General features: G+C 40.6%; 3 protein-coding genes across 7 annotated transcripts; 2 read left to right on the top strand and 1 right to left on the bottom strand.

The window, feature by feature from the left end:
- The first annotated feature begins 611 nt into the window (after positions 1–611).
- On the top strand, positions 612–3,332 carry SMIM15 (small integral membrane protein 15). Of its 2 annotated transcripts, XM_086479335.1 has the most exons (3): positions 612–624; positions 819–893; positions 1,531–3,332. In XM_086479335.1, exon 3 carries the CDS (start codon positions 1,558–1,560, stop codon positions 1,780–1,782), a length of 225 nt encoding a protein of 74 aa, XP_086335461.1. In that variant the 5' UTR covers positions 612–624; positions 819–893; positions 1,531–1,557; the 3' UTR covers positions 1,783–3,332. The 2 variants fall into 2 exon arrangements, with proteins under 2 accessions (XP_086335461.1, XP_086335462.1); XM_086479336.1 differs by lacking the exons at positions 612–624; positions 819–893 and adding an exon at positions 1,306–1,357.
- A 604-nt stretch (positions 3,333–3,936) lies between these two features.
- Positions 3,937–79,857, bottom strand: NDUFAF2 (NADH:ubiquinone oxidoreductase complex assembly factor 2). Its single transcript, XM_086479334.1, has 4 exons — positions 79,731–79,857; positions 28,057–28,146; positions 18,756–18,796; positions 3,937–4,452 (listed from the first exon to the last, which is right to left on the bottom strand). The coding sequence occupies exons 1-4, from the start codon at positions 79,855–79,857 to the stop codon at positions 4,201–4,203; spliced, it is 510 nt and encodes a 169-aa protein (XP_086335460.1). The 3' UTR covers positions 3,937–4,200.
- A 264-nt stretch (positions 79,858–80,121) lies between these two features.
- Positions 80,122–109,338, top strand: ERCC8 (ERCC excision repair 8, CSA ubiquitin ligase complex subunit). Of its 4 annotated transcripts, none has more exons than XM_086479151.1 (12): positions 80,122–80,198; positions 82,356–82,451; positions 82,602–82,703; positions 86,633–86,756; positions 88,276–88,357; positions 88,987–89,055; positions 92,337–92,403; positions 95,722–95,825; positions 98,696–98,820; positions 103,486–103,683; positions 107,210–107,303; positions 108,990–109,338. In XM_086479151.1, exons 1-12 carry the CDS (start codon positions 80,122–80,124, stop codon positions 109,046–109,048), a joined length of 1,197 nt encoding a protein of 398 aa, XP_086335277.1. In that variant the 3' UTR covers positions 109,049–109,338. The 4 variants fall into 4 exon arrangements, with proteins under 4 accessions (XP_086335277.1, XP_086335276.1, XP_086335278.1 ...); XM_086479150.1 differs by having other exon boundaries at positions 107,210–107,296; positions 108,980–109,338; XM_086479152.1 differs by lacking the exons at positions 80,122–80,198; positions 82,356–82,451; positions 82,602–82,703 and adding an exon at positions 84,962–85,240 and having other exon boundaries at positions 107,210–107,296; positions 108,980–109,338.
- The last annotated feature ends 34,841 nt before the right edge of the window (positions 109,339–144,179 follow it).

A 144,179-nucleotide genomic window follows, 5' to 3' on the forward strand; every position in this document is an offset into this window, starting at 1 on the left:
CCGCCGGCGCGGGGCTGACGCGCCGCACCTTGCCGAGCGCCGCGGTCTGCCCCTGGCCGTGCCGCGCGCTCCCGCGGTGCTCCCACGGGACACGAAGCGGAGCCGCCGCGGCCCGGCGGCACCGTCGTGCGCGCGCGGCGCCAGGGCCCAGGCCCGCACCGGCCTGAGCGGGACACTGCCGGGCCGCCACCGGCGGGAGCTGCACGGCGCCACCAGCCCCGACGGGGCTGTTTTGCGACGTCAACAATCCACTCGGGCACCCCAGAAACTCCTTTTTCCCGGCTTTAGCTGTTTTTAACAAAGTGACGCGCGCCCCCGCCCCGCAGCAGCCCGGAAGCCTCCGGCGGCGCGCGGCCGGCACCCACCCACACGCGGAAGCGTCGCCAGGGCGGGGCGGGAAGGGGGGCGGGGCCCACCCGCGCCGACGTGTCGGTGCGCGGCGCTGCCCCGCCCCCGGAGTGACGTCAGGCGGCCGGCCGCGAAGGGGGTGGGCTGGGCGCCGGGCGGGGCCGCTCTAGCCATCCGCGGCGGGTGGACTCTGTTTCCTCGGCGCTCGGCCGGCATGGGCGGAGCGGGCGGTTCCTTCCTGTTTCCGCTCGGCCGAACGGCGCCCTCCGCAGCTCGGTACCGGGGGGGGGCGGCGGGAGGGGGGTGAGGGGAGGCGGGACGGTGCGGGTCCCCCCCCCCGCCCCGCGCCCCGGCGATGCCTTCCCGCCACCGCCATCCTTCGCCCCAGCCCGAGCGGCGCTACTTGTGCCGGGGCGGCTAGGGGCCGCGCCGGGCGCCTTCACCTCACGGCCTGTGTCTTCTCTCCGCAGGAACCTCGGCGCCACCCTTCCGTCGCTCGAGAGGCCCGGAGGGTGCCCGAGGCGGTGCTGGGCCTCACACCGCAGGTGAGGACAAGGCGCCGCGGCGGCCTCCGGGGCGCTGCCTTTGGGAGGGGGCGGGGGCAGCGCAAGGGCTGCGCGGGGGGTGCGGGGGGCGCCGGGGGTGCGGCCGCCTGGACCCTGCGCCGGGCCTCGGGCTCCGGGCCTCGCCAGCCGCCCGCTCTGGTGGTCTCCCCCTGGGCGCCTCTGCGCGGGCGGTCGCGCTCGGGCGCTGCCGCGCTGGCAGCCGGCGCCGCCTTCACGGCGGTTGGGACTCGCTGTCTGTTGCTCGCTGCCTGTTTAAAGCGCTGCCCCGGCTCCCTCGCCTCCCTAGTAAAACCTATGGAAAGATAAACCGGCTGGGCTCTCTTTCCTTCCAAAAAAGCAGAGACTTCACTTTTTTTTTTTTTCATGTGGCATTTCTTTTTTGGTAGTATCTGAAGCACTGCTGGACGAAATGGCTAATTGTTTTGTAGACACTGTGCTTTAAGGTAGGGTCAACACCTTGTATTACACCTTCCCGTACTATGCACTACTTTTATCTTCCAGCAGAAATGAACTTGCTCTTTAATAATGAAAGGCGATGACTTAAAATCGTAATTGCTGTGTATGTGTACTTTTGTGTTTCCGAGTACTCAGAAATCATTTTTTTATTATTCCGTAGGGCTTTCCTACTAGAAAAACAGAAAAAATGTTCGATATTAAGGCTTGGGCTGAATACATCGTGGAGTGGGCTGCAAAGGACCCATACGGCTTTCTTACTACAGTGATCTTGGCCCTTACACCATTGTTCGTAATCAGTGCAGCACTTTCATGGAAGCTTGCAAAAATGATTGAGGCCAGGGAGCGAGAGCAAAAGAAGAAACAGAAACGCCAAGAGAATATTGCAAAAGCCAAACGAACGAAGAAGGATTAAATGGGGGGAAAATAAGAGGCCTTCCTTGGGCAAAGAACCCACTTTTTAAATGAAACACTTGTACATTTTGTGTGGTAACTGTCCTTTGATACTTGATCCTGTTATTTCTTGAAGTATGAAATTTAATCCCTTTAATGTATTTTCTCTGCTGAGATGATTTGCGTTCAAGTGACACGTTAGAGTCATTTAATCTACTATTTGTGTTCTAGTGCAGGCTGCTTTTCTAAATTTGCATGTTAAATTAAAAAATAATCTGTTGGGTGGCTCTGGAGGTAGATATTTTTTTTTTTTTTCCCCCCTTAGCTGAGCTATGACTTAGCAAGTCTCTTAAAAGTGTCTGATTATGGGGAAAATGTGAATGGTAAACTGGATTACGGAAAGGCTGGTTTTGGTATACGTTCAGCAGAGCTGAAGCATACCTTAACTAACTTCTTCAAGGACAGTGGGTATAGCCCTGAGGTTCATTCAGCTGTGTGACCAGAGGGCCTGCAGTAGTGTCCTTGAAGTTGGGGCTTGTCTGAAAAAGAACCTACCTTATCTTTTCTTGTTTGCTGAACTACTCGCCAGCAACAGACTTTAAATTCAGCCCGAACTGTAGGAAGCTGATTGTTCTTAGTACCTTCATTGGTCCACTCGTGTTCTACAAAATACACTAGTATGTTGTTCGTTTTTTCCCTAATGATCACGTGAACATGCCACCTGTAACTAATTTGTTTCTGTCTTCAGAAACTTTTTATGCCTCAAAGAATAGCCATAAATGGGATGAGACCAAAGCCCCAGGTGGCCTCATGTTCTGTGTCCTAGGGACCTATAGCAGGTGGCTGTGGGAAAGTACAGGAGGAGGATGTGCACGCTGGTGACAGTAGCTCTTCCTGCTTGCTATGAACTTCTGGCTACTTTTGATTTGGGACCTTTTGAGTTTAGGTGGGATCTTTGTTCTCATGGCCCTTGAAACACTGCTGCCTTCCAGGCTCCAAAATGCTGACACACTGGAAAACATCCAAGTGGCATTTGTGTTGTAAATATGCCAGAATTATTTAACCTTAATTCCAATTCATGTTATTCTAACAAGTGATTAATTTTTCAAAGCCTAATTTTTATTAATAGTCTAGTTCTAAAAGCTTGTGGCAGTCATTAAGTTTTTAGAGTTAGCGTATCTCTAAACAGCAGCACGGAGTCGTCCTTCCTAGCAGCTAGTCCTTCATAATATTTAAAAATAAAACCTTAAAATAATACCATTATGCAAATGAGGAGACCTATAGAGCTGGCTGACACCAAGGGGGATTAGAAATGGAGAGTCTAACTGACATGACTTAAAGTAAACATGAAGTATTGTTGGTCCCCTTTCAATATTTTTGGTCAAAGCAAGCATCATTAGAATATGACATTTCAGCATTTTATAAATACATGGGGTTAAGTCTTCACATTTTGTATCAAGTGTTGTCAAATTGTATGTGTTCCACCTTTGATAGCTACATAGCTGAAAACCCATGGAAGAGAACTTATGAAGGATGCACTGCATAAATAAATTTGATACTTTTTTCAAAAAATTTTGTGGTCTTTATTTTGACTTGGAGTTCTCAAACATCATCTCTAGATACACAGAACGTGCAGATTATTTGCTTAAACTGTGGCCAAAGAGATCTAATCATTTAGGGAAGTCTCCACATACACCAGAAATAAAAAAACATTTGTTTTTTTTTAATATTAATGACAGTCACTTGTCCCAAACCCTGTGTTATTTTCCAGCAGCTTGACCAAGTGCTTCTAACCTCTGTTATAGTAGTTACATGTAGTTTAAGTTGGACCGATTCTATCCTGTGCTTACTGCTAGCTGCAAAACAAACATTATTCACATATGGTGATAGTTTTCTTAAATCTAAATTGCAAGAATGTCTCTAAGATGAAGTAAGTGTAGGGTCATAGTGATGCCTGTTAATGAAATCAGCTTTTCAATCCACTTGCCAGAGGAAAGCACCCTGGTACTGCCAAGGGAATTAACAAGCATTCTGAAGAGCTATCTTAAACTGATGACTAGGGCTGGGAAAATTGAAGCCTACTGATTAACTGAAATTTATTGCATCAAAAATTTTTTAATATGTACATCTTAAAGGAAAAACAATTTACAATTCTTTAAGAAAATTAAATTAGCTTGAAAACCTACCTATGATTTCAAGAGTAACTAATGAACAACGGTCAAAACCAAACTTTAACACATCCTGTTTTTCACTAAACCCAAACGTTTTACAGTAGTTTGAAACAATTAAGCTTATTTGAACGGTTCTGCAAAAGTAAATGAAACTGCTTCAATATTACTTAACTGCACACTTGCTTATATATAACAGCTGTTTATGTTGTCTGTTAAAATACTTATCCATTAGCAGTACCGGCATGTTAGAATAATTTATTTTTTATTTGTTAATGACTACTACCACTGCCTGGTGGCATCCAGGAGCCCGGCTGAAAAGTACTCGCAGTGCTGGTTGGATCTGGCGAAGGCTCTTTCCTTCCATAGTAAGGGGCAGATGCGTGGCCTTTAACGTGAGTATGAGCTGGTTCAGCAACAAGTCCCTCCTTGTATTCCTTGGCCTGAAGCAGCTTATCCTTTTCTAATACATCTTGGATTTTCAGTTTAATTTCTTCTCTATAATTTTCATTCTTAAGAATCTCCTAAGAACAGAGTAGAAAGATAAATTAGATAAATCAGAAATAAGTGCAAGACACAATATTTGAATAAAACATTTTAAACCAGTGGTTTTTTCTTAATTTTATAATGCAAATTTTCAGGTATGTAGTAAAATAAAATGTGGCAAAATTAATAGTTTTTTTACAACTGCAATTTCAGCCCTAGTTTAGAATGTTCTTGATGTTTTGATCAGTTTGTTGAAGCAAAACTGCTTGTGGTGTCCCAGTTTCACTATTCTATTGGATCAAAAAGGAAAAGAAATTTAATACAGTCATCAACAAATGTGAAAATGCATTATGTATGTTAACTATAGGTATCTACTACCAGGTGTATTAGCTAAAATAAATGTACTGCATTCATAACAGGTACAAAATCTTACCTACTGCCCCTGCATAGGTAAAAAAAAATTCAAATAAAAAGTCACCTAGTTTTAGCGGTTTACCTCCACCCCTGATGAAATGATTCACCTATTTGATGCCTGATCCCATTGCAAGGCCAAAAGGCCCACCCAGGATGTGTATTCAGAGAAGTTTCATACAGCTTGCTGATTCAACTTCATGAAGCTCTGTCCTGAAACTTGGCTGGGTACAGGTTAAAGGTAGAAATTCACTAATAAATATGACCTGAACAGGGGTTTGGCTGCTTCCACTGACAAATGCTGAGGCTATCAGTTGAACCAAGTACAATTACTGGTTTGTCCACAGGTATAACGGAAAACCAGCGGTTAGTAGACCTTGCCATCTTGTTCAGAGGAAAACACAAAGAACTCCCAAAGTAAACACAAAAATACTGAAGTTCATTTTTTTTCATCTGTTAGCCTATGTTTCCTGTCAGAAGGATGATTTGCAAATTCTGCTAACAAGACTTCTCTGCTTTTGTTAGGGCAGACAGTGAAGAGTATTAGAAACAAAAGCAGAAAACTGGTATGAATTTTTATAACACTTCAAACCTAAATACAAATTAACTGTAACCAACACCATGTAATTAGGAAGCTGTAATATCCACATTTAGACTGGGATACAGGAGGAAAAGACTGAACAGTTTCTCTAGATCACAATTGTATGGAAGAGCTAAGGAGAAACTAGACCAGTACACTTCTCTCTGGGCACAAGACCATGATATTATTTTAGGAATGGCATTATAATATATGTGGCATTGCCAAGAGGTGACATAGCAAGCAGGTGAACCTTTAAAAAGTCAGCATTTAAAGAACACCTTATCTTAGAGATATCATGAAAACTAACACCTTTTTCTTAGTCCTTAATTGCCTCTATACTTACATTCACAGATGCACAGAGCAGAAGTAAAACATTTCACGTATCTATATAGCATGAAAACACACAAGCAGCACACAACTGACTTTCCAAACTGAAGGGTATGGAGGACAATTCTCCCACACTCAAATAAAAATACTGCCAAGCTAACAAAGTCAAATTTTGAACAGTCAGTATAGCAAAACCCCATTATAACATCTCTCAATTCTGTCCTTGTTGACCACGCGCCTGTAAAAATCTACCATGACCTTACTGATTTCAAGGGGATTACTCCTATCGTCCTTGTACTACCCCACTACTAAGAAACAAGGTCATATACCTTTGTAATATCTGAAGACTGCATCATAGTCTGCTGAAACAGCATGAAATTATTTATTAAAATATGGATGTAATTCACTTACTGTGAACAGCTACTTACTAACTTCAAATCTTTTCCAGTGAATACTTTAACATAGTTATCTTAGGTAACAGCAGCTATAACTGAATTCCAAATGCTCCGAGTCCATTTTAAATGTTGACGTATAATTGCCATCTGGTTTTCAGACTCAAGTAAGGCTCTTTTAATCAGCTTTCACTGGCCAAAGTGTAGCTGTGATCTGGTAAAATAACCATGTTGATCTTGAAAAAAGCATGAGGAATGATCCTCATTAGCAAACACAAAAAAAAAAAAAACAACCAAAACCAAAACCCACCCTGAAATGTCTTGTTCAGAATCTTCTATGCAATCCACACCAGGACAAAAAATTTTGACATTCATAGTATCTGCACACGTCCATTTTATGTACTAAATTAATGCCACTAACATGTCCACTGAAATCTGGTTCCTGTGCTCAAACTAAACAAAATGTGAATCAAAATGTGAATCAGCAATCTTGTATCAATTGGCACATTAGAAAAATACGTGAGTTTTCTTAGCAAAACATCTTGTCCTTTGATACTGGCAAGTTTGTTCTGTGGAATTCTCTCACAGGCACCGAGATCTTCCTGTTTCTAACATCATCACCAGCAAACACTTCACTCTCAGTTCTCACTAGAAGGCATACTTCCCAGACACACCTCCTGGTTCAACAGGGCCTCCTATCACCCGCTGAACCGTGGTAGAGAAGCCAACATCCACTGGGCTCTTCTACCCACAACAAGTAGTCTGTAAATCTGTGTGGCACCATCAACTCACCTGCACACAGCTACATTCTCGTTTTGAGGCTCCATTGCTAGCCAGTCCTTTACTGTCTGATATACTGTCAACAGTGACTGGGAGCTAAAATCAGGGGGTGGGGCGGGGGGGTTGGTGGGGTTTTGTTTGTTTGTTTGTTGTTTTGTTTTGTTTTGGTTTTTTTTTAAATTACATTGGCAGGCTCAGAACATTCAGAACATCTCTGCTCCTCCAAGGTGAATTGAAGTATCTTACAAAATGGCTAGCTTCACTACAAACTGCTCCCCAAAACGCACCATTTAAGTTTTCTGCTGCAATCTAAGAACATGAATACGTAGTGTGCTCTGACCTTTAGGGGAAATACAAAATCATTCCATCCAACATAGAGAACATGGTATTTACTAAGTAACTGCAGTTTTCTAAGGGTTAGCTTGTTCTTCCAACACTCTCTTCATACGAATAAATGATATAAGCCCTTCGAACGTGTAGTTGACAGGAGGCCCATGGCATCTAAAAAGTATCAGAAATGCCCTTCATTGTTCTTATTAAAAGAGAAACTGAAGGATTTGGATTACGCTGCAAAACCAAAAAAAAAAACCCCACCAAAACCAAAAAAAAAACCAAACAAAACCCAAACGAAAAACGCCTGAAGACATCCAGCCATTTTATACCAGTTAAAATCCTTACATGTCGAAGTTCACCTTGAAATGCATTTGGAATAAGATACACATGATGTGGCAGGAACTAGGTCCATCTACATGTCCTACAGTTTACTTTTAGGTGGAACGTGAAAGAGGAAGCTCTACTCACTGCAGGTAATTACTTGTCCAGCTTTGGTGATTATTTTAAGTTCTCTAAGGTTTTTAATCCTTCTAATGAGCTGCGTGCCTTCCCTCCTTAGAAAGACAGGGTTTAAGAAAGTGACCTCTATGGTTTTCTTGAAGAACCTAACAATATTATTAAGGAAATGCCAAAGTGGCGCTATGTGGTGTTTGAGGCAGCTGCCTTTCATCCAGAAACTGACTACTTCTGCATATTCTGACATCTTAGTAGTGGTAACAGCTGCACAAACAAAATGAAAGATGGCCTACTCATGGGCGCCATGCAGCCCAAGGCATGTTGCCATCTTCCAAGTGCGCTGCTGCAAAAGGGATCAGGCTGTATTTCATGCAACTGGCACAAAATTTCCACTTTTCTTGCAAACTGGATTTTTGTTTAAAGCTCTCACTTAACTCTGGCAGCTGAAATGTATCATCAAGCATCCTCTGCTGTTTGGAAACTCTATTCACCTCTACTCCCTGGAAGGAGAAGCATCTAGAAGTTTGTCTCTAGTAAGAAGATTTTCAGTGCCTACCAGGCTGTACTGGAAGACCTGCTTTGTGGGCTGAAGTTTTGGAACGGAGCGTTCTTTCAACTCTTAAAGGATCTCATATTGTTGCTGCTTTCTCTTTTCTGAATAAACTAGTAGCCTTAGAGAATAAATAAAACCAGTTCCTCCTGGTAGGAAAACGTCATAAATACAAAAGAGGTTTCTCCAGACTTGCTTATTCTTTCCGCTGGGGTCATGCTCAGTAGCGACTAGCATCTACTGAACACTTTTTGCTAATCTCCACAGGCAAATGTCTGTACTTAACCCTTTCTATCCTGCAGCACCTCCTGAACACCTCAATCGGAGGAACTCTTCCCTCCCCTTCCTCTTCCTTACTGTTTCCTCCTCAGTCCACAAGCCAGCCATCAGTTATAACTCCACTTGCATCTCATGGAGCACTTTAAATCTTTTGAAGGCAAAGGGCAACCCAAACTTGTAAAAAAGTAGCTCTAAGGATGCAGGTGGTTAGACATACAGTACCAATGTAACAATGTCCAAGAGGGATTGTTTAAAGGTTATTTTAACAGGCTGGTGCTTGTTTTGGTTTTATTCTTTCCAGCTGATTTTCTAAAGACACTATACCCAAACCTATAAATACAAGGGGTTTATGTATTATTAATTTTGAGCAAGATGTCATATTCATTTGTATTTTGTATTAAATTAAAAATAAATAGCTTCTTTATGCTGTCTTGAAAACTATTCCAATCTCCTAAGCCATCTTAATTACACATGTTGGAATACTCATGATTTCTCTTGATTCGAATAGGGTTAGCCAACTACTGTTTGATGCCAGACTGAGAAACATGGACAGATTAGTGCTCTTTGTTTGAGCTGCACACACACTACATATTCATAGAATGCTTCCATTTTAGTGTTTAGTTTGAATATTTTATGTTTAATCATGAATGAACTTGAACTTTTAACTCTGTTAAAAATTCATATATACAAGTTAGCAAAAATTTAAAAAAAACGACAAATGGAAAGGAAAAAAATCTGGTTTGGAACAGTGTTTTAAAAATTGATTGTTATATGACAATATAACACGTCAGAATTTTTTCTTCACTGTCAAACTATCTTAAAGTCCACCAAAGTGTTACAAGTTAAGCAAATTCACCTGTTTTATAGTATCACCAAACTGGTTAACTAAACTCCATTTTCGAGTCTGACAAGTTAAATAGGCAAGACAAAATAATTGATATTGCATCACATTTCAAGAGTAGGAGGCAGAGAGAGGACTTCATCACTGGGAAGCACTAAATGTTCTGATCAGGGCAGGTCTTATTAACTCAGCAACTGAGCATGAGCTCAGCAGTGCCAGGCTGGGAATAAGAAATAATGTGGTAGATGAGGGCTGTGTCAGTGCATGGCAAAACCAAGAGGAGCAGTTTGAATTAAAAAGGCATATCTGGCTTTGCTAAAATACTTATTTAAATCAACACTGAGCTAACTGACTGCTAATTTTGTAAAGAACATACGTGCAAAATATCTTTGGTCAATCAACAATCAACTTTTGTCAAAGATTTGCTTTATTCAAGTTTAGTTTTTGAGCAAATCTCTGATCAGTTGTAGTTTTAAAATACAGACTGTTTTGTGCATTCAATGTGGTTTTTTAGAAGAACGCACGCTGCATAATACCAAAGTAAACTGATGTGAATGATCTTTGTTGGCTACATCACAATTTATGGCATCTCTCATTGTCTAGGCTTTGTAGAACAGCTTTTTTCACCTTTGAACATAGAATCATAGAACAATTTCGGTTGTAAGAGACCTTCAAGATCATCAAGTCCAACCTTTGTCCTAGCTCTATCAACTCCACCGAAGATCAGATAAATTATCCAAACAGATTACTAAACTAACATAGCTGCTGTTTTAGAACATTTTTCCTTGCAACCTGCAGCAACCCCTTAAACATAAGCAGATACAGAAACGGACCTCTAAAGGTACCACAGGTTTTTGAAACAGGAAACTCTGACTCCCTTTCTATTATAAGGGAATGGTAACTCCTTAAAGATCATCAGTTACAGTTCACTCTAGATGAAGGCTGTTTGTGCACTTTGGGTTCCTAATCCTATAAATGAGAGGTGCACTACAATAACAGCACAAAACTGGCAATTAAGTTTTAAAGCACTCCACAATTCAATATCTTGATTACAAATATATGTACAAATATACGCTTTGATGACAGTCCGATATTTAGTTTTAAATGCAGTGCTAACACCACATTTACTACCAAGCTAAATCAGTTAAATACTAATTCTAACTCACAGCGATATTTGTTTAAATCAAATCTAAAGAGAAGCAATGCTAACTATTACTAAATTACTATATTGCTACTTCTAAGCTACAGAATCTCTGGCATGAGCTGACATAGTCTGTACGGCACCACAGTGCAGCGCATATATGTTTGGCAAGCACATGTAACGCAAGGCAAAAGGAAGAGAAAAGGGAGACACTGGAATGTAAAGCATGTCGACAACACATGGAGTCAGTAGGGGTTTGTGCCTGAATCATTTTTACAATACTGCAAAGATTTTTGCACTGAACTACATGTATGTGCAAGATCACAGATGAAACTGTAGAAGCAGGAAAAACCACAAACTAGCCTGGCACCACTGCACTCTGCCCTGAATAAAGGGCAATGCATAGCGTTGATGCCCACAGAGCAAACAAGGAACTGTAGCTGTGACTCAGTCCCAGTTCGGTCCTTGCCTTTCCCTTACTCTACATATGACGTAATCTGTGCCAGCCCTTTTCCTGGTACAGTCTCCCGCCAGCCCCGTTCAGCTGTGCTGACACTGAATTAGGAGACTGAGCCAATGCTCCATGCACTCCCTCCCACATGGAGAGCAGCAGCAGCTCTCTCCCCTATAGCCTTGGGATCTGCAGCATAGGCAAACTAACAAGCAGCACCTATGTTTCAAACCTGAGGAGACAGTTAAAGTAAGAGGAAAAAACTCTAAAAGATGATGACTTCTTCAAGCTCCCTGTTTGGTTTTTTTTTTGAGTGACTTCTCTGATCATTCTTTTCTGTTTAGGCCTTTGTAGCCCAGCTCTTTACATTGTCAAATTTTACTGCTCTTTCACACTGAGTAATAATCCTCTCTGGAATCATGCACAATTTACTATGCAAAATGCTATTTAGTGCTACTCAAGTCATTTGAATCAAGACAATTTGATTGCCCCAAATTTTCAATCCTAGTTGTGATCCTGGACAATAATGACAGAAAATATTTTGCTGTTTACGCCTATCCTTTTTTAAAAGCATTTCCCAGAACTGTAAATCATATTCTGCAGCTTTTTGTGGCTTCAGGACTAGAATACTCATGTGCCGAGCCCTATTCTCTATGCAAGAATGTACAATCTCCATGTCAGAGTTCTCATTTTAAAACTTCTCAACTGAAGCATCTGAAAGGAGATAGAAGCAAAACTTAAAACATGCAATCCCAACAGTGTCAAAAAAAGACTTTTTCTAAACTGCATCCCATTCCAGTTGAAGGAACGTGAATTCTGTGTAAACTAATCTCCATGACTGAAGCTAGTTTTGATCATACCATCTCTCAGATAAATAATACTTATGATCAAATAAATGAGAAAAGTGGGTATGGATTGTGGCAAGCAGTTGGGGGAAGAGAAACAATCATTGAAACATTATGCTTATTGCAACTCAGAGAAGTACATTTTTCCTCCCTTGACAAGGAGGTTGTCAAAACAGATAATTATGGAAATGCTAGAAATAGTCTGAAAGAAGACAGGAGCTGTCACAAAAAGTTTCTTTTTTTAACATTTCACCTTCTATCCAACTGCGCAACTCAGAAGCCACTGTGTTTTATTACTGTGTAACAAGTACATAACGCATGAGAAAAGCAGTCATTTAGTGTGGATTCTATTTCAAATTATTTTCAGGCTCTTGACACTAATTAAAGCAACATGCAATTCTACTTTACTTCCCATGAAATATTAACACACATACACATGCATCAAAGCAACAGTGAGGCAGGTTTCAATTCAAACAGAATACTCGTGGCTATGCAGCCCTGTGTGCACTAGAGAGGAAGCAGTGTCTACCCTAACAGTACAGTGACTTCTAGTACAAAGATCTGTGCTCACAGAGCAGCGTTACTATAGGTGCACATCTGGCAACTGCAGGATATCCCATTGGCAGACTCAGAGATAAACCACATTTCTCTCTGTACCAGCTTTTCAGGCACTACCATGAGAACCTTCTCTGGTTTTTCCTCAGGCATTTTCTGGTGCCCCAAGATAATCTGTACCTCTATCTCTATCTCTATCTCCGTTCTATAGAAAAGGCCATAAAAAATGCCAAGTTACTTGGATACTCTTGAACCTCAGGACATCGACAATAACATGTAGCTAGCTACAAGGCCTGTTACGGGAAAGTATAGAGGGTAGATTTCTAACTGCATTCAGGTACCCATGTTACATACAGTACGATTCTTCAAAAGCCCCTATAAATCTGATGCCCTCTGAAATCAGAAATATGAAAGAAATAAAACAGAAGTTAGACACGGAAAGGCTTAAAAACTATAAATACTGTATGTCTGATATTTTTAAGGTTTGCGACATCCTTAAAGATATGACTCTTAGTTCCTTCCGGGCTTAGAAGCTGAAGACTCAAATGTGTCTTAGATACAAGATACCTAAACCAATTTTGGTATGACTCCCCCTATGTATGTGGGGGAAAACCTGTCTGTGTGTTACATACGCACTGATCGTATGAAGATGAGACAGACACAGAGGTAGATACTCCATTGAAGCAGGTACCATAACCATAGCTTACAAGATCTTAAGCATCCAGCCACTATCTCAATTAGGAGCTGCACCAACAGCAAACAACAATTTACTTCACAAGTATTTTTAATATTTTTACATAATGCTATCTCAAATTTTAAATAAAGCATTTTTTTTTCAAAGGGAGTGTCACCCAGAATAGAAACAGCAGATGTAGAATGCCACAAAGCTTGTGAATGCCATGCAAAGTTGCCTATCAACAAAGCGCTGAGAAGTCTCAAGAAGTTCTTAGTGGCAGAACTTTGCTTGAAATTCATTAACATTCATAATAAAAGTAAGACATACCAACAGTGGTCCTATAGGTGTTCTATTGTTTAATATCTCTTAAATTTAGGGAGTTCTGCCTTGATGATGGAATAGCAACATAAGGCCAAAAAGAGTCCTGAAGTGAAGGATTTTCCCCGCTGCCTCCCAAGACCATTTTTTCTTTCCTTTGCAACTGAGATGTGAAAAAGCCAAAACGTAGAGATGTCACGTTTTAAGTCAGGAATGAAATCTGCAGCCAGAAGTAAAACTTGGGAAGTAGGAATGTATGTGAGACAGCACGTTTACATTTACCTTATGCCTTTCTGAAAGTGGACTACGGCTCGAAGAAGGGAAGGGACTAATCTCTTAAAGAAATAATTTGCATGGATGGAACATCACTTCTATAAAACAACTGCTATAACCCATGACAACTTTTGTTAATATATTCCAAGAATATTAGTGCTTAGCAGGTAAACTAATTTGCACGTAAAGAGATAAATTATTAAATTTGCTTCCACAAAATAGCTTTTCATTACCAATATTTTAATATTTGTAGCCTTTAAAACATTTTCATTAATTTAAAACTGTAAGCCGCCTAGACAAGGACGGATTTCCTCTTTGCCCAAAAACATGCTACATCGTTACATAGAAACATCTAGTTTCCTACATACGTAATAAAGAAATGTAATAGTTTACTTAGTTATTCATCACTTGTTAGATTGGTTAAAATATAAATTACAGAGGCACAGGAATAACGGTAATGGCAAATTTTCCCCAACCAGCCATATATGACCACACAGAATACATATAAAGGGACAGATGACAGAATGCTATAGTAATGCAGAAATATACTGTGTTGGGTTTGCTGCCTGGCAGGGTTTTGGTAGTGGGGGAGAGGGCTACAGAGGTGGCTCCTGTAAGAGGCTTCGAGAAGCTCCCCCGGCTCCAATTTCAGACCCGCCCTCTGGGCAAGGCCAGGCCAATCAACGCCTCTTCGAATAACTATTTAAGAGTGGAAAAAGGGTGAATTCTTCGTTTGTGAGTCTTTCTCTGTGAGGAGAGTAGGGGGATGGGAGAGAGCCAGCCCTCCGGACCCCCGGGTCAGTGAGGCAGGAGAGGGGGAGCTGTGCCGGAGCAGAGGTTCCCCTGCGGCCCATAGCGGGGGGGTGGCGGCTGAGCCCCTGCAGCCCCTGGAGCCCCGCGGTGGCCCAGAGGTCGTCCTGCAGCCCGCGGAGGGCCCCGGGCCGGAGGGGCAGGGCCCGGGCCCGGAGCAGCCGCGGCTCCGAGGCAGCCCGCGCTGGAGCCGCCCGTCGGTGGGAGGGCGGCAGCCCCGGGAGGGACCCGCCCCGGGGGGTTCTGGGGAGCTGCGGCCCCGCGGGAAGGACGCCCGTTGGGGCGCTGGGTGGAGGGCTGTCTGCCGGGAGAGGGACCCCGCGGTGGGGCCGGGGAGGGCTGCGAGGGCCCCTCTGCCTGAGGGGGAAGGAGCCGCGGAGACACCTTGTGCCGGCCGGGCTGTGACCCCCATTCCCTGCCCCTGCGCTGCTGGGGGGGAAGAGGGAGCAGAGCTGAGCCCGGGAACACCGGAGGGGGGGTTGGGAGGGGGGAGGTGGGTTGTATTTCAGACCTGGTTGTATCTCTCATTCTCCTTGGTGGTGGTGGTTGTTTGTATTAAAAGTGTGTTGTTATCCCCAAGTCGAGTCTGTCTTTTGCCCGTGGCCATAACTGGTGAGTGAGCCCTCCCTGTCCTTTGTCTCGACCCTCAAGCCCTTTTGGTTGAATCTTCTCCCCCCCATCCCTCAGGGGACAGGGTAGGGGTGAGCGAGCAACTGCGTGGGGCTTTGTTGCCAGCTAGACAGGCTCAAACCACGACATACACATATGCAAGCTCAAATTCTCACCTGTTATAAAGCAGTGTGTGTATATGTAAGTGTATACACACATACACTGGGTGCAGACATGATACAAAATTCTTCATCATGATGGACTCCCCAATTACCATAGGGACAGTGTACATTTAAGTGCAAGATAAGAAACAACTTGACCTGCATTCATTTGCAAAGCTATCACCCTCATCATAACAGTGTTGAGACTTGGCTTATTTCAAGCTGTAATAAAATCAAAAGGCAAACAGCTGTTTCCAGTATCCCAAAGCTGTCTTTTAAACCCCAAAGCTTCCAACCACTAACATGCCTTACATTACTGGTCAGATCAGAAATAACCAAGGCAATGAGCAGCATTCTTGGGTTGTGACTAGCTCAGTACACAGTAGTCTAAGTGACTTCCTCCAGAAATGGGGGAAAAGTGGTGGGGGCACAGGGAGGAAAGAAACCATTAAGTATGTGAAACACTTAACACTGAACAAGTTGTCTGGTGAAGACACTGGAGTATTCTTCCATTAAAAAAAAAAAAAAAATAAAGAAAAAGAGATGTAAAGCCATTTCTTCTGTGAGAAAACGACAGCTTTATAATGGAAACAAAAAAGATCAGTTAGGTGTTCATCGAAGAAAGAATGGCCTGAACCCAGAACGTTATGAAGTCTCAAGAATATTGTCAACAGACTTAGCTGGTGTCATGACCCAGCAACCTTGACCAGTGTAAGGAAGGACAAGGCACATTCATTCTCACCTAAGTGACTGACACATCATGATGATTATGAATGACATTTTCCTGGCCTACAGTATTTACCAAACCATTGGTTCCCAAAATTCACCATCAATGCTACCCCTAAGATCAGCAAGATTCAGCTGATTCGTGAAGCTGTATCTCTGCAATATTTTCAACTGAAGTCTTATCATGGAGCTCATCATGAGACCTGATAGTCTGAGCAGTTTGGCAATCTCTGTCATCCATAGCTGAGAGGTGAACAAAATAGAAGTTTGACAAATATATAAAAAAAACCAAACACAAAATACTAAAAGGGGGATGGTAGGCAAACAGAGCAGAGAAGGGAAGAGAAATTTTAGTAAAGTTTAACATATATAGTTTGATATTACAAAGGGAAAAAAAAGATGATGGACAAAGAACACGAAAAAAAGGAAAACCATCAAAAAAAAAAGGTACTACAGATCTTAAAGACAGAACACAGACACAGCTCCAGAAACCTGTGCTTTAGGAACTGTAATGCTTTTTTGTGGTGTTACAACACAATGTTGACAGTAAAATGTCATTAAAGAAAAAATACAAAATTTGTGGGCTTTGCATCCTTTTCCAGAAATAGTCTAGCCTCATGAGAAATATGTGAAAGAACAAGGAGATTTGTTATACGGGGTTTCAACATGAAATATGGTCACAAATATTCCCTTGTTCTGAGGCTGTCAAACAGCAGTTTACCATACCAGCATTATTGTCAAAAAGAGAATATAATACAGCATATCAGCCAGTAAAGTTTATGCTAAAACACTAAAGCAAATCAGTCCTACAAATAGGAACCAAACAGAATTCTATATGTGCTTCACTAGTATAATTATATTTATAATGGTATTGTGATACAAGGGTTTGTGGTGAATCAGAAGAAAAGTGGATCATACATATCACCCTACACTAATGCAGAACATAAAAAATCAGGCCACACTATCACTTATTTAAAATGTGGCTGCAGCATTATTTTCAAAATATAAGCAAGAATTTTTAACACACTTATATTTGAATTACCTTTTCTTATACAGGAAAAAGAAAATTTAGAGATTACTTGAATTAAAAGATAACTAGTTTTTAAATTCCTGGTATACCAGTTCTGTTCTGATAAGGTCAATGCACAGCCCTGCAGGTAAATACCTAGCTGTTAAATTATTTTTCTATTACCTCATGAAACTGAATATGAAAGCACTCCTGTAACTCTTGGGTGACCCACTACACCCAATAATCTCTCATTCTCCATAAACTGCTTTTTCTGGAAGGTAAAATATTTAGAACACTATTGATCCACAGTTCTCTCACCTGTGGAGACTCCTTTCTCCCTATTTTGAAACAGAACCAACATCTCCAGTGCCAGGAGGAGCTTTATAGCACCAATTCCAAACCCAAGCGTGCCCGCATTCTCTAAAGCAGGTTTATCTTAGCACAATTGTCATGGCAGTCTGGCTTATGGAAATGGTAGAACAAAAGACATGCAACACCCTCCATCTTCACATATCACATGGGGTGGCAATTTCAACAATAAAGGTTGTATGTATACAGTCAGTATGACCCAGAGCTCCTCAAAAAGAGATCAGTCCAAGCTTAGACAGAACAACTACTGTAGTACCACTTCTGCACAAGTAACAAGGATGAGGAGGGAGGAGGAAAAAAAAAAATTAAACATTTTTAAACAATCACACTTACGACTTCCCTGAATGTTAAAACAAATAAAAGTGTGTTCATTTGCTTTAAGCCCTAAAAAGCTTTGAGGATAAATTTAACTTAAACTTCTTCCATTCATGGGTCTATTATAGCCCTTATTATCTCTACAACCTCAGTGGCAAGTGCAAAACACAGGCAGACAGAATTAGTTGAAAGCTGTAAGTTGTGTGGGAGCTCATTTCAATGAGCTACGGCTTGTAAACATCAGCTGACGAACTTCCCCAGGTCATCTTAACCCACAGGCAGAGAGAACAACTTTTCACAAACCAGTATATTCCAGAAGATCTCAGTAACCAAATCTTTGGCTAGAGCATGCCAACATAGCTGCACTGAATTCAACATGGTTATTCCTACTGATGCCAGTAAAGCATCTGCCTCTGTGAGAGTCAGTTTGAATCTTCTGTAGTAAACCATGCCTCGTCTACTCACTCATTCCTAGCTGGTGCTTAGCTGTAATACAAATCCAGGGCAAGTGATGTATGTGCATGCGTCTGTATGCACAGATCAACAGTCAAACTTGTTCCACTCTTTACAAACTCATCGGCATGAAAGGCTGTGGGCTATTTCCATGCTTCATTCCATTAGAAACCACTTAGAGCAAAACTCATGGCTGCAACTCCCTCATCTCATTAGCATTGTAAAATGTTAGTGCCACTTGTTTTCCTGCACTGATGAATGCTCCGGCAACTGGATTTGAAATCTGCATTTTAATGTTAACTACCATGAAAAAACCCATTGCTTTAATACATAGAAGACCTATTTTAAAAATTCGTAGCTGTAATTTCAAAATTCATTTAATTAAAGAAACTCTTGAATGGCCATCATCATCTTAAAGAATCTACATAGATTGTCTTAAACAATGCACACAGATCTAAGTAACAGCTAAAGAACATTGGAGATTATAGCTCCATTTGTTTTTCTTTCTCCTAAGTGTTACATATCTAGTCTGTGCATAATTTCATCAATTAGGCAAGCAATATACTAAATTCTCCCCCACAAGTGACAATTTACAGGACAGATGAGTCCACTATAAATTAATTACTGGAGTTTAATTACAATAATTGAAAATTTAAAGACATTTAACATTATCTCTCTCACCTCAATGGTAGGTGGATCTTTTCTTTTTTTTCTTATCCATGCTGCAAAAGAAATGAAAAAATCAAATGGATTATTTCAAAGAACACAGGCAGTATAAAAACCCAAATTAATGATGAATTAGTAACAGAAAGCAGATGTTTACACAAAAAATTACAAGAGAATTTGCCACAACCTGGCAAGCCCAAAATATAAAGACCCAAGATGTTATTTCCCATGTTAATACTCTCAGTCTTCATGGAAAGAAGGAGTATGAGGGGGAATCACCTCTGCGATGAGAGCTTGGGCACAGTTTATATACCACCCAGGCTGCCAAAACATGGCTTAAAAAGCAGGGCTTGTGGCCCAGGCCTGTTGTTGAGCTTGCTATACAGAGCGGAGCTTCACCCTGAGAAAATTACAAGATGACTGCTGAAAAGTATGAAAAGCTTTAGACCACTCTGGAGAAAAAAGGATTCCTATATATGCCTCAGCCATTGTTAAAGCCAAAAACCTATTTATGCTAGTGCCAACTAGAATTCCTTTACAGGGAAGCGAGACACAGCCCCACACCTGACTGAGGGGCAGCAGAGCCCTGACTGCACCATGTCCTACATCTGTGTGGGATTGCCCACTGCATCAGAGGGGAAGGCTCCCTCCATTTCAGTCCATTCATGCTGGAAAAGACAGCAGATGAATGAAAGCAGTGGCAACGAAAACCATTCTGTGGCTCTGGTTTTCCATGATGGACCCAAATCAGTAGACTTATGCCCACTCCTATTGCAAACACTGACAGCTATCGTGGGACTGACTGGAGGTAGCAGTCCAAAGGGACTCCATTGCAGACACAGAAGCAGCACTGTCAGGTCTTGCTTCATTCAGTCGATGAATTATTAGGGATAGCTCAAACTATTACAGGCATTTTTTAGACAAATTACCTGACTGTGGGCAAGGCAATATCCATTGCTCTTTAAAAGTATCACTACTGTAGCATTTTTTCATGCCTTTTCAGTCCACACAATTGATAGGCACTGGGTTGTATATTTTGCAGACATTTGTCTTTTCTGCTCATATTTTTCAAACAAATGAGTAGCAGAATGCAAGTGGCCAGTAATGAACAGAAGGACGAACATAAGGAAAGCCAGTTCCAAGTGCTGAGACATGGCAAAATGTTCTTTTGTGTGTCTGTTTGGATAGTTAAGACTTTTGTTACCATGACTGAAAAATAAAGCACAAATGATATTTTTGTTGTCACTCAATCAAATTCCTGTACTGATCTGTAGCTGTCTATAAGGTTTCAGAAATGCTTTAAGAAGGAACTACCCCAAATTTTAATTTTCTAATACATCTCTGCTGTATTTTGAGGGGAACTAGGGAATGAGTCAGACAGCAAGTCCAAAACACTAAAAGCTGCACAGAGTCAGGCCACAAAGATGATCGGGGAGGGGGCTGGTGCACCTCCCCTGTGACGACAGGCTGAGAGAGTTGGGGTTGTTCAGCCTGGAGAAGAGAAGGCTCCGCGGAGACCTTCTAGTGGCCTTCCAGTATTTCAAGGGGGCTACAGGAAAGATGGGGAGGGACTCTTGATCAGGGAGTGTAGTGATAGGACAAGAGGTAATGGTTTCAAACTGAAGGAGAATGGATTTAGATTAGATATTGGGAAGAAGTTATTTACTGTGAGGGTGGTAAGACACTGGAACAGGTTGCCTAAGGAAGCTGTTGATGCTCAATCCCTGGAAGTGTTCAAGGCCAGGCTGGATGGGGCTTTGGGCAACCTGGTCTGGTAGAAGGTGTCCCTGCCCATGGCAGAGGGGATGGAACTAGATGGTCTTTGAGGTCTCTTCCAACCCAAACCATTCTATGACTTTATGATATGATAAAGTGACCTCACTACTGAGAATGAAACTACATGTAGGGTGAAACACTAACACCACTCTACCTCAGCAACATTATGAAACTGGTTTTAGGAGGAATAGCTTCCAATTAACATAAGAATGAAATTAAGGAAGGCAAAATAGCATTACATAGCTCAGAATTTAGCCATGATTGCAAGGCCAACAGCCTTAACTTAAGGTTAATGGTAAAATACCTGTAATGATATGAACCAAGGTATTACTTTAGGTGCCTGCCTATCAGATGACACTTTCTGGAGACATGTTCTTTTAAATACCATTTTCAAACATCTTTCCTTAAAAGCAGTCCCTGACAGCTCTTCTCAAAGGTCTTTTGGTACTAACAAAGATTAGACACAAATTTGCCATTGTGGGGCAGCTTCTGAGCACTGAACAGTCAACATCACCTTTTCTGCAAAAGTCTTATGTTAGTGGAAAGAAAAACAGCCCATTAAGATAATCCAAAATAGAACTAAATGACTTTCTATTAAACCTATTGAACTAGAAAACATTTTGCATGCACCTGTAGCACCTTCAAACATTAAAATTTTATGAAGATTTCCAAACAAAAAATCTGGCAAGATCAGAGAATAAATTGGCATGACAGAGACTGGCACTTCTCAGCTGGCAGCCTTGCAGACACTCTTTGTAAAAGGACCAACGATGCTATTAGAGAAAATCATAGCACATAAGCCTTTCCTCCTGACAGAAGTCATCTTTGTCCATACTTAGCACCAGTTCCAACATCATCCAGAAAAGCACAAAAGTGGTAGAGATATTGGGTGTAGTGAAGTATGTATACTAGGCACCAACCAGTAAAAGATACAGCTGCAGAAAAAAGAGGAAAAGTAGTAGTTTAAAATGTTTCACAAAAAATTAAGTGTTAAACCTTCAAAATGTAAAGGATTACTTTCAACAAAGTATCACCTTCTGCCTTGCCATGCCTTGCTTCTGTCACATGGAAGAATAGTACTACTGGTTTCAATTCCACAGCTCTCAGTACCTAAAAATGGCTTTTTTTTTTTTTTTTAACTACCCATATTTTATTAAAATCAGCTGCATTTTAACTTCAACTGATTCTAATTAGTGACTCTTAAAGAAAAATTCTTAAAATTTGAAATACTACAAAAATAAGCTGCAGTTAGAAACTACTGCTGAAAAATAACGGTTACAACGGATTTTCTTTCAAGAGCAGATGGGACTTTTAGGCAGATTTTTGATTAATGATTTTCAGATGAATGGAATACTTCTATTAAAAGATTTTATCATTAATTATCTGCCTCAGTTTAACAAGCCACAGACAGAACAGAGAAGGGTAACACAATAACACGTGTGCTATGAACAGAAGCTGTGAAGCAAGGAGCATTACACAACACGTTTTCATTCATTAATAGATCTCAATTAGTACCAACACTCAAAAGCAACAAAAGAATCCTTAATTTAGGAAGATTTCTCATATCAAACATTCCATTATCAGACTTTATCTATTTAAATACATAACTAATGCACACAGTTATAACATTGTGCTATTTTTTTCTGCAGCTACAACAAGCATCTGAATGTTTGGTTATACAGGAGCTATCAACCTTCCTTCTTTCTAATAAATGTCAGGACTACAAATCTTTTTCAGTTTAACCCTAAATAAAACTTGCAGACACAAAGGTTGGATTCTGTTTTCCAAATGACTACAGGTAAATTTATTTTAAATCTCTAATGAGCTGTATTAGAAAATAATTATTTAATGAAAGATTCCTTCACTGCTATGTAGCTGAGGGAGAAATACAGTAACAAGATTTACTAAAATCTCTTTATAGCCGTAAGATGAAGTTAGTTAGCTTTAATATATAATGTTCCCTCTGCGCAAATCAATTTCTGAAACATTCTACATAAAGCACAGTTCAAGATACATTACAAGATCAAAAGCAAAGAAAACATCATCTGAATTGAGTATATTTTAGTATATTGTACTTTATAGTCTGATAGTTTTATCAATCTTTCAAAAGCAATACATTTTTCTAATAATTCACCTGACCACTCCTTAGTCTTTGGGAAGAAGAATGGGAGGACTCTAATATATCTAATCCCCATCAGTTTTCCAGTGGTTCTCTTTCAGACAGAAAATTTTAAAAGCCTTTCAAATTTTTTTTTTCTCAGTTATCAACAATATTTTGAGTATCCAACATAAAGTTTAAAAAAAAACATTAATACCTCATATTCAGGCACAAGAGAAATTAACTGTATCAATTAAAGGAAGAATTAATGTATACAAAACCATAACCAGTTATTTACTACTGACTTAGCACTAATTTTAACAAAATTCAAGTAAATGGTTATCTTGAAATTACAAGATTTTGCATTCTCTTTGAAAAATATAATCCGTGTATACAATTTAGCAGTGGAAAAACTCTCCCACCTTTCTTTGCGCTCTCCATTACACTTTTAGTCAATGCAGATTTAAATTACTGAACAGATTTATATCACAGTTAAATATTTATTGATGGAAACAAAGCAGGTAGGTGCTTCATTATATATTATTTGACACCATATGCACACATGCATATATTAATTAAAAAGTGTCCAGTCATACTTATAGCTAGAAAAAGATTTCCACATGAACACTCCTGTCCCATATGCTAACAAAACAAAATGTCCTCACTATTGTCAGCCAAGATGTTTTAAACCTAGTAAAGCAGAGACAGTAACATGTGTAATGAGTGCATCAAAATATGTTTCCCTGCCCCCCAAGCTTTGGCAAAATGAATCATTGCCTCCATTTCAAACTAATTGTGCTGCTGCTTCTGGATGGCACTCCCTGCATTCTGTACTCATTTTAATACTACTTTTATCTAAAAGGAATTTTGCAAGATAGCTGGACATTTCCTACCTTGAGACCCTTGCATTCTTTCATCAGCACTCATTTGCATTCTTATTAGTATGCATGAGATTTTCATTGAACTTTAAGACTCCTACCAGCACATAACACACTGTAATGAGCGTAAAAGTGAGCATGCAAATTAAGACTCCCATTAATCACTAAATGTTACCAGGAAAGAAAAAAATAAAAAAGAAAAGACTAGGAGTAGATGGGCAATAAAATGCTGCATGAAGGATGCTATCTTGTGAATCTCTATGGGTATGTAAAATTACTGATGTCCTCTCAGGAGCACTATTGACACATCCCAAGGAGGTAAATTATATATTCTACAGTAGATGAACATTCAGAACTGACATTACAGAAAGGTTATCTGTTGTGTGCATCCATATTGTGCGTAGGGAAAAGAAGTATGCACTCCCACCTTCCAGTAAAATATAAGAGGCTTCACCTAAACAAAAACAGGTAATATTTGTACTGTGTGTATGGATTACCTTCTAAATTCAAAACTACAGTGCAAACGGAACGACATTTTTCAATTTTTAAAATTAAAATCAACTTAATTTTCTATGTACAAATAGCTAGGATTAATGATACCACAAAGGATTATGATTCTATTCTTTTAATATTGAGCATGTTTCAGTTTTACAAAAGCGTTAATGGACATCCAGAACTTTTGTAAAATTCACAGGTTAAGAATTTATGAAACTGAGTCCTGTGGAGCACTTAAAACTAACATCTTCAAGAGAAAAATTCCAGGCAAAGCATTCAGGAGTAAGTCCTCGGGCCTATAATCAGTAAACTCTCAGGACAAATACACAGACATCCTCTCCGGAGTCTGAGAAACAGCTTGCACAGACTGAGTCTGTAATCAGGATGATTGGTTTATCTACTTGCTTTATAGCTTTCTACTTGGTCTCAGTTACCTTATTACATGTTTATAACTTGATAAAGACAGCACCAAAATCAGCCCCTTAGTTTACCATCTGTCCAGGCTGAATGTCTTAGATACACAATGAGATTTAACTCTGACCCGCTTCAAATTTCACTACAGCCTGCTCCCAGTCCTTAAACAATCCCTTGTCCCTAGTTTTGTGCAAGTTCTCCTCGGACAGCACATGCCCTTCAGTATTTCCAGGGACAGTACTTTTATTCATTTTGGTCACAAGGGGCTTCTTTTCTAGTCACACAGTGCGACTAGATGGGAAAGGAGAGGGAAAGGGTGCTAGGATGACTGCTTTTAAATCAGGTGGCCATTAAGGTTTATTCACAAGTGAAAAAACTGATTTCTGGCAGAACAAAGACAGCACAGGTGAAAGCAGCTCTCTGTAGATCCCAAGAAAAAGGAGAGGAAAGAAGACAACAGAAACTTTAGCACAGTCCTTAAAGTGAAAAGCCTGAGAACACTAGGCAAGGAGACTGCTATTGCTGAACCAGCCAAAATTGAAGGGGAGAGGCCACAGATGTCAAAGTGCATACACAGGATTTGGAGAGAAGGCCCCTGGAGATGTAAGCTGTGCCCAGAAGAAAGGATTTAGAACACTAAAAATCCACAAAATTTCCAAGAGTAAAGAGAAAACAGAAGCAAGAAATAGTATACAGCCTTCTAACCTTATGTTCATCTTTTACTGTCAGAGAAAACAGTAAGCATTTTAGAAATCTTTCTGCAAAGTCTCAGACTATTTGCTGGAATGATCAGCATGCATGACAGCATGAATTATAAAGTGAACACCCACAAAAAGAATGTATTGGGAAATTTTCAAGAGTCTGGGCAGAAGATACAGAGTGCAAGTTCAGCACAGGTCTTGTGGGCCTGGGAAACTTCTAGACCAACCTTAAAGACGAAAAAATAGGGACAGAATTGTAACAAGCCTTTCAGCAAAGTGTGTCTCAAAACCTTGTATTAAACTGGCTTCTGTAGTATTATTTGAACTCCCTACTCTTTCTATTCTTTCCCATTTCTTCCTGATTGAGAATTTTTCATTTTACAAGAGGCAGCAAAGAAGCAGTGATGAACTGAACTTCAGAGCATCTCATATCCCTAATTCACATAACCCCAATATATAACAAAGGCACAATAGTTCCTTGAACAGCCTCTATACCCACAGCAGAAGTACCACTTTTTAAAATTAATGTCATACTTTCACAAAACTGTTTGCAATTTGTAAATTGGCACTGGACAAGAAAAAATACAGGTTAGCCTTTTTTGTGGCATTCCCATACTTTATCTGTCAGAAACATGCACTACACACCCATTCTGCTTAAGGAACGCACATGGGAAAAAAAGATGCATGTTATCTTTTCTTTCTATTTCTAGAGAAATTCAGAACTTAGAAGGAAAAGACTGCTACCTAACAGCATACTGTAAGTTCTTCTTTTCTCTGTGAATTCTTTCTATTTAATGCTGAGAAAATCACAAAGAAAAAAAAAAAACAAACCCAAAGATGAGGAAGTTAAGTGCTAAAAGTGTAACTGCAGCTCATAAAAATGGAACAGGCCAACTGTCTTGTCCTCTTTAAAATTAACCTGATGCCTCAACTTGCAAAAGCGCATCACAGGTCTGGCAGCGGCATCGTTTTAGGTAAGTCCATACTGCAGAGTACCTGACCCTTGACTCCAAGGTACCTGGACTGGTGCTTGCCAAAATCATCCTTCCAAACAGCTGTACTCTCCCATGCACCACCCTGTCAAGCGATATGGATTTGTGCTAAGGTTTCTGAAGAGAGATACAGTGCAGGCCTATTAGTGCTACACCAATTCTGGCAGTCCTAAGGAACAGGTTCATATAGCAACCTGGTTGAATCAGTCTAAGAAAGAGCTAATCACCCTTTGTGAAAGGGTGGTTAGCCTACACCCATCTAGGGGAGTCTGACTGTCCATGTTGTTTCCTGTTAATTCCAGCCAAGTGCAGGTAGAGACTATTGGATTGCATTTTTTGACTCTTAAAAGGCAGCAGCAGGTCTTAGATGAGCATTCATTCACAGCAGAGCAGAGTTACCTGAGGCTTTATGTATGCTTCCCAGTGTTCGTGGTGCAGACTGATTGCATGACAGTCACACAGACCTAAGATGAACAACAGTGGCTGGAGAACTTTTGGATGACGAAGCACACCTTCAGAAAGTTGGATTAGGTAGATAACCATTCAAGCACCAGATAATTTAGTAAGGACAAGCCTACCAGGCTGCTGCTCTCTTTCAGAAGATGGCTATCTTGGACTGATAAAGAAGCAGGAGCAACTAGATTAAGACCTGCCAGCCAACTGTGGGTACTGCGGCAGTACAAGACAGAAGCTGTTGACACTGTGGTTTTGCCACAGTTGGCAAATGCTGCTAATAGGGTTGAAACATCTTTGAGAAGCTTTTAGCTGTTAACACTAGCCTTAGCTGATCACACACACACACAAAAAAAATAATCATAGGAATCAGTGTAATGACAATAATAAAATGCAAGATGGGAACATCTGATATTTCTCTACTGACTCCATGAAGCGATATAACTCGACCAAAGTTTTCTCTTAGCTCAGTATCATCTCCCTCAGGAGCCAACAGTGAGTGCAAAGGAAAGAGAATGAGGTAAAGCAAATATATTGCAATATTTCCTCAAAACACACTGTAGCCTCCGTTAATTTGCAGCTCATTGACAAATTAAACCACAGTAATGTCTGTGTGCAAGAAGGATTTTTCTTCCTTGATTTCCTTGAATCACTTTTTGAACTTGTGCAAACTTCCAGCAAGCAGAATATTCAATGAAAAGGGTATCCACAGTTTAACTACATGCTGCTTAAAATTTGCTTGCTTTAAACTTACCAGCTTCTGGGAGATGCCTGGAATGATGGGTAGACTCTATCTACTATTTCATGGGTTCCATGCTTATGATATAGAGTTCTGGATTTTATGCCACAGCCTCACACTTGGCTCAAGCTCCTACAGCTTCAAGGACTAACATATACTCCCTTTCTGCATTCTATCTTTCTCCAAGGGCTGCTCAGCTAATCCTAAGGAACTTCTCTAACCTCCCTGAATTTCTTTCTATGTGTCAAATTTTCAGACAAAAATTTCACCAGTATCAGTGAAAAAAAAAGATTTATTATTAACAGGTTCTCCAGCTCCCTACAAGGTCATACAAGGAAGAGTATATGAAACCAAATACCAACATAAAAAAAACCCCACGCCCCATCACTGTGCCACAAATAATTCAACTGACCTACAAATTAACACTGCAGTGAAGGCATAATAAGGAAGTTGAACACATTTAGTTTTGGTCATTCTACCAGATCCCCTCAGGCAGAAATATTTTCGTGTTTAATAGGAGAAAGTCATGATCATATAGGCTTTATTTACATTTTTATTAAGTACTGATTTCCTAAACATAATTTATGCTACTTGTAAAGGGGTTAATTTAAGAATTCATAATAATTATGCAGTTAAACAAAAGCATGCATTACTCGAAATGAAAGATAACAGACAACAAATTCATACAGTCAGGCTTTCCATTAAAAATATTGAATCTACATTCAATGGCAAAATTATCTTAAGAAAACCCCAAAATATTCAGGATTTACCTTCCCATTCTGTTGGAAAGTCACCCATTTCATACTGATATGCTTGACGATTTATTGCTTCTACAAATCTTCTTTCTGGTATAATCTGGCCTACAGTAAAAAAAAAAAAAAAAAAAAAAAGGCAGTTAAATATATTTCTTTATAATATTTAAACTGCTGACTGTGTTACTGTTTCGAAAAGACTGTACTTATTCACACAAGTGCAATGATGTCTACAAGATAAAAATGAAGGACTAAAATACTGAAAAATTATTACCATCTAGATGTCAATTTGAAATGTTTTGTGTTTCAGTAACTTTAACAAAAGCTTGCATGTTCTACCATTTACTTGGATTATTAATGACAAATATATTTCAACCCAAGATATCCACCTTAGTGTATCTCCCTTTTGAGAATGCTTCTCTGAAGAACTGTTGACCGGTTTTATATGAACTGTTTTTTCCTTCACCTAGGTATCTTCCACACCACTGCTGGTGATGGATCAGAAGTTTGATGCTGTTCTCGAGTTAAGAAGCGCACTGAAAGTTAGCTCTGCAAAGTGGTCACTGGCTACCGCTCTGTGCATCTCAGCCTTCTCACATATGCTTGCAAACTAAGTATTTTCTGTGTTAAAAAACCCAAAACCCAGTAGCTAGCTCTCTGATAAGGAATATTCAGTATATTGAAAGGGGAGACAGTGTGGAGACTCTGGATCTACATTCCACCCACAGATACTACTACTGCCAAAGAGGAAGAATTAAGGTTCAACTGGTAGTGTAGCACACAGCAGACTGACTGTCAGACAATATGCTACTGTACAGAGAAAGAGTATTTTAATTTGCTTTTCAAATTAGCAGATACTGGAAAGATGTATAAGTTCCTCACCCCTCACAGGGTGAGGAAAAATACCTAACGACATTCCCCAGGCTCTTCCCCTCCATATCCCTTTCCACTGATATGGAGAAATATGACATTTTGAGGAAAACCAAATAAATATCTACGTTAAATGTTTTCTTTCATAATGATGTGATTAATGCAGTTCATTCCTTCAGTACGCTTTCAACAATTATTTCAAATTAAGTTATTTTAAAACTGATAGCAGTCATTAAGTTACAATTCACCCATCTCTGGTTAACAGCTAAACTACATACTATTGTTCATTATTAAGTATTTAATACAGTAGAATAAGAACTTGTACGGAAACTGCAACTCCTTTTCCAAGTATCTTTTTTTAGCTTTATAGTATTTCTTGTTCTTTCTAAGCAATGAAACATTTTTACTGTTTCAGATACGGCAACAGGCAAAGAAAACAGCGTAGCATACTTTCATCTCCAAGCTTCGATATTTTTTTACCAGTGTTGAAAGATATATTTTTTATATTATAAAGATATATTATTTATTTTATAAGTACACAACTCCATATGCTGAAGATATTATACTTCCTACACTTGCTTTAAAACAATTTCCTTTCAACAATACCATGGATAATTCCATTTCTCAAACTCTTTATCTACAAAGCAAAATAAAACTACATAATTACTTTCTTACCATACAGAAGATATCCAGAAAAGATGAAGATCTATCTAATTAGGTCTGATCCTATATAAGTCTCACAATTAACACTCTTCTCCACTGTTGGAAAGTCACTAGATTTTACTGTTAACACAGTACCTTCTAAAAAACTGTCCATAATTTGTCCTACACCAGTAAAGCAGTCTGAGTAAATTGACATAAGCAAAAGTAACGAAGTTCTCTACCTGCTACACCTCTATGCATTCCCAAATAAAATGCTTTTAACCAATCCATTTTTAACAAAATACAGCATTTTTATTCTGCTGCAAGCTTTTCTTCATAAGACACATGTAAAAAAAATCATTCTTCAGATCCCACAGTCAAATTACATTGTAGAGCAAACTCAGAAAATTATGTTATTCTGAAGAATCACCACACAGTAGTGCTACTGGCTTTTAAGCCTTTCTGCATTTGTGATGCACACACAACACTAATTAACTTCAATTGTCTGATTTGCCTTGTCCCCTAGGTTTCTTTTGGCAGACCATCACTTACAAATAATTTACACAGACTTTTCTATTAAAGATTATATTGAGGACTCTTCAGCTGTAATTAAACCTTTTACAGTTTAGAGAAGTGGTTTTTTCGTACTAAAGATATTGGCTACTTTGCTTTATATTAATTCATTCCCATATTTTTAAATAAACACTGTGGTCTTTGCTACTGCAACTCAAGAAACTTGACTTGTAAGTGTATACATATGAAGCAATTACAAATGGCAATGTAAGAACCACTATTTACAGTTTTAACTTTAAAATTAACTTCATTTACATGTGACCGCTAGGTCTTAGAAAGGTAGAAGAAGCATTAATACTTCAAGTAAGGATTATATAAAACACAACATATCAAAAGAACAACAGCCAATAACTCATAGAAAAAAAAGCAGATTACTTCAGGAATAATTTGACAGATGTACGGAATAGTCAGATAGAACACTGAGATATAAAATCATCAAAAAACACTGAAGCAGCCAAGATTTGCAACTTTGCAGGAGTTACAAGCAGGCAAAATGGCCAAGAAGTCTAAGTAACGGACATATCTTTCAGCAAGTGATACCGTATTTACACATTTTAGATTTATATACATTCTTGTATACATATTTTGTATATAAGAATGTACATATTTTCCTTAAGTCTTTCTGTCCCAGTCTATCTGAAAGTCAATGTGTGATGACTGAAGTGAGTTTGTATAAAAACCTTAAAACAAAAGTGTTTAAAAGAAGTTAGGCAGTCTGCCGGCATGAAAAAGGGGTAGCCAAAGCCAGCCAGGGAAATAGTAAATTAAATGTGAAGGGGTAGAAAATGACTTAATTAATTATTTTCTAAATTTCTACAGCCCTATCTATAAATTATAAAGCCTAGAAACTAAATTACATTTCCACAACAAAAACATGGTTAACTGTAAAGATGCACAGATGTTATAAAATGAATATTTTAATTTTCCTGTTTCTTCTAAGGAAAAGCCCCTCTTCTACAGACAACGTATCCTAGTTGTTTCCATTGCAGTCACTAAATCTGATATATCCACATTTGTATCAAGAAAAACCCATTGAAGAACCTTACAGATAAAAATGAAGTTAAATAATGAAGAATCCCAAACTTGTGTTACTCTGTAAGCAAATTACTATTTTTGCCATATAAATTTCTTAAAACAAAATATATGCACACACTATCTTAAAGATCTCCAGCAGCCCTACATAGATTTTCACTGTTTATGAAGTTGTTATTTGAAAAATATTTCTCTGTTAACCTCCAAACAAGTCTGTCTAATGTGTACAGCTGGAATAAACTACAGCTCATATGATCAGTGAGAGAAGAAATGGGACCATCGACAGGGAACTAAGTGGTTTTTGGTACCTGTACCGAGCAAGAGCCCCTGCCAGCTATAAAATATCAGTGTGGTTTACAGTCAAGAGATGGAAAAGGGATCATGTACTTTCATGCATGGGGCTACCACCTTTAACCAACAATTCAGAATTCCCATTCAAACAGAATAAATCTCAGATGTTCATGAGAACTCGGGACCAGGACTCTTTTGGCTTGCTGATTTGCACTGTCTGCATGGTAAAAGTTCATGGAAGAAACACTTTATCAAGTACTTAGAGAAAATATTTTTCTTTTAAATGCAGACTGAATATGCAGCCTTAAGACAAATTGACTAAATTTCAGTTGCACAGCATTGCTGTAAACTTCATCATGAAACAAGCATTTTTAAAGCATACCTATTTACTGAAGCGCTATGTAGATTGAAAAGATTATGTTGTACTTCATTTACTAATTGTACATTATATCATCATCAGTAACACAACATAAAACTTTACCAACTGGCAACAAAGGTTTCTGAAATTTTTTTCAGCAGTATCTTACAAAGCTCACAGAATCGATCCCCCATTTCTTTCCTCTTGTCTGGTAACACCTCAACAAACTGTAGTTTTTGCTAAATGTGAAGCAGTGCTTAAGTTAACAAAGCAACTAAACTATCAGCTCTCCACACAAAGCAGAGAAAGAACTACTTCTCTAGGGGCAATAAAAAGTAAATTACTTCTCTACAGGTTGCAGGAGCGGCCCATTACCTTCAGAGCAAGATATGAAGTGCTCATCTCTACTGGAGGAGAAGGGAAAAAAAAAGTCTATTGTGAAGAAAGGGAAAACTAACCCTTTTAAAGGTGAACATTAATTTGTGCAAACCTATATCCCTCCTTTGCACAGATTTTCAGCTGAGGGACCCTGTTCATTGGTGACCATCTTCATGTTACCTTATGGTCAGAATTTCAACATTTCTGCAATAACAAACTTTATCTTAGGAAAGATATCAAAATTTTAAGGTGATACTTTTCTCCCAAAGAATTCTGATTTTATTTTTTCAAAATTTAGATTACTATGAAATTAATTTTTGCTGAGTGACAAATTAATAACTTTCACTAGTTTATTGTATTCATACAACAAAGCAATACCGTAGTCCAATGTGCTTAATATTTGCACCTAAAATCTATCACTTATGCATGTAGTCATATTTTCTCCAATAATTCATACAACTGAAGTAATCTAGAACTTTTTATGCTTTATAAAATCATATTAGAAACTTATTTCAACTTTTAAGGGCAGCAAGTAAGGCCATAGGCTGCTTTGTTATAGGGTTCTGATTTCCATTAACCTCAAAAGAACCAGGATCAGTGATTTCCAGTTTTATAGTGAGGCAGGATCAAGCAATATTAAACTTCTAAGTGCCGAATGAGCAAGTCCAAAAAAGATGTAAGTACCAGGCACTCAGGGCCAAAAATCATGCTTTAATTTTGCTATTTATATTTACATCTTATCAACAATACATTTGGCTTTACAGAGTGCAAGGTTTTTTCTTTCCAAAGAAAGATCTGTTTCTTCAGATTTCTAATGAAGGTTTGAAGTCAGGATGATTGCGTCCATTCTGGGGAACACATACTGTCAAAGGAAGACACACATGCAGTACAAGCCTCACAGTCTCTTTTCACTGCCCAAAAGAAATGCCAGCTGATAATGCCAGCATCAGTGCCATACTGTCTTAGTATTATTTGTCATGTTGTATTAATTGCTGTTCCTACTATGCCTCACTGTGTACCAAAATAATCTTTTCCAGCTTGCTCTGATTTTCTACAGCATTTACAAATAAAGTCCGATAAAGTGGAAACAGTTTGCCATGTTTAATTAACCTCATTAACAGACTTTACCAAGACAATTCATTAAATATTATTTGTATCCCACTAACAATGGATTTGACATGGTACAAAAGATTAAGGGTAGGCTTATGTTGCAACAGAAGCTGAAGATAGCCAAGACAGTTTTGAGCGAGTTTACTTACATCCAAGAAAGTCTAGCCACTGCAAATTCAGAGCTTTAATGATTTCTCCCACTTTACCTCTGTTTGACAGTCTTCCAGACTTCAGCGCCAGCAGGTAACACTAGCCCAAATAGCATACACATTTACTGCAGCCTCTAGTTGATGTACCTGAACCCCCCCCCACAGTCTAAATAGCTTAAACCCAGATAAGATCAGACTTACGGGTCCAGGTCTCTCACAGGAGAGTAAGCTTTTTGGTTTTAATTGTCATGAAGTCACCAGAGAAGATTTTAACATGGAATTTAGATGAGGAAAGAGTTCTAGCTTTGCCAGAGACATGTTCCAACATCGCATCTTTTGTCAGAAATGGGTATTAACATAACAGCAGCACATCTAATTCTGTCCCAAAAGACTTTGCTTCTGCTCTGAAATTTCTATTGACAAGGACTTTTCCCATCTTGACAGGTTCCACTATCAGTTTCCCAGGGAAAAGGATCTGTATATAAACCATCTTCAAAAGCTTCTCTAAGATGGACTGTTGGTCCTCTGGAGAAGTTCTCACTCTTGCAAACGTGACCAACATGGGCGTATGGTATAGTCAGCCTGATTTTGTCCGAAATTTTAATCTAGCATGTCAACTTAACAAATCTGACTCCCAATGCTGTCTAGATTCCGCCCTTCTTCTAAAAAAATGAAGTTTTTGCAAACAAGGCTTACTATCCAGCTATTTACTAAATAGCAATTGCTCTATCACCATGTATATGTACTTGCTAAGCAAACAAAACCCAAATAAACCTATGTCCAGAAGGAAGACCATACATTATTCCTTGAACCAAGAGCCACATTCTTTATTTCTGACAAAACTCTTCTTTCCTTAGTGCAGGAAAATTATGCATACGTAACTGGAAAAACTGCTCAATATCATTCTTGCTGTAGTCATGCATGACTGCAAGGAAATTAAACACCTTATCATGTTAGATCAACAAATTTTGCCAAATTTTGTCCATAAATTAAACAAGAAAGACTTAGAACAGCGCCTTCCAAACAGGCAACTACTCAATCTTGCCCTGTTTAACCGAACCCAAGTTATACTGCAGGGTAGCCAGGCCTATATGGAGCCATTCTGATTTCACATACTGATTTGTATCTTTTGTCTGCTAACCAGAATGATTGACACTGTTAGTTTCTTTGTTTCTTTGGAAGGATATATTCTGTATTTTGCTTAATAAAGAACAAGCTTATCCCTCAGCCCTGAAAAGACAATCCACTTTTATAACAGCTGTCAGACATGTAGAGTGTACAAGCTGCAGCTTGATTCTGTTTCGCAGTTAAAAGCAGTTATGCATAATAAAATTTTCCAGTTTGACACAAATGGCAGATTTTTTGTCCCCTTTTAAATCAGAAGGCCTATGCTCATGTGGGTCATTAGTCCACAGTAACCACATTTTTTGCTTAACTGTTCCATTGCATGTAACCAGTCACTGATATACTGAATGTATATACATACATATATACCCATACATATTTTCTATGACCCACCACCAAATTATTCTTTCAGAAGAAAAAAAATTGCAGTAACATAACATGTAATATAGATAACAGCAATGTTCAAATGAAAGTTACTCAGCCAAAGTGCCGATAGTTTAGACATAGCATAGATCAATAAGACTGGAAAAATACCTATACAATCAGCCAGGAAGGACTGGGGTGGGATTGGAGAGGGGGGTGGGGGGAAGAAAAAGAAAAAAAAGAACTCAGAGTTTAAAAATGCATTTACTACAGTTAAAATGTGAAAAACAAGTTAAAAAAGAAAACAACCCAGGCTTTGGGCTTTGCTGTTTTTTAAATGCCTGCATATCCCTCCTCTCTCCTAGTTGTATGTCTATGCTATTTTTTTGAAGACTGCTACCTCCCTCATCTAGGACACTGCCCTACGCATAGCTGCCAAGGATGACACACAATTAATATGAAAATTTGTCTGGAAGCTGAAGAGAAAAAAAAAACCCACATACCTGGGTTGTATGGCTTATTGATACATCAAGCTGCAATTCCTGAACCTGGTGATGGAACAAATAGTCTAATAATGATGCAACAGGTAACGGAAGAAAACACCAGGAGAGGTAAACCAATCACACAATGTGTAATGCTACTAACTATTTCACTATCCATTTTGTTAAGGTGAGCTACAACAGTAGACCTCACTGAAATCAGGATGAGGTGTTTTCTCTACACACTGCACCCTTTTCATTCATTTTGCTAAGACCAACCATATAGTACCGTATCATTATTAGCAAGGTTAACTTACAGAAAGAGCTTAGTACATTTCAGAATCAAGTCCTTTAAAGCAATTTTTCTCAATACAAACTTTAAGCAAAAGTTAGCAGGAATAGTCTCGCAGAATTAATTTTAAATTAATGATTGGAGAATCAAGAAATACAAAACACTAACATACAGGCATCCCATTTTCTCTTTCAAACTGACCTCTCTAAATTACAAACTGTGTTTCTGTCTGATTGGTCCAACTGCCAGAAGTTTAACAATTTCCATATGGTCTATGGCCAGCTGCATTTAAATGCCTCTCAACTGCTTAAGTATGAACAAGTGCTTTTTCGAAATTAAAACAACTTTTTCTACAGAAAGCTCAAGTTTTAAAAAATAACCTTTACAATTAATATTTTATTTAAATAATATACTTCTGTTTTATAGGCATCGTCAAAAAGTATGGGACACATCCTAGAATGCTGAGAGAACTGGCAGGGGTGCTCACCAAGCCACTGCCCTTCATTTATCAGCAGTCCTGGCTGACTGGGGCGGTCCCAGAAGATAGGAAGTCTGCCAGTATAACACCCATATAGAAGAAGGGACGGAAGGATGATTCAGCAAATTACAGGCCTGTCAGTCTGTCTTCAGTGCCAGGGAAGCTGATGGAGCAGATCATCCTGAGTTCCATTGTGCAGCACATGCAGGACAACCAGGTGATCAGGGCCAGTCAGCATGGGTTTATGAAGGGCAGGTCCTGTTTAACAAACCTGATCTCCTTCTGTGACAGTGACCCGCTTGTTGGATGAGGGAAAGGCTGTGGATGTCATCTACCTCAACTTTAGTGAAGCATTTGACACTGTTTCCCATGGCATTCCCCTAGAGAAACTGACTGCTCTTGGCTTGGATGGGCATATGCTTTGCTGGGTGAAAAACTGGTTGGATAGCCGAGTCCAGAGAGTTGTGGTCAATGGAGTTAAATCCAGTTGGTGACCGGTCACGAGTGGTGTCCCCCAGGGCTCAGTACTGGGGCCACTCCTGTTTAACGTCTTTATCAATAACTTGGACAAGGGGACGGAGTGCACCCTTAGTAAGTTTGCAGACGACACCAAGCTGGGTGGAAGCGTCGATCTGCTTGAGGGTAGGGAAGCTCTACAGAGGGATCTGGATAGGCTGCATCAATGGGCCAAGTGCCGGGTCCTGCACTTCGGCCACAACAACCCTGTGCAGCGCTACAGGCTTGGGGAGGAGTGGCTGGAAAGCTGCCCGGCAGGAAAGGACCTGGAGGTGCTGGTCAACATGAGCTGGCTGAACATGAGCCGGCAGTGTGCCCAGGTGGCCAAGAAGGCCAAAGGCATCCTGGCCTGTATCAGGAATAGTGTGGCCAGCAGCAGCATGGAGGTGATCATGCCCCTGCACTGGTGAGGGGGCACCTCAAGTACTGTGTCCAGTTTTGGGCCCATCTCTACAAGAAGGACATTGAGGTGCTGGAGAGGGTACAGAGGTGGGCTACCAAGCTAGTAAAGGATTTGGAGCATGTCTCGTATGAGGAACGGCTGAGGGATCTGGGGCTGTTTAGCCTGGAGAAGAGGAGGCTGAGAGGAGACCTTATCACTCTTGACAGCTACCTGAAAGGAGGTTGTAGCAAGGCGGGGATCGGTCTCTTCTTCCTAGTAACAAGCAACAGAACAAGGGGAAATGGCCTTAAGCTGCAGCAGGGGAGGTTCAGGCTGGATATCAGGAAGAATTTCTTTACTGAAAGGGTTGTCAGGCATTGGAACAGCCTGCCCAGGGAGGTGGTGGAGTCACCATCCCTGGAGGTATTTAAGAGATGGGACATGGTTTAGAAGCATTGATAGAGCTAGGACAAAGGTTGTGCTTCATGATCTTGAAGGTCTCTTCCAACCAAAACTGTTCTATGATTCTATGATTCTGTTCTAAGTCTAGAGAAAATTCTAGCAAATCATTAATGGAAGACAGCACTTTTTACTTTGGTATTGGCTGGGGGGAATCCACAAAGAACAGCGTGATGTGTTTACGATGAATACAGTCAAAACACACACAGAGTCAATGAGCTGTCTACTGAGTTAAATAGTATTGAACCACAGCCAGAAATACAAAGTACAAAATACTTGTACAAAAAAAAAAAGGCACTGTTCAGATCACTCAGTCAGAAACTTTTGCAAGCTTGCAAAATATTCAGCGCAAACCATGCACTGTGTGTGCCAGCATCACTTTACCCATCTCTGAATGGAATCACCTCAGAGATGAAAAGTTTAAAAATACATATATATGCACACATGCATATATATATAAACGTGTCAGGAACATAACACAACCATTTAGAGGCTAGCAGAAAATAACTTTTTTAGTATACAGCCAGATGTGAAGACAAGCTTAGTCAAACAACTGATTAAAATATTTGCATGTGGAAGAGAAACACTTTGCTTACCACTAGTGCAGCAGTCCATCTCTGCATTACGTTTCACAGAGTAATTCTGACACAGTCTTTCCATTGTTGTTGAATATTGCTTTGAAATTCTGCATGGCAATCGTGAACCCAACCCAACATGGCCCTGAAATACAATCTTCGGGCTGAGAGGGCTGTGAGTTTTTAGTAGGCCAGAAAATGTTTTTTCAGTATAAATCTACAAAAGCCATCTTGCAGGGTCTGGGTAAACATCTATGTGCCAATCCAAAGATGTGGCAACAGTTCCTATAGATGCATCTAAACTAACATCTGAGTATTAGCTCACTGGATCTGGAGCGACAGGAATCATTTGACTAAAATACTGCTGCTACTGACATTGACTGCTATGTTCATTTTGTTCATTCCTTACACGGTCCATGCCTATTTGTCTAGAATTCTGACAAATGCTTTACTTTATAATCTCTTCTGTCCTTGTTCTTGAGGATGCGGATGCCATCACTGTTCCTGAGGATATGGGTACCATTACAGATACTATGCCAATCCTTTAGAAATCTAGGTCATGGACAAGGATCAAAACATTCTGTTTGTTATCTCTGATAGCCTGTGCTGCTGAAGGGAAAAAAAAGAAGGGTGGTTAATTAGCAGTAAGAAAGATACAACCCCTCTGCTAAACAGAGTATTTTGTCAGAGTGTTTAGGGCTAAAGGGATTATAAAACAAACAAGGATACTAGATTTGAGACAAGACAAATTCCTTCCAAGCAGCAAGAAAGATTAAGTCTAGCCTTAAATATGCTAGAAGACATGGAAATGGCAGAATTCTCTGGATCCAAATGTTCTGCAGTATCTTCTCCACAGCCAAGTAAGTGAACAAATAATAAATGCACCTCACCACTCCCCATAAAAATCCCCAAATCCTTAGCTCTAGCCAAAGACAGCGAGTAAAACAAGGGCTCAAATTCACTGTATCGCAAATGTTACAATTGTGTAAGCACACGCATACAAAAAATTAAGTACATCTACAACATGCAAACAGAACGTAACACTCCATGCCACAGTAGGAGTTTGAAGCCAATCCTGTACAGAAATAAAAAATACGTATTTTAGACCTAGCAGGAAAAGAACGGGAAGGCAAAACCTGAAGTCTGAATAACTGTATTAAATACTTGGTACAGCTGTTCCACACTATTTAGCAAGATTAGCAATCAGTGTGTATACACTAATTCACTAGGGCTTATTTATATATATATTGAGAAATACTTTACTTTCACAAAGACCAAAAAAGTGATTATTACAATGCTTCCATTTTGAGTAGGTCACTCTTAAAGAAATGGTCAAGAGCTATACAGAATGCTGACATCTGTCCTAGTAAAAGTCTCTGGGCAAGTACAACTGGTCCAGAAACATCTCAAAGTTGGTTTTTATTCACACCTGATTATCAAGCAGCTCATGATTAAGAGCATGGTTTCAGAGTTTCTATACATGCAAATGCTCCCTGACAAACTGGTAGTTGTTACTGGAACTCTGACTCTAATGTCGAAAAACTAGGAACCAGTCCCAAAAAACTAATACATGCCACACTTCTGCTAATGAGGCCAAAGAGAAGGAAAGAGAGAAAAAAAGACACAACCATTAATCATTGATAGATTAGGTCTTCTTTTTTTTGTATTTTAAAAATGAACTAGTATTTTATTTGACCTTTATTCTGAAGTACCCAAATACTTGTATGACATAGTACATTATGCATTTCCTCAAAAATTTAAAAAGTATCGTGAAAATATGCTCAGTTCTCAGCAAGAAATGATTACTTCATAACTTGCTATCTGATAAACTAGTGCGTAGGCAGAGCAAGATAAATGGCATAAGAATCAACTGCAAATCCTTAGTTTAGGTAATTACAGTGCAAAACTGCACCTTATAAAGGTTCTACAGTGCACACTTCTCTATCAATTAAACACATACTATCTTTATAGCAACGTTATTTACAGTAAAAGCAATGGGAAGTAATACTGAACTTACTGAAAGTCCCCTTACAAGTTCAGACTGAAAGCTCTCCAGGGAAGAAGCCTGCTTTGACATTCATGTGACATCTTATCCATTATATGACAAGTATGTGAAAACTTTCCTCTACTTGAACTTTAGATTCATGTTTTCTATACATAAGGATAAAATTAATTTAAACATACTCATTCTTATTTCTGGGGGTCAATTTCTCACTCTTGTCTGCTTGCAATTTGCCATTTTGATTTTTTTTTTTAATTTATTTAATCTTTTGTCATTGTAGGACATCAAGCTAGTCAGAAGGGGTACTACAATTGTGTTTCTCTAACTCTAAATAGTTTATTCTAATAAAATTAGAATGCTATGTACAATTATGAGCTGCTGTACAGTCAACGTGTATTCGCTTACATCTGCATCATAAGTATGTGAAAAAAGGCATCCTGTGTTCTACATCTTCTTTTTAGGAGTAATAAATTTAATAATCTTAAAATGCTGAACCTGTAACTTCCTGAGGGATCTGAGCCCATTGCTTTTAATTATGTTCACACAAACTTTATGTTTTGAAAGCCTGCTCTATCTGAGACTGTGCTGGTTAACTCAAGTAAAAATACCATTTATTGCAGTTTGTCCAAGAAGCAAGTTCCTTCAGTGGACAGAGATTTAGAAACTCTCTGCTAAATGCCCATTGCCACTGTGGTCCCCGAGCTCTCTTCACCTGGAAGCAGGAGCACCAGCTCCATTCCCTGCTCACTGGAAAGCTTTGCACCTTCTACCTCATCAAAGGAGCACAAAGCCCAACAGATATTGCACCTTTACAAAGAGCCACTGTTTAGTAAACGAATTTACAGTAAGCTTACCAGAAATATGCAACATTACATCCTTTTTGCAACAAAAGTGTAAAAGATACTAGTACCAATGCCACTTCCTTGGAGAGCTGATGGATGCTCGGTGCTCTGGCATGCGGAAGCTTTCTCCCAACTGTTCTTTTGGTTTGTTTTGGTCTATCAGATTCAAGAAACAGTTTTCTACCAATTACTGTCAAAATCTGAATAAATTCAGGAATGAAGTACTGAATATTTTCTGTAAATGTATGAAAAACGGTTTAAAATTGCGATTTAGCACGTATAAAGGGAATTTACCAAGCAGATAGAAAGCATACAATAACTTGTACTCTATAAATAAAAACATAATGCATGAAGATAAACAAAAAGGCAGTCATGCAGGGAAGAGAAATGGGCAAATGACAGCAAGGGTATGAATTGTAAATTAAATGAAAAGAAAGTTACAGCTGTGGAAAACATCAATTAAGCAATATGATCCAACACAGCAGTGTTACAGTCTGGTCTGGATGATTAATTATATTTCAATTATAAATAATTTGCAAATGCTCATTTACCACCTCATTTTTTTTTTTCAGAACACATGGAATTATTACAGCTAGCTGCATGTACATTCTCAAGGAGCTAACGCTGTTTCTGGGGTTTCTTAGTACATTTTAATAAATGTTACAAAAAGATCATGGGTTTCAGATTTGCAAAGAATATTCAGTCTTATACAAGGTCTGATCACAATTACAGCTAATATGGTGCATAGCACTTGAAGGACTAAAGAATACTAGTACTGCTATTTTATTTTTTGCTTTTCATTGCAAAGTATAGGGGAAAATGCTCATGCATTTCAGCCACAGTCAACAGAAGAGTGCAATTTATGAAGAAAAGGAAGGTTAGCTAAAGTAACTTGTCCTTTGAGACATATTATCCATTTCATATATATGCTTATCCTATAGACCCTTCTTTTAAACAGCATTGAAAATTACTCTTTATCTTACAATTTATATGCTACTCTTATCATATAAATTACAAAATTATCCTTTGAAGCTGCACTTGCACTATTCGTATACTCCATGACAAAGCATTTTAAGAACATAGAAGGTGTATATATATAAACCCAAACTAGTCCTTTCACTAACATAAGTCTCACAAATACAGACTCAGACGAAAAAGTGGGACACGGATATATCAATACAGCAGAACAAATAAACTCCTACTGTAGTTAAGTTGCTCGTTCTCACCTATAAAGCAATTCCACAAAACCTCTTGCAAAGTTCACATCCGAGCAAGGTGTGAACAGAGGTCCTAATCCTACAGACACAGAAGGTGGAGGTGGTTGCCCTCTAAATGTGCCAATGCGGCTCTGAAGTTGGTGGTGTGGTTGCAAATCTGAGTAGAACAAGACTGAGCTCCTGACCCCCTCTGCAAATGTCATTGCCAACTTGGGAGACAGGCTGAATGTGTATATTCTGGTCAAAAGAGTGTCTCAGTCCATCCAGCAGGTGCAATGCTAGTCCTCGTGGGTTGAAATAAAGTTTTGGGAAGAAAACCAGAAATACTGTTGTGAAAGTTGAAGGCTCAAGGAAAAGGCAGGGGCCAGGGTAGGATATCAGAAAACCAGGCCTAAACATGATGTGGTCCTCCCTGAACATCATCTGTGGGACCCTGGCAGTCCGTATTGCATTTCATTGACATTTTTAGCTGGGGTGATGAAAACCAAAATGCCATTTTCAAAGGAAGGCTAATAAAGGCAACAGGTTAGTGTGGATTCAGATAGACAGCCTGCTAGGCAAGACAAGGCCTGACAGGGATCTTAGGAAAGTGCATAAGCTCTTCCTTGGGAGAAGATAAGGCAATTTTAATACAACAGGACAAGTGACTACTGAATGACCCTGAACACAAATGGTTTGCAGGGATGACCGCTAAGTGTAGCCTACTAGAGTCAAGAGAAACACTGTACAGCTTCAAGGAAATGAATACCTAACAAAGACTGGAATAAAGGTAGATAATGGTAGAGTCTGCCAGGTGACCAGTGGTCACTTAACTAATACAACAAATGTGTACAACAAGCTCTCCACACGGTCTGGCCAGATCTGCCATTTCCTCACCCCTTGGGCCCCATGTTGGGCACCAAAAAGGACAGCCATGGTTTGGGCCCAGCCAGGAGCAGCGCACCATGGGCCGCTCACTCACGTTCCGATGCTGGGATAATGGGGCCAGCTTGGAATTAGAGGGTAGGGAAGCCAAGCAGCTCGGCTCCCTGTCTAGGGAAGTGGGTATTGACAAGGTGATTGGAAAGTGGATACAGGCCCTCAACCTCTGGAGGTGACTCCTGTCAGGCGTGAAGGACAGGTACCCCTTCAAAGGTGTTGCATGTTACCCAGGCAAGTGGACCACCATGGAGAGACGTATCCAGTATCTGAGGGAACTAGCTGCGCTGGAGGTGATTTATAATGATCTGGATAATGGGCAGTCACCTCTAGATGCAGATGAAGTCTGATACACACAGCCCATGTGGCAGAAGTTTCTATGAAGTACACCGCCTTCTTATGCCAACTCATTGGCAGAAATGTCCTGGAAAGAAGGCGAGGGACAAATGGTGGACAAATTGGCTAGCCAACTCCAGCAATACAAAGGAAATCTCTCTTCTTCCTGTCTCTTGGCCATGAAGGAACTGTCCTGGGAGTTTCAGCAATTCAAAAAGGATATGTCCTACTCCCCACCTGCATGGGCCTATATCTCAGCTATTAGAAACAGGCACTCCTCTGCTCAAGACAGAGAATACAGAAGGTACAGACCACAGGCTACCCTATGATTTTACCTACAGGACCACAGAGAGGACATAAGGAAGTAGGACACACTTTGGTCCTACCTGCACAGGTACGCGAGTTGTAGGGGAAAACCACCACAAAAGGATATTCTTCTTGGAAAGATGCCACTCTGGTTTCTAGTGGGAAATTCCCCAGACAGGGTAGAAGGGCTAATCTTATGTCTGATCCTCTTGAAGACACTTCTAAGTCACTTTCACAAGTGAATGATTCTGATCAGGATTAGAGGGGCCCTGCCTCCATCCAGATGGAGGAAAGGGACAGCCAGGTTTATTGGACTGTGTCGGTCCAATGGCCTGCCACATCAGACCCACAGGAGTATAAGGCTCTAGTAGACGCTGGTGCACAATGTACCCTAATGCCATCAAGCTACAGAGGGGCAGAACCCATTTGTATTTCTGGAGTGACAGGGGGATCCCAACAGCTAACTGTACTGGAAGCTGAGGTGAGTTTAACTGTGAATGAGTGGCATAAACACCCCACTGTGACCGGCCCAGAGGCTCTGTGCATCCTTGGCATAGACTGCCTCAGGAGAGGGTATTTCAAGGACCCAAAAGGATACCGGTGAGCCTTTGGTATAGCTGCCTTGGAGACAGAGGAAGCTGAACAGTTGTCCACCTTGTCTGGTCTCTCGGAGGAAGTTTCTGTGGTGGGGTTGCTGAAAGTTGAAAAACAACAGGTGCCAATCGCTACCACAACGGTACATCAGCAGCAATATTGCATCAACCAAGACTCTCTGATTCCCATCCATAAGTTGATTTGTCAACTGAAGAGTCAAGGGGTGATCAGCAAAACTTGCTCACCCTTTAACAGCCCCATATGGCCAGTGCAAAAATCTAGTGGAGAGTGGAGACTAACAGTAGACTATTATGGTCTGAATGAAGTCACACCGCTGCTGAGCACTGCTGTGCCAGACATGCTAGAACTTCAATACGAATTGGAGTCAAAGGCAGCCAAGTGGTATGCCACAACTGACATCGCTAATGTATTTTTCTCAATCCCTTTGGCAGCAGACTGCAGGCCATAGTTAGCTTTCATCTGGAGGGGTGTCCAGTATATCTGGAAGTGCCCCAGGGGTGGAAACACAGTCCCACAATTTGCCATGGACTGATTCAGACTGCACTGGAACACGGTGAAGCTCCAGCAAACCTGCAATACATTGATGACATCGTCATACGGGGTGACACAGCAGAGGAGGTTTTTGAGAAAGGGAAGAAAATAGTTCAAATCCTTCTGAAGGTGAGGTTTGCCATAAAACGAGGTAAGGTTAAGGGACCTGCACAGGAGATCCAGTTTTTGGAAATAAAATGGCAAGATGGGTGTTGCCAGATTCCAATGGATGTTATCAACAAGATATCAGCCATGTCTCCACCAACTAGTGAAAAAGAAACAGAAGCTTGCTTCGATGTTGTGGGTTTTTGGAGGATGCATATCCCAGACTATGTTCTGATTGTAAGTCCTCTCTATCAAGTGACACAGAAGAATAATGATTTCAGATGGGGCCCTGAACAATAACAAGCCTTTGAACAAATTAAATGGGACATTGTTCATGCAGTAGCCCTTGGACCAGTCTGGACAGGACAAGATGCTAGAAATGTGCTCTACACCACCTCTGGGGAGAATGGCCCTACCTGGAGTCTCTGGCAGAAAGCATGCAGGGAGACCTGAGGCCAACCCCTAGGGTTTTGGAGTCAGGGATACAAAGGATCCGAGGCCCCCTATACTCCAACTGAAAAAGAGATACTGGCAGCATATGAAGGAGTACAAGATGTCTCGGAAGTGGCTGGAACTGAAGCACAGCTCCTCTTAGCATCCCGACTGACAGTGCTGGGATGGATGTTCAAAGGAAGAGTCTCAACACACCACGTAACCGATGCCACACGGAGTAAGTGGGTTGTGCTGATAACACAATGGGCTTGAATAGTGAGCCATAGCCACCCAGCAATTTTGGAAGTGATCACAAACTGGCCAGAAGGCAAAGATTTTGGAATGTCGGAGGAGGAGGAAGCGACACGTGCTGAGGAGGCCCCACCATATAATAAACTACCAGATAATACGAAGCAATATGCCCTGTTTACTGGCATCACTGGAAAACACTGGAGGTGGAAGGCTGCTGTGTGGAGTCCCACACGATGAGTCGCTGAAGCTGCTGAAGGAAAAGGTGAATACAGTCAGTTTGCAGAGATGAAAGCCATCCAACTGGCCTTGGATATTGCTAAGTGAGAAAGGTGACCAGTGCTTTATCACTATCCTGACTCATGGATGGTGGCAAATGCTCTGTGGGGGGTGGTTACATCAGTGGAAGCTGAGCAACTGGCAGCGCAGAGGTAAACCCATCTGGGCTGCTGAATTATGGCGAGATATTGCTGTTCAGGTACAGAATCTTGTTGTGAAAGTACATCATGTGGATGCTCATGTACCTAAGAGTAAGGCCACTGAAGAACATAAAAATAAACATCAGGTAGATTAAAGTGGCTCAGGTGGATTCGGACTGGCCGCATAAGGGTGAAATACTCATAGCTTGGTGGGCCCATGACAGCTCAGGCCATCAAGGAAGGGATGCAACACAAGGATGGGCTCGTGACCGAGGGGTGGACTTGACCATGGGCAATATCACACAGGTTATCCATGAGTGTGAAACCTGTGCTGTAATCAAGCACATCAAGCAGTTGAAGCCCCTGTGGTATGGAGGGCGATGGCTGAAATACAAATACGCGGAGGCCTGGCAGATTGACTACATCACACTCTTACAGACTTGCCAAGCAAATGCCATGTGCTTACAATGGTGGAAGCAACCACCGGAGGGCTGGAAACACATGCTGTGCCCCATGCCACCGCCCGGAACACTATCCTAGGCCTTGAAAAGCAACTCTTATGGTGACACAGCACACCAGAAAGGATTGAGTCAGACAATGGGGCTCATTTCTGAAACAACCTCATAGACTCCTGGGCCAAAGAGCATGGCATTGAGTGGGTATATCACACCTCCTACCATGCACCAGCCTCCAGGAAGATCGAACGATACAATGGTCTGCTAAAAACTACACTGAGAGCAACGTGGGGTGGGACCTTCAAACATCGGACACACATGTAGCAGAAGCCACCTGTTTAGTAAACACTAGATGATCTACCAATCGAGCTGTCCCTGCCCAGTCAAACCTCCTATGTACTGTAGAGGAGGTTAAAGTCCCTGTAGTGCACATGAAGAATATGTTAGGGAAGACAGTTTGGGTTAGTTCTGCTGCAGGCAAAGGCAAACCCACCCATAGGATTGCTGTTGCTCAAGGACCTGGGTGCACTTAGTGGGTGATGTGGAAGGATGGAGAAATTTGATGCATACCCCAAGGGGATTTAATTTTGGATGAGAATAGCCAGTGAATTAAACTGTATGATGTTAATTGCTAAATAACCCTGCCATTGTATGTTGCTACTACCACAGTTGCCGTATGTCCTATCAGCAATGTTACAGTGAGAATCACTCAATGAAGGATTGACTTCGATGAAACCGAGTGAGAGTCAGAGGTGATGGAACTTGAACGGGCTTCAGCAACGGGTGCTCAGCAACTTCAAGATCTCCCTCCTCAACCTGCAGGCTATGAGCATGGCCCATGCGAAATACACCAGCCGCAGGCTCTAGATGCAGCATGCAGCAACCCAACACCCCCTCCGACAGATGGAACCCCAAAGTATGGGATCTGGACATGAGATAGATGGTACCGAATAAGGGGTGGATAATGTCCTGGGTTTGGCTAGGATAGGGTTAATTTTCACCGGAAGCTGGGAGGAGGCACAGCCGGGACAGCCAACCCGAAGCCGCCAAGCGGTATTCGATACCATGCTGACGTCATGCTCAGTATATGAGGGGGAGCCGTGTGCGGCAGGCGGTCCGGGCGGTGAGCTGTTGCGTTCCGTGTCAGGCGCTGTACATATTATTTCATTAGGGGTGTTGCTGTTACCGGTGTTTCTTCTCTCCTTGTGCTGTTCCACTAAACCGTTCTCATCCCAGCCCGCGGGGTTTGACCCTTTTCTCCTGATTCTCCTCCCCACCCCGCCGCGGGGGGAGGTGAGCGAGCGGCCCGCGGTGCGCTGCTCCCGGCCGGGCCCGAACCACGACATTTTGCTGTTTTGGGGAGCTCAGAGTGGTGTAGGTGGTGAAAAAGTCAAAAAAACCCAAAACCCTTAACATGGCCAAGGCACTGCAGCAGTATCTGATCTGCTTTCAAAGCTACTTTGAGCAGGAAAAGGATAAAGTGGAACAGCAGGGACCAAGAACTACCTGAAAGTCAAAGCTTTTCAGATCCGAGTCAACCCACTGATTTCTTTTTCTACAAGAATCCCAGAGTTTTTGTGTTCGCTTTGCAAGTTAGAAAAACACAATGCACACACAAAGAGCAACGTACAGTCCCCACTTAACAGCTTTTCCTTTCTACTTCCACAGTTCCAGCTTAACTACGCAAATTTTAGACTAAGCAGCAAATACTGAGGTCTGTGTGTTTTCACAGTATGTAAGTGCCTAATCATCAAGTATTTAAATACTGAATTGTGTGCTCATTGATTTTAGAGTAATTTGCTGTTACTAGAAGGTAAAGCACCAAATGCAACTATTGTAGCCGTAAGTAGATAGAAAAGTTTCTACGTGAAAGCATTTATGCTGATGCCATTGAAAGAAAACAAAAGAAGAAAAAAACTGCCTTTGGACAGCAACCTTTAGACTTGCATAGCTTGTAATAACTGTAACACAAGTATCTGATACACAGAGTTTACTACCACTGAATAAGAATAAGCTGTGATACTTAAAAACTCTACAATCAAATAATTTCATTTCCCTGTACTTCAAAGACTTGTAGGTTCCTAAACTGTATTTTTAATTTTTAGAAGCAAAATTAAACATAGTTACTTTACTACACTTTACCAATTTAATCTCTATAATGCAAACTCTCAGAAATACTGACATTCATAAAGATTCTCATTATTGTGAAGTTATTCAATTAATCTCACCTGAATTCTAATGAATTCCTTTCTGGTTTGAGCAGCAAAGATATGTGATCCCAGTGTTTTTATATTAAGATGCCACACAACCACTTTCATTCTTAAATATCTGCATACTCTAAGAAACAGTACTGATATCAAGAGTACAGGTGACTCATGTTTCACCATACTGAAGCGTAACTCTGCATTGTCCAGCTATGGAGAACTCCCTTATCTATCAGTTTCTGGAAGATTTAGGTGTCTACTAACATCAAAATTTATTTTTGTTGACCTTCCTTGGCTTGCAAGACATGACGGAACTGTAGCATAGGACGGCACAGATGCAGACGACTAACTATGAGGAAAAGGCTTCTGAATACAACTCAGTGTGTACAGCTGCCTTGCTATGCATTGGGAGTTGCATGCAGAAATCTCTTAGACCAAAATTAAAGAAAACATTTAAACAGTAAACCTTCCCATAGTCTTAAGATGCACAGGTATTTTGAAGCAAAGGTGTTAAGGGTTAGAATCTCTCAAGGATTACAACAATGATACCTCTTCTACCAAAAAAGATACTTCAGAAAGATTTAACCTTCCCCCCCCATCCTGTTATTTCCACAAAAACAGAAATAGACAGTAAAATACAGAAATTTCTAAACAAAATACAAATCTGTTCAATTTAATTATAGCATTTGTCTCAATGGCATTTCTTACTAATTGTTTTAACAACATGGACTTGTTTTGGTGAATGCATGTTTGCTTTTTAAATTATCAACATAATGAGAGTTGTTACTCAAAAAACTAAATTCAGATCTTACACATCCCCTCCTATCTATGTGTGTGTGTGAATGAGAGGGAGCACACCAGAGATGAGGTAAGATTTTCATCCCTAATAAAGACGACCTACTTTTGTGCATTTCAATATCATTCATTTTCTATCCTGGGAATTTATTATAAAATCAAATTACCTGTATGATAAACCTGTAATTACCAGCAATAGTCTTATTTTTCAGTTTAAGGACACTTTTGATTTGCAGTTGCATTTTACATAATGTACAGATGACTAAACATATATTTAAATATCAAATTCAGACATTTTTAGATCAAATCAATTAAACTGAGAAATCATTCCCTTCTGGCTGCCTATATTTCTCTTTAATCCTGGTCAGCGTAAGACCTTATTACAAGTAATTTGCTACTATAAGGCTGAGGAAAAAATGCTAGCCTCACAATTTTTGTCATTTTTCCCACCCTTCCCCTGCAGGCTGCTACTGTTGATGGCCTTTATGGAAATATAAATTCAATCAGCAGCTGCAAATTTCATGAGACGTCCATCTTCATGCTGAATTTCTAACTGAGTGTCAAAACAATCTGTGGATTTCTTCCTGATGAAACACACTTTGAATTGTAAATTTCTGCAATTTTCTCGTGTTAGAATTTGAGCTGTACTAAAATAGAGCTAGCCCAGATCTAGTGCCTACCAGCTTGAGACAAATAATTTTTCTCCTCATTATCTCGCTCTACCATTGAAAGGGTTAAATAACAGTCCATGAAAAATGACACATTTTTTTCCTTTTATATAAAAAATTAAATTATATTTTCTGTTCTTTTTAGTAGTAGAACAAAAAGGCCTTCCATATATTCCAAATGCTCTCAAATCAGTTATTTGAACCCACTATTCATTTTACATTTTTTGCAGTGATAAAACCCCAGAAATTAGCTGCAACAAAACTCTAAGAACTTCCTATAGTGTCAAAATAGTGCAATATTCAAGGAGAGCAAGTTCAGTTCATGGACAGTTTGTTTCTTCTAAATCTCAATTTACATTAAATTTTGATGGAAAAAAGAAAATAGATACATTAATGACTAAAATCAAAACTTAGTACAGTTTTGAATAATTTGCTGTTCTCTGAATACCATAAAGCAAAATAAAATTTCTCATTCAGTTACTGTTTCTTATAGTAGTTTAGAAAGCACACACAGCCTATCAGGTATACTGCAGCAGGTCAAGTGTTTTGTGTCATTAAGAACTGGTTGTCTTTCTATTTATCTTCTCTCCAGGAATAAATATTGGGGTGGGGTGGGTAGGGGGCTTACTGAACTGTACTTTAGGAATACTGAAAAGAACGATTCTGGTTTGGATGTTTCAGTACAAATATCTTATTCCAAAACAAGACTGTCGGTTTACAGAAAATTCAATGGGGCATCTTCTTTTTGCATACACCAAACTTTCAGTCAATTATCAGAATGATGAAAGAAACCTAAAAATGAGTAGCTACAGAATAAATCCCTTTCAGAAGACTTTCAAGGTACTGAGGTTTTATCACTCTTAGTATGTCACTACAGCATTTCTTTGGTTGAGATGCCCCACCAGCCTCCCTTGGTTACCTGCACTCCATTCTATTTTACATGAACTAGAATGATCTGAGAGTTGATCACATTTCCAAACCCCCAAAACTAACTGATTTATACAATTTCCCTGACTGGTTTGTCAACCTTAAGTTTGACTTACTGATCAAAAAAAAAAAAAAAAAAATTAAAAATGCAAGAAAAGTAGTCTATGTCAAAAATCAGGTATCTCTCAAAAAAAGGCCCAAGGTAAGAATGCTGACATGCAGCTGGGGAGGGACTTGCCTTAGCTGGATGCAATCTTGTGCTCTGGCAAATAAGCAAGTCAGAGGGGCAAGCTACTCAGGGAAAATGACTGGGCTCCCTTTCAAGCTATGCCTATTAAGCTGACCCTTATAAACTTGCTACTATTAGAATGCAAGTTTCCTGCTCAGTATGACAAAAAAATGCTCAACTTTGCTCAAAAAATTATTTCAACAGATCTCTGCTTTTGCTTCATTGAGTCACAACATCCCAGATGAAATAATGCTGGGACTTTATTTCAGTTTCACATGGTCATACATTTATTAGCCTTAACAGGAAAACCAAAACCACACCAATCTCCTCTCTTATATAGTGAGGCTGATGTTCTGTAACACACGTAGTTTCCAGTTACAAGTTTTAGCACCAAAGTATAGCTACAGATTCTGCTACAGTAGATAGCAAGAATGGTGATTACTGAATGTGTTATAATAGCTTTCATTATAAGAGCTTCTTGCATTATTTGGTTACATTTGTCTGTGGAGCCTGACAGAGAGAAAAGGAAGCATAACAAGAATATCCAGAGTACTACTGACAGAGCTCACTGTAATATATGCGAAGGAGAGAAACCAAGAAACCATCCTAATCATATTAATCTACCATTACTGGGCATTTGTTCCTGTTCGGTTTTAGGTTTAGCTTTGTCTTGTATTATTTCAAAATCTCACCTCTATTTTCAAAAAACAATTACTTCCATTTTTTCCGTACCTTCCAAGTTCTAGGCCATGATGCTTTATTAAAGCACAGAGTGTTGAAGCACTTCCAAAGGGAGCTGATTAAACTTCCATCTAACACATGAAAGTGCAGAATCTTCCTATTTTTGTGTGGACTCAGACATGCCAACTTCCAGGCATTCTACCAAAACTGAAAACACCAAAGCATTTTAAAACTCAGGGAAGAAAATTAAAATTGAAAACAGTGCTAATAAGCTGCACAAAAGAAAACTCACTATAGTACAAAACCGATAAATCCAACAAAATCTAAGACGTGCTACATATTTCTTCAGTGCCATCTTCTGGCACCATACTTACAGCTACTAAACAAGCGTGATTTCTTTTTTCCTTCCATCATGACCTTGAAAGTCATTAGTATATCAATTACATATGTATGTTTAACAAGAACAGCACTCGAAAAAGCCTCATCCTGAGCAAAACCATTTTAGAATTTTAGGCTATGTAAAAAGTCACATTAGGAGAGGAACTCAGTCATCTGCTGATATGAAATAATGCATCAAGTAGTAATGTCACAAGTGATATAAACCTAGGATGACACTAAACTTATGTTTTAGCAAGGTGTCAGAAGTACTACAAATAAACAAAAATTGTAATTTTTATGGCATTAAGGTACACCACCTGCAGATTGCATTAATCTCCTTCCAGACACCCCCAAACTCACATATTTATCATTGAAATACTTGTCTTCTGACTCAGAAATGAAGATATGTTTCTGGGCTCAAAAGTCAGCCCGTTTTATTTTTTCTGAAAATATATCAGTTGTTTGAATAAAAATATTGCCTTCTATCTACAAACTTTGCCTTGCTCATCTGTTTTAACGATCACAACTAAAACTTCACCACAATATTTTCCTTGGCTTTTCTAAACAGTTGATTTAACTCTGCTTTTAATCTAATAACACCTCCCACACACACATGCACAGAAGTTCATAAGATTTGCTTTTTCTCACCTTCTTCCTAAAGCAACTGGACAAGTTTGTGAATGGCAAGTCATCTAACAAGGTTTTCCTTAGAAAGGTTAGTAGCACTACCACCTTGTGAAGCTGATTTTTCTTTTAAAATACAGCATAATCATTGACAGTATCAGAAGCAGGAAAAAGTGAAGTGAATAATAAACAAAAGGGCTTGATTTCACTCTTTAGTTTTGTAACTGTCAATTACTTTCTCATCAAAGGTATTTTGTAACATGACAATCTCTAAGTAAAGTAACCTCTCCACTCAAAAAAACTCTAAGAGTTTCTTCTTGAAAATCGACATGAAGTTTAACCCAGCCTTATAATGCTTATAATAATAAATAGTTTTCAAAACAGAAAATACACAGTGGTTAAAACTTTATTTGCAGAATTGTCAGTTAATTCACCATATGGCATAAAATATGTGCCCTCTCTGAGAACTTTAACTTTCATAATTTCTACAGGGTCAGAGAACAGCTTAACACTGCAACAGTGGCAAGCTGTCCAATGTACCTGAACGCTCTCAGCAAAAGCTTGCAGAAGAGCACTTGGACACTAGCAAGAGGAGAAACGAAACAACAGTACAACTTGAAAACTATCTGTCCTTTTGGAGACAGCTTGGTTCCCATGTGCTTGCATTTTAATCTCCCTTCTGCTTTTATTTCTTTCAATGGCCTCTCCTTTTCTGTTGCCATTGAGGGAGGAGGAAACAGAATCAGAGTGCTTCCATCAGCTGCTGGATCCATAGAGAAAAACAGTCATATTAACCAAGTAAAGCCCTAGTGAAATTAAAAAGTGAATAGAAATGCTTATTTTATCCCTTAGGCAAAACCAGAATCACTTCTAGAATTTTATAAGCATTGCTTGGATAATGCCATCTGTAACAACATTGCATCACTCCCAATATACACAAGGTTTATCTTTTAAAAGGAAACATAGTCAATCTCCAGTCTCTCAAAAATAGTTCTCAGTATAATACAAATCTGTGTCCATGTTTCTGGAAAACCTTGTGTTCCAGAGCAGTTGCACCCTTTGAAAAACTATAAGAATAATTATACTGCTGAGTGATCTCCAATATCATTATTTATGATAGCCTTGAAAGACTCATCTGGAGTGAGGCCATCCTAGTTAATGCATTATCAGGCACATATTATCATTCTTCTGTGATTCTACACATTGTCATTTTCAAATATTTTACATCAATGAAATGACCAACAACACTTATAAAAAAAAGCCTAGATAGGCTGTGTGCACAACATGAGAGTTCTCCACATCTTTGATGTAACAGGGTGAAGACCAGCACTAAACTTCATTTTTAGGTATCTGTCATCAAATCCTAGCCTTCTGTACTCATTAATATTTACAACTGCATTCCTAGTCATTGCTAAAAAGTAGCACAAGTTTCAATGTCTTTCTTTCACTTACTTCTTCAAAGATTAGCCTGAACACCTTTCTGTTATTCTTGTATTTTCTCTTAATGGAGAAAAAACCCCAAACAACTAACTACCAACAACAAAAAACTGTTTCACAGTTCATATGACAGAACATCTGTCTCCTCTACACAAACATCCTTTCCTGGAGTGCATGAGCCTCATAGAGGTTGGCAGTCAACAATGCACACAGAGATGCTAAAGGCTCTCTAAATTTAATGCTCTTGTAATCTGCATCACAAATAGCAGGCTTACAGTACCGCCCCAATGAAAAAGTACGGAAAGGACAGCACTGAAAACGAAAACAGGACTGTGGACTTCCTTGGATGGATTCTTCCATTCAAGGCTTTCCACACCCTGGAAATAGCAAACAGAGGACAGGAGATTCACGTTCTTTTTTGGAAGCTGGCAGTGGAGTCATACTAACATTTCACATCAGGATGTCCCATGTATCACACAGAGTCGCGACTATCAGACTAAGCCAACATCATAACCCATACATCCATCGGACAAGGTGTCTTTTAATAATTTTTTCTCCATTCTATTTTCTTCAGCACCTATTAAACATCTGTTAGGTACACTACCTAAATACTTACCAATATTGATACAGAGGAATCTACCAACTACTTTCCTTTTAGTCCATTATTTTGTTGCTTGTCAGATGCAGGCACACTATTTGTTAGCTCATTTTCTCATACTTAAAAAAAATAATCCAAGTATTCTAATGGGCAGTTTCTATTTTGTATTTTAAATGTATTTTGCATTCTGTCCGCCATGTTATAACAAGTTGTAGGTTCTTCTTCTCTACAGAGACTAAATACTGTGTTTCAGTCCTCATTAATCTTCAGCAATTCATTACTCATCCACACTTATGCAAATCTGCATATGCACCCAATAGCATGTTTTTCTTTGAGCCAGCTCCAGGTCCCTCTTTATATTTTGGCCAACTTACTTACGCTGTATCTTTTCCTAATTAGCAATGTCATCATTTTCTACTCAGCTCGTTCTTCATCTTAGCACTCTCTTTTCCCCCCAGTTTAGGTCATCTAGTTGAACTACAGCCACACATCTCCTCACAGGCTCATATATAGAGTCATAGAACCATAGAATCATTAGGTTGGAATAGACTTCTGAGATCAGCAAGTCCAACCATTGACCTAATACCACCCTGCCCACTAAACCATGTCCCAAAGTGCTATATCTACATGTTTTTTGAACACCTCCAGGGACAGTGACTCAACCACTTCCCTGGGCAGCCTGTTCCAGTGCTTGACCACCCTTTCAGCAAAGACATTTTTCCTAATGTCCAATCTAAACTTCCTCTGGCACAACTTGAAGCCATTTCCTCTCGTCCTATTGCTTGCTACTTGGGAGAAGAGGCCAGCCCCCACCTCACTACAACCTCCTTTCAGGTAGTTGTAGAGAGGCAATAAGGTGTCCCCTCAGCCTCCTCTTCTCCAGGCTAAACAGCCCCAGTTCCCTCAGCTGCTCCTCACAAGACCTGTTCTCCAGACCCTTCACCAGCTTCGTTGCCCTTCTCTGGACATGTTCCAGCACCTCAACGTCCTTCTTGCAGTGAGGGGCCCAAAACCGCACACAGTATTCGAGGTGCGGCCTCACCAGTGCCCAGTACAGGGACACGATCATCTCCCTGCTCCTGCTGGCCACATTATTTCTGATACAGGCCAGGATGCTGTTGGCCTTCTTGGCCACCTGGGCACACTGCCGGCTCACGTTCAGCTGGCTCATGTCGATCATGAGTGCTTTTCCACTGGGAGCACTCATTCCCCTCATCCAGATCATCGATAAAGATACTAAACAAGACTGGTCCCCATACTGAGCCCTGGGGGACACCACTTGTGACTGGCCGCCAGCTGGATTTAACTCAAGTCAATGCATTCTTGAACCTTATTCTACAGAATTTCAAAGAAAATGGCTGAAATGGCTAGTATGTTAGAGAAACACTTCAGAATCTCAGTATCCCCACTCCCTCATTTACCAAATGCATTCAGAACCCCATTATAAAACACTATCAGTCCAAGTGCTTGCTGTCTTATTCATGCAGAGTATAAGTACTTGCCTAGAAATTAGCTACTATGAACAGTTTCAATTTCATCTAGGAGTTATCAGGTCTTCTATTACATAAGATTTCAAGATAACACTGCCATTTTAAAGTACTAACATTTGAAAAACATTAAATAGTGATATTATGATTTAACCTACTATGTGAACTTTAACTACAGTGATGTAAGGTAAAAGTTCCAGTCTGCCAATAACTCTTTAGAAATAAACTCTTTTGAAAAGGCTCATATTCAGTAATATTCACCAATATTCAGTAAACTACAAACTTTGATGTAAGAATTAAAAATTTTCTAAATTTCACAGAAATATAGGCTTCATCATCTGTGAGCTCCTTCAGCACGACAGAAGGCAAGCCACAGAACACGCCTTGGGAAGCTATCCTGAGAAAAAGGAGTGCATGCAGCTATTCAGCAGTATGCCAGCTACAGATGAGCAGGGTATTCATAAAGGGGTAAAATGTTATTGCTACTTGTGAGCTGTTACTAAAATTAAGCACAGTGGTTGCTATACTCTTCACAGCTTGAGGGTATAAGGAGGAAGTAAGTGGAAAAATCTAGTGAATACTGCATATATAACTTGTCTGGCCACTGCAGCACCATGGAAATGGCAGGGAAAAAATCTCACTATTTGAGATAGGTTGGTTTTAAGTACAGAATTAGTCCTTTTTAATCAAAACTGTACCAAGAAACACCTGGGGAAGTGGGACAAAAAAAAACCCCAACAGATTATGCTGTCAATTTTACATATGATAATGTGCTTCAGAGAGAAGACATTCTTCTACAGATAAAGAGATGGAATTTCTCTTTTTTTGTTAACTGGACCAATACTTGAAATATAATTCAAATGAAGCTGAAAGCTACTCCCTTCTAAGAAGCAGGTGCACCATCCCAAAAACAATTAATTGAGTGCTGCAGAGATTAAACTGACATTATTATATCACATTATACATTTATGCAATACTTCAAATTAAATGTTGAAGAAAGACTATGCATTAATGCACAGTGTGTTAATGTGAAAAAAGTTCACATTCTGCATTCGGTGGAGGAAAAAAATAAAAAACTCTGCAGGGTAAGACTCTCCTAAATCTCAAATGGATATACATTTCTATTCCCCCCTCCCCCCCAATTGTTTTATTGCTTCAAACAACAGTTACAAATGGACTGAACCCTAAATACCAATCACCATCCAACATTTAAGCCCCCACTGAAAAGTGCTTTTTTAACTTTTCAGTCTTCCTAAATCTATTTCTTTCTAACTATATTTATTACGAGGAAAATCTCTGATTTGATCCAAGTCTTTGTCCCCTCTCACCTTATGTTCAATGTATACTTGTTCGGCCTTTCATGACACTTCCTCTATATAGTCTGTCAACTATACTGGTGGATGATAGGATGAACACGAGCCAACAGCATGCGCTTGCAGCCCCAAAAGCCAGCCATATCCTGGACTGCATCAAGAGATGTGTGACCAGCAGGTGGAGGGAGGGGATTCTACCCCTCTACTCTGCCCTTGTGAAACCCCAACCTGGAATACTGCGTCCAGCTCTGGAGACCCCAACACAAGAAAGACATGGAGCTGTTGGAGAAAGTCCAGAGAAGGGCTACCGAGTTAGTCGGAGGGTTGGAGCACCTTTCCTATAAGGACAGGCTGGGAGAGTTGGGCCAGTTCAGCCTGGAAAAGAGAAGGCTCCAGGGAGACCTTCTAGCAGCCTTCCAGTACCTGAAGGGGGCCTACAGGAAGGCTGGGGAGGGACTTTTCACAGGGGCCTGCAGTGATAGGTTGAGGGGGAATGGTTGGAAGCTGGGAGAGGGCAGGTTTAGACTAGATACAAGGAAAAAGTTCTTCACCCTCAGGGTGGTGAGACACTGGAACAGGTTGCCTAAGGTAGTTGTGGATGCTCCATCCCTGGGAGTGCTCAAGACCAGGTTGGATGGAGCCCTGAGCAACCTGGTCTAGTGGAAAGTGTCCCTGCCCATGGCACGGGGGTTGGAACCAGATGATCTTTGAGGTCCCTTCCAACCCTAACCATTCTATGCCTCTATGAATACTGCTTTCAAAAAAACTCCACCATACCCTTTCCTGCTATAGTTACATTTTCTCTCTTACACTACTTCATTGGCTTCCAGCTTCTTCTTTTGCATCAGCATTTTGAACAGCAAGTTAGAAAGTTCCAGTACACTACAGGATTTGCAGCAATTGTTCTAATAGCTGCTCTCAGAAATATGCAACTAATAATTATCTTGCAATACTTACAAGATGACTGCTTCATGGCACTGTCCTTGATCCCCTCTTTCTGCATTTCACCTCTGGAGATGCTGCGATCTTTGCAACATGAACACCCTTCAGACAAATGTTTGAAGTACAGGATGCCGTAACATAATGCCAAACTTCTTCACTGACTGTTTCCAATACAAATTACTGCTAAGCACTCTCCATAGTTGTTTTGAATTTACTGTCAGGGTTCACCCATCTCATACACAAAACCAAATTCTTCTCTTCTAAGAATTTCAAGACTTGGCTCCTTCTGCCTTAAGATCTCTCACTCTGACACCTCCAAATAGATGCTTGATCTTGATATTAAAATCAGCATGTCTAAAATAGATCTTACCTCTCCTTCCTTTCTGCACATTCATGATGAAGGCGGCCATCACTCTTTTCTTTCTGCAATTAGAGTTGGAGCTCTCTTGTCTCTATACTCAGGATTTTTCCCCAATGGATAGGTTCTTTCTGCATAAGTTTTTTTTCCAATAAAACTTGCCTGATTTTCCACACTGCTAAATCTGTCATCCAGGATCAATTACTCCGACATAATTTTCTCTTGACTTGGTGTATGCATCCTACTCTGAATTCATCCTACTCATGAATTTATAATACTGCTGCAAAGATTGCTTTTCTAGTCAGAAACTTGTAAGCACTTCAATTCTGTCTTTAGACCCTCCACAGGATTTCTATTTTTCACTTTGGCTACAAGCTACTTCATTTTCAAATTCCTTTGCAAACTGTCCCATTCTCCTCTGTCTTTCTATAGCCTGAGACAGGTAGACTCTTATCACATACTGGTCTGTATTTTATTTTCTGCTTACTTGGTTAGACAAGAGAATTCCATGAACATCCACAAACTAATTGCAAAATTTTTCTTTACCTTCTATTTTGCCACGAAGCATAAACCAAAAAATTGAGCTAGTCAGGCTGCAGCTGGGTCCTGTTTTTGCTAATGAGGATGACCATTACTATGTAGAGTACCTTTTCTTATGCATCATCTTTAAACACTTTGGATAAAGACTATCCTTCTGTCTCAGTAACCAAGCAGGTACTCTGAGATTCAAGACAATGGTTTGTGGATCATAAGCATAATACTCCTACAAATAAGAGAGTATTACCTGTAAATAAATTTAAGCTACATGGATGGGAGAAATAGTGCTGCAATAGCCAGGAAGATAACATAAAACTAGAGATGGCTCTTGCTCTTTGCCCAGTAGCACAGCAAATTTTGAAGTACTTCTACAGCAGGGTGTTTTCCTACTATAAGGTAAATAATTTGAAATAACTGTATATAAACAAACACATTTCACTATACAGCAACTGAACTTCATTTTTCTCCTGAAGTAATTCTTTTGTATTCTTCCAGTTTCAGAAAGAGGTGCTTCTTTTTAAGATTTGTTTGGTAGAACACAGGAGAAAGAAAACAGGTCTCTACAGGAAAAGAATCTGCAGTAAGGAGGAAATTAAATACTTCAGATTCCCTAACTTTTTTTTAAAAAAAAAAAAAAACAACAAAAAAAACCCCAAACAAACACAAAAACCCACCCTTGAAGGGAGAAAGATACAGTAAAGGGGGCGGCCAGAAACAATGAACAGGAATCATCACTCCTACCGCATTACACTGAGTTTGTCAGCATAAGAGTAAAGATGCCTATAATCCACTTAGTAGCCTATATAAATCCACACCTGATCAATATGCAGAACACATGACCCGGTAGCTGTAATTTTAGCATTAAGTAATGCCTAACAATATTTTATCTAGACTGTTTAATACCTCTGTTCTGCCTAGCCAGCCAGGAAGCCACACCTGGTCTCAGGACATGCTTGACAACAGAATAAAACCAAACAAAAACATTTTAAAAGAAAAGTAGGTAAAATCTATTTCCTTCCCTCACCCATCTATAAAGAGGGCCTGCATTGGCATTTTACACATCTGAACAGAACAAAGCATCACATCAAATTTGGCTTTGGCTTCCACTGTGCAACCATCATACATTATCAATTTCTTCTTTTCTAGTTCACACTATTTATTTCCATTTAATTCTCTATTTACATTTAGGAAGTTCCACTCCTGCTTCATGTTATGCCATACCTTCCTACTACAGAAAGACTTCCTTCATGAACTCTGCTCCCAGGATAATACATCTACAGGGATCCAAGAACACTTGAGGAAGAAAACACAACTCCTTTCAGTTCAAAAGAGGCCAGAGTCTGCAAGTTGATGTATTTTAATCACCAGTTCCTTTGTTCTGATTACCACAGGTAATATAGCTTTGTAACCACATTTCTTTTATATCACTACAAAGCATAGCAACCAAGCTGTAAAAATTTGCCACGAACTAGAATTCTGAATGCATTCAACTCCCATGGTAAGTAAAAGTATACAGATGTTGGTAAGTAGTCTGAAACAATCAGTTCATACATAAACTTTTTGCTATTCCAAACTTTTAAGTGAGGACAATTTAAATCAATTTTTTTCAAGCTGCAGAAGACTTTAGAAACATTTTGAGCCAAAAAAAAGCATGTGATGTAATAGTTTTTCCATCAGAAGAGATTAATAAATTCTAGCAGGGAATAACGTAACAGAAATCCTTGACAATCAGTTTCTATCTTCATCCACCATCTGATTCATTCTCCTCATCTGAGAAGGTGGCAAGGTGAGAAATTCAGGAAAATGCAGCTGTGTCTTCCAGCTGTTCTTCACAGTAAAGTCCATGACCCATTGCAGTAAGATTTTCATAGCAGCAGGCCTCCAGGGTGAAAATTTAAATCATCCTTTAGATGCGGACATCCAGCACAATAGGATCTTAAGACATCTCCATCTTCCCTTGCGTAGTACAACACGGGGTTTTGACCCTTCTCTGTTACTCCCCTAGATTTACACTGGTTGTGATAAGGTGACTCCCTCCCATGGCAAACTAACAATATTAATAGCTATGCAACCATGTGACAAAACTCAATGCAGAGTCTTTTCTTAGTCATGAGATGGTAATTAGTCTTAAAAGTCCTGATGTCTTATGTACTTTAATAATTTACTACAAGATGTTTTGCTGACTGCTCTTCATACAAAAGGTTACTGTTCACAACCTTACTACAAGCTTAGAGATTGTATACAGAGTCACAATTCATAAAAACCAGATAGCCAGCCAGTGCACAGCTGTCGTCCAGGAGGCAGGTCAGCTTGTGTTACTGGTTGAAGCTCTCTTTCTTTTGTAGGCATGACTGTAACTGGCTCCACGGTGCCTGAGTGACCCATGTTTGTTCCTTACTTGAACTGTCTGCTCACCAGCTGCCTCAATGTTATTAAAGCAAACCAAATATACAGGTAGCTTGCATCTATATGACTTGCATCTATGTGACTATGAAACTGTCAGTCTGACCTCAGTGCCAGAGGAGGTCACGGAGCAGATCATCTTGAGTGCCATCACGAGTCGTTTACAGAACCACCAGGTGATTGGGCCCAGTCAGCATGGGTTTATGAAAGGCAGATTCTGCTCAATGAACCTGATCTCCTTCTATGACAAGATGGATGAGGGAGAGGCTGTGGGTATCGTTTACCTCAACCTCCGTAAAGCCTTTGACACTGTTTCCCACAGAATTCTAGTGAAGAAACTGGCTGCTCATGGCTTGGATGAGCACATGCTCTGCTGGGTAAAACACTACTGGACAGCCAGGCCCAGAGAGTGGTGATCAATGGAGTTAAATCCAACTGGTGATCGGTCACAAGCAGTGTTCCACAGGGGTCAGTGCTAGGGCCACTTCTGTTTAACATATTAATCAATGATGCCAACGAAGGGTTAGAATGCATCCTTAGTAAGTTTGCAGACAACACCAAAGTAGGTGGGAGCGTTGATCTGCTTGAGGGTAGGGAGGCTCTACAGAGGGACTTGGACAGGCTGCATCAATGGGCTGAGGCCAACTGTATGAGCTTCAACAAGGCCAAGTGCTGGGTCTTGAACTGGGGCCACAACAACCCCAGGCAGCGCTACAGGCTTAGGGAGGAGTGGCTGGAAAGCTGCCCGGCAGGAAAGGACCTGGGGGTGCTGGTTGAGAAGCGGCTGAATATGAGTCAGCCGTGTGCCCAGGTGGCCAAAAAAGCCAATGGCATCCTGGCTTGTGTTAGGAATAGTGTGGCCAGCAGGAGTCGGGAGGTGATCGTGCCCCTGTACTCAGCACTGGTGAGGCTGCACCTCAAGTACTGTGTGCAGTTTGGGGCCCCTCACTACAAGAAAGATATTGAGGTGCTGGAGAGAGTGCGAAGGGCAAAGCAGCTGGTGAAAGGCCTAGAGAACAAATCTTATGAAGAGCAGCTGAGGGAACTGGGGCTATTTAGTCTTAAGAAAAGGAGGCTGAGGGGAGACCTTATTGCTCTCTACAACTTCTACAGCTACTGAGAGGACACTGTAGAGAGGTAGGTGCTGGCCTCTTCTCACAGGTAATTAATGATAGAACAAGAGGGAACGGACTCAAGCTGCACCAGGTAGGTATAGGCTTGACATTAGGAAAAATTTTTTCACTGGAAGGGTTGTCAGACATTGGAATAGGATGCCCAGGGAGGTGGTTGAGTCAGTGTGTTTAAAGGTCATTTAGATGTGGTACTTGGAGTTATGGTTTAGGGCTGTACTTGGTGAAGTAAAGTTGATGGTTGGACTTGATAATCTCAAAGGTCTTTTCCAACCTGAATTATTCTGTGACATAACAACTAGCACATTTCTTGCTGGTTCTCTGGTACATTGAGACTATTTTGGTAGTCTGTTAAGGTTAGGCATCCAAGGCCTCTGATTTGGAATAGCCACCTTTCTTTTACTGAAGGGAAAATGTGAACAACCAAAGGACATGGAAGAGTCACGGACTGTACTGAACCACTTTGTTGCACATTGGAACAGCAGAAACTAGACAATTAAGTACTCCTCTTTAAGAGTCTGCCTATATTCCTCTTTTCGAGGATAGAGTGACAGAGTCAATCACACTCACGAATACTGTGGCTGTTGCAAAAATCTAAAAATTAATATGACCTCCAAAGAGACTGGGCCTTCGTACCTCCTTTCCCCTCAGATGAAAGTCCTGGTTCAGCATGGACAAGGAACTCCTCAGAAGCATTACCTCAGAAGCATTGTATGGGATCTGCACAAACCATACAGACCTTCATTCCACCTGAAGGTAATGAATCATAGAATGACTTGTAGAATAGTTCAGGTCATCTAGTTCCAACCCCCCTGCCATGGCAGGGACACCTTCCACTAGACCAGGTTGCTCAAAGCCCCATCCAACCTGGCCTTGGACACTTCCAGGGAGGGGGCAGCCACAGCTTCTCTGGGCAACCTGTTCCAAAGTCTCACCACCCTCACAGGAAAGAATTTCTTCCTAATATCTAATCTAAATCTCCCCTCTTTCAGTTTGAAACAGTTACTCCTCATCCTATCATTACACTCCCTGGTAAAGAGTCCAGTATTAAGTAAAATATTTGTAGAGATTCCACTGAGAGAAACTTTCTATAAAGTCTGTTAAAATCCTCAATTTGGCAATCTTTTCTTGTGACAGGGTTAAATGGCTTCTTCCAGGACCAGAAGAATGTTTAATAAACCTGCCAGTATACCTGTGATAATAACAAGAAATCACTCTAAAAAGTCTTATTTCAGCAAATACTACCAGTTCTTTCTCATATAAAACATCCATGTTTTGTTCTAACACAAAACAAAAATGAGAATCTCATAGGTAATCCTATAAAACCACCGAAGATTAAGCTACACATGGAGAGGGTGTGTTCCTCTGGCAAGTCTCTTAGCTTCCCCTACCCAGAGTCACCAACTTCCCACCTCACTTCTAACTCAAAGGTTCCACCTTCCTCCTTTGTCCCACCTTCACAGCTCATGGGACCTCTTGCTCAACTTTTTCTATTGTGTCGAGTCAAACCCGTGCCACAACAGGTCTCATAAGTGCTACTGCCAGCTTCAGGGAGAGGAGGTAAGGAAAGAAGACCACCTCTGCCTTTCAGCAACAGCAAACTTCCTTGAATCAACTAAGTCAACCTCACCGCCTTCAGGTTCACAAGAGACCCTGGCTCCAGTTTTCTGGACTTTATCCCATACAATTACATATCTGATTCAGACCCAAATCCAGGAGCTGTCCATTTTCCAGCTCTGGCTCAGAAACTGCTTACACAGCACATCTTTTCGATCAGAGATGACAGAAATTTCAGAAAACCAGCTGATTTAATAAACTACCTGTCATTTTCCCACTTAATTATTTCAAGAAAAACCTATGAAATTTTTGTACATCACACTGAAGCAATGCCATGATGTGCTTATGGATACCGTATTCTGGGTTCTCAAATCAGGAATGGAATAAGCAATTTTTTTTTTTTTTAAATCAGGAAATACCTATGTAAAAATATCAAGTACATTTTAATAGCATGGACAAATGTCTCTATTTCATCTGAAGAAACTCTTACAAAGATACAAAACTATTACACTGGGTAAAAAAAATTATCCCAGACAGATAATAACCACAACCTATTTCTAAAACTACTCTTTTATTAGTTTATAATCATTATACTAGGTTTAATTTAGCAGTTTGCTTTGCATGATAAGATAACAGTGGCAAAGTTCTAAATGCTGTTACAAACATGAACTGCTGTTACAAACATGAACTAAGAAAAAAAAATACCAGTGCTTTGCAGATCTCCACTGGTTATTTATAGATATGTAAAAATGAACTATGCAGCCCTCGATTCCTTAGAATTACTAGTATTACTCCACAGTGAACTTGGATTAGCAGTTCAACTACCATTTCAAGCTAGAAGAGACACTGAAAGTAGCAGACCTGCCTTGTTCTCATCCATGGGTATTTTTCCTGCCTTACACAGCTTGTGCCATGAACCAGACCAGGTAACTACTGCTGAAAAAGGGAAGCGCACTTTGGACAGCCAGATGACAGACCCAGCAAAAGGCTGCACAAACACTTGCTTTGAGAAAGAGGGAGAGGCCAATGTTAGAAGGTAGACATGAGCAGCTGGACAAAGGAAGAGGACTGCTCTGCCTTTTTTTTTTGACAGAAATACTAGCTTCTACTAACTCTCAGATCATAGATTTACTTTATGTGGTGGGTTGACCCTGGCCAGATGCCAGGTGCCCACCAAAGTCACTCTATCACTCCCACTCCTTAACTGGACAGGGGAGAGGAAAAAAAATATAACAACAGGCCTGTGGGGTTGAGATAAGGACAGGGAGATCACCCAACATTTACCGTCACGGGCAAAACAGACTCGACTACAGGAAAATGTAATTTATTACCAATTAACTCAGAGAGGAGTAATGAGAAATAAAACCAAATCTTAAAACACCTTCTTCCCACCCCTCCCTTCTTTCCTGGGCTTAACTTTGATCCCAATTTATCTTCCTCCTCCCCCCTGAGCGGCACAGGGGGAAACAGGGAATGGGGGTTGTGGTCAGTTCATCACACTGTTGTTTTCTGCTGTTCCTTCCTCCTCAGGGGGAGGACTCCTCACACATTTCCCCTGCTCCAATGTGGGGTCCCCCTCACGGGAGAAAGTCCTCCATGACTTCTCCAGTGTGAGTCTTCCCACGGGTTCAGTCCTTCATGAACTATGGGGTGCAGTCCTTCAGGAACCGACTGCTCCAGCCTGAGCCCCCCTCATGGGGTCTCTGGCAGCAAACCTGCTCCAGCGTGGGCTTCTCTCTCTCCACGGGCCACAGGTCCTGCCAGGAGCCTGCTCCAGTGCAGCCTTCCCACGGGGTCACAGTTTCCTTCAGGTATCCACCTACCCCAGCGTGGGGGCCCTCCACGGGGTGTAGGCAGTCATCTGCTCCACCGCCCATGGCTGCAGGGGGACAGCCTGCCTCACCGTGGTCTTCACCACAGGCCGCAGGGGAATCGCTGCTCCGGTGCCTGGAGCATCTCCTCCCCCTCCTTCTGCACTGACCTGGGTGTCTGCAGGATGTTTCTCTCACCTATTCTCACTCCTCTCACTCGCTGCAATTCCTGCTGCGCAACAACTTTTTCACTCTCTTAAATACGTTATCCCAGAGGCGAAAAACGCTGTCGCTGATGGGCTCGGCCTTGGCCAGCGGCGGGTCCGTCTCAAAGCCGGCTGGCGTTGGCTGTATCTGACATAGGGGAAACTTCTAGCAGCTTCGTACAGAAGCCACCCCTGTAACCCCCCCACTACCAAAACCTTGCCATGCAGACCTGTTACACTTTATTATGGAAATAAACCTGGATGTTAATTTTACTATAGCCAAGCATTTTGCAGAAAATGGAAACAACAGTTTAATCTTTAGCAATTTTATAGTCCAGTGTTTCTAGCATATTGCTTAGATCAAGTATTTACAGTGTGGTTTTTAATCAGTTCAAACAGCAATACGTCACATGCATTAAATAGACATTTACATACAGAATTCTCTCAATAGGTGAAATGAGAGGTGAAATTCTTCAGAAACAGACTTTCTGTCATTGACTTCAAGAGTATTGGTTTATTCTCATTTCTTTGGGAAACAACATTCCAAGTCTATTTTTTAAAAATCTGACATTATAAAAGAGGAAGAATAACAGATGGGTCTGGCCATCATCAAGTCATCATTTATTGACTAACATTTCTTGACTAACTAAAACCAGAAAAAGATACATTACATCCACTTATGAAAGTCAAATCAGTACTGAAACATTCATAGTTCCACAATTAGAAGTTGTTTACATCAGGACAAACTTTTTTTAAAGCTTCCAGAAGATCAGTTCACCTTAAGTTTAAAATAACCATTAGTTGTTTCAATATTATGAAAACTATATCAATTAGCATTCAGTATTTCAATTTCTAGCTGTATACTAGAAAAAGTCGCCACTTCCAAAGAAACAGTATGCAAGATCTGCTGGCTAAACAGATAACTGCAACACTTTTCAGCCATAATATTAAACAGCCTTTGTAGAGCCTCCTGGTAATAACCAGCTCTGAGGCTTCTCTCTTGCTCCACCTGAACCTTTCACAATTCTTGCAGAGCATGAAGCTCTTCTTCACTAGAGTTATCTCTTTTTTTTTTTTTTTTAATTTCTTCCAACATAGAACAAACTCTTGTTGACAGGATAGCAAGAAAAGCTGCTAGATACAAACAAATTAAGCTAACACTGAACTCACTGTGCCCTGGCCCCATGCTGGTCTGAAAAAGTAGTAGCAAGGACCACCTTAAGCAAGGGCACAAGATCACCAATGAGACAATAACTGACACAAGTCCACCTAAAGTGAAGTAGTGATCCAGGGACCAAGCAAACAGAACCACGACACAACACCCCCACAAGAACTACCAAAAATGTGGCTAATCTTAAAAAAATATCCTTGAAGTTCTTTTAAATTGCAATGTCTTTTAAAATTGACCATGTTTTTTCCCACACACATTGCTACTGTAAGGTGTGCCTTCCAAATTTCTTTCCATTTCTCTAAAAAACAAACAAACAAAATAACCTTTTGTGATCAGTTTGGTCACAGGAGCAAAACACGTATTCCTTTAGTACCCTGTTACTGAATGCATCTGCTTGAGATAACTGCCTGCAATCCTACTGGAAGCCACAGATTTTGTCACTCTGTATGACTGGGAACTTTATTTCCCCCTTGCTCAATTCCTAATCATCCAGTTTGCATTACAGGAGCATAAGCAGCCAGCAGGCTACAAAAGGAAGTCTTCTCTGACAATTTATTGTACCGATGATGCTGAATTAAGAAGACATTCAGTTCCTTTCTTATACTCCATACATTCAGAAAAACAATACCAACAGTTCAGCTCACTTAAGTTTAACAACGCAGCAGTAAATTTCATTACCAACCTATGAGATTAAACTTTATACCAATCAAACACGAACTATGTTACTGAATGAATTCCTCCCCTGCTTCAGGCAGAACCTCATCTTGGCTGCTACCAGCCTTTGGGATGGTGCACCCTGATCCAGAGAGCAAAACGTGATAAATAACATTTCTGACCAGATGGAGTTGGCAGATGCACTAAATTTTCTACACAACAAAACATGAAGGAGCAACTGAGCTCTTAATTTCTTCACTTCATAGTATATCATCCCAATACAACTGTTATATTTGAGCATTCTTGACCATACTAATGAGTAATTGCTACACCCTAAGCAAAAAGGAGAAAAAAATGTATTTATGGATAAGGGTGAAAAAGGAGTGGGCCAGATTGTAAGGCTGGAAAATACTGGTAGTGTTCTGCTATTCTAAGCTCGTTAGATCATCTTAATTTAAGATTCCTCATTAGAAAAGAAACAGTTATTCCATAGCACTGGAAGAAAAGCCACTATTTGTGTCCTGGACCTTTCTGACGCCTTCTTACAGAGAAGCAAATAAATGACTGATGGGAATACATATTTATTATTGAGGGTGTGGGAAGTCTTAGTTGCTTAGAAAACAATGGTATTTGGAAATTTGGCATTATAGAAAGTTATGCTGCAAGACGGAAGTAAAACTCAAGCCAATGTAGACAGGCTACTAGATGCAGAAGCACCTATTTGCCAAACAGGCATTTCCTTCCAATATGCTTCCAAACACCCCCATACAAGTACTGATGACATGCAAGCAGTGGATCCTCATATAAGTGTGCTCCGCCGTTTTCTCTGTTAACTATAACAATCAACAACATTTTTGGCTGAGGTGATGCCACACTTGCTGACATCCATTTTCACTTTCTCTCTGGATATCAATGACTGGATGGGACTCCCCTTCAAGGACATTAGTTCTGCTAGACTAAAGTCTGCTGTGGCTAGGATCTTCAGGGTGCTTCTCAGACTTTATCCTGCTGCATAGCACTATACATCTTTCCATTCTACCTTTCTGGCCGTAGTTCTGTGGAACAACTTTCCCTCATTTCTGAGTTAGATGTCCTTCTTACAGGTACAAAACAGCAATCAGTCCACGTGCTTCATGAGTTCCAAAGCTTGTGGCATTTTCAGTTCCTACAGTACTGACCACTGCCTGCAGTATTCTGCCAGAATCCATCCTTTGTTTGACCTCTCCTCATCAGAAGGAAATTTCATACTGACTGCAGTTCCCCTTGATGGTGCCCCCAGATCACCCAGACGAAGGAGGCTAGTCAAATTAGTCCTTCACTTCAAGAAGGGTAAAATGATAACACATTGCATTTCATACGGCTATAAACAAGGGACACCTAGAAATTAAGATCTTACCTCCCTATTTCATCATTTCCATTCCCCCAACCTGTCACACGCATTCTTAGGTGTTTGTCCTTTCTGTGCAACTCCTGTACCCAGAGGCAAAGCATGAAACTTACTCTTCCCTCTCCTCAAAGCAAAGCAGTTCTTATCTCTGCAAATCTGACCTTAAAACTATCAAGCCTCTTATGACAGAAACTTTATTTGGTATTTTAAAGATCTATAAAGAACACAAAAAACTTATTGTACAAAGCAGAAGTCAAACCCAATTCCTTACCACCTTCTCTATTCTTCCGGAGAAACTGAAAAGGTTACAGTGGCCCACAGGGTAGCATGCCACCCTTCCTCAGCTCCTTTTATTTAACATCTCTTTTACTATGGTTTCTCAGCTGCACTCTTTTGTTGAACTTTTTATCCTTCCATTCTATCTTCTTTTTTAAAACAATAACGTAGCCCCGCTACTTTTATTTAAATGGTTTCATTTTCCTTCTTGTCTTACTTTACTGTAACAAACAGTTTCTAAAAAATAAAAAAGATAAAACAAACAAACAAGGTACCAGCAAAAGTGGACCTCGAAAATTTTCACGTGATGGTCACAATTAACGAAGCATTTGGACGGTATCTATAATCTTGTTAACCCAAATTCATATAAATAGTGAGATTAAATTAATTATACAGACATATTAGAAAAATGTTTCCTGTACCAGCTACAGACATACTTCAAGACTCTTCTGTGTTAAATCTGTTCTTCAGTTTGCCAATATGATTTCAAGCCCTAAAGCTCTATACAGAACGGGTGACTTGTTCTTACATATTAACCATCGATTTTTTCCCTCCTTTGAAACCAGAAAAATAAGTTGAATTTTCCTTGTATTCAGGATAATGAAACTAAAAGCGATATAATTTAGCCATAAAGCAGGTATGATGACACATCAACAATCCCGAATTGATATAATGATCATATTTGCAACACATTCATAGCTCTAGTGATCATGTTCCAAGGATGAAGTATGGGCAAGATGACTGACAGTTTCATAGGAAAGCAACAAAGCTCTATTTTTGGGATGGCTCGTCCTCCTTCTGCCTCTGTGAACCGACAACAGGCTCACCTATGCTACCTTACAACAGCACGATGTCGGGGTGAGTCAAATCACTTTTCAGTGTACAGGTAGGAAAACAAAGCGCAAGCAACTTCATCAAGACAGCACAGGTATCCTATAGTTATTTTAACTTAGAAAAGATATAGAATCATAGAATCATTAGGTTGGAAGAGAACCCTAAGATCATCAAGTCCAACCGTGAAGCTGCCTAATGAAACATGTTTGTAATAACCACCAAAGGGGCTGTTATTCTGAACCCTGCAGGTAGTTGCTGTTTAAATCAGCATAATTAACAAAACCAGCTAAGATTTTTCCACCTGTTAAAAAACATGTATCTGCCCAGTACTACACTGCTTCTTTCTCTACACACAGTAGAAGAAAGCTACTAACACAAAGAGAGGTGATTCTCCCCCTTTACTCTGCTCTTGTGAGACCCCACCTCGAATATTGCATCCAGTTGTGGTGTCCCCACCATAATATGGACATAGATCTGTCGGAATGATTAGATGATCTCTAGGGTCCCTTCCAACCTAAGCCATTTTATGATTCTACGAAATTAACTTCATATTTTTTTCTTACTATCTGATTTTTTGGCCATCAAACAGACCTCAAAAAAACCACCAAACCATCAGCTCCCCATACACCTCCACTGAAAGAATCAAAACAGGTTCTCAAAATAAACCCACAATAATTAAAAGTAACAAACGAATGTATAGCATATAAAACTTAATACTAGCAGGCAAAATTCAACAAGATCAGCATCTCAGTCTAATATCAATATACACACTCAAGATCAAACCTGGCCATAGCAACAGAGAACACACAGGTTAATGCCTGTCCCTGTAGGGATAACTACTTAATGCTATTCCTGGTTTTCAAGACAGTGAGATTAATATCCATATGCCAGCTCACTTCTGGCAGCCGAAAGAAAAACATACCACTGCACCCAAACACTGTTTTTCAAATATTAATGCTTTTATAATCTGCAGTGAGCTCTTCACAGAGTAATTGCTTTGCTTTATAATGTATCGCCTAGACTGAAAAGCTATTTTGTCATTCCGGAATTACTGTCCTAGAAGCTGGCAGTCTGCAGTGCAAGTTTTATTTCTGTACCAACACACAAACACACAATTATTTTAGAGCTAGGTTTCTCTGTTCTGCAGTCTCACCCGAAAGGGATATTCAGTGAGCTGTCAGTATCCACTGTTTCTGAAACAACGTTGCCACCATCCGGACAAACCTGTACCTGCCAGCTATTTGTATCTGGATAAAAATTGCCCATGTGAAAAAAACTACCACTTTCTCAATACACTTATTTCCATGTCCAGAGTAATTGTCTTAAAATTTGCCTTCGTGCTCATTAATCAAAATTAAAATTCTGTGTTTCCTCAGTGTCTATTAGGTATGCAAAACTAAAATGAGTTTATTAGCTTTCCAGCAACACTTGAAAAACTAGCTGGAGAAACTTTTTTTACGTTCAGCAATATTCTGTACAATCACCTGCAACTGTTGATGATCAGTTTATGAATGCTTTATACAATCAGAATCAGTTTCTGCCTCTTCCTCTAACTTAATTCCTGGTAGTGACAAAGGTAACATTCAGAGTCAAAAGAAAACCATAGCTCTAAACTCAGAAGACATGCTTTGGAGAGAAGAAGTTGTTCCTTCTACTATATCCTATTCACTATAAAGCATTACAGGAACGTGTCAGTCTAGTCTCCAATATAAAATTTTATTTTATGGCAAATTTTGAAGAAAAGTAGAAATTCTACTCTATGCTTCTGAGGCACAAGAAGGCAGTAGTCCACTATCTGAAACAGAAACCAAGCAGCTACAAAAACAATCACAGAAGATTCCTTTAATCTCAATAGAAACATAAATTTTTCTAACTTCCATAAAAAATGTTTAGGTTTCTATTGAAGTCTGGATTCAATAAGATTTAGGACAGACTACATGTTTTGTCCAACTAAGCACTTAGTATCTTTTCCTCATGTAGATTCTTTCTTATTTGCACATTTCTGGTTTGTTAAGGAAAGGGCTTACACAAGATATAGGCCTTTTATGTAAATGCAAGTGGGCATTTCACCTGAACAAAAAGTTTCCCACAGAAGTCAGTGCTTGCACTCAATTATTAGCAACAAAATTTACAACTGAAACTTGGTGATGTCACTCGTTTATTTATAGGGGCATTGATAAACACGTTTAGCTTGCCAGTTTCTTTCTTAAAGCTCATATCATCACAGGCCCAGGCCACATATGCCCTCTAATGCAGAGTTTATGCAACATACAAAAGCTCATGGAACAGGCTTTTTCCAATCAAAAAAAAATGTACCAAATCTTAAATATTTAGTGCCTCTGATCTCCCTATATTTTTTTTAAATAAATTAGTTATTAAGAGTCTTTATAAATTATTTTCCATGGAAAACGGAATCACCTATTTCCTGTAAGATACATTTGGTTGTAACAAATGCATAAACTGTATGAGGAATTTGTTTCATAATTAAAAAACATTTTAAGTATCACTCCATGTTCTGCAGCAAGAACAATTCATCATGTAGCAAAGCTATGGCAATGGCCTGACAGTATGTTATACAATAAGAAAAATAAATGCATTACATTGATAAATCTAGTCTGCTTAGTCAAATACTTGTCTGAGATACTGAAATGAGTCATCAATCACCACTACTCAACTGTCTAGTCCCATCTTCTATCACATCTAGTTTCACGACTGGCAACTTGAAGACTCATCTCAGAGTTAATGAGTTATGCTGGATGTTTCTCTCATGACAAACATGGTGTAGTCGTGCTACTTAATCACTGTCATCACTTTAAGGTAATCCTGTAAAATAATACCACTTGCAGAACGTCATTAAATACAGAGTCACCTTTTCTTCCAAATGAGCCTACCTCAACATAGCACTGAAGATTTGACTTGACTTTGAAGATAATAGTTTCTTCCCATCTGAAAATAAAAGTCCCTGTTAAACATTAAACTACGTGCCTTTAGTCCCACCATGTCTGAAGTTCCATGTTTTCAGAAAATTAGCTACTTTAATTCTGAATTCTTTTGTGTTCCTGTGGGTGGAACAGTTCCTTTTTCAGGGTCTTTCCCCACTGTATTGACACTAAGCTTTTCTAACTCCTTTTCTATTTCTGGCAATTACTTTATTTACTGAATGTACTAACTCCTTATTCTTACAATCTAGTGGCTTTCAATGTTCATTTTTTCAAGAGAATTAATGTAACCAGACTCCTGGACATCGTGGAGTTTAGGATATTTGTGAGACTATGTCTACAGTAGTGACTTGATTCAAAGCAAGTGTGGTTTTGTAGTGAATCCCATACTGCCTCTGTTTACCACATGCTGATCTGGATCTCAAATTAGTTTCTGTGTGCACAACTTGCTTTTTTAAAGAATAAATCCTCACTTATAAAAAATTTTAAAAATTAACAGGACAGTAGGTGCCAAGGCAACATGAAACGCACACCTGCAGCATTTACCTAACACTTTTTTTACCTTCTTGAAATCTTCAAACTACATGTATTGTAGACTTTCAGTCCTGGGAAACAGACCAAATTTAATTTGAAGTAAACATGCTGAATAACATGTGATGGAGGTGTGAGGAAACTCAACATCAACCACTTGTATCCACTGATGTGTTCCTACTACTCCTTATGTAGGCAAGGCCCCAGCATCCAAGAGTGTCCTGGACTCTGGACTGAGTGTAGGAGAGAGCAATTCACAGCTGAAAGAAACTAAACATGAATTCTTTGCATCATAGGCTTCATGTAGTCTATTCTAAACCCCTGCCAAGGATCAGTGCAGGCCAAAAGAAGGCGGTCAGCCAGATTTTGCTTGAAGCACAAGAAGGTGTAAATACTACCTATGCCATCCATTCTCACCTCTAGCTGAAGGCGGGACTTCCCTGCCGGACTGAAACAAAACCCAGCCTGGTCCTGATAGACCTACCATGTCTAAGACATGAAAGAGAAAGCAGCACCTGTCTGTTCTGCATGCTCTTTCTGCAAGAGCTTATTTGCTTGAGTACAGTATAAAAGCATAAAGCACATCAGGCCCTGCACTGTGCTAGAGCCTGTAAGCCCTGGTGTGACCCTGTAGTACACAAGTGTGACCAGCACAGGTTGCTTTCCAAAAGCATTGTAAGGTAAGAACAAGTTAGTTACCACCACTCAAGGCAGTGGGTGTAACCACTTGTAATCACTTCCCTATCGACAGAACGAACTGACTGATCCTCAGCCACAAGGTAATACAAACCTGAGGGAGGACTGGCATACTTTGCTCTGGAATAGACCAAACCTAGTATTTTCTCTCTGCTGACACTGCAAGGATTGCCACCCACAGAAGTAAAAGCACCAACTACAGTGGAAATGAGTCACCAGTGCGTGGGGAAATTTAATGGATATAAAACCTCCTACATCCAAGTAACCCAAAGTAACAAGGGCCTGCTGCAAGAGGCTGGCTAGATTCAGGGAAGACACTATCTTAAAATAATAAACACTCATGAGGTAGTATGTTTTGCAAGGAAACTGGATAATGGTCTGTACATTGGAAATGGAGGGAGAAAACGGGTATTCAAATTACAAGAACACAGAAATGAAATTTAGAACACTACTAATACGATACATGCTGTACCACAGAAAATTTGTCAGTTGTGTAGATCCATGTTCTCAGAACCCTTTAATCACTAAATTATATGCTCTTTGTTTAGAAATAAGCATGGCTTGATCCCAGCGGATCCCCCAGTTGCATCATGACAGTTGACCTGCCATAAGATGCTCAGTTACTCCCAGTTTCCCCCTGCACAGTTTGACTTGCAAATGTGGTAAAAATATTTTCTTGTTCTCCATCGAAATCACAAACAAAAACTTCGAGTAGTTTTTGAACTTCAACAGACTGGTGGATCCATCTAAATTCTCCCCTCCAGCTGACAGGGTAACATTTCTGACTATTCCAAGAACAGTTTCCAACCTGCTATGCACCCACATAGCAAATTCATAAACCACAGTCTTAAATTTTGCACACAAAAAGGTCTAAAAAACAGCTGGAATAGACCAAACCTACTACCTTCTCTCTGGTGACACCACAAGGATTGCCACCCACAGAAGTAAAAGCACAAATTACAGTGGAAATGAGTCACCAGTGGGTGACAAAATTTAACGATATAAAATCTCCTACATCCAAGTAGCCCAAAGTAACAAGGGATTGCCACAAGTATTGTCCACTCAGAAAACAATTTTCATAAGAACCTATCTTGTCAAACCAACAATTTCACACCAGTTTTCACTCACTACCTTGTGAATATACTTCTGAGTTACCACTTGTTCCTCTATTTTCCAGCACCCATGCCTGATTCATGGAAGGTTTTATCTTTTGCAGTCTTTTGATTTAGACAGATTAATTTATTGCTATACTTCTTAGCCTTCACCTATATTATGGTACCTTGCACTTGAGTCTTTAACAGCTGGAGAGGTACAGGTATGAATTGTCCTATATAACTTTTCACTACTACTATATCATTGACAGGATGTCTCCTGTCTGTTCTCTGAATTTATTGAAGCCCGTTTTCCTGATTTAAGCTGTTTTCATTCTACTTATTTCCCTCTCTCCTTAGTAATTGTTACATACCACATCTCATGGTCAAGTGTGTCTAACTGTAACAGTGAGTTCCATCGATTAATACAACACAGAACAAATCAACGGAAAAAAAAAGAAAAGTTTGAACACTTTCATGAAAAAGTGTTCACCACCGACTTCTGTGTGTGGGGAAGTCTTGATTACTTCTTTCATTCTGCTGATGCTGGGGATTAGGTTTTTTTAGACCATCTAAATCCACAGCTAGTACACAATGTCAAATGTATGCCAGTAAATTAAACAGAAAACAGAATTTTCAAAAGTAGTATTTTCACACAGAATTCTAGTAGTAGTATTTTTCATATGCACTCTCCTGTTCTCTAGTTACACAAAAAAAGACAATGAGGGACAATTAACTGACTGTGAATGAACATCTTTATGGAAGATGTGGTATTACTTCTGAGTATACCAAATTTCAGTTTCTAAAGCTAAATTGTAATAACCTTTCCCTTACTTTCATTCCAAAGATAGAAGAGAGGCACGGGAAGAGTGAATAAAACATTAGTCCTTTGCCAGATTCTTTTTTTCTTATTCTGCTTTTTTAGTATTTTTTTTAACTGCACGATTTTTCCCAGATAACATGCATTTGACTGGGTCAGATCAGAGGAATTAAAAAGCTTGACAGCAAACTACTATAAAAAAAAAAAACCACAAACTGAGGTGAATATGGTTAGGAAGTATTAGAGCCTCTGTAAAAGCTCTAGCTCTTCACTTTGTCTCAAGACTTCTTGTATAACCTTATCCTACCTAACCGCTCATGCTCTTTTCTACTTCTATGCCAGCTGTAGCTTGCAATTTATTCTTCATCAAGTCATTTTAATCCATTTTTGTATTAAAGTTTTCTACAGGAAGGTCAAATAAATGACAGGGAAAAGTTAGCAGCAGTGAGAAAGGAGAGATCTCTTCCCCGTATTTTCTTTTTAGTGGCAGTAAAACACTGCATCAGTGCAAGCTGGTGGTGCAGAATTTTCAGTATCAAGATGAAGAAACTAAGACAAGTGGAAGAATGAGAGAGGAAAATCCAATAGCAGAGGAGCAGTGATAATTCAGTAGACCTGCATTGCGTCATCCATATCCCTAAAATATACTTAATGTGCAAGAGCCTTAGGATTTACAGAAGTGCTGCTCTCATTGACTTCAGCCAGAGTTGCAACTGCAGAGCATTTAAGAGCCAGCCCTCCCAGCTCAAAGCAAAACCAGTGCAACTTCACCTCTCAAGGGTTATACTCAGTATTCCTACAGTTCATTTGAAGAAAAACTAGGAAAGGTAAAAGCTACCACAATGTGTTCTTAGATACAACTATCTCAATTCATTATTAACTTTAAGCCTCTTACACTGCGCTCCTGCGTAGCAATAGCTACGTCCCACCTCCCCTGCCCCTTTACTAGCACTACTACTACCGTATAAATAAGTTCTAAATACAGAGATCAGCCTTAAAGTTTCAGCAGAGTGCTTTCACTGTGCAAGGCATGCCAGCATACATTCAAATATAGAGAAAAAGACTGCCAGTAGTTCTGCTACAAGTCATTTTTTACTGGAAAATAGGGACTGACACTGCAGTAATCACACATAAGAAATTTGACTGCAGTTTTTACTGCTTCCTGTATGCTAAAAGACACAGCCTTTGTACACTCCTAAGTCATCATGAACCCAAACAGTGAGACGGCCAAAAGCAAGACACAGAAAGCCTGGAAGGTCTTCACTGTCGTATTAACCCAGATGGAAAACACACTGCTGACAAAAGGTTGTTCACATCTTTTTCCCAGACACTTGTTTGGGCAGACCTGCTTTAAGTCATTGCCAGTTGTTCATGAAGTTGAACAGTAAAACAGGTCAGAGGAACTGTTCTGAAGGCAAAATAGCTCCAGACAACATGACTTGTCTCTGAAGGGAAGGTGTGCACCCCTTCCTTCCTTTCAGGAAGGGTACTGACTGAAGTGACAGCACAGCCTCAGACTTTTTGCTTCTCCTTGAAGTCTACACAAAACCAAGTAGAAAGTCTCCGCAGTCTGAGGGTGCTCTAATTGATGTGGTCATACAAAACATATGGAGTACAGCAAGCAGATTAACAAGCCTGTGCAGGGAGAGGAAACAAGACTGTAAAATATAAAAAGCTGCACCCTCTCCTTGACTTAGAAGTCGCTCTTTTTTGCAACTGGGTAGCAGCAGCCAAACCGCCCTGCTAACTGTAGACAACAGCAACATGGTCCCTGACCACACGCGCGCACTTAGACACCCTCAGGGAAGCTGCCTCCAATAAATCATCCGTAGCTGTGCAGCATAAGCACAGCATCTGTACAGAATGAAGTGAAAACATGTTAGAAGACCGCAGGCTCCTGGAACGCAGGCAGAAACCTAGAAAACTATTTTAGCTTAGGAGTGCAATGAACATACCTACAGAAATTAATTTAAAAACATAGACAGGTGTGCTCTGAATTATCAAGAGGAGTCAATTTGTTTACTGCTGACTACCAACCTGCTACAGGCCGACAGCTCTGTAGCTGTGATTACTCTAAAATCTTTCGATGACTGGCTTTAGGATTTTCTGGCACTACAGCACCCGTCTAACGCGAAACTGAACGGGTTTCTCGAAGGCTGCCGCACAGACCAGGCCCGCCCGCGGTGCCCTCAGTAGCTGCCCCGTCTCTCTCACTCAGAAGTCGCTTTTTCGGCAACCGGGCAGCAGCAGCCAAACCGCCCTGCCGACCGCCGACAGCAGCAACGCGGTCACCGGCCACCGGGGCCGCACTCCACAGGGTCTCGGCGCTCTCCGCCGGCGGCTGGCGGCTCTCCGCAGCAGCGCCCGGACGGTGGCAGCACGCCTGGGCCCTCGCAGGCGCACGGCTCCCCGCGCACGCTTGACTTCAGCCACCAGCAGCCGCCACCACCGGCCCGCCAGGCCCCGGCGGCGGCCCTCGCCGGCAGGCAGCCCCCCACCCCGTGCCTACCTGCGCGGGTCTCGTGCTTGGGCACTCGGTAGTACTTGTTGCCGAACTGGTCGGTGCCCATCAGCTCCTTGGCGGGCCCGAAGAGCCGCAGGCGCAGGGCGCGCAGCGCCCGCCAGGGCCAGCTCATCCCCCCGCCGCTCCCGCCGACAAGGTCGCCGCCACCAACGGGCCCCGCCCCCGGCGAGTGCGTCACGCGCGCGCCGCCCCGCCTCCTTGCCTGCCCAGCGGACCACGCTCACCGGAGACCCCACGGCTGCCCGGCCCCGCCCATCGGTGGCGGGCATGCCAGCAACGCCGCTCGCCATTGGTGGAAGGCCACCTGCCCCGAGCCAATCCCGGCCACCCTGGCCCAAGATGGCGGAGCGCCGTCGAGTGGGTTTGTGGTTGTGCTATGTTGGGGTTTATTTCGGCTCGTCAGGCTGGGCTCGAGGACCCACTGCGGCTGCGCCGGGCCGAGTCCACCCGGAGGTAGCGGAGACTGGTGGGGAGCTGGGAGCGGGACCGGGACCGTGCTATGGGGGGACTGGAGCGGCCAACTCGGGCCGGCGCGGCGGCAGCCCGGTGGGGGAGCCCTCGCCCGACCCAAGCTGGGCCAGCCTGGGGTGGGGCCTGGGACCGCCCTGGCTGCCGCCCGCCCCGGGCGAGAGAGCGGAGCTCTGCCCTGCCGCTGTCCCGCCGTGCGCTGCGGGCAGCCCGAGCGGGGGAGCCGGGACGTCCCGGGCCGGCCTGGGATATCCGGCAGGGCCTCCCGCCCGTCTACCGTGCCTCCTCCCTTAAGTTTCCCGTGGGTTTTTTTACGTTTACGTGTGTGGGTGAGCAGCCCTGGGGCGGGCTGAGTAACGGTGTTTCGGCAGGCTGGGCAGGCACGGGGTAATAAACTACCTCGGTGTTGCTGCCCCCGCTACCTTAGCGGCTCCACCAGGTGCTTCCGTTTGCTTGTGGCTGTGCGCTGCTTTCTGAAGAAACAAGATTTATGTGGTGCTTGCGTGCCCGCGTCTGTTCGTCCTCCCTCTTGCTAGCTCGGCCCGTTGGCAGGCTGCAGAAGAACCAGATGCAGGGGTTTTGTTAGGTTCCCAACAGCCTTTGTGGAAAGTGGTGGCTGCATCGAGAGACTTAGTGATATTCCAGCTAAAGGTTATTGTGCGATAACATGTGTTCGTTGCCAGAGAATCAGTTTTGCAGCTGTGTTTCGGGAGAAGTCCAGCAAAGCCAACCTCTGTTCAGTCACACAACTCCATCAGCAGGAATGATTTGTGTTGGTGATTAACAACTTTTGGGGCTGTATCATTGTAAAAAGAACCTGTTTAAAATTGAAATGCATTTTGGTGATTCGGGAAGCTCCTTTCTGTGTGCGTTGTGACGACATGATTATGTCTTTTCTGTGCCCTCAGCACTCTTGTAGCGTTCAGTGTTAAGAATGGAAGCACAGTGGTCAGGATTTATGTTACTTGGACAACTCTCTGCCTAGCAGTTCCCTTCCTAAGCGTTTTACTTTTGACTTAAAAAAGAAATAATCACTAGTCTTCAGTAGATTGTATTTATAGCTACATTTTCAAGTCATATATTTTTAAAACATTTTCTTAGGGGGATTTATTGCTTCACTAAAATTCAATCTTCAGCTCAAAAGTTTTAAACTAGGTATCTTATATGTGTCACAATTCTTATTCTAGGTAAATTCTTGCGTAATTATATTTCAGGTGTTTTAAAAGACCCTAAATGACTTGCTGCTTTTGAAGCTGTTGAGGCTCTGCCTGTAACAGCCTAAGCTTTTCACATCGAGATTTTTGCACTCAAGTAGAAGCTGAGTAGGGGCACTCTGCCCTACAGTGTTTTAGTTATCTAATTTGTTTTTTTTGTTTCTTTGTTTATAGTGACTTCTACAAAATACTGCTGTAGGAAGCTCTGATCATCTTGTAAGGCTAATTTTATATCAGGTAGTATGGTTTAAGGAAGCAGAATCTGTCTGATTTTTTGACTAGGTAATATTAGCATATTTAAAGATATGGGCTACTGAGAAGTAGTACAAGATGCTAATTGCAGCTCAGAAAAGTTTGTCTTGGAAGCTTCATCGCGTGGATAGCGTGGGTTTTGTTTAATGCTACAGAAAACATATCACACAAACGTTGTTTCCTTAAAGGAAATACTGTAACTTGTTAAACTAAGTGAGTCTATCCACTAGATGTCCGTAGTTCCAAGTAGGATGAAGCTTAGAAGGCTCGTTCATGATGAAGCTTCAAAGTAACCAGTATTTGTTGCTACTCAGGCTGCTGCTTAATGTTTCTTTTCCTCAGTGTTTTCAAGTTAGTTTCCAGTTTTTGTATCATCTGTCGATCCCAAATGCAGTTTTGCTATTTCTTTGAGCCTATTTTACATATTTATTTCTCCCTTACCTTCCAAACAACATAAAGAGTAAAATATTTTTTCTGCCAATTTCACAGGTCTTATTCTGAGCTCTGTATCGTGTCTGCAAGTCTAGTTTTGCAAAAAAATAACAGGGATGGGTTAAATGCATTGAGGAAGCATGAAGCTTATGGTTTGAGCTGTTCAGAGCTACATAGTAGCATTCTACAATTCTACGGTTCTTGTTCTTCATATCGCTGTTTTCTTTTTTGTTGTTGTTTTAAGGGTTCTAAGTTTGGAATTAAATAAAGACAGAGATGTAGAAAGAATACATGGGAGTGGTATCAACACCCTTGATATTGAGCCTGTGGAGGGAAGATAGTAAGTATATACTTTGAGTTGGTAAAAGTGTATGTGAGTACTTCACTGTGTTTTGGTCCTATGGATTTATTTTCTTGCTGAACACTCAATTATATTGAGCATATTGAAATAGTGAGTGTTGTAACTTGTGTTCTTTATTAACACTTTCAGCATGTTATCTGGAGGATCGGATGGTGTTATTGTACTTTATGACCTTGAAAACTTGAGCAGAAAACCAAGTTACACATGTAAAGCACTTTGTTCTGTGGGAAGGTAGGTACTCAAAAATTCTAATAAATTTCATAGCGATACCTCTTGTGTGACTAGCATTAAAGTTGCAAATTAGTGTATGTTCTTATTTCTAGGATGAAAAGACTTTAGAAAACAGTGCCAAAAGTCTTTGAACAGCATGATGCATTATGTTTTTTGACATGCAAAAAAAAAAAAAAAAGTGAGAAACTTTGTGAGGGTTTATGAGATTTACGAAGAAGCAGGACCCAACAGGTTTTTCTTGACTTGTCTACTCTAACAGTTACGATATATGTACCATAACACTCTGATACTGTTTAAACAGATCTTTGGCACTTCAAAAGTTAAAATGGAGGATATTAATGGTATTCATATGGAAACTAAAGTGAAGAGGCTTGTGTTGCTGTAGACTCTACAAAAAAGTCAGAGTTAGTACTGCAATCTCATGTCTTAACACTAGAGAAAAGACCAAAAAAACCCCCAACCCTCTTCCAGGTTACAGTATAAATTTGTCCATTATGGGTATTAAGTCTTCTAGCAAAATCTGTTTTTTCCTTGTATTTAGATAGTAAAGTTAACTAGTAGGTTAGGACTTTATCTGAGACTCATAATAACTTATATCCTACTGTGTAAAAGACTAGTAGCTACATTTCCCCCTTATTTTTTCCCAGTCTTCAAATTATTTGGGTTACAAGAGCTTCATGAGTAAGGTCAACAAGAACAGAACAAATTGGTAACAACAGAAGGCCTAAATGGTATATTGTACGATGAGAAAGAAAAAGGGTTGTAGAACATGCATCAAAACAAATGGGTAGGAACAGAATCTGCTGTGTTTAAGTGTTGGTGTCTTGAACACAATTAGTTAAAATTGTAATCAACGAAAAGAAATTACTACACATCCCCAAATCTCAGAATCAAAATGAATTCTGAAATGGCCAACTGAAAACATACATGCAGAGAAAACACAGCGTAAAATCTGGCAAATCCGTGCTAAAATCATGCCATAGTTAACTTCAATTAGATCAGCAGAAATATTTCATGCTTGAAAATTCTGTTTATGAGCATAGTTAGTTGGTAGTCAGTTTCTTGAGTAGGTGTTTATTTGCATAGATAAATCTTTTTAATTCTTATCAGATGAGTAGAGCCATAAATCATACTAGTAGAATGTAATTTTGTGTCACACAGTGTTCTAAATGATAGGCTGCTTATTATTATTGCTTAAAGTAACCATATTAGGGATTTTTTCCTCAATTATTTATTCCCAGTATTCATGTATCTTTGTAGTATGTTTTAAATAGTATTGTAGCTAATTAGATATAGCTTCAGATATTGTAGTATTATTCATGCAGTGTTCCTGACATCATAAATGGATTTTTAATTACCAGATGAAACATTTCTGGTCTGACTATCTGGCTCCTGTCTTTGAAGCGTGTGATAATGGTGTGTTGCAAAAGTTTGCCTGTGTTCCAAGTTTGCAGGGCAAAATGCAACTCTGGTCTCGAAGTTGTTTAAAGAACAAGCTCTCAGCAGAGGCCCTTTGAAGCTATTTCTGAATAGACTGAACTGGGCCTGCTGAGGGTTCGGTAGTTTAGAGCGTCAGAGGAGATAATTCATGATGATCGGCTGTGAATTACCCACTGTTTCTCGTGTAGGACTGCTATTGCAAAAACCAAGAACTTCCCTTGTTCCACAGGGAGTCAGCACATGGAGCTCTACATGGTTTCATATGACCTGCACTGTCCTGCGGCAAAAACTGGCACTTGAGAGTAACTGAGGAGTACCAGCTTCTACATAATGTATAGCTGATGCTTGTGTGTAAGCAGGCTCATCTACTGAAACCTGTCTAGGAAGAATGAATGGCAGTGACCTTACTATCCATAGAATTCATTCTTTATTTTTCTTTGGCAGAAAAGGCTGGGATGTTCTGAGTAATGGGAGGAAAACAACTTCATATAGAATGAGCTGGGATTAGCATACAGCCCTGAGACATGAAGCTGGACTGAATGGCATGTGGCTGCTACTAAGCCTAGCCAGATCAGAGATGATTTGTGCAGAGCTGCTTACAAGTTTTTTAGTTCATTCCCTCTGGATTATGGCAGAATTGATTGCTCTGGTGCAGTGCTGAACACGGTAGTGTTGTGCACTTACATTTATTGTACTGGAATAATTAGTTCCATGAGCTTAGGTGTTTAGGCACAGTGCATACAAATGCCTCTGCAAGAGTAAGTTAATGCTGAGTCAGGCTTTATTTCCTGGCACTGCAGGTACTGAAGATTTTTAGGTTGATCCCCCCTATAGAATAAGTGCACAAAATCTGTTGTTTTTTGGCCAAAATAGCAGGCTGTTCTAGGGTATACCTCAGAGATGAGCAATACAGGAGCAAAGCTTATTAAACTAAGCTCAACGGTTGCTCGGTAGCTCCTGTTGCTATAGCAGGAAGGTTTGTTAGCTTAAGTGTAGTGCCAGATGTATACAGAAGATCTGCATCTGCATTTACACAATGATACCCCTGAAATAGCTGACACTTTGGAAGCAAGGGCACTTGAGAGAGCAATGCAAAGGTAAGAGCTGAAGTGAAGAAATCTTGTGAGCCCTTCACTAGCTGCAGATGGAGCCAGTTGGACAATTTTCACCTGTGTACTGTGTCTGGCTGGGATGAAGTTACTTTTCTTCATAGTAGCTTGTGTGGTGCTGTGTTTTGGATTTGTGACCAGTCTTGATAACACACTGATGTTTTAGCTGTTGCTGAACAGTGCTTCTGTTGTGTCGAGGCATTATCAGTTCCTCACTCTGCCCCCTCAGCATGTAGACTAGGGGTGGACAAGAGGCTGGGAGGGAACACAGCTGGGACACCTGACCTGAATTGACCAAAAGGGTATTGATATTCCATAACGTATGATGTCCTGTGCAGCAATAAAACTGGGGGGGAGTTTTCCAGAGGTTGCCATTGCTCGGGGTTTGGACGGGTATCGGTCAGCCTGTGACAAGGGATTGCTATTAAAATATCTTTATCTCTACCCACAAGTTTTCTTGCCTTTGCCATTTGGAGTGTCTCCCTCATCCCACTGCAGGGGGAAAGTGAGTGAGTGGCTGTGGCGGTGCTTAGCTGCCTAGGGTTAAGCCACAACAGCATGGTAATTCTGAATTTGGAAGGATAGTTTTGGGCCCTGAAGTTGAATCAGTGTGGATCCAGCTCAGATATTGAGTGGCCTAGCAGGGATGTGAAATGACCTGTGTTGTTCAGAGCTTGGTTAGTTGAATCATATCCTGGAGCTGTCAAGATTGGCTCTGGTGTCCCTTCCTCCCACCACTTTTAATGCATTATTAATTATGTTACATTCTGTTACTGTGCATAGTTGAGTTGAAAGTTTCATATTGTTCATCCTCTTTCATTTCTGAATCAAAAAATAATTACCTCTCAGTAACTCGTTCCACTGTTATCTGATGACTTCAGTATATGTGAATTTCTGATAACTGTGTAGCCATAATTATTAGCTAATAATCACAAATTTTTTTGACTGTGTATTGATTGTATTTTTCAGTGGATCCATTTCTAAGACAGTGGGATTCCACAAGCATAAATAGTTTGTAGTGGTAGGCCCTCACTTTAAACATTAGATCTTTAACACTGGAATTTAAAAATTTCAAGACTGCCTTTTATGCCTCAGAGTGATTATGTTAACTTGAGATATGCTATAGATACTGTATTTTGAAATGGTAAATGATCTGTGGTTTCTTGAAATGAGGGCTCCTAAACGTAATTAACATTGATTGTTTTGAAAATTGAAGCACCAAGACAACTAGTTCTTCTGGAAAACTTTAGTATAAATTAAAAAAAAAAACAAAACAAAACAAAAACGTTTAAACTGTTTTCAACTTGTCATTTAATATCAAGAAAATTATAAGGTTGTTATCAAGAGTCTAACCAATTGGAATCTTTTCTTTGTTTTTAGGAGCCATCCTCATGTACATAAATTCAGCGTGGAGACAGTCCAGTGGTATCCTCATGACACTGGCATGTTTACATCCAGCTCATTTGATAAAACCTTGAAAGTATGGGATACAAATACTTTACAAGTAAGAGAATTTCTACATCTTGCAGGTTTCCTTGTATACATCTTATTCGTTCCACATCTGGAGTTGTCCCAGAGCTCAACAGGACCAAGCATCTAGACTGCTCATTGTTAGGACTGTGGGTGCAGCAGCAGGGCGACATTCATGCATACCTTGGTGTGCCCCTGTCTGTTTCTGAAGACCTGAATGTCTAAACCGTACAAGCAAGAGCTTGGAACCCTGGGACAATTCCTTCCTGCTTTTGCTGTGAACGGGAATACAGCTGGTTGAGTTTATGCTATGTGAACTTGTTAACCAAGGACAGGTCTGAAGTTCATTTTGGGGGGACTGTTGAGTGTAACGGTAGTGTACAGCAGGGCTAGTTATCTTAAGTAACCAAGACCTAAATACTGCTTTTCGAGGACTGATCATCTTGGTATTCAGGGTCATTAGGTCCAAAATTCTGCTGTTGTAAGTAGTATAGAAACCATTTTTTAAAATTGTTGGAGAATGAGAGAAACCGTGAAGAAAATGCTAACCAATGTAACTGGCATTATTAAAGTAACTGGATTCTGTAGGATTTTGGGTTGCTTTTACTTGCGAATTCTTATATCTAGTTGTTGAGCTATGAATTCATGACTGCCGTTTATCCTATTGCTGGTATGAATGTATTAATGGATTTACGCTGATGCTATTTGAATGTTGTTTCATCCATAGTGAAAGAATTTTAAAAAAAATAAGAGATCTGTCATCCTAGGGACACAATAGAGAATAAGTTTTGACCTCTTTTTGTGAGATATACAGCTGTGTTTGCAGTTACTAAATCTTCTCTTAGAAGTTCAGTTCACTTTCCAGGAAGCTTTGTGAGCATCACTGAAAAGATACGGTGTGCACGTGAACTTTATTGATTGACATGTTCTGCCACCAAATGGTGTATTTGAAAACACAGACAATTTAGTTTTAGGGGACTATTTTTATATACAGTATTCTAGAATGAAACAACAAAATCAATAGTACCCGAAAGTAATTGTACTGATGATTGAAGCCAATGTTATACTTCATTAAGTTTTAACACTTAGAAGAGATCTAATAATTTTGTACGGGTGGGGTTTTTTTTAATTGAAGAGAGTGTGATGTTTGTGAAGGACAAGGGGCTTCTCAATTTAGTCTTAAGTGCCTCTTTCCTGTTGACTTCTATCTCCCTATTGTAATCTTCTTGTTTGCTATTTTTTCTTGCTAGCTTTTTTAATTTTTGATAATTTTTTAATAATTTCCATTCATGCTTCTGATTAGCCAGTTTTCTTGGTCCTTTTTTTGTCGTCTCTGAGCTCTGGCATAGTTGTTCTAGTGTTGGAAACAGACTTATTTACTTTGCAATGTTTGTGTGATCTGGCTTCTAACCAGGAGAGTTATTGTTAGTATGTAAGTGGTAGTATTTGTATTAGTCTCATTTGTAGCTGTTACTTGAAAAATACTTAATAATGAGGATTTACATTCTGATGACATACTTGCAGTGTGAATAATTTAATCTTTTTATTATCAGCCTGCAGATGTATTTCATTTTGAGGGAACAGTCTATAGCCATCACATGTCTCCAGTTGCTACAAAGCATTGTTTAATAGCAGGTATGTATGTGGTTTTTAAGAAATGCCCTGTGTATTTTGGGGTTATAGTAACAAGCAAGTAATATTCATTAGGGTTTTTTCCCCTCCCCTGTCTACTTTTTACATAATTTGAGTCTTCATAAGACATCAGGTCCACGGTAAAATAAAATATTACTGTTTAGTTGGATGGTGTCGATGACAGTATCGCATTTGTTCTTCTGAAATAACTCATCAATGAATTCTCCTTCTAGATGACAATTCCCAGTTGTAATTAGATTCCCTAAAATTACATAAGTTAGCATTTGAAGGTTATTAGATCCAAACATAGTAGATTGTGTAAATAGGGTTGTGTGTTTATTGCTTACATGTGCGCAATTTAACTCTGTTTAGCAAAAAAATATTTAAAGAGGAGATATGTTTAAGTTTCATAGGCACTGTCCTATTTACCCCCAGTTTCTGAATTTTGTTTGTTGTATGGTAAATTTACTTGGACTAAATATGTAAATCTATTAATAGAATGCATTGCTCTGAATAAATGAACTGTTATGCAGCTAACATTTTTCTTCTATTTCTTTGTCATTGCTAAGATTTTGTTGTTGTTGTTCTCAGATGCTGGGGTTTTTTAGCTGTCTTTGTTTCTCTTGTTACAGTTGGTACCAAAAGCCCCAAAGTACAGCTCTGTGACTTGAAGTCTGGATCCAGTTCTCACATTCTGCAGGGTACTTTTTAGTCTGAAACATAAATGTTAGACAATAACTACTTTGAGTAAAACAAGTCCTGTAAAGAAACAGTGTATACAATATATTCTTTGTAAGTAACATGACTAATTTATTTATTGACAGTTGTGAAAGTTACACAGTGGCAAAAGGTTCTTCTGGGTGTTAGTGCAGTGCTAGTGAATTGGAGAATACAAACATTAATTAGTGAACAGTTATTACAGCTTTTTGGGCATTTTCGTGATCTGATCAGTAGTGATTACTATATATTACATGGTCAAGTGTAGGCATTGTGTGGTGGGTTGATCCTGGCCAAAATGCCAGGTGCCCACCAAAGCCGTTCTGTCACTCCCCCTCCTTAACTGGAGAGAAGAGAGGAGAGGAAAATAACAGGCTTGTGGGGTTCAGATAAGGACAGGGAGATCACTCAGCATTTACCGTCATGGGCAAAACACTCCATTAAAGGAAAAATGTAACTTATTGCCAATTAACTCAGAGAGGAGTAATGAGAAATAAAACCAAATCTTAAAACACCTTCCCCGCACCCCTCCCTCCTTTCCCAGGCATAACTTTGATCCCGATTTTCCTCCCTCCTCCCCCCAGCGGCACAGGGGGAAAACAGGGAATGGGGGTTGGGGTCGGTTCATCACTCTGTTGTTTTCTGCCGCTCCTTCCTCCTCAGGGGGAGGACTCCTCACACATTTCCCCTGCTCCAATGTGGGGTCCCCCTCACGGGAGAAAGTCCTCCATGACTTCTCCAGCGTGAGTCTTCCCACGGGTTCAGTCCTTCATGAACTGCTCCAACGTGGGTCTCCTCCATGGGGTGCAGTCCTTCAGGAACCGACTGCTCCAGCGTGAGCCCCCCTCATGGAGTCACCAGCAGCAAACCTGCTCCAGCGTGGGCTTCTCTCTCTCCACGGGCCACAGGTCCTGCCAGGAGCCTGCCCCAGTGCAGCCTTCCCACGGGGTCACAGCTTCCTTCAGGTATCCACCTACCCCGGCGTGGGGGCCCTCCACGGGGTGTAGGCAGTCATCTGCTCCACCGCCCATGGCTGCAGGGGGACAGCCTGCCTCACCGTGGTCTTCACCACAGGCCGCAGGGGAATCGCTGCTCCGGTGCCTGGAGCATCTCCTCCCCCTCCTTCTGCACTGACCTGGGTGTCTGCGGGATGTTTCTCTCACCTATTCTCACTCCTCTCACTCGCTGCAATTCCTGCTGCACAACAACTTTTTCACTCTCTTAAATACGTTATCACAGAGGCGAAAAACGCTGTCGCTGATGGGCTCAGCCTTGGCCAGCGGCGGGTCCGTCTCAAAGCCAGCTGGCGTTGGCTGTATCTGACATAGGGGAAACTTCTAGCACCTTTGTACAGAAGCCACCTCTGTAACCCTCCCGCTACCAAAACCTTGCCACACAGACCTGTTACACATTGGTTTTGTGTTCATGGAAATTCAATTTGTGGTACTGGGTTTTTTTATTTAAGAAAAGAAAAAAAAAAAACCCAAACTCCCAAACAAACAAAAAAGGCCAACCCCCAAACACCAAAACAAGAAAACCTTTATTATTATTAACAAAATATGCTTTGGAGGTGCTTGCATGGATTTGTTTACAAGTTTCTGTATAACAAGCAAGATATGGCTTGCTATGGAAGGGTGGTATCTAATCTGTTGCATTCACCTAGTTCAGTAAACGTGGGGGTTTACTGTTCCGTAATCAGTTACTTTTTTCACTTAATGAGAATTTACCCTTAGTGTGTCTTTTCTAATGTTTATTTTTTGGAGTATGAGTATATATGCACATGCTCAAGTGAAGGTGATTACAAGGTATCACCAGCAGGGCAAGTAGAGAAATGTTATCTCAGACACTGTGATGTGCCAGTGCAGCTCTATTTCCTCACTGGCCAGCTCAGGTCTAAAAGCAGCCTAGGTGCTTTTGTGTGATGCAGAGCTCAAATCAACTCAATTGATGCAGTGTCTCAATGTTCTGTTTCTAGAACTGAGAGCACCAGAGAGTGCAGACACTAAAACGGTTATCTAGAGAATCAGTTTGGTTTCAGCAGGGCTTCTTAATTTTGACACAAGAGTTAGTGCTTTTCCAGGCACAAGCTGGTTGTGTCTTTGTACACAGCCCGGTACAGTTAGCTCAAGTGCAATATTAGAGGAATAAGTGGAAGTAGCTTATGTCCTCCACTAAGCATAATGTAATAATTCTTTGCAGAACTTTAAGCACTGAATAGTGTCTGGAAAATACATATGAATATTTTTTCACGTGGGCCGACTCTAGCAGCTGAAATGGAGCTAACTGCTTGGCTGTAGTTTCCTTAATGGATCCAAATAAATGTGTCTGCCCTGAGCTTTCTAAGTGTATCCTGTAGTGTCTGTATTATGGAAACTTTTTTCCATTATCCTGGGTATCACAGCCCTGTGATTACTTCAGGAATGGAATACCAACTAGTAGAAGATGTACCAGAACCAAGGTGGTTCACATAGCTCTAAACTGCATTAGCAAAAATGTATTGTATAACTTATTTTTCAGCATGTGTTTCTATTATTATATGAAGCGTAATTGCAATCTTTACACATAAGACATCTTACACTTCCTATTTTCTGTATTTGTTTAACATTTTTAAAGCTTTCCAAGTTTTAAAGTGTGCACATACATATATATGTATGTGCGTATACGTGTGTGTGTATATATATATGTATGTGTTACTGGCCACTAAGCTGCACTGAGTATGACATTGCTAAGATGACATTTATTTTAATATCTTAATATTTTACACCTAATTAGGGGGGAAAAATACCCCAAATATTCATGACAAGAGTATTCAAGTGTAAGTTGTGTAAGTTTTAATCTTAAGTACCTAAGGTAAATATGCTTTTTATTAAACATTTTGAAAGGATTTGAAGAAAAGCAAATGGAAGGTTCCTTCTGTGTGTGAAAACACCAGTGCTAACGCGAAATGCAATAACCACGTATAAACTCGGTAGCTGTGACTGTGCTATAATGTGTTTTGCATAGGTAAGACAGATTTATACAACTTTTGATAACAAAGACTAATACTCCATGTATCACTTTCAGCTCATGGCAGTTCCCAGTTGAGCAAGAGGAAGAAAGAGAAATAACCCCTAGCCCAAAATAATATATTTTCATAAAATTGAAAATCATATTACAGTTTAGATCCTTGTTCTGGATTAGTGGACCCTATAGAACTAAGTATCTGCTTTTACTTTTAGTTATTTAGATAAAATGGTGTGTATAAGCTTTTTCGTATGATTTTTAGGTCACAGGCAAGAAGTACTGGCAGTGTCTTGGTCCCCCCGTCATGAATACATTTTGGCGACAGCAAGGTAGGGATGTTGCTGGACAGCTGTATGCACTAAAAAAGTCTGATGGTAGAACTTTATATATTCATTATGCATGTTTTTAACAATTCAAAGGCACTTTTAAAGTTAAATCTTCATCATTTACTTGAACTTGTTTTGTAAGTCTTGTCTGGAAGAACTAAGCCTGAAGAGCTATCCGAGTGATGCTTATTTTATAGGAAGATTGTACAGAATTCTGAAATAGCAGTTGCATTTAAAGGTACAGGAAAATAATAGAGCATTATAGAGATACTTACTTATTACTGTTTATTAGTGTGCACATTCCTAATCTGTTTTATAACAAAGTAAAACATGTTTGGTGCCAAGTACCATCCTGGTTAATCATGCTTAATTATGTGAAAGAGCATAACTCGGGTAGCTCAGCTGTTGGGTGATAACTTTCCAAGCTGCAGTAATTCAGTGAGTATGGAAGTATGGATTGTACGTTGATACTCCTGGGCCTTTTTTGTTTTGTTCTTTTGGTTTTTTTTTTTTTCATTCCAGCTGTTTTCAGTCTGAAAGATCCTCTTGACTTTCCTATAACTTTTGCATATGCTAGCTTTTTATTATAGTGTGACACTTCTCAGTTTCATGGTTGGCATGGTTTTTTCTTTTAAATTGCAGAGAGGAATGGCTATTTTGTAAGTTGAGAGTGAAATTTGAGTAAGTTGATACCTGAATTGCGTACCCTTGGCTTTTGATGCCAAGCTTCTGAAAGGTTCAGTGTAATTGAGAAATTTTCTAACAGTGTGATTTGTTTGTTTCAGCAAATGAAAAATTGTTTCCATGTTTTTCCATCACAGAAATAGTAGCAAATTTTGTTTATTAAATATTGTTGTCTCCCGAAACATTTTGCTTTGAAGTCATATAACTGTAAGCTGCATTTATTTATGTTGTCATGTTGCCTTATGATAATTGCATGCTAAACACATTCCTTATCACTCCGTTACTTCATTCAGTACTACAGTTGGACTGCTAGTTCCTAATAACATAACTCAGTTTTGCTATCTGCTAAGGCAAATATGGGCAAGAACTGGCAAGACTGAAGTAATGAAGAGATAGTGAGGAGAAACTGACTGGTACTGCTAAAAAGAGAATCTGGACTAATCTTGTGTATCAGGAGATGTGACTGTCTTCAAAGACAGCTGCATGTTTGCTTGCGATCACTTCAGGGGAGGGAAAATACATTTTGGGGTTTTATGTGGTTTGCATGTGAAATATGTTATTTCAAATTTCTCTGTGATGCTCAGCTCTTCTGTAGTCTTGGCAAGAGATTGGAATGGTCAGAGAAGAGACAGGTTTTCTGGGTGTCTTTCACACACTTCAGTTTTGGGCACTAGAGAGGATTCTAAGTTCTTTCTTTCTCATTTGAACTGGCTAGAAAAGATTCGCCAACAGAAACAGCAACATCAAAAATGGCCAACTGTAGGCTTTTATAATAAGGAAGTTCTTTCTATGCCTTTGTTAAGAATATTTCAATGAACTACCTGCAGTTTGCTCACTTTACAGTCGGCTCAAACCTCAGGAATGCTTATATTCACAGCCTTAGAATATTTGTTTGCAGCAAAGTAATGTATTGTGAACATACTTGGTTGGAATACCACTTGGAAGTTAACAGAATCAATCTGTATTGGAGGGAGGCACAAAAGAACAAATTGACCATTAGCTTTGTCAGATGCAGAACAGATAAGGAGTAACAGTTGGGTTTGCTTTGGTCAGTTGGTCTATGTATGCTATATATATTCCTAATACTAATGCATTGATTTAACTTGAGAACACACACTAAAAAGCATGTAGTACTTCAATTAGAAGACTACTTACCTAAGAAGCAGTTTGGGTATATTTTTCAGCTGTAGATCAAAGAGATGCAGTTGGTTTTGTTCAGCTGGCATGTAAAGTGACTTCTGGTTTTGTGGTGGTTTTTTGGGGGGTTTGTTTTTTGTGTCAAAAGGATAGTTAAGTTGCTGGGAACTGTCCCAGTAGTTTCAGTAAATGTGTCAACACTGGTGACTTAGTGCAGAGAAGTGGTCTTTTCTATGAATTTAACTCCTGTCTGTACCTGGGAGTCTAGTAGTGCACACAGAAGTATGCTACTGGAAAGCTGCAATCAAGCTGCACATCAAGGTGCCATACCAACTGCACTGCCTGCAATGTTGCTGTCTAAGGATGTACATAGTACCAACAGTTACTACAGCTTTTGTTGCTGGCAAAGACACAGTGTGAGCAAAGCATGAGCATGCAGCCTGGGAACCAGAATGAATCACAGCAGCCTGAACCTTGGTCTTTCCCTCCTTGTGCCACCCTGGTAATATAGACAAAGGCAGTGAGTTCCTACAGAGACTCAGTGTTTCTCTGCTGTAGCCCTGTGTGACAACGGAGTGTATAGACCCACCTGCTGTCTATGTTTAGCCTGTACCTGGGGCTAAACTGTAGCAGTTGCTCTATCACCCAACAGCCCTTCACCAGCCAGGGAGGGGAAGAGGGAAAAGTGAAGGAGACCTGTGTGTTGAAGTGAAAACAAATTTAATGAAACAGCACTAGTACCAGCAAAGATACACAAAGTCATACGCAGCCAAGCAAATATGCAGTGGTCACAATCAACAGGAGAGCAATCTTCAGGAGCAGCAAGAAGCCAGAGGAGCAGAAGGATCCCCAGCAGGACACCAGCCAGAACCCTGGCAGGAGCCTCACAGGAGCTCTCTTTCCTCAGCAAACCTTCCCGCCTTATAATGAGCATGACATTATGGTGCGGGCTATACCTGTAGCTCACTCAGGTCAGCTGCCCTGGCTGACTCAAAACTGCTAACAGCCTCCCTATCATGGGTGGCCTAGGATTCTGTCCCAGCCAAACCAGGTCACCAGCCTACGTGTATGTAGCCAGGATACTGTAGATTAGTGCTAGCACGAGCCTGAGTTCCCAAACAACTGTTACAGACAACACTGGAATCTCTAGCTACAGTTTAATCAACGGAAGAATTAGCAAGTTTATTCCTAGTCTGTGTACCTATGCAAGGGTGTTATGTGTTAAACAAAGAAGCAAGTATACTGTATTGTGGACAAAGATTCAGTCTTAACTTAGGTGTCTGTAGTGGACCAGCTATATTTATTAATACTTGTAAATGAATGTCTGAAGTCTGTCTTAAAAATATTTTCATGAAATTCCATTGGCTTGAATGTAACTGCACGAGGGGTAGTTCAGAATAGTTGGTGGACCAGAGTGCGTGCCAGGTGGGTTGGCTAAAGACAGTTATTGAACCAGGGTGCACACAATTTCCCTAATGTATGCAAATCTGGTTTTCTTAGTGCTGACAGTAGAGTAAAATTATGGGATGTGAGGAGAGCATCTGCATGTCTGAGTACGCTTGATCAGCACAATGGAGAGAAGTCCAAAGCGTCTTCTGAGGCAGGTAATATAGAATATAACTGGTAGTAATCCATATGTAACTAGAAGCATTCTTATATTTCATGAGTGTGTTCAGTACTAAGACGGACAAGGGAGAGGAGTGATAATCCCGTTGTTACCTATTGTGCAACACAGGCCGTTGAATTTTATCCAGTTACTTCTGTTGTAGAGAAAGTATTTGTCGTTGGGGATCTTGTTTAGAGTGATCTTCTAGGCAACAATATTGTATTTGTTCTAAATGGTTTTCCCCCTAAAATGGGAAATTTTGCCTTCCATTTTATGAACAGAATTAATTCCTGCTGTAGATTAGGTTTCATAGGAACCATTCCCACGTGCCTTATCACTGGATGCCTGGGAGAAGAGATCAGCAGCTCCTTCTCTGCATCCCCTCCTCAGCAATAAATAGCAATCACTTCATACTTCACAAGCTGTTCCAGTAGTTAATCACCCTCCTTTAAGAACAAAGGCAATACAAACAAAACCCACAAAAGCACCTTCCTCTTCCTGTTTAAATTAGTCTTGCTTCCAATGCAAGCATCTAGAATATTTTCTTGTATGTGGTGCCATAAAATCAATTACATTACTTTTATACTGCATAATGTATATAACAGAGTATGAATTTATGATTATATTTCATTTTACAGGAAGCTCAGTTACACTCTTATCTCGGTACAGTCAAATGTATTAATGGTGTCTTCTTGTATCAGTCATTATTAGCAACAAACATTAACATTTTGATGTATCTTCAGGTCACATTTCCGTACCTAGAAAAAACCCAAACTACTAAATTAAAGGGAAGCTTCTGAACTGTAAATTATAGTTCATGAACTTTGGTCAGTTCTGGACAAAAAATATTTAATTTTGGCAGGCAAAAAAAATACTTGAACAGTCTCTACTCTGAGGTAGAAACACATTGTGTTTGGAATTGAATCACAAAATAGAAACTGTTTATCATGACTCTAAACAAAGGGGTTTATGAAGCTAAAATCATAGTGGCTAAAGCTACAAGTCAGTCTGACTTCTTATGTGCAACTTAAATTGCATAAAGAAAAATACATGCAAAGCTCTGTAAAGTCAAAACTAATTTTCTAAAATGTACAATTACAGGTTATGAAGTAGCAGCTGTAAGTATCTGTTTTAATAGCCATGCTCTCTACTATGTAAGTTGTAATGTTGTAATATACATGTTGGTTTTGGTAATTTTAGATTTCATTGAAATTCAATAAATTAGGGAGATGAAAATGCTCTAAAGAATCTTAAGACTTATGAAAAAATATTTCTACAAATTTTGTCTTATAAAAAAAAGAAATTCTGGGTAACTCTCAAGATAAGAAGTGCCACTTTATACATTCCTTTGAATCACATGTTGTCTTGTTCGAACACAACTTACTTTTCAACTTTATTTCCCTGTCTGACAGGATATTTCTATAATATAATGGCAATCACATAGACTAGGATACTAAATACATTGAAATATAGCTGAACTAAACCAAATGCAGCTAACAAATTTTTTTTAATACGATATTTGTAAAACAGATGACACTTACTACATAAAAGATAGGTCTAAGTTGTGTACTGCAGTATAATGCAGAGATACCTTATCCATTTTAAATGAGTTAGTCTATGGGAACAATAATGAGGTTTGCTGTGGTAGCACAGAGTCATTTTTTAGCTACTTTAACATACTTAAGTGTGCAGTATTGCAGGGTGGACTCAGTGGAATTCATTTATATGCTCTATAAATAGACTAGACTAGAATATTCAGTTGAAAGGGACCTATAATGATCACGTAGCCCAACCGCCTGACACCTCAGGGCTGACCAAAAGCTAAAGCACCTTGTTAAGGGCATTGCCCGGATGCCTCTCAAGCACTGACAGGCTTGGGGCATCGACCGCCTCTCTAGGAAGCCTGTTCCAGTGTTTGACCACCCTCTCAGTAAAGAAATGCTTCCTCATGTCCAGTCCGAACCTCCCCTGGTGCAGCTTTGAACCATTCTCGCGTGCCTTATCACTGGATGCCTGGGAGAAGAGATCAGCAGCTCCTGCTCTGCATCCCCTCCTCAGGAAGCTGTAGAGAGCAATGAGGTCACTCCTTAACACCATTCTCTTCAAACTAGACAAACCAAGCGTCCTCTGCCACTTCTTATATTTCGCCACATTTGTTTCCCTCCTCTGGGTGGATTCAAGGACCTTCACATCCTTCTTACATTGTGGGGCCCAGACCTGCACACAGCACCCATGATGAGGCCACACCAACGCTGAATACAGCGGGAAAATCACCTCTTCTGACCAGATGGTTATGCCGTGTTTGGTGCACCCCAGGGTGTGCTTTGCCCTCTCAGCTGCCAGGGCACTGCTGGCTCCTACGGAGCCTGCTGCCGACCAGCACCCCCGGATCCCTTTCTGCAGGGCTGCTCTTCAGCCACTCCTCTCCCAATTTATGCTTGTGTGCAGTGTTACGGTGCAGCGTTTGGCATTTGGACTTGTTAAATGTCATGCCATTGATGGTTGCCCAATGCTCCAACCTATCTAGGTCCCTCTGAAAGGCCTCTTGTTCCTCAAGAGAGTCAACAGCACCTCCCAGTTTGCTATCATCTGCAAACTTGCTAATGATGCATCCAACTCCTGCATCCAGATCATTGATAGATATATTGAACAGAAATGGCCCTAGAATTGAGCCCCGAGGAACACCCCTGGTGACTGGTCACCAGCCAGATGCTTTATAAAACAAGAGTTAGATTATTAATTTAGTGGTATGTTACCAGCTTTGTTATCATTTAAATGGTACTTTAAGTACTAAATGTTGAAATAAAAGTATGTATACAAAATAGTAATTCTTCTGTAGAAATCTGAACCAGGTCTTTTTCCTGACAGCAAACACTGCTCACAATGGGAGAGTTAATGGTTTATGCTATACGAATGATGGACTTCATCTGTTGACCATTGGTACGGATGATCGGATGCGACTGTGGAACAGCTCCACTGGAGAAAACACACTGGTAACTTTTCAAGGATCTTCGGTTATGTTTTTACCTGCACTTAATTTTAGAAGATGTACCGTTTGTGCAATTGGCACTACAACTTTGGATATTTATTTATTTTTATAAAGGATATAGCTGCTTAATCTCAGAAGATTTTTGTGAGCATTTTTTTTTTCCAGATTTCTTTTGTTATTTCTACTTATTACAAAAAAAAACGGAGTATGAAGAAGGCTGGATATACTTAAAGACTGAATATTGTAGCTTTAAGTTCATTAATATGTGAGCATAGCCAAAACCACTTCAGAGAGTAACAAAAATCTTAGTATGCAGTTACTGTTGGTAGATTTTTTTTTTAATTATTTATTTTATTTTAACTATTAATTGTCAGCATGCTATCCACAGGGCAGCTGTTCGTACCCGAAAGTTTCACTGACTGACTGCCTGGCTTTGTTACAACTTTCTTTGTGTTTTTGTGGAATCTCTCTTGTGGAGTTCTATAGCAGTGTTTAAAAATATCTATCCCTCTACACCTGCATTCTAACCGAAGAGTAAGCTGGGAGGTTTGGAATTAAATCTCTGCTGCTGCTCCAGTCCTTTTTATGGCTTGTTTTTTGATGAGGGTTCCTGTTTTAATTTTCTGTGCAGTAAAGAAAATTGTTTCTATGTTTGTTTTGAAGGAAGAACATACTAGGTAAGTCAGTTTCCATGGGATTTTAGCCAGTCATGATGATGGTCTGTCATTACATTCAGGAAAGGAAGAAATTTTACTCTACCTTAAAAATCTTTTACTACTTCAGATTACTTTCAGAACGTAGCAAAAAGAATTCCTTATAGACTTTTAAATGAAAGGACTTTTCTATCTGCATGCTACCCATATTTGCCAGCTTGTTCTCAGCACTTCATACACAGATATCTTTCTGTCTTCAGATCACCATCGCCAAAGTAGATAATACAGTTTGTTCACTCTCCTGTCGCCAGCTGGATCACGGTTTTTTGTTTTTCTGTGCCTTTTAGTTCATTGACTTGCTTCATAGGCTATTTTTCTTATTTGGTGTGGAATAGTGTGATCCTGCCTTGTTTTTTCAAGTCCAGAATTATATTGTCCAGAATACTGTATTTTCACATGCTGTCCAGAGGTATTGCTTAAAATAATTTTAAGGCACCAGCAGACAAATAGATGCATTTACAGGTAAAACAAGTTCACACCGTGGTCCCTTTATCTCCCCTAATAGCCAGTCCTTTTGATCCCCATCATTTTTTTTTTATACCTTTTGAAAGGTATAGAAATTAAGCCATGCATGTGAGTGTTTTTGAGCATTGAGACAAATTTGGGGCCTAGTGAATTGTTTCAGTTAGTAAGATAAATGGATGTTAAAGTTGTACACATCTTGTGTACACCGTTTATCACAAAAAGAAATAGAAAGTCCTCATTCACTGAATACAGGAAGAATCAAACAGAAGGAAGCAGTTTTTCTGTTTGCATGCTCAAAGGACAAAGACAGTTTTTAAGACCATTTTGTGTTTTAGCAGCATCCTTTCCTTTCCGTTACTTTTCTATTAAGCAGGAACATTTACACAGAGTATATCCATATAATTTACTTTTCCCAGCCACCACTTCTCCCTTTCATTGTGCATGCCTTTGTTGTGAGCTGTATTGTGGCTTGGGAATTGTTGCTGTTACAGCTCGAATGCTGTGTAAAGGTCTTCAATTGCTTTTTATCGTCAGAGTAATATGCCTTTTAAAAGAAGGATTAGCACTAACAAGACTTAACACAGTCAATATTTACAAACACTGTCTTTACAAAATTAGCAATATTATCCACAAAGGATGTGACATAAGCTCGATATCTCGTGAAAATATCCTCTCAATATGAAAAAATAGCAACCTACTTGTACACTAATAAAACTCCCTTTGTATACATTTTTATGATGATTGAGAGAGATTTTTCTTAGGACTCCTTTTTATTATACTTTTCTTACATAAGTGCTCTTTGCTATGAAAGAGCATTCTTTAAAAATAGAGCAACAAGTAATCTTCCTTGCCTGGCTCATGCTGACTGATGTTTTGGACTCAGGCAATTGGTGTATTATGGGTCAAGAACCTGACAAGACATTTGTATTAGAATATTTACCTAATAAACTTTATAAATCTGTTAGCTTATAGTCAAAAGACTTCACACACCAGATTTTTTTTTTTTTTAAACTATAGGCCATAAGCTTTAGGTACGGAGCTTTAAAATTAACCCAGAGAGCTTTGCTAACATTGTACACATAAGTGAATCTGGTTTTCAGCAGAAACTAAGAGCACAGGTTGTAGGACAACACTGCTTGAAAATGAAATATTTTGTATATAATGCTGTGTAGTACTAATGAATTTAAAATACTTCATTACAGAAATACTTTTAAATCATAAAGTAATGTGTGAATTTCAGGTGTTTGTAGTAGATGGCTCCCTCTTCATTAAAAATGTTTTATTTGTCAAAATTCTAATGCTTTCTTTTAATTTTGTTTAGAGGTAAACTATACTGTTCTCAGTAATATGTTTCCATATTTTTTCATTAATACACTTCCGATGTCTGATAGGACCTAATTACTCTTATATATCCAATTGGAATATTTTCTAGCATGTTTGGAAACTCTCCACTTTCAACTTCTGGTGAGATTTTTATCTATAAAGGACTTGTCAAGAGCTTGAAATGTACAGACACTAATAAGCTATAATTCTTATACCACTTTTATTTCCAAGACTTCCCACACACCTCACAAGCCAGGTCTTAGAAATGTAGCATCTGTTTCTATCCCAGCTGCCCTTATAGGGAGCATTATGGAATTTCTTAGTGGTGATTCAGCTTTGGTTAGAAGATAGGCTTTTATATCACTCTTAATAAGTCCATAATAATTTAGCAAGTTATTCTTTATTTCCTTCTCCTTCATGAGTCTCTGTCTTTTAATCCCTTTATTTCACCGTTTACTTATGCCATCCTTCTGCTTGCCTTTCAGTTTTTTCATACTGGCTATTCACCTCCTGCTGTTTCTTGGTAACTCTGGAGGAAAGATGCAGAATCTTACCCTATGTTACAGATGTTTTTCCTTTGTTCGTTTTTCCCCAAGCAAGGGATGACTTGCTGAGAAATCCATAGGGCAAGTAGCTGTGTTGTCTAGACTGATGGTTCAATTCATTGACATCCTACTGGCATACATGTATTTTTCTGCAACATCAGTCAACCTTGATAAACAAAGGGCACTTAGAGGGTAGAAGGTAGTGTAGATCAATTTTTGTTTAATCTGTGGACTAAAGTCTTGCAGTATTGGGATCTGTATGTTTAGTATCATTGGTGACATAGACAGTGGGATCGAGTGCACCCTCAGCAAGTTTGTGGATGACACCAAGCTTAGTGGTGCAGTTGACACATCTGAGGGACAGGATGCCATCCAGAGGGACCTGGACAGCTTGAGAAATGGGCCCATGTGAACCTCAGGAGGTTCAACAAGGTGAAGTGCAAGGTCCTGCCCCTGGGTCAGGGTAATCCCTGATGTCAATACAGGCTGGGGGGTGAAGGGACTCAGAGCAGCCCTGCGGAGAAGGACTTGGGGGAACTGGTGGACAAAAAGCTGGACACGAGCCAGCAGTGGGCGCTTGCAGCCCAGAGGGCCAACTGTGTCCTGGGCTGCATCAAGAGAAGCATAGCCAGCAGGTCGAGGAAGTGATTCTCCCCCTCTACTCTGCTTGGGTAAGACCCCACCTGCAGTGCTGCGTCCAGCTCTGGAGTCCTCAGCACAAGAAAGACATGGACCTGTTGGAGCAGGTCCAGAGGAGTGCCACAAAAAATGATCAGGGGCCTGGAACACCTTTCCTATGGAGAACAGAAGGGTCTGGGGAGACCTTATAGCAGCCTTCCAGTACTTAAAGGGGGCCTAAAAGAAACATGAGGACAGATTTTTTAGCAGGGCCTGTTGCACTAGGACAAGGGGTAATGGTTTTAAACTAAAAGGGCAGATTTAGGCTAGATAGAAGGAACAAGTTTTTTAGGATGAGGGTGGTGAGACAGTGGAACAGGCTGCCCAGAGAGGCGGTAGAAGCCCCATCCCTGGAAACATTCAAGGCCAGCTTGGATGGGGCTCTGAGCAACCTGATCTAGCTAAAGATGCCCCAGCTCACAGGAGGGGGGTTGGCCTAGATGACCTTTAAATGTCCCTTCCAAACCAAACTATTCTATGATTCTAGGATTTATAAGTGTATACTGTTGTGCATAAGTAATTCTTGTAATAGTTTCAATATCTGACAGAAAATTATTATGGTAGATCATCTAGAAAAATGTTTAAGGTGGTAATTCCTGAACCAGTTTTAATTTCAGTGGTAGTTTAGATGCTCAGTGTACACCTGCCACACAACAGCTTGTGCAAACTCTTTTTCTAAATATGGAACTTCTGATTTTTAGGTCTATCTCTCCTTCCCTTTCTTAAAGTTGATATTAAGGAGGGTGAACTTCATTGAACAGAAAAATTATTCTCTTGGTAAAGATCCATAATTGGAGATCTCAAGAGTCAAGAGTTGTATTAACACTGGGAAGCTTAAAATTAATTTTATTGGGTATTAAAGAAGAAATGAAATTGACCTTCTCATGTAAAGTTATTTCCTGTAGTTTTAGTTAATAGCTAACTGCCTAATCCTTCATTTTGCAGGTGAATTATGGGAAAGTCTGTAATGAAAGTAGAAAAGGACTCAAATTCACCGTCTCTTGTGGCTGTAATCCAGAGTTTGCCTTTGTACCGTATGATAGTACCATTGCTGTTTATACAGTTTTCACAGGAGAATTGATAACTATGCTTAGAGGGCATTATAGTACTGTCAACTGTTGTGTATTTCAACCTAATTTTCAGGTAAGTAAAGTACAAACAATATTCGAGACAACTTGGAATATTTATCCAGATTGCCAAACGATTTGCACAAGAAGTGTTAACTTTTCAGGGATGTGCTTTAATCAAAGATCTTGACATAAGAGTTCAGTGGCCTATATGTCAAGCAAGAAAAGTTTGGTCAAGTGCTTGGGACAGCCTTTTCTGTATTGGATTCCTTCTACTGTTCATTTTGTCTCACATAGGTAACTTTTCAATATACCTATAGTAATTTTTTGGCTTATATTGTTACTAATAAATTGTATGCATTAAGGCTTTTCCTGTGTTCTGTGAAACGGAAGAGGAGGCATAGAAAGGTATCTCTTTCTCTGAGATATGTAAGACTAATCACAGTAAGAATGTGAAATGCATTTAAGTGAAGTGTATTTGTATTGCTGTCAGTACTGAGAAACCTCCCAGAAATAACATCACATTACAGAGACTTACGGTGCTGACAGCCTTTTTTTTTTCTCTGCCTTTTTTTTTTCTCCTGTGGTTTATTTTTCTCTTGTAATAAAAGTCTAACGAAGCTTAATTTGTTATGAGATCCTTAATGATCCTTTGCAACAGATGGTTCTTACAGCTTCTGGTGTGGCAAGAGCAGAGTGGTTGTTAGTATGGATTTTAAGGCTGTTGCATCGTTGCCCTCAGGTGTTCAGGGATATATTTCATGCTCCTCTCATCTTTTGTTTCTGAAATACTGGGTAGAAATATGTGAGGCAGACCTTTCTGTGTGGATATCTTTTCATGCCCTCTCATACACGTATCATAGAAGCGAATCTTGTTGCTCTTTCTTTTGAGTCCAGTAACTTTGAAACAAGTTTTCCCTATCACTGAAATGGACTTCAGTCAAGGTTTTGAACACATTGCAGATGGGGCAATAGAGCCCAAGCTAGTAGGGCTTACTAAACCTGGAGAGCAGTTCTGGCTTGAATAGGCAGTGAGATACTAGATCCACTAAAAGGTGGAATATTCACATTGTAGCTAAGGCACATCATTTCTGGACTATTCTTGGCTAGCTTAAGAAGCCCTTTGTGTTTTTAATTTCCCAATAAAAGTGCTAATGTGTTTGTATTAAGTCATCTTTGATGTTCATTTTGATAAGCTTGAAAAGGTGAGGCTTAATAATCTCACTGTAAATCATGTTTTCCAGCCCCAGAAATGGAAATCTCTTTATAGTCTCTGTCTTGGCTTTTAAGATCTTTAGAATAGGATCATTCATGTGTGAGCATGCACAGAAGTACTGCTTAGGATGAAGGTGGTGAAACACTGGAACAGGCTGCCCAGATAGGCAATAGAAGCCCCATCCCTGGAAACATTCAAGGCCAAGTTGGATGGGGCTCTGAGCAACCTGATCCAGCTAAAGATGTCCCTGCTTATTGCAGGGGGTGGGACTAGATGACCTTTAAAGGTCCCTCCCAACCCAAACTGTTCTATGATTCTATGTTTACTGTTGGATCTAATAAGCTAGATAGCATTGTACCATACTAGCTGCTTAAAATAATTTAAGTAAACAAACAAAACCTACATTTACCTTTCAGAAAAAGAAATGGAGTAAAGCACGTGCATAAATAACATGTCATAAAATATTAGGTGTGCATCGGGAAGTAATTTTGCTTTGAATTTTAGCTGCTTCTGTTGTTCAAGAAATGCCAGTGGCATCTGCAAAAGCATTTGGCAAAATCCATTGTCGGGCTAATAAGTAAAGATAACTGAAAGGTAAATTAGGTTTTGCTTGCAATCTTTCCTCAGTCTTAAAGCATAATATTTCCATATATTGTACTGTAAACATGCATGGAGCATGTTTGTAGTACAATATGCCCTATACACTACCATAAACATGCATGGAGCTCACTGGCACTTCTTTTGATGGACTTAAGGTATGAGACACCTTTTCAGGTTGTAATAATTAATTGTTGGTATTAATCAATGGAGTGGATATGAACTGAAGGTCTTGCAATGCCAGGTTTAGATAGTCAGACAAGTGGTAAATGGAAGCATGCTGATGTTACTATGACATTGCTCACAAGGAGAGATTTTGGCATGGGAAGAGGTTTTAAAGTTCTATTGATATTCTGGATCCTGTCAAAGACAGGAGGCCTGAGTAGAGTACTGCTGACAGGGTAAAGTGGGATTTGACCTATACTTTGCTGTTATTTCAACCTGTCTTCCTTTAAGCAAGATAAGTAGGATGTTTCTCTGATAAAATTATAAACTCTGATCTTGTGTCTTTTGCATGAACAACATCATGCACGGGACCCGTTTTACAAAAGTGTCAGCTCTCTTGAATAAGATTACCCACGTAAATGACATCTATAGGAATTAGGTGTTAAGTTCCTGCACCATCAGTGTAATTCCTGCAGTTTTAGAATTAAATATACATAATATAGGAGACTTTCTGTAAAGACAGAATTGTAATAATTTGTTGAATTTCTGTTGAATCAACATGTTAATAATGTGCACATATGCACAGAGTGGCTATTTAAGTGTAAAAGCCAACATCTTCAAAGCAAGTCCTCCATACTGTCTGCCTGACTACAGAAAAAATACTTTCTCTGTTTTCCTCAGACAGTTTAAATGCATGTCAATACTCAAGTGTTGTCAGACCTCACATATGATACACAGGAGTATGATTCAAGATTGAAGGCATATGAGAATATCTGCATGTATGTTTATTTAAGTAGCACTTTGGAAAATAGAAGCATTATTAGTGCAAAATTTACTGCAAAGATGTGCAGTATTTTTCATTAGCAAAATTTCCTCAATTTAAAGTGACAGAGTAGTCTGTGTTTCTTTAATAAAGAACTGAGAAAACTAAGCTATATTTGACTGTTAGCTGTTTGGTGTAGAGAGTGTTTGCTTCCATGTGTTTGCAGGGTGCCTTGCACAGTGGGATCTCAGTCCTTCGTCATTACCATAGTAGAGTTATTTATATTAAAAATAATAAATTGGTCTTTCTGATCTCTGCTTTCCCAACAGGATACAGGCTTCAAATTTTTCTTATTTGTTCTTTTCCTTCCCTAGGCATACTGAAACTACATTTACTTAATGCTTCTTTGTTCCATACATATGCACATGTATTACTAGATGCTTTTGAGTTGATCCTTAGTTTTTTGTTACAATAAAAAAATCTCCACCCCCCCCATCCCCCCCCCTTTTTTTTTTCTTGCTTCTACATTAAACGTAAATCATCTCTTAAGCTTCCTGGCTGTTAAAGGAGGTGTCTTTTCGGGAGACATGAGAGAGGGAAGAAGAAATGTGCATTTAAGCAATAAAGTTCATTTAAATGTGGGTAATGCTGTTTTGGTGAGCACTCTGGACAAAATATGAAAACTTACTCATTTTGTTTTGGCATATTTAAAATGCTGTTTATCAAGATGTAGTACAAATTATAAATTGTGTATTTATCTTAATTTTTAAGTATTTCATACACTTTTTTTTCTCAACACTATTTCTGTGTCACTGTTCAGTAAATTTGTGTATAAATTTTTGCTTGCTTGCTTTCTTGAAGGAACTTTATAGTGGTAGCAAAGATTGCAATATCCTGGCATGGATACCAGCTCTTCGAGAGCCAGTTCCTGATGACATGTCTGAAAAGGTAATGAATTTGTGAGTTTGAACTATACTTTTTATGGCTGTTATACTTGAGGAGGTGGTGTGGAAATTAAATATGAAATATGTGCTTCACTATCAATATTTGTAACAATTCCTAATTAAGAGGAGAATCCTGTTGTTTCTGTGCAATGGTGTGATTGTTGAGAGGACATTTTCTTTGATAGTAAAATCTTTTGTAGACTTGTAGCTTCTCACTTATTTAAAAGTAGTACTTGTCATTTGGCTGTCAGCCTTTCAACTTCTACTTTAGCTTCCTTAATTTTCAAACTGTTTTCTGTATTTTATGCTATTTTGGAATTGGAAAGGTGCCAAAGATTGTATTTTAAATTGTTTAAGAATATACTGTGTATTAAACAGCAAGATTAGGGATGCCACACTTCATAACCAAATATTTTTGATGCAGAAATGTAATAAAGATTCTAAATGAGCTTTATTTTAGTGTCTGAGGCAGGACGTTCAGGCAATTACAGGGAAGATCTTATGCTTTCCAAAAGAGTACTTTCTCTTACTATTAGAGCTGGGCAATAAAAATTTTGGTGAATAGTTTGGGGTGGAAAAATTCTAGATTTTTAAGGAACTAGAACAATTCACAATATCAGAGTCTGGCAAACTTCTGATGTTAAAAAATCAGGATATATTAATTTTTTGTCTCAGAGAATACAAAAATTGTATTTTTTAAAATTGCTGAAATGTTCCATTTTAGATGGGGGAATGATAAGGAGCACAATTTTTTTTTTTAACATTTGCTTTGCAAGACAACTTTATTTCAGAACTGTCTTATGCTTAAGCAGAGAAGAAAAAACAAGTAGTTTCAAAGGTTAGATACCCTAAACCCATTATCAGTTGACCTGGAATGAGCATTTTTGCTGTAACTGAGAATTTTGATGTGTATGAATTGATTTTTCTTAGTCTGAAAAAGAAAAACAAATCCACAGCAACAAGATTATTTACCCAGCTCTAATTAGAACTGCCCCTTTAAATTTGAAATGTTGGAGATATGTAATATGGGCCATTGTTTTGAAATCTGTTAAGCTACAGCTGCTGCTTGCAGATGCTGTAGATGAGCACTGCCTCTGAAAGAAGCAGTTCTGCTGTCCACAGGCCACTAGTTCCTGCTCCCTCTCATGTGCTATAACAGCCACTTGAGTGCCTTTATGACCAGAATCTGAACCCAGGGTAGAAGTAAACAAGAAAAAAATGTTACCCTGAGTTACTGTAGTTCAGTCTGCACAAACCCTTCAGCTTGACTCTAGGGGGGCTGAGGTGAGAGTTGCTGGATGTGGATAGAAGCCAGGACTACTTCTTGAGACAGTAGGGCTCAGTTATGCTGGGCCAAGGAAATTATGACTTAAAACCAATGACACAAAACAAACACAGTAATATCTATCTTTTATATTTTTTACCAGACTTTTGTAAAACTTCAGTCAGTGCTCCATATATTTTTTGCTAAAGTGGGAATAGAGTACTATTTCTTTTCAGAATTTGTCCTGTCTCTAATCAGCAGAATGGCCAAAGAAGTGGTTTTAAAAAAAAAAACTAGTACCCATGAGAGGCACAATAGTTTGTCTATGTATAGTAATTTAAGAAATGCCTATAGCATTGCCCTTATTTGATTTTTAGTATTTTTAATTAAGCAAACCACTGAGAGAACTTTTATTTTCTTTAGTCTCTGCCACAACAGCATTTAAACCCAGCATATGAAGACGCATGGAGCAGCAGTGATGATGAAGGCTGAATTTTAATTATATGCTGATGTAATATTGACATTCAGGCACTGTGTTCACAGACTTTATCTACAGAATTTGCAGATTTATTACAACTGGATTTTTGGTACAGTTCTGTTACAGCAAGGTCTTTCAGAAATGTTTCCACTGTTCTCTATGTTCTTTCTTCACTGATACAGTTAAATCTAAAAGATTACTTTTTCATCCTTACTGACTTTTATATTTACCTTTACAAATTGGTATACTTTATTCGGTGTTGAACAGCTGATAAAGGAAAAATAAAAGCTCTTGGGACCAGTTAGTATTGCATTGTTTCTGGTATCATTAATACATAAGGAGATAATCCCTTCTTTTCCAAGAAACATAATACAGAGGATTTTGCCTGAAGGATGACTAGCTCAGGGATACTTCCAGCTTATTTTTATCAATGTCTAGATGCAGCAGACTGCATCTATTTTCAAGTGGTTATGTGCTGTGGGAGCCAAGAGGATTTTGTGCCTGTTCTTTTGCATTTTCAGATTTGCATAAGTTTCTCCATAAACGTAGTATTCAGTTCAGAAAGAGGTGTAGCTGGGATCGTGTTTTCAAGTATTCATATAGTGACCCCATAGTATCTGAATCTATCCCAGAAAGTTAAAAATAGAAAGCAGTTTAGAGGTTTTGTTAGTTCTCTTAGCAAGTAAGATCAGTCTTCTGTGTATGATTATCTCATGCTCCACTAGCCTGTGTGAAGAATTCCTGGACAGAAACAGGCTTGAGGTACAGTACAAGGCAGAGAGTGGATCACATTTCAAGTTAGAAGTATTGAATGTAGTCTTTCAAAACTGTTTTCGTCTGAATTTGTGGTCCTAATGCCTGCTCTGTTTTGAAAGGGAGGTACTTTGTGGGGTTCTTGTCTCATTTCAACCTCTAGTTTGTGCTTCAGACATAGTGTAGTCACCAGGCTGAGTCCTGAGTTAGAGGTTCCCATCAGATGTAGATGCAGCTCTATAGAGGAAAAATTCCTTCCAAAGCGGAGCAGATATTAGGACCACAAATTCTGACAAAAAAAATATTGTACAAATAAATGAAAGATAATAATTTAAACTTTGTATAGTGTGTATTATTTCTATGATTAGTATGCATTTTAGAATTAATTCACTGTGATTCTGTTATTTCAATATCTTTACAAGATATAGGCTGTCAGTTTCTGTATCAGTCTAAAGTCTAGCTTTGTAAAATTATACAAAGTGATAAGTGGGCATATCAAGGGAATGTAACAAGCTCCGTATGTAGTGCATATTTGCTAGGAGAGACCCACTATTAAGCAGATAGCTACAGGGTGGAAGACTTTCAGACGTTTCGGCTGAAGTTTCAGACCAGCCTGACACTGTCACTTTACAGGAATAGAGAAGAGAATTTTCTATTTTTTTAAATTTAATTTAAATATTTTTCATTAGCAATGGCGGCTGTTCACTCTAAAATCAGAAAAACTGGGGAACAAATTTGAAGAAAGTTTACATATATTGGTTTTTGTCTTGAAGAGGATGGGTTTTTTTGCCTGGTATAATTCTGCTTGTCACTTGCCAACTGCAGTGCAGGTATTTGGTATTTGAGTTTCTAAAAATATGCTCAGCAAATCATAGAGCTAGTTATCAAAGAATAAATGCATTTTTTTAAATTGTTTTTCAGTTATTCTGTAATGTGACTATAAATGGTGTTCATTTTAAAGCAAACAAACAAAAAACCCACAAAAAAACCCACCAGCTCTATGGTGGACTGGTAATGGTATATAAAATGGGAGAGGTAGAAAAGTTACATTTTTCAATAAAGGTGAGAAATCATAAAAATTAAACCCATAAATAAGAATGTTGCATTAACTCTCCTGTTTTTTGGAATGGCCTTTCTCAAATGAGTTCCTTCTCTGTGCTTTGAGTACAGTTATTGAGATTGGAAGGGATGACTGGAAGTGATCTAGTCCAACCTCCCTGCTTAAAATATGGTCACCTGAAGCAGGTTGCTAAGGCTTGTGTCCAGTCAGGCTTTGAGTGTCTCTACAACGTACAAACCTATTCCAGTGTTTGAGCATTCCTAGAATAAAAGTTTCTTCTTGGATTTAAATGGAGTTTTCTGTATTTCAATTTGCACTCATTGTATCTTGTCCCATTGTTGGATACCACTGAGAAGTCTGACTTCCTCTTCACTACTGTCTCTTTTCCTGGCCCCATCATATATTTCTACACATTATTGAGATCCCCCTGAGCCTCTTCTTCAGCCTCTCCAGGCAGAACAGCCCCAGATCTTTCAGCCTCTCTTCATAGCAAGGTTCACCTCCCTCAACCTGCTGACAGCACTCTTCCTGATGCAACCCAGGATGCTGTTGTCTGCCTTTGCTGCAAGGGCACATCTCTGGCTTCTGGTCACTTCAGTGTCCACCAGGAGTGCTGGGTCCTCTTCCACCAAGCTGCTTTCCAGCAGGTTGGTCCCTGGCCTCTTTTGGTCCATGGGCTTTTTCCTCTCTGGGTGCAGGATTTGGCATTTGCTTTTATTGAACATCATGAGATTCCTGTTTGCCTGTATGTCCAGTCTGCTGAGGTCCCTCTGAATGGTGGCAGCACAACCATATGGTGTGTCAAGTGCTCCTCCCAGTCTTGTTATCATCTGCAAACCTGTTGAAGGCACATTCTGTTCTATCATCAAGGTCATTAATGATGTTAAACAGAACTAGATCCAGTACTGAACCCTAGGGTACGCCACTAGTGACTGGCCTCCAACTGGACTTTGCGCCACTGATCACAACCCTCTGAGCCTGGCCCTTCAGTCATTTTTTGACATCTCTGTCCACTTATCTAATCTGTGCTTTGTCAGCTTGTCTTCAAGGGTGTTTCAGCAGACCATCAGGAGCCTCGGTAAATTAATGGTAGACATCATTCCCTGTTCTCCACTCGTCCACCAAGCTAGACACTGTTGTAGGAGGCTATCAGGTTGGTCAGGCATGATCTTCCCTTCATAAATGTATGCTGAGTTATCTTCTTGTCCTTTATGTGTCTGGAAGTGGTTTCCAGGATTATTTGTTCCATCACCTTCCCAGGGATGGAGGTGAGTTTGACTGACCTGTATTTTCTGTATCTTCCTTCTGGAAGATGTGGGTGACCTTGGCTTTCTTCTGGTCCTCAGAAACCTCTCTGTGAGCTTTCCAAGGCAATTGAGAGTGGTCTTGCAATGACATCAGCCAGTCATGGGTGCATACAGTCAAGCACCATGGACTTGTGTGTGTCCAGTTTGTCTAAGTGTTCTCTAACTGATCCTCCTCCACCAACGATACGCCTTTCTTGCTCCAGACTTTCTAGTGGTCTCAGGGACCTGGGATTGCTAAAGTCCAGCCTTACCACTAAAGACCGCAGTAAAGAAGCAGTAAGTACCTCAGCCTTTTCCATGTCCTTTGTCTCCAGTTCCCCTGCCCCATTTAGCAGTGGGCCCACATTTTCTCTAGCCTTCCTTTTCTTGCTAATGTACCTGTAGGTTTTAATTTTGTGTTTCACATTCCTCACCAGATTTAATTCCAGATGGATTTTGGCTTTCCTAGCCCTATCTGTGCATGCTAAGACAGTTTCTCTATATTTTTTTCCCTACTTCTACCTCTTGTATGCTTCCTTTTTTGCATCTTGAGTTTTGTCAGGAGCTCCTATTTCATTGCGTGCAGACATCCTTCCACCTTTGCTTTATTTCCTGCATGTGGGGATGGACCATCCTTGAAAATCAGCCAGCTCTCCTGGACCTTCCTCATCAAGGCCATACCCCATAGAATTCTTCCAGACAGAACCCTGAATAGAGATCTATTTGAAAATGTGGAAACTTTCCTCTGTGCTTTTACGGGGCTCATCTTCATACTATTGCTAAATAACTTTGCGTATCAGTTTTGCATATGTTGCATCATGAACACAATGTAGGATTTGGCTCAGGAAGTACTTATCCACCCAGACACATTTCAATTTAGTGTTTGAAGCTGTCCCAAACAGTTGAAAGTAGAAACTAGTTATCTTGGGGGGGCTTATTGCTCCTACTAACAGCTAGTATCTTCTACACAGCAATCTTTTTCAAAATTCTCTTCTGGTATCAGTTGATGATGTCATTACTCTCCTTCTTGACTGTTGTCCTCTGCTGGAAGGACAGGCATTTCTGGTGAGGGAAGTTGCATCTGTGTCTCGTCTAGGCAAGAATCTAGGCACATTCTAAATCACAGAATGTTAGGTGTTGGAAGGGGCCTTGAAAGATCATCTAGTCCAACCCCCCTGCCAGAGCAGGAACACCTAGAGTAGGTCAGCACCTGCAAACCTTCCATTTAATGGCAGTAGCTGACAGGTGGTGTTTAGTTTGCAAGGTTTGAAACGTCTTGGTACTAGCAAGTATCTCAAACACCAATTTCTGTGAAAATTCCGCTTCGAATAATGGAATGTATGTTACGATTTCCTTCAGTACTTCTGTTTTTCTGCAGATGTGGTACATTTGTTATTTACATTTTTTTCTAGGAAAAAAGATTATTTTATTTCTGCTCGTTCTTATGGTGGCTGTACTTAATTACTAAGTAAAGTGTTGGTATCTTCAAAATGAAAAATTTTAAAGAGCAGCAAAGGTATGTTGTATATTATTTTTCACTGGAAAGAACCAAGTACTAAGCCAACAGTGTTAATTGCAACTGTGCATCTCTTGTTTGTGTGTAAGTTAAATGTGATAATTAAATCTGAGTCTTCCCCTTCATTTATGCCTATTCAGCTTCTGTGCTCATAGCATGTATCTTTATAGTATCAGAGCTCTTTCAGAACCAGAAATGTAGCAAGTGAGGTAGTAGAGACTTAATTGCACTCCCTTCTTATGTCAGTCAGAAAAAGAAACAGATTTGAGAATCGGGTCGGGTGTGCTGTATTCATGTTGAAATAAAGTTGTCCCCTTGAGAGGCAACTAGCTAATAGCTGGATTCTAAGCTCCTGTTAAAAACAGTAAGAAAATTGAGAGTTTAAAGAGAGAGCTTAAGCTGGAATGGACTGCACTCATCGCAGTAGTGATACTGGGATTTAGTAGTCATACTCTGTATCAGAATGCATAAAGAAGTGCTTTCATCTCTTCAGGCTGTTCTGGGAATTGACTGTTGCTTAGAAGACTTGCTTTGCCTACCAAGGCAGAGATTTTTCTTTGAGCTTTATACAGCAGGTACCAAAAGAGGGAAAATAATTTATTTGTTCTTACTAGAGATGAAAGAATTTCCTTTCCCTTCTAGCCTAAGGAAACCATGGAGGTGGGAAGCCCAGCTGAAGAAATCCAGAGAGCCTAAAACAAGCTTCCTTCAGCTTGAGTGAAAGTTGAGTTCTGTAGAGAAGAGAGGACTCTGATTAGTTATGCTTAGGTTATGGTGCTCAGAAATAACCTGGTATTGAGACACCCAAGCAAAAACCTGGTTCTTTTTTTCCTGCTGTACACAGACCTGGAAGAAAACATTAGCAAATGAGAATTTGAATGTGATTAACTCTCAGGTACCGGGAAGAACAAGTTAACACCCTGTGCTTACCTCCCTTTGCCCTTTTCTCTGTCCCAAATATATTCACTCTTACACACAGGCTGACAAGACTAAAAATGTAGGGATTTGTTTACCACCTGTTTTTTGCATTGTTTGGATTTGTACTCAGGCCCAGGCTTCTCACTGCACAAGACATCTGGGGTTTTTTAGTCAAAAATGAGTTCCTCGTATGGTCACTCAACTTAGGGCCCAGAATTTAAGACCCGTGTCATTGTAAAGCTGAAAAATGCTTAGATTTGTGAACATCAATAGAATTGACTGTTACCTTTTTTTCCCTTATGTTTACCCTTGTGTTATAGTCCTTGTCCTACCTTGAATGGGTATATAGAGATGCGTACACATACACACACACACACATATATATGTAGGCATACAAGATATATTTAAAATACCACTGCTTTGGCACCATTGGAGGATAGTTCTTGGTTTTCCTACCTTATTTCTTTGATGCAAGTAAGGGTCTAGTGCATACAGTTGAGAATTGTGAGCTCTTCAGTGCACACTGGCCTAGGATCTGCCACGATGAAAGTGTAAGCCTCCTGTTGGCTTAGTACAAGTAAAATTTGCGATACATAGTCAAGTTATGGGCACATCAGTTAAACCATGGGAACTGTTCAGATATATATTTTTGGCATATAAAATAGGAACTAACAGGATTAAAGTAGTCCATAAAAAAGCTTGAGCATTGGCCATGTGCTTAGCCACTAAGATGTGTGCTGATGTTTTGGAACCTGAGAGATGTTGTTGAAGGCAGAATATTGGTTTCAGTGGACAGCAGTTAACGCTTGTAATACCCAACTGAACAAAAGTATGTAAAATGTATCAATAAAGTCCTTTTGTGTGGTTAAAGCTGAGTTACGAAACAGACTTCTTCCATCCTCCCCTTGTTTTTCTTTTCTTTTAGTCTATTTTGTGAAAACAGCAGGCCTGGAGGATAAAAAGGAATGACTGAGTAGCCAGGAATTCAGGCAGGTGCATAACTACTCCTCACAGCTTCATCCTTTCTAATCATATCTGTGTGCTGTGTAGTCAGCCTTACCCACCAGCCCACACATTCTGCCCGGATGACAACTAATATTGTCACCCCCCATGCTGGCAACCCTTAACCACACCCAGTCCTGCCAAATTCCACCAAGCCCAAGAGACTGGAGAAAATATTTGGGCCTATTAAGGCAGCTTTCTGTTTATATATGAAAGAATGTTTTAATTGCATAGGCATACAGCTTTGTTCTTAATTTTTATTTTATCACTGTTTGCTTTCAAATTAAGGCAGAACTAAACCAGGATATTTTTAGTTATGCATTTTAACTTTGGGCTAAGAAGGAGACTTTCAGTCAGTCACTGAGGTCTGTACACTTGGAAGATTACAAATCCACCTTTTCCTTGCAGCTGTGGGACAGATGCATCTGCAACCCTAAACAGGTTTTACAGTAGATTTCCTCATGCCAAATTGGAGATTAAAATCAGCAGTTTACATCAGTCCAACCAGTTATTTTTACAGTGCTATGTTTGTAACCTAGACTAACATGCTTCAACAAGAATAGGGTAATTTATTCAGCAACAAAAATAATCTGCCTTTGTTTAATACAAAATAGATTAACAGGGGGGGCAGAGAAAGGGGTGTTATTACAACACTTTTTTGCTGTTCTCAGCAGACATATTTGAAAGCTAGTGAGCATTTTCCTTTTCTATTAACTACAAAGCATTTGTTTATCAGGATACTTGCTTTATATTATAGAATCACAGAATCATTAGGTTGGAATAGACCTCTGAGATCATCAAGTCTAGCCGTTGAACTAATGCCACCATGCCCACTAAACCATGTCCCGAAGTGATTAGTTACAGGTCTTAGCCTCAACAGAATTTTTAAAACATTCTAAGAAAATTTGGCATCATATTTTTAGAAAAGTTAGCTCAAAAAACATATAATAAATGAAGAAATATATTATACTCTTGCCAGAGGTCATTGGCAAGAATAAACTTACATTTGGTAGCCAGCCAGTTCCATTTGTATTTAAAATTTAAGTTGATTTTTAATCCTCTCTGTTAGTAGTTCAGGATAACATCTGAAGGAACTGTAGCTAATAATGCCTGCCTGCAATGATTTACTTTCATCCACACAAATATATCTTGGTCTGTATAGTGGATCTTTAATCTGTCAGTGCTATTTTAAGAAAGGGTGATAGCCTGGGGAAAAGAAACAGAAAAAGGGGAATCTAACCCCTCTAACTTGGGGTATGATGCAGGCAGAAGCATCATACAGAGCTGTTGGCTCTAGCTTACATGAGCAACCCCACCACAGGCTAATAATGTACCTTGCTGGGATGCTGCATCAATTCACCTGTATGGAGCTTAATACTGCCACACCAGACAACTTCGTTATTGTGTTAATACACTTTTTTCCTATTTTCTGTAGATAGCTGTGTCAACAGGGCACAATGAACGTAGCAGCTTGGGGAGCGCATGTTTGCTGTGATAAAGTGTATACCAAACATTCGCTGTATGGTAAGAATATAAAGTTCTCATGTTTTGTGGCAGTCAGTAGGGAGTGTTTCGTGTTGCTCAACAGTTAATTACTGTTGCTATTACCTCCTACACTGTTCTGTAACACCTCAGGAAATCAGCTGATTATGATTCTCATGCTAGCAAACACGAAAGAAAAATGTCTGGGGACTTTATAAAGTAGTAGATTTGAATGAAGCTCTTTTCTTTTGCCCATCACTAGTTCTTCCAGGTGGAGTATACAGCCCAGAGAATACATTTTTGTACCTGAATCATGCATTATGGCCTATGTGAATTGAAGCTAAATATCTTGAGTATCCAAATGGTCTGATGCTGTTTTGTGGTTTTGCACTGCCACTAGTGCAACAGGAGCCTTACACTGAGTAGTTCTTCTGCACATCTTCTGTGGGAAATGATCACGTTTGGTACTTACTCAGAGTGTACTGCACATTCTCAGGGTAGTGCATAAATTGTTTCCTGAGGGAAAAAAAATGCATTTCTAGAGCTGCATGGAACTTTGCCATCATCGTTTATAAATAAAGTTTCCAGAACATTTAATTGTTCTGCAGACAGCTAATATACCTGAAGGCCTAAATGAATGTTTGAAATAGCTGCTTCATCCTGTTCTGCCACTATGGATAACTGCCATAGTTAGGTTGACTAATGTTTAGGTTGACTAATGAAGTGTATCAAAGTAATTTAAATAACACTCAGTGATGGGCTACTGTATTAAATGTAGATACCTGTGAGACATGCAGAACTCTGGGGTATAACAATGATATTGCTGCTTAGCAGAATTCCCCTGTGCTGGATTATAGGTTTCAGTTCTGCAGGAGGCTTTCTCTGTGTGCCCTAAACATGTACAAGCTCTCACTGGTACATCTCATATCAGTAGGAAGGCGTATTATATATTACAGTGGCCTTAAAAACTGTGCCAGCAAAGTTGTTTTCCCTGCCAGAGAGAAGAAAAGCGATACAAGTCAAAGGGTGGAAAGTGATCCAGTAGTGCACAAGGCTGCTCAAACATTAAGCTTGACAGGCACAAGAAAAATGAAGATTCAGTGTTGTGGTTTAACCCCAACAGGCAACTAAGCACCACACAGCCGCTCACTCACTCCCCCCCTGACTCAGCGGGATGGGTTGAAGAGAATTGGAAAGGTAAAAGTGGGAAAACCTGTGGGCTGACATAAGAACAGTTTAATAATGGAAATAATAATAACAATAACAACAACAATAATAATAATACATTGTAATGAAAAGGAAATAACAAAGAGAAATAAAGCCCAAGAAAGACAAGTGATGCAAATGAAAACAATTGTTCACAACCAACCAATCGATGCCCTGAGCAGCGGCTTCCCCGCCAACCTTCCTCCTAGTTTTATTGCTGAGTATGACCACATTTGGTATGGAATATCCCTTTGGTCAGTGGGGTCAGCTGTCCCACCTGTGTCCCCTCCCAACTCCTTGTGCACCCCCAGCCCACTTGCTGATGGGGTGGTGTGAGAAGCAGAAAAGGCCTTGACTCTGTGTAAGCACTGCTCAGCAGTAACGAAAACATCTGTGTGTTACCAACACAGTTTTCAACACACATCCAAAATATAGACCCATACTAGCTACTATGGAGAAAATTAACTTCGTCCCAGCTGAAACCGATACATAGTGAAAGGAAACAAAGGAGCCATTCTAGTTTATAGAAGGAAAGGTAGGGCCTTACTTGTGCCCCAAGTTGAACAGGGTGTGCATGTTCGACAATCCTCTATGCTGCAGTGGTGTATCACTAAGGCCAGCATTCAGTTCTGTGGCACCCTGATCTCCTGAACCCTGAGGTGAAGGTCCTGCTCCATATGGGCCAGGCCATGGGAGCTGTGAAAGCAATGGCTTTCACACTGTTCCAGCTTCCCTTTATTTCCATTGCTTTACCTAGAGTCAATTAAATACAGTTCTTTCATGGTCATAGAATCATTTAGTTGGTCCCCAACTCCTGCCTCCTCTCCCTCTCTCCCCAGCAGGCTGTTTTGTAATCATTGCTGTTAATTTGCATCTCCTTTCTCTGCTGCACACAACCATCTCTCCAAGCCAGGACTTAATCCTGGCCTGTCTCTACACTGAAGTCCCCAACCTTTTACTCATCCGATATTACTCATCAAGCTCTTCTGCTTAGAATTTGTAGTTCTGTTTGCTTTTGAAATATCTCTGGGCAGTCCTCAGGCCTGTCCTCCCCTTTCTTCTCCATTTCCATTTGGCTGGCATGGCTACATGCTTAAGTGCATACAGTGGTTTGCCAGTTCAGACAGTGTTTTGAGTAGAAGAACATGAGAGCTTTGATCTGAAAGCCATTTGGCTAGGTTAGAGCATAACTGTACCCACAGAATAAGGAAAATGGGAGAGAGGTTTCATTAGCTTTTTTGTTATCATATGTTAACATAGCTATGAAGTTTCTGGAATAACATTAGCTCCTCATTACTCACTTGGACCCAGTGCAATATTTTTCTATGAAGAAGCAGCTCATTAGTTCCCACACTTGCAGCATTTGTTCATTAAATCAGTAGAAAAGAGTTGTATTGAAAACCTGGCATTTAATTATTATTCTCATTTTATAATTGACCGATGTTCATTATTTTCCCCAGTCACCTGCAGCTTCTTAAATCTTACAGTCATTAATAAAAGTGATCATATAAATGTTCAAGGTCTGGTTTATCTAAGAAGGGACTTAGTTAAATAGAAGGATAGCTGAAATATTGCAGAAATCTTTGAAAATCAGCTACTACCAACTGCCATATTAAAGTATTTCTCAGTTTTATAACCTTGTACAATATAAAACAGCTGCCAGCTTTGTTTTTTATCCTCATTTGTAGGTGGTACTTCTCCACAGTCTTTCTTTACCCAAATTCACATTTCTGCCTTTCTCCCTGTCATTTCTTAAATGCTGTTTCACAGTGCAAACTGAATTACTTAATTTCTCTTAAGACGTTCACACTGCCTTGTCTCCTGTCACCGTAGCTAAGAGCAGCAGCTTCCACGATAAAAAGCTGCAAGCTCTGCTTCATCCAGCATTGAGATTTTACCAGTTTTTCCTGATTTCATAAAATCTGGCCTAACCTTTTTTTTTGTGCCTGAAGTCTACTAACTTTCATTCTCTCACTTCCCATCTTGATGGCTTCCTCTTCATTTACTCCCACATTTCCAGTCTGCCACCACAAATTTTAAGATAGCTCCTGTGATAAGATCTAGCTATTTTCTTTTTACCTTTGCTTTTTTGGCTTCTTTTTACCTTCACTTTTATTCTCCCAATGTATCACCTCCTCTTTGAATCATTTTTCTTTCTCTTCAACACGTTTCATAATTCTTACATAGCCTGCCTTTGTTCATTTACTCCTCCAGCAACTGTCTCCACCCTATTACTACCTCACTCCAAGCAGGTCTACCCAGGTTTGTAACTTTCACTCTTATCAGATTCCAAGACTCACTTTTGTCACTACGTCTTTAGAAAATGAGTCAGACATATATTTATTGTTACCTCTTAGATATTCATGAGTGTTTCTGAGCTGCATCCCATGCTGTCCCATTGATGTGCGGGTCCCAGGCCATCATTAACCCAGAAAATGGACAACTGACCATAGCTGACAAACATTAGATGATACTTTTGCATGATTACATCACCCACTCCTCTTCCTTTCCACTGTCCTAAAGCTTTAACCTCTTCATTGTATCAGGGCTCACTCGATTCTATATGGAGGTCTATTAAACATATGAATGATTCAATATAGGAGGTAAACCTTCATCTAACATTAGCAGGAAAACAAAACAGTGTTTTATTACATCCACAGTTGTATTCTAAATTATTACAGGATAATTAATCAGGAAGTACAGGGGATATCTAAGGTACAGTGCACTACCGTGCCTTGACAGACATGCTTAACTTTGTTAAAAGCAGTTGTCAAAACTGCTTTGAGGAAAATAGCAGTTCTCCCAAACCTTATAAAATCTGAACTCATGCTGCACAAAGCAGAGATTTCCTTGATTATGCTCTGCAGAAATCTGCAAATAAGTAGATATTTTGCATCATTCCAAATCCACCCAATGTTATCCTGCTCAGAGCTATCACTGATTCAAGAAGACAAAGGCGTTACCAGAGATCACAAAGTCAGGGGCAGTCAGCAGAAAGCACCGTGTTTGTGTCTCCACCATCTCTGCCTGCCTGGGCTGCACCACAGCAGCCACCAGAGTCTGCAGCATTTGAGCTCCTCAGGGATGTTAAGTTAAAGACAGGCCAATCGGGCACAGGGACATCCTTGGCAATTGGGTGAGAAAGTTTGAAATGGTTAAAATTAGCTTTGTCTCATCTCTACTCAGGTGGCAAGAAGGAAAGCTCTGGTGCAGAACTGGATTGCTTCTCTGCTTTCCACACATGAAAATCCTGCCATGTCTTGGCAGAATCTTAAAAGCAAATCCAGCACAATGGAAGGAGTTTGTAGGGAAACTCCCCTGCTTGGTCTCTAGCACAATGGAAGGAGTTCGTAGGGAAACTCCCCTGCTTGGTCTCCAGCACAATGGAAGGAGTTCATAGGGAAACTCCCCTGCTTGGTCTACTTGGGTTATTTATCTCCTGTTTTTCTGTCTCATCCACCTCCCTTTCATATTAATTAGACCATTCTCATCCCCTCCATCTTCCTTGTAGCCTGTTTGGAAAAACAAGATGTTTTCTTAGGAACTCTAATCTAAAAGCCTTTTAACTGTTAAAGATTAACCATTAAGGCCTCTGTGGAAAAGCACACATTTCCCTAACACTTGACTCCAGCCTGTGACATTCTGAAACTCAGCTATTAGTAATGCTTCAATAGCTTATTCATGCTTAGCAGGTTGGTAGGCAGACAAGCTCAGATCCTACATGGAAAATACACAAATGCAGGCTAAGATTGTATACCTGGGTGGGGAGCCACAAACGTGTCTAACTGCGAGCAAGCAAGTGTAAGAATCCATCTTTCAGTGGCACAGTTTGTTGGAGATTCTGATTTTGATGAAGCTTTCTAGTGAGTTTTCTGAGTGGCTTCAGCCCTGTGCACAAAGGAAAAAGCACGAGTGCGGCAAATCAGGCCCAGGTGGGGGACATCAAACAAAAAAAGGGCTTTTCAGAGAGGATGATGTCCACATGCAGCTGGAAAAATAAAGCTCTGAAATTATATTTTCAGTGCACACAATATCCTTCAGATAAGAAAACTCAATGCTATGGCACTTGTAGGAGTTTTCCAAAAGGTATCTACACTCATGTTGAATTTGGGGGCCAAACATGGTCTAAATTCTCAAAACTTTACAACTTTACCTAGATTTCCCTATAAGATCTATTTGAGCCTTTTTTTATGCAAGGTGATCAAAACCAGTTTCCAATGTCAGTGAGAGGCTTCCTAAGCATTTTGCTTAGTCCCTTTTTAGTGATACTGAAATACTTGTTTCTACCTCACCATAAAATCATGGTAGAAGCCATTTCACCATTTAGACTGAATTAGCTAAACTCTTTCTAAAGAAAGAGTATAAGGCAGACTAGACTGTGAAATTTCTTTGGTTTGGGGAATTTCAGTAAATTCCAAATGGCTTTTCAATTTCTGCCTTAAAAATAGAAATAATTAGTTTTATTATATATTCATTTGTGATTTGGAAGCATTAGATCCTCCAGCAGAATCAAAGACCAAACATCCTAGCACAAGAACTAACCCAAATGACAACCAAAAAGAGTGTGAGAAAGGGAATTGTTTTGGTTTTTCTGATTTGTTTCTTTTCAATTCATTTGTTGTTGTTGTTGTTGTTACATTAACTTGTAGTATGTAGGATGATTTACTTCAGTAATCTCTGCGATTTGCAGAATCTTAGACCAGAAAGATTAGGGGGCATGTCCTGATAAAGAGCCCTAATTCCTGCATGGCTTCATATATGAAAATACTGCCACCAGAAGAAACGAAGATGCTTGGGGGTAACTTCTTTTTCCTTGTCTTCAGTACAGGACAAAGAGACAATCTGCCTTAAAAATGGTAAGAGAGAATAGTAAGCAATAGTAATTAGTTTAGTCCTTTCTTTGTGTCACAATGACATACATCTGCTGAGACAGATTTCAGCTGCATTCATGTATATGAGCTTGTGTGGCCTTTGAGGTTTTTTAAGTAAGTAGAACTCACTATAAAAAATGAAGACCGAGATCAAGCCAAGAACAGCCTAGAAGACAAGAGTCTGAAATGTCTCTGAAAACCTTGATATAAGTTCAAAATTTTCATTCTGCCATCTTACTGCTTCTGTCAGTAGAAAAGGTGAGCACAATAAATATAATAATGATTTACCTCAACCACTGTGAGTCTCTGGATAAGACAATAGTTGTCAGGAAGGAAAAAGAGTGAAAATACTTGTGAAGCCATGTTAGAATCATAGAAAAAGACCAGCAGCCTCATTTAACAGTTTTCTGCTATCCAGTGTTTTAAGATTTGAAGAGAAACTGTTGGTTTCTAAGAATACACAATTCTTCCTATGCTCTGCTTAAAGATCATTGGCTTATGTGTTTGTGGGTGTCACGTGCACAGAGAATACAGTACCTTGGATGCAAAACTGGTCTATAAGTCTTGCAAACTTCATCAAAGACTTAGCCGCCAAAACTTTTCCAGCTGAAGAACAGCATTCCTCAGGGGTTGGTATAGGGACCGTCACTATTTAACATCTTTGTCAGCGACAGGGACAGTGGGATCAAGGGAACACTCACCAAGTTTGCTGACGATACCAAGCTATGTGACATGGTTGACATACCTGAGGGAAGGGAAGTCATCCAGAGGGACCTGGACAAGCTTGAGAAATGGGCCCATGTGAACCTCAGGAGGTTCAACAAGGCCAAGTGCAAGGTCCTTCCCCTGGGTCAGGGCAACCCTCAGTATCAATACAGGCTGGGAGGTGAAGGGATCGAGAGCAGCTCTGCCGAGAAGGAAGCGGGGGTGCTGGTGGATGAGAAATTGAGTATGAGCCAGCAATGGGCACCTGCAGCCCAGAAAGCCCATCACATCCTGGGCTGCATCAAGAGAAGTGAGACCAGCAGGTAGAGGGAGGTGATTCTGCCCCTCTACTCCACTCTGGTGAGACCTCAACTGCAGTGCTGTGTTCAGCTCTGGAGTCCTCAACACAAGAAAGACATGGACTTGTTGGAGCAGGTTCAGAGGAGGCCACAAAGACGATCATGAGGCTGGAGCACCACCCCTACGAGGACAGGCTGAAAGAGTTGGGGTTGTTCAGCCTGGAGAAGAGAAGGCTCTGGGGAGACCTTCTAGTGGCCTTCCAGTGCCTGAAGGGGGCCTACAGGAAGGGTGGGGAGGGACTTTTTACAAGGGCATGTAGTGATAGAACAAGGTGTAATGATTTCAAACTGAAAGAGGGGAGATTTAGATTAGATATTAGGAAGAAATTCTTTCCTGTGAGGATGGTGAGACACTGGCACAGGTTGCCCAGAGAAGCTGTGGCTGCCCCCTCCCTGGAAGTGTCCAAGGCCAGGCTGGATGGGGCTTTGAGCAACCTGGTCTAGTGGAAGGTGTCCTTGCCCATGGCAGAGGGCTTGGAACTAGATGGTCTTTAATGTCCCTTCCAACCCAAACCGTTCTGTGATTGTACGAACACCAGAAACATCAGACTATGTATTATTCTGTAGTAACATGCTGTAGACTAATGCAGAAGTAACAATTCATTGAACAGTAACAACCAAGGAAGTGTAAGCCTTTTTTTTGAAATGCTGGGATTTTTAAATAGGATTCAACATGCTGTGAAGAGTTGCATTAGTCTCAGCCAATCTCTGTTTGTGCTGTTCCTATTACTTTGCCTGTGGCTAGAGCAAGTGTTAAGGCATGTCAAAATGGGTGGAGATATGAAAACAAGTACACTTAAAAGGATTTTTCTCAGCTCCCACCTACACCTGAGAGTCACATAATGCTCTACCATCTGATGTGAAGCCACATTTCCACTTCCAGCTTTTAACCTTGACATATTTAAATTCTCAGCCCCAACAGCAAAGAAATAGTAGCAAGAAGGAAAGAATGGCAGCACCTACTATGAAGCGCACTGTAAAATATAATGCTGTTTCATTCAGTTGCCTAATGTGTCCACAGATGCAGATGTTGAAGATGGCAGAAGAAGACAGAGGAAGGGTCTGACTGTGAGTGTCCTCAGTGGGAATATAGGCCCAGGATATACCCTGTAGCAACAACATACCCTATTGCATTTAAAGTCTCTCACTGACAAGTCTAATAGCTAGAATAGGAAGACAGTGATCTTTCTTAGGAGAAACCATTTGGTTCACTGAGTTGAGACTAAAAGTTTCACTAGTTTGTTTGATGGGTTTTCCCCCACCTTCCTTCCATACTGGCCTTAGACTCCTTCACCGAACAGTTTTGGTTTCATGGCAGATTCTCCAAGACAGAATGTGTTTTACCAGTCAAGTTACTATTCATATCTTTATGCTTTGCCTTGAGCCTCAGTGATTGGTAGCTCTGCTGCCCTCCTTTAAACACATAAAGAAGACATCTTTGTCTGCAAAAACTCATTGTTCTGAACTGTTGCAAGTGACTTTTATGGTGAGTAGTAATTAAGGAATTTCAAGCAGTTTGTAAAACAATCAGACTACTTAGCCCATCTCTGTAAGTACATCACATCTGTATCAGCAGTTGTGCTGCTCTTAGTTGTGTCTGCTTTAAAGACACTGTCATGGCTGCCTGGAAGATCAAGGATGGTCTGTCAATGAAAATGCATTTGTGTTTTCCTGCAAAAGGTTGTGCAGGGTTTCTTAGTTGAGGCACTAATAAAGCCAGGCCAGTAAAATCCCCAAAAGGAGGCGATGCCCAGTCCAAGAACAGACTGAGCAACTGTTTGATAACCTCATGGGGTCAGCTCCTGTCCTCTCGCTTTCACTCCTGCCATGGTGCCACTTAAGTACAGCTCAGCTTTGTCAGGCTTGGCAGTCTGAAGGGTGTTTACTCAGCCCTCAAAGAAGCTTTAGCTACTTGCTCTGAGTTTGCTGTTGCTGTGGTTATGCTACTACAGACACTTGAGCTGGGAAGAATAAAAGGAGTTCAGACACGCTTATGTGAACTGTTGTGATAGTAATGTAAGTGTGTGTCCTTCTTTAGAAGAACTTTAATCTCAATGGGAAGGCATGTGTTGTCATACTGGTGTGTGATGGTGGCTCAGGTGCTTCCAGTGAAAATGTCAGATTTGATTGTAAAGGTTAAAGAAAAGAGGGATACAAGTAATGCTTTGAATAAAGTTTCTGTTATACTCGAACACTGCCTACCTTCTTCCTCATGGAGGGAAAGTTAGTGATGTGTATGCATGTCAGTGCTAACCGGTCAGGACTGCGTAGAAAGGATTGGAATTTTTTTTGTTTGTAGAGGGCTAGGGGTAGACTCATGTAAGTGAATGAGAACTGTTGACCACAGCTTAGCTGTTTGCGCATGTGATTTTATTGTCACTTTTTTTTGTTGAAGCCTTAAAACTCAGATTGTGGGCTGTCTGCTATCCCTTGGAGAGAGTGTAAAAGGTACGATAAAGCAAAGATGCAAGAAAGGAGTATATTCTTGATATCTGTTTCCATGGCTTGTCGGCTTAAAGGAAGGAGAAGACCATGGGCAAAACTGAGCAGGAAAGCGTTTGAAGGTAAAGTTGTTTGGGTAACAACACTGTGAGGTAGAATCTGCATCATCCCCTCCCGGCAGAGTGGTTAAAGGACCAGCCTAGTCAGAGTTCTGATCTTCCCAGGCTTTTGCACTGGGCAGATGGATAACTGAAACGAGAGGCTCATGTGCATTGAATGTTGCTCTTCTTACTGGGAAAGCGTTATTTGCTGCAGCTTCAGTGTTAGGCGCTTAAATTAAGTAACCAGAACTAGTTACTCTTTCTCATGCTTATGCAGGATGAAGATGTACCACTTAATATTATTTTCAGCCATTTTTCTGGATCAAAATATGCAGTAACTCCAACTCTTGGCAAATTTTGGCTGATATTTTTCACAGAGTTTATGAAAAATTTCTGAACCAACGAACTTGCTTCCAATTTTTGCTGAGATAACTAAGACGGGAATCCACCATGCAGGGAATGCTGTCAATTAGCAGAAAACTAAAGCTTGTTCAGCTGCTTTACTCCTTGAGCATCCTTCTTCTTTGGGGTGCAGCATATAGCCAGCATTTAGGGTCTTGGTGGGTTTGGTATTCTTTAGAAGGAAACTCTTGAGACAACTGGGTATATACTCTGGCAGCATGCTGTCTCCTTAAAAACAGTGTTTCCCCAAAATAATAGGGGAAAAAGATCAAGCTGACAACCTCCTTCTTCGTAAATCCAAGACTAATTTCCGTAAGAATAATGTCTCTATGAGAAATTGGTTTTTAGCTTACTCCAAAAGTTGTGTTTGTACACATTTCCTTTATTTGCTATGTCTCCTCTACAGTTTCAGCTCATTATTTGTAGGGACTGGAAGATTGTAACCTGTCCTAGGAAAAAGTATCTTTAAGATGCTGCAGGTTAATCCTTGTAAAATCTTACCATGCAGGTAGTTGATTTAACTGCTTTGATTGGTGTCTACCTGACTCCAAAGAGAAATATAAACGGCCCTTCTACTGAGAGTGGCAGACAATGCTCTCTCGCTCTTCAGATTAAAACAGATCTGTGACTCTTCAGTGTTTTCTTCATCACTGCCACCGCTACTTTGCGGCACACCTGCACTGTCTGAACACCCACTGTGAAACTGTGAGTGAGATGGGCATTTGTGACTCTAATAGGTTATGGATGTAACTATAGACCTGCACAGTGCATCCTTTCATAAAAGAAAGCCATTGGGTGTCCACATTTATATATAAAGAAGCATGATAATGGAAGATGCCTTTAATGCCTTTTGTAAATATTTCTAGAAAAACAAATACATAAGTGAAGAATTTTTTGTTGTTTGTTTGGATGCATTTTTTGTTTTAGTTTTTTTGGGAGGGGATCTGTCATGTACTTTTTTCTTAATTTGGAAAGCCTAATTTAAAATACTCAATCTATGGTAGTACTATAGGTATGAGTGACAACTGAAGAGTGTAATTAGCTATGAAATGTAATCTAGAGTTCCGCTTGATTGATTGGTAATTAGTTTATGGGATTTCTTTTTCAGGAATCCTTGTCTAACAGGTCTTATTTTGCCAGTGAAGAGAAACAGTTTCAAAACAAACCTGCTCATGTGTGTAACCTAGCTATTCCATCCAAGACAGTACGAACTACAAAGACTCCTTTATCATGCCGCAAGATTTGAAATTTGTTGAAATTCCCAGCCTATTCTTCTTACCATCTTATCTAAAAATTAATCTAAATTAGCAAGGCCTTACACTTAGTTGTTTTCTTCCGAGTTTATTGGAGGCCTCATTAGGAAAGTGGCAGTACTTATTTTAACCCATTTGAAACACATCTACAGCTTCTTTTCTGAGTGTTTTGAAAAGCATGTCTGCTGCAAGGCTACTTTTCCATGGTTTACCTTCCTTAGGCGTGAGTGGGTACCTTCAGTTTCAAAGTAACTTGTTAACCTATGGCCTGTGTACCAAGCACAGGTGACATTACTGTCATGGGGAGAATGGGGACACAGATAGCCCAATTTGTCTGAAATCAGATGGGAACCCCAACCAGGGAAAGCTGTAATGTATTCACAGAAATGGTGTTGAATACCTCTTTCCCTTTTGCTTATCCATTTCTTTCCTTTTATTTTCCTGCTCATCTTCCCAATCCCATCTGCAGAAAGTTTTATTAAAAAAAAAAAAAGAAAAAAAAATCCATGAAAGACATAGGTTTCCACAATGCATTGTTAAGTATATGTAGTGTGACCAAGAATCAGTTTTGGAAAGTGATTTCTTGGTATGATTTTACTGTAGTTTTGCGTCCTATAAGTACTGGCATATCTGTTAAGGCAGAATGGACTGTGGATTTGGTAATTAAGGGTAAAGATTCATTTTCTGGTACTTTGTTCATATCTCAGAGATTGGCAGAGAAAGGAAAGAGAAGCTGCTTTGCCGTTAGCAGTTTAGTAGCATTCATGGGAATTGTTGTAGATATCATCATGAGAAATATGAGAAGAGACAGGAGAGAAAAATAGATGGTTGGTTTTTGAAGAGGGGGAGGTAGGCTTTTAATGGCTTCCTCAAAAGTTTTGTTGATGTCCATTTCTCACTGATACTCCGTTGCCTGGTAAGTTATCCCCTGAGCCTTGGCTGTCTCGATATGAAACAAATGAAATAATCAAGAGCTCTGGTTTGAAGGTCTCTTCTCACTCCTTAACCCAGGTGTACCATCTTTGTAATACATTCTCACAGCAAAATGTTTGGAAACTAGAAAAATTGGAGCTTTTGCATGGACACCGAACACAGCAAAAAGCGCACTCCGTGACAAGCATCCCTGTCCCTCCTGTTCAGGGAATACAGCAGGCCACAAACTCCCAGAGGATGGTCTTTTCACTAGTGAGGGAATAGGAAAATGATATGAGAGATACAGCTGTTTGCACATCTCCGTGTCATCACATGCTACTTGGATAAAGCAGCTGTCCCTTTCACGTTCAGACAAAATGCAAATCAGCAGCTACTGAGTCCCACACCCGAAAAAGACCTTAGTCTTTGCAGATGTTGTGCAAGATGTGGCATGGTGTTGTGACAGGCACGGCTAAGTCTTCACTAGCACCAGAGTTTCCTCTGGGTTATACTGGATTATCTTTAGCTTGCCTAATTAACTCGTTTGCTTCTAACAGCGCAACAAACCCTTTAAATCAGCTAAACATCCTCGTTGATTACTTTGATTTAGAGGTGGTGCAGTTTGTAGTAACAGCTTATTGTTATTGATCTTCCTACAGCTCTGCACCCTTCTGATGTATTGCACCATGACATTCCTGCACCTGGTAGTTCGGTGAACTAAAGCCTATGAAGCACAGCGCAGGTGTTCTGCAGAGTTAGCATTCACTTCTTTGCTGACATTTTTTTTTGGTTTTTTGAGTTTTTTTATGATACATGTTAGAATGCTTTTGCAGTCGTGGAGCACTGCTCTCCAGACATGTTTATGCACCCAGCTCATGGACAAGGCTCTGATTATGGCATAATGTTGTGGTCCAGGTACCACAACAGACCCCACAACCCTCCAGCACCCTGAAAATATTACTGCTTCCTTTAGCTTCACCTATGTGAGCTCCTACAGGACAAAACATTTGCTCCCATCACTGTCAATAACACATATAGCTAAAATTTGACATATGAAGGATTTAGGTATAAATTTTGTATAATGAAACAGTTAGTAGATAGCATGTGAACTGCTGTTCTCAGCTGTGAAAAGCTGTAAGATGTTGTGGGCTTCCGAACAGCCACTGTCTGTAGTATCATGGAACGTGCTTGGAGTGTTCATTTGATGGTTATCCGCACTGTGCAACAAGCATTTAAATCTTCGCATTTATACATTTTAAAATGGGATTATATACACAGTGCTAGTAAGGTTGGCTCTTTTTTTCACACACTGTTTTCAGAGGTGGGAGAGATTAAAATGAACAATCTGGTGAGGCAAGGTTATGATTTTTGGAAATAGGCTGGCCAAGTGTGTTGGCTTTGGTTTTCTCATCACGTTCAGTAAGGCTTTATTTGGCTGACTGCAGTGCACTTTTTACAGGTCATTTACTTCTCCTTCCTGGTGTAGATTGCATTGCAATCAGCCTGCATTTAACCAATATACTCTGAACAGGTGTGTCACTACCAGTTTTCACTTGAGAAGCACAGTGTGTATACAATAAATGGTATTACATAATGTGTGTGTGTATATGCATTGTAAGTATATTTATATATATAGTGTATTTTGTATGTGTATATCTGTATATAATGTGTATGCACTATACACACATTGTACATAAACTTTAAAATATATACATATATAATAGAATGTACACATGTCACATATATATATCATACACATATGACACCGTGACACTACCTCTGTTAAACATGCCCTTTAAAGACATTTTTCATACACTTACAATTGTTGCTTCTACTTTTGCAATAGCCATTTTTCACCCTACTTTTGGAGCACCTTCCTTCACTCCTGCCTAGCACCAGTCTCAGCTGCACAATAGTAAAACAATTTTTTAGGGTAAGGACCTAATGATTTTAATACTGTTACTTGAAATAGGTGGGTTTGTATGGAAGGTTGCCTATCTGAATAGCTTTGTCACATTTGCAAGAATTTATCGAATTCATGATTGTTCAAATGGCAAAACTGGAGCTCAACATATAGATAAACATATAACTGTTGAAACAGAGCTGACTTGGCAATACTGCAGTAGCTTGTGTGGGTTCATGGTGTCAAGAAACCATGCAAAACCAGCAACAGCTACTCACTTCTGTACAGTTACCTGCTGTGTACGTCCACTGAGAGAGGGGGGAAACCTCCTTGAACAACTCAGCTCATCCATAGGCAGATGAGCAGGACTGCATCATCTTCTCACCTTGTGCCACAGCAAAACCGACGATACATGTCCGAGGAGGAATTTCTCTGCTATTTCAAAGCTGCTCCTGAAAGGTTGCCACCAGTGTTATATAAGGACCCATGCATGGCTTTCCGGAACAGAGAAATGTTCAGAAATGCCTCAGCACACAAAGGACACTGTTTCAGCTCAGAGGATTAGGTAGAAAATGCAAATTTTTTTCTGCAATAAGCAGTCAGTGAAGTATGAAAATAACACCAACTGGAAGACGAGAAGAGCCATGGAGGGCCCCTTTGTCTCCAGTCCAGCTGCCAAACACAGAGACACGCTGTGCCGTTATAGCTGTGGGATACAGGCCACTTGGAACAGAGCCTGCCTGCGACAGGTTTGGCAGTTGTGACTGAGAACAGCAGTACAGATGCACGGGCAAACCAGATGTTTGCCAGGAAAGCAAAGCTTGCAAACAAGATTTGGGTAACGTTTGCATCTCTTCAAGTTCAGTGTGCAGATACCTGTCAGTATTCTTTGGATGACCACCTTGCTTAGCTACAACTGTTACTGTTTCAGCAAAAGCTCCCAACACTGTTGGTGCACTAGGCAGTGGCTCCTGCAGATCTCCTGTAGATCACCCCTTCAGGCTTCAAATACAGCCCTAGAAAGTACTCAGCTCTCAAAGACTCTTAAAACACAATCTCATCAACAGAATGACAGTCTAAACATCCTTTAGTCAGTAGAAAAGTGGCACCTGAGCTATCTGGATTCTAGTAAAGCAAGATAATAAGGAAAAGCGTTGGTTGGCAGTATTCATGGCAAGCACGGTTCTTCATTCAGCATAGACCAGGAGTGAAGTCTTCAGCATGTTGTAAAATCTGGAAAGCTGTCTCCAGTGTCTACATTCATTTCCCTTTTGCCCTGTTCTTGGGTGGTGAATGTAGGGAACTTAAAGGTTACTTAAATTTACAGTAAATCTCATGTGCAGCTTTCACATGCAAAGCACTGAGAAAACCTGGTTGCTGCTAGCTCCCTCTTTTACAATTCAAACACCTCTGCCTATTCTGTGCCTCCGCCTTTTCTGTGTGTGCAGGGCACAGCTGTCTCCTTCTTGCTGCCTTTCCCCTGCTGCATGTTAATCATTTACCTGCCGTGAGCAGGTCAACCATTATTTCTGTCCTCTCCCAGCTGCCACAGACTTGCATGACGATTTGAATTACCTTTGTTCCTGAAGTGCATGGAAGGTGAGCCGCTTACCCTCTTTATGGGTCTCCAAAGAGAGAAGAGCTGTTGTTGCTAGCACTGTTGGCATCAAATATGTTAGAGCTGTTAGCTTGCATCTGGCAATAGTTATTTTTTTTCCATGACAATAGCCTTGCATTCTGAAGTCTAGAGGTGACCTACTTACTTTTTGTTGTTATGCACCCAAGTGTCCTATTTTGTTTCAGCCAAGGCAGCCCTATCAGGCATGGCAAAATAGGTATTACAACACATTAGGAATATTAGTGGCTTGCTGAGCGACATAGCCACATACCTCTGGACAAGTCAAGACTTAGTAGTCTTAAAGCTCCCAAGGGCTCTGTGTGAGCAGGGATGTGCTGGTTCCTAAGGTCTGTTTGTTGTTTTTCTTGGCTGATGTCTTAGAAAGTATGGGTTTGAACCAAGGAATTAAAGAAAAGGTTCTAACTTCTGAAAATTAAGGGGGTGGGGGAATGGGGTGTTCTAATTTTCTTTTGCAATTTTCCCTTCCTAGGTGAGACACAGTATTGCTCAACAGATTATTGTATTTTGGCCAAACCCAGTGATCTTATTAAGATGTCCTCTCAAAAGCCCCAGGATTTCTTCAGCTGTCATAATCCTAATGTGTCCTACATGTATAAAATTATTAATTGCACAGCATCAGCTCACAGTCCCATCATCTTATGCTTTTCTGCACACCATAAAAGGAGTTTGCACCTTGCCTTCAATTGCCTTCGTACCCTCTCCCTGCTTCTTGTTTTTGCCTCTTCTTTTGACTCAAGCTATCGTCTCCATGCTAACCGTCTCGAAAAGCTGTAATTTTCAGCTTTCTGTAGACCAAAGAAATGTCGCGCCAGTTCACACGCCGGGAATTCCCCGCCGCCCTTCCCGTGCTCCATGCTTCTCTGGGTGCGAGTCATTGCGGAGCGTTGTCTTCATCCTAAACAGCTTACGAGAGAGGAGTGCTGCAGCCCGTTTGGGGGGACAGCGTGCCCTCAAGCACCGCGCAGAAGATGACCAGCGGTGCTTTGTTTTCTAAAACAAGGAATCGCTTCGTCTTCCCGGTGTCGCCTTGAGTGACGCTTCGTCACGCCGCTCCGGGATCGGCGGCATTTCGCTCCGTGCTGGCAGAAGGCGCTGGCGAGAGAGGGGTCGCGGGGCGCCCGCCCGGGGAGATGCGCACCGCGTACCGCCACAGGCAGAGAACCCGCTGGCTTTTCCCTGTCGCTAGCCCTGGGGGACCCGGCCGCGGGGAATGGGGGCGGCGGGGAAGCGGCACGGGCTGCTCGCCGGTATCAAAGGGCGCCCGAAACCCCCCTCCGCCTCCCGGGAGGCGGCGGGAGCGGCACCGCCGCGGACGCTCCCCCAGCGCCGCCCCCGGGGCAGCCCCGAGCGCGGGCGCGGCCGGCAGGGCGGCGGGGGGCGGGGCCGCGCCGGCGGGGGCCGGGCCGGGCCGGGCTGGGCCGGGCCGGGCCGGGCGGGGCGGGGCCAGCCACCCCCGCGTGCGCACCCTCCCGCCGGCCGCGCTGCTTCGCCGCGCAGTTGCTGCCCGGCGGCTGAGGGGACAGGTGGGACCGCGCCGCTGCCGCGTAAGTGGTCCCGGCGGGAGCGGGAAACTTGGGGGGGGCACCGGCACCGGTACCGGGGGCCCGGCGCTTCCCTGCCCGCCGCTTCCCTGCCCGCCGCTTCCCTGCCCGCCGCGGCCGCGGGGTGACGTTAAGAAGGGGAGCCCCCGGCGTCCGTTTGCGGGGTCTTTGCCGCGCTTGGGCGGGATGAGGGTGGGCCCCGGGGTGCTTCCTGCCCACCTTCCCCACGAACCCCCTGGTTGCGCCCGCCTTCCCCTCAGCTCTCCCGCAAAACCCCCAGCTATGCCCCGCTGTGCCTCTTCCCACCGTCGTCCTTTGGCAGCACCCGCATCCCCGGTCCCTGCCCCCGTCTGCGCCCTGCTCTGCGTTACCCCCAGACCCTCAGGCTGTGCCCCGCGGTGCGTCTCGCCCAACCTCCCTGGCTGTACCTCGCACCCCGCGGTGCCCGTCCCTCCAAACCCCCTGGCTGTGCCTCGCACCCCGCGGTGCCCGTCCCTCCAAACCCCCTGGCTGTGCCTCACGTCTTCCTGTCTCTGAGATCAAGTCGCACCAAGGACGAGGCACGGGGTTGGCCTCCAGCTTGCACAGGAGGCTGCATCAAGGATTTTATTCTTGAAAAATGCCTTTCCCCCTGACACGCCCCCCGGAGAGAAGAGTGGTCCCGGGCATCAAGAAATGGAGGCTGCTTTCTTTGCAGGGGCAAAGGTTGGAGGAAGCCAGGGGAGGGGTGTGGCCCACATGCTTAAGATGATGATATTAAAATGTGGGGCTGGAGGGATGATGTCTAGTCAGGGGTTGTCTGGCAAATTGAAAGGTGGCTGTCTGGCTTGCTGCCTTCCTCCTCCTCGGAGACAGGTCTCCTCTGGTGCTGTGTGTGGTGGGTCTGGCTGTAAGGACGGGCAGCAGCAGCATGGCCGTGTGTTGAAGAAGCAAGTGGCTGCCAGCTCATGTGGCTGACAAGGCTACATTGGGCTGGTCTCTTGGACTTGCCCTTTGCAACCTTGGATGTCATGTGTGTTATTTCAGCGTTGTAAGTATGTTGATACGTAATTTGTAAATATGTTTTAAGTATGTTGATACTTTGCTTGGGTTTTGGGTGTTGCTGCCACTAAAACAGAATTGTACGATGTTTGAAAAGGTGTAGTGAGGCTGCAGACCAACTCTTAACTGATTTCATTGCTTGCTTGTGTAGGAAATCAAGATAAGTTAAATAAAGCTGTTCGGACAAACCAGAAACCTTACTGCTGCGTATGGATACTCTCTTCTTTACTCCATTGTAACTCAGTGCTTCCCAGATCTGTGTGTAGGTCTGCACTGAACATTGCCATGTGGGAGAAGTTTGAACAAGTTTTTCTGGTTGTTGGGAGCAGCCTGGGAACAGCATGCTGCCTGACCTATTCTACTGCTCAGCATCTGGGGTGCTGCCTGGGAAGTGTTCAGGCTGCCTTGGAGCTGCCTCAGGTAGAGGTAGTGTCCTTGTTTATTGACATAGCATTAGGCAGTGTGGACATACCCTGACAATGCCCCACTGAGGAATGGGAGCACTTGTACTTGCACATTTGCTTGAAGAAAAAATACAAAGACCTAAGGTATGAATACCTCACCAAATGTAGGCTTAAAGTTTTCCTAGGCAGCACCCCTGTTGCAAGCGTAGGGAATAATGCAACTTTATCGTATTTCGTTATAATGTGTCAATCGACTTTCTATTAAATAGTATTTATTTACTGGCAGAGTGAGGCAGGTTATGCTACAGGAAGCAATATTCATGGAATGTGTTAGGAAAGATGCCACGACATTATTCAACTAATACATGCCAAATAGGATTTAACTAGTTATGAAGCTCGCCAAATACCATGAAAAACCTATCAACTAATTTCATACCAGTAAAAGAACTAATCAGGTACATTTCTGTATCCTGATGTGACTTGATGGCCTTTGCTGAGTGTGCTCCCCTTGCCGTGCTGTGCCCTTCCTGGCTTTGTTTCACTCCGCTGCAATAAACCAGGAAACTTTTTTTTCCCTACCTTGGACTCTTGCTCTTCCTCTTGAAGCTACTTCTGCCCAGTCCTTCTGGTTTAACACTTATTTCTTCCTCTGGCCTGCCCCTGTCTGGTTGCTTAACACCCAGATTTCTGGAGGTGTGGGCAGAGTGGGGCAGAGGGGCGAGCAGTGCGTGGGATGGGCAGGGGAGGCACGTGTGCGGTGAGGGAAGTGGGAGGACATCGCCTCTGTGCCGTATTCAAGCGCAGGAGATGAAAGGGAACCAGGATCCCTTCCTGGATCTTCATTAGCTGCTTGTGAAATCATGTTCATTGTATTCTGGATTCAACTTGGCAGACCTTGGGTGGCGTGTTTCCCTTCCCTCTCTGCCTTGGCATGGCTGTCAGAGGCTGTTGCCCTGTAATTCTTCTGTTGAAGACTGGTGTGAGCTCCCTGATCTGCCCCAGCCGAAATGAGATAGTTTAGCTCCCGACTATAGGTTAACCTAATCTGACTCACTTTGTCTGAAGTAGATTAAGGACCGTTTGTAAAATATGGGCAGTAGAGCCACGGCACGTAGGCAAGGATGAATAGATGGGATGGTGTCATCTTCAGTGGCACAGCCTGACTTTCTAAAAATAATTTTAGAGCCCAATGTTTATGTTGACTTCAGGCTAGTAGATGTCTGAAGTTTCAAGCTACTTCCCAAAGCCTGGATAGCTGAAAAGGAAGAAATACTCCATTCCTGTCACTGTTCCTCTGTCCCTTACTGCAGTTCTGGTTTTCTTTCCTGAAGTCACAGCAGGTGACACACACAAGTGCAGTGTTTTTAGAAGTTTCCCTGATGCCCAAATACGTGTTAAGTTTTGAGAACTGACAGATTTGATTATGTTTTTCTCTATTGCAGTTTATGGATGCTTCAAACAGCAGTTCTGGTAGGCCTGTCTGAGTATTTAGGAGGAAGCTGGTCTGTGCTTGGAAGTTGCCCCTGAGGCCGAAAGGGATGGGAGCTAAGCACTGAGAAACTGGAATACAGGCTATTCCAACATGAACAATAATTTTTGCCATAGATTTAAAGCGTGTCACAAAAGCTTCATGGGTATTTTAGGTTTGATTTTAGGATCTTTCTACTCACTTAAGGTTACTTTACATGTTATTTGAAAGTTGGGTATTTACTCTGCTTTGTTGGACAGTGCTAGGGAGCAGGTCCCATGTGCTTGCCCGGGGCCTCCCTCCAGTATCCAGGCCCAGTGCTACATCTAGAGGACAAATGCAGCCCAAGTGGTGAAAAGTAAACCTTTTACTCCTTGAAAATAGCAGATTAGATTAGAGCAAAAACATAGCATTAACAAAATAATTTTTTTATTTTGTGAGCCTGATCGTACTTTTTTAAACGTAGTTCCTTTAAAAGGCAAGGGTCATGCAATAGTTTTATTTTGTGTAACCAGTTGTCATCTGTTCAATTTACAAGAAATTTTTAAAAATTGCAAGTCATGTAGCAGTTAAGATTTGTTCCTCTCCTTCTGATACTTATTTCAGAAAGCTGAAATTATTTCAGCTGAAATTAAATATGTAAGTTTACACTGATGCGAGGCACCAGAGCAACTTGGGTGTCTCTCTTCTTTACCTGTCTTTGGGTTGAGTGTTTAATGCTGACCATTGACCTGAAAATGTTGAATAGGTTGTGGTGTTTTTTTTCTCTTTTTACTAAACTCATGTAGTAAAATGTTTTCCATGTGTCTATTGATGTATGTCTTGATTTTTAATTTTTTTTCATGCATGTATTTTGCTATTTATGTTCTGTCTGCTTATGATGCTTACACACAAACTTATCACTGAAGATGTTGACGAGAAAAGTCCTATAAGTCGTTCATAAATTAAGTAATGTGAGAAGAATGCACAGTTTAGAGCAGCACAGGTTTAAAAGTGTCTTGGTTGTTATTGTGGTTCTGGATGAGAATCTAAGGAACTGAATTTCAGTAGTATTTTTAACTTTGAAATCCTGAGCTAGCACACAAAATGGATCTCTTAAAAACTACATTTAAAGCCTGTCCAGCCCAAAGCAAGCTCTGGATTCCACCTGTAGAGTGGCACATTTGTAACAAGGAGGACAAATATGGGTGTCAATAAACTCTATGAATCATCGTATTTGCTAGGAGCAGTGGTATTTAGATTGCCCGTCTTAACTGTGTCAGGGCTGTATTACTCATCAGGGTAAAAGCAGTGAACAACGACTCTTATCTCCGCTCTGCTCATGATACCAACTTAGGTTGATGTTATAGTTTCACCAGTATTTCTTTTATCCCAAATGCTTTTGCCCTTATGTCACCTTTCTGTGTGTTTGTATAAATCTTGGGGAAGGCTGATGCTGAAAAGCACTGAGGAAGTGGTCTGTGTTGAAAATACCCTTTCCTATTCTGCGAGGCTATCTCCACTGCCCTGCATCTGCTTCCCAATGTATTTTATTACACAGCCATAAAAATGGTTGTTCCAGCACAAGTCAAGGGTGACATAGGAGCAGGTATGAGTAATGGGGGGAGAGGTTTATTAAAATGACATTGCTACATTAAAAGTGCTCTTGTAATTGCTAACTTACCCTATAAACAATAAGACTTGCTCTGCTTGAGCAGGCTGTGCTCAAGAGAAGCTGCCTGTAGCAGCTTTATGAATTCCTACACGCTGCCTCCGTGTATTTAATTGTATTGTGAATTCTTTGTGGTTTGGATTATCTTTTATATTGATACGGTGCCTTGCACATTGGGCCCCGTGCCTGGAGCCTCTATTCAAAGTATTCACAGTCTTTTTTTTTTAAAGCAGTACCTTGCCAATATGAGTGTAACTTTGTACGGTGCACTGCAAAAGCCTGTAAAAAGGAATAGTATGTACAGTGCAAAAAGTTAAGTTTCTATAGGCGTCTCCTGGACTGGAATTCAACAGAATGATCCTATCCCAGTGACAGCATTCTGGGTTTATGGGTATGCCTGAGATAAAAATATAGCTTACTAAGAATAACTCTGTTCCTTTTGTTCTTTGTTTTCTAACAAAAGAAGGAGACAACTCTTGCTGGAGTCTGAAACACAAAGATCAGTTTGTTGATTTAGAAATAATTTGCATTGTAATACCAGTCCTGAAATGGCTCAAAACAAAGTCACAAAAACCTGATTCAGTGTTTCTCTGTACGCTTTTAGAGCATGGGTAAGGTTCATGTTGGTACTGTGCCCTTTCCTTCATGAAAGCTGTTTGAAGTGACAAGTAGATTTTTTTAATTTTTTTTTTTAATTGAGTTTTGCCTGATCTGTTAAAAATTAAAGTGCCTGGGAATCGTTACCAGTAGTTGAAGCTGATGTTTTTTGATGTGTACCTGAGCAGAGTGCAAGGAACTTGGAAGGAGAAACTTCTTGGTTTAGAAATAATTGTCACTGGTGGAGTAGAAAGGTGGGTTTTTTTTGTTTTTTTTTTTTGGGGGGGGGGGGGCGGGGGGTTGGGGAAGAAGTGTTTGTGTTTAGTTAAGTTTTGAAATACAGTATTTGTCAAGTGTATCTGATTTTTTTGTAAAGACTTTACACCAGACATTTTCAATGGTTTCCTTTTTGTAAAATGTTTTTTATATTGTTTTTAATGAAAAGGTATTGGCTGAAGCATCAAGAATATCAGGGTTATTGGTGAGATGTGTTCATTTATTCTGCTGAGTAAATACTGCAGTGTTTGTTTACCATGTGGCATTACAAATAGATGAAGATGAGCAGCATGGAAATGTCTATAGTCTGTTCAGAGAAGTAGTAGTTGGTAATGTTGACTTCTGTACAGGTGAAAATTACTTAGATTCCGGTATATTGCAAGTAAATAATGTGTTTTACAGTATTTGCCTTTGTAACATCCACTACAATCCCTTTTTTGTTTGTTTAGATGTACAGTTGGAAATATCTGGATTAGATACATTCTTTATTCACTTTTGCAGTTGGCTTTCTGTGGCTTGTCTTTCCAATACTGAAATAAAAGATTCACTGTAAATAGCTTTATGCATAGCTCTGGTGTTCTGGAAATTCGCTGATTTTAACTTCCAACTGTGAACGTGACTCTTGTATTTTAGAGAAGGGAGAAGGTTGGGAGGAGAGAGTGCAGAACATAGAAGTGTTACGAGCTCTCTGTGCCTCCCTTCAGGAAGTCCTTTAATGAGTGTTTGAGATCTTACGGGGTGAAAAATCCCCTAGCTGAATTTCAGATTGTCCAGAAACTGCTTCTCATAAACTGAAGTGGTCTGCTTGATCAATTAGGGAAGCTTACCTGGAAGTTGCAGAAAAAAGGGTCCTGAACAGGGACTGGACCATGCTGAGTTCTGGTTTGATCTGGAGTTTTTCTCAATCTGTTGATATGAGGCTGCTACTATATTTTAAAACTGAACAGCTTGGATACCCATTTGAACTATATTTAAAAGTATGCGTTGAAAATTGCCTCTGGAAATTGTGAAATTTGGTGTTTTCTTGCTTTCATCCTGTAGAGGCTTTACACATATCCTTGTGAAGTGTGATTGCATGGTATCATCAGTTGCTTTCATCCAGGGTGCTAACAGCATCGGACAAACCTGAATTGAATCCAGACAGAGTTCTGTGATAAGCAAGGAAGCTGCTTTTACAGATGGTGAAATTCTATGGCCTTGGCTCACTTGTTGAGACAACAGCAGTGGGAAGAGGTCTACTCTTGTATTCCACTCAGTGGGAAAGCATCACACCTTTTGGATATAGCTAGCTGAATGAACCTGCAGCTATATAATGTGTATGGAAGACAGTCAGTGTGGGTGAAAGCAAATTCCTTGGTTTGAGTGTGAACAATAAAATCATCCTGTAGTGAGGTAGAAGAGTGGAAACAAACAACTGTACTTAATCTGCTTCAGTGATGAGGACTGCGGTGTTGCTTTAGGTTCCGTAAGTGGTGTGTGGCCTGACAGTTTTGCGTAGTAACTGGAATATTAAACTGGCACACAACACTTTAGTTTTGTTCACAGCTTTGCTGTGCTAACTGATGGAAAAGGTGCTACTTCTTCTCTGTTGACTGAGTGCTCCATACAAAGAGTGAACAACAAACACACTGATCTCTTCTGCAAAGTGCTGAAACCTGTACGTGAGAAATGCTATCTAAGATGTTTTTTGATAACTTAAATGCATAGTTATATATAAGCCTAATATTTCTTTGTGCTGGAGACAGTCCAGTTTTCTTCTCTTTTACTGCTGTTGCATGCTGAGTAGGCTATTAGACACTTGTCTGTTTCTTGTATACCGGTGTTTTACAGGAACGTTAGTATTAGGCTGAGTACTCTGCTGCTTGCCAAGCTTCTACGCTGGAAGTATTATTGTCTCCTGTGTTATTCTAATGTGACATATCCATTGCCTAATGCACTTGGTTGATGGGATACATTTTTTGAGCTATTTGTATTTGGCAACCTTTCAGGATCAGAAAAAGGAAAAAAGAATAAATGCAGTTGACTTGGCCAGATGTAGCTGTTTCATCCCTACACGCTGTGTGGCTGAGCTGATTTATTTTAAAGTGCAGAAATGTCTTGTGGTCCTGGGTGGTCTATGAATGCTTGGAAAGATGGTAAAAACTACATTCTACTGTAGTAATGGAAAATACTGATAGAAGATGGAAAATCCTTACAACGTATGTGTGATTAAACCTGTGCATTAATGTGGTGTTTCATTCTGTTTTTCCATGAAGTTAACATTTGGTGTTTTAAGCTGATTTTAAAAAGCTCTACTGTTATAAACTCACAGCCTGCATAATGCTGCTTTATACACTGTTCTTGAGCTTCCTGAAAGTGCAAAATAATGCAGACTTTTAAAAATTCCTCTTAGCAAAGGAACTAAGGTCTAGCTAACTAAATCTAGAGCAGAAGTAAACCTTCACAGCTGTGTAATGTGATTAATATATTCTGCCCATAATATCAGCCTCTACTTTGCATTTTGTGTTCTGCAGACTCCTGTGTGTTGATTGCTTGGAAATTGAACGAAGAACTGATACATTTTTAAGTTGGATTTTTATAACAAGATCTGTTTTAAAAAATGATGCTGTAAGACACTTTTGCTAATCAAGCCCATTAATGTTTTTAGGTGATGGGGAGTTTTGTTTTTGTGTAAGCTGTTGAGGTTAGGTTTCATCTGAATACTGTCCCATGCAGCAGTGCTTTGCCCTTGGAGCAACCTTTTTCTTTTGTCTCCATAGGCCTTTGACTGCCCTGAGTCAGCTTGACTGGATGTTTCCTCTCTCTAATGCTTGTAAGCAGCTATGCATGTTCCTATTCTGTACTGTTTGTTGAGTTCTAACCCCCAGGGCTTTCATGGGAACCCTTTGGAAGTCCAACGCTTCTGTAGTCCTTAGAAGGGTACCAGCGCAGCAAGTGAAAAAGAGCATTTCTGGAACTGCAGTTAGTACTGAGTCAAAGCAAAGGTGCTCCCATTCTTGTGTTCACACCGTATGCCCAACCCCTGTCAAATTGGATCACCCTCCAAGGGGTATAGTCACCTCAAAAGGGACAGGTGCTGTGGAAAGTTATTGACCATGAAGCAGTGTAAACAGCATTCAAGACTGCTTGAGTGGTACCCAAAAGCTTACTCAAATTTCAAACAGAGTCAAATGGGGTTTTATAATATACTGATTTCCAGGCATTCCTCCCTGGGCTCAAGGTATAAGCACAATGCAAACTTGACAAGTGGCTTTGACTACAGGATGAGTCTGCAGGGTCATTTCCTCCAGCTGTCCCTAGTGTTCAGATGTCTCTTTGCTGTCTGTTATCCCTCTGTGATTCTTCCCTGGAGTAGAGAGTACAACAGGCACTGACTGGGAAACATCTGGCTTTTCCACCTCACTTCCATTTCTAAAACTATTTCACTTCTGCAGTAATTCTGGTCAAGTATATTCTAATTATTTATCTTTTTTTTAAAGTGGAGATCTTCACAATGCAGGAGAAAAACCAGGAGCGTCAGGAGAAATTAGAAGTCTATTCATGTTCTTACTGCTCTGTTTAGTTGTTCTGGCTGAGAGGTTGTCCTGGTTTGGGTTAACCCAGAACTAATTCTGTTCAGTGCTTTTACTGTTCAGTTAACTGTCTTCTAAGTAACACTTTCTGAAACAGCAGCATGTTTCTCCAGACAGTGCCAGCTTCTAGCAGTGACAACACTTGATGTTTATAGTTCATACCAAGGAATGGTGTGCAGAGAGGCCCTGGCTTGTACTTGTTCTTGTAGTGACCAATCTAAATCTTGTACTTAGTGACTGCTAAATCTTGTGCTCCACGTTGGGGTGCCGGGAGTGAAAACTGTCACAAGCACGTAAAAGGTCGCAGCTGCATGGAGGAGTGAACCGGACAGGTGACCCAAACCTGACCCACAGGGTGTTCCATCCCATAGATGTCATATTCAGTATAAAGCTGAGAGATCACGAGGGTCAACCTCTCTTCTTCCATGGCCAACACCTGAGGAGGACTCTGTCTGTTCTTCTGTCACCGATCCCGATCCGTACATCCCTGAATCCAGTGCCTGAGTCCAGCTCCTGCATCCCGTCCCCATCTGCTGCCGAGTCCAGCCTGGGACTGCCCCACTGCCAGCCCCGCAGTGTGGTGGTGACGTATTGTCATCAGGGTGGCGGGAGTCGGTTTTGGTTTTGTGTCTATTCATAGATATTTCATTATTTTCTTATTATTCTTATTATTTTTTCTGTTTTTGTTATTGTTTCATTAAAGCTGGTTTAGGTTTTTTTTTCCAACATCTAAGTCCCTCTCCCTTGTTCTCTCTCCCTTCCCCTTCTGGGAGGGCAGAGAGGTT

The sequence above is a fragment of the Leptosomus discolor genome, chromosome Z (assembly GCF_034619465.1).
Source record: "Leptosomus discolor isolate bLepDis1 chromosome Z, bLepDis1.hap2, whole genome shotgun sequence".
NCBI classification, from domain to species: domain Eukaryota; kingdom Metazoa; phylum Chordata; class Aves; order Leptosomiformes; family Leptosomidae; genus Leptosomus; species Leptosomus discolor.

Excerpts from the sequence above, each read along its gene's own strand:
- NDUFAF2 (XM_086479334.1), bottom strand. The coding sequence starts at position 79,857 with ATGAGCTGGCCCTGGCGGGCGCTGCGCGCCCTGCGCCTGCGGCTCTTC. Across the intron at positions 28,147-79,730 it reads CAAGCACGAGACCCGCGCAG|GCCAGATTATACCAGAAAGA; the intron begins GTAGGCACGGGG and ends TTTTTACTGTAG. Across the intron at positions 18,797-28,056 it reads CTTTCCAACAGAATGGGAAG|CATGGATAAGAAAAAAAAGA; the intron begins GTAAATCCTGAA and ends TTTCTTTTGCAG.
- SMIM15 (XM_086479335.1), top strand. The coding sequence starts at position 1,558 with ATGTTCGATATTAAGGCTTGGGCTGAATACATCGTGGAGTGGGCTGCA.
- ERCC8 (XM_086479150.1), top strand. The coding sequence starts at position 80,122 with ATGTTGGGGTTTATTTCGGCTCGTCAGGCTGGGCTCGAGGACCCACTG. Across the intron at positions 89,056-92,336 it reads CAGTTCTCACATTCTGCAGG|GTCACAGGCAAGAAGTACTG; the intron begins GTACTTTTTAGT and ends TATGATTTTTAG. Across the intron at positions 92,404-95,721 it reads TACATTTTGGCGACAGCAAG|TGCTGACAGTAGAGTAAAAT; the intron begins GTAGGGATGTTG and ends TGGTTTTCTTAG.